This window comes from Balaenoptera acutorostrata, chromosome 1 (genome assembly GCF_949987535.1).
Source record: "Balaenoptera acutorostrata chromosome 1, mBalAcu1.1, whole genome shotgun sequence".
Taxonomy (NCBI): domain Eukaryota; kingdom Metazoa; phylum Chordata; class Mammalia; order Artiodactyla; family Balaenopteridae; genus Balaenoptera; species Balaenoptera acutorostrata.
In genome coordinates this window covers 163716895-163835434 of record NC_080064.1, presented here as the reverse complement: position 1 = coordinate 163835434, position 118540 = coordinate 163716895, and the positions used below count along the sequence as shown (strand labels likewise).

General features: G+C 52.9%; 2 protein-coding genes and 1 long non-coding RNA gene across 3 annotated transcripts; 2 read left to right on the top strand and 1 right to left on the bottom strand.

The window, feature by feature from the left end:
* Nucleotides 1-258: 258 nt before the first annotated feature.
* Nucleotides 259-81585, bottom strand: LOC130704873 (neuron navigator 1-like). Its single transcript, XM_057529226.1, is given in 24 exon segments — nt 259-336; nt 4381-4728; nt 4894-4991; nt 5285-5453; nt 5583-5772; nt 5874-6070; nt 9221-9342; nt 17065-17176; nt 17362-17445; nt 20036-20113; nt 20222-20245; nt 20925-20977; nt 21966-22136; nt 23620-23768; nt 24365-24406; nt 25051-25136; nt 25138-25495; nt 25973-26169; nt 26171-26667; nt 27434-27731; nt 28180-28318; nt 76192-76557; nt 80772-80874; nt 81384-81585. Coding segments are annotated over 24 exon segments (4161 nt in total).
* LOC130704624 (uncharacterized) lies at nt 10379-16750 on the top strand. Its single transcript, XR_009005061.1, has 2 exons — nt 10379-10563; nt 12911-16750. It is a non-coding gene; the product is annotated as an uncharacterized LOC130704624 (long non-coding RNA).
* Nucleotides 81586-85256: 3671 nt separating the features above from the next.
* On the top strand, nt 85257-111993 carry LOC103018809 (calpain-8-like; the record flags this gene model as incomplete). The annotated part of the gene is made up of 14 exons (XM_057529139.1): nt 85257-85376; nt 85906-86048; nt 86892-87051; nt 88096-88179; nt 90312-90397; nt 93133-93207; nt 93931-94091; nt 96818-96993; nt 97325-97344; nt 102426-102687; nt 105942-106010; nt 106471-106558; nt 109639-109715; nt 111772-111993. Coding segments are annotated over 14 exons (1743 nt in total), but the record flags the coding sequence as incomplete, so codon positions are not given.
* Nucleotides 111994-118540: the final 6547 nt, after the last annotated feature.

Here is a 118540-nt window from a genome sequence, read left to right as displayed (position 1 = left end):
AAAGCACATGGGAATTCTCTGGGATTTAGAAGGTATTGTGGTTCTGTGCATAGTGTAAGCCTTCAATTTCGGCTTGTTGAATCGAATTGAATTCAGCAAGGAAGAGAAGATTAGGAGATGAGAGACATTATCTGGTGATGGAATTCAAGCCCAAATGTTCCTGTAGTCACAGTTATTCTACTTATGCTCTGGGAGGGATTGGCAGGGAGCCCGTTCCAGAACCTCACAGACACTCACGTGTGGATTTGCACAGTGGGCTTACCCAGTGGGCACGAGGGGCTTCTGTTTGGCCCCTAGGCTACTCCTGGAGACCTGGAGTGGGATGCGCTCAGCCTCCTGAGGGCAGTGGGGCGGGTTCTCAGGGCGTGGAGCCATGCTCTTCAATTCTACTCAGTAATTCGATCAGGAAACGTCTTAAGCACTGACTACAAGCCAGGCTCAGGGCTCGCCCTGGGAGGTGTAGGCGGGGTGAGGTGGGATGGTGGGATGGTGGGTGGCGCAGGGATGAATAACAGAGGTCTCTGCCTCCCAGAACCTTCCAGGCGAATGGGGGAGACAGACTCCTACACAAGTAACACAATTTGAAACAGTGTAACATCAGTGCTGGAAGAGAGGTACAGAAAAGACAGGCCACAAGAAGAGAGAGAGGTTAATGCTGTCTCAGGAAAGGGAGCAGGTTTCCTGCAAGATGGGTAGGAATTGGGCAGCTGGGACTTCATTCAGTCATTTGGTAAATATTAATTATGCATCAGCTCTATTCTAGGGATTGTGCGGGCACCAGTAAGTGAGAGGGAAAGGTGTTCCAGATGGAGGGAACAGCATGAGAGGAGGGAAGAGCATAGGAAAAGACAAGAGCCTGTTTGGAAAAGCCTGGGCTGTGACTTTGAGGCCGTCGCTGCATCCCCCCAGGACCTGCTGGACCAGGAAGCAGCCAACTGCCTTCCTTGCTTCTTCCTGTCTCTGTGCCAGGATCCTTTCTATATCAGAGGGAAAGAATTTCAGGCTATTCCCCAGAGAGGGCAGTATCCTTGGCGTCCTGAGGTTCAGGTTGCTGGGTAACGTCCACTTCCTCCACTCCCTGGGCTGGAAGCGCCCCCAGAGCTCTTTGGGCAGCTGAGAGCCACGTTCTGTGGCTGCTGCCCGGCACTGGGTCAAAGCACCTTGATGTGCAGCCAGCTGTAGTTTCTGCAGCTGTGTCCCTACCACCCAGGGTGAAGAAGAAAAGGCCAACTTGCGGAAAGCCCCTGGGAGAGGCCAGAAACATTCCCCTGGAGCTGAAAGCAATCCAGATGATTGGCCGAGGAAGTGCAGCTGGCCTCCCGCTTCCACCTGCGTTCTTGAAACATTTACTACTAATTAGTTTCTGAATTACACAACAATGCACTTCCTAATTACACAGGGGAAGCACTAGCAGCTATAAAGGGGTCGTTATCTATTTCACAAGTGATTCTAATAGATGCTCTCCCAGAAATGAGAAGGACGAAGGGGTGGGGTGGGGGGGGGAGGAGGAAGGAGAGAGAGAGGGAGATTTTGGATCGATTGAGACAGAAGGAAAGCCTGGCTGGCAGGTCCTCCTGGTCTCAGAGGCTGGTGTCATCTGGAGGACATCAGCTGTTTGGGGACCGCAGCAACCCTTCCAGGAGACATGCAGCCGTCTCTGGCCTCAGAAGGAAAGCTTCCTCGGGAACCCTGCCAACTGTACAAACACCAACCAACACGGAAATGTAAATAATAACATGCAGACATGATGCAAACATAATTATAGCCGAACATTATGAGGAGAGAGACTCACTGGGGACTGGCCATGTTTTCCTGTCTGTAAGTCCCATTTTGCATTGTGGTGATTAAAGCAGACTAATTTTTTTCTCTCTCTTTTCTATTTTGTTTTTACTGCCACATAGAATTTTGTGTGTGTGTGTGTATTTATAGTAGATTGGATAGCACAATAAAACAAGTAAGTGGCTTTCATATCATGTTGGAATATCGGATTACCAATGTTTATTAGGCTCATCAAACTTATTGAGCTCCTACTGTGTGCAGGGAGGTATGCTGGCCAATGGGCTACATGAATAAGGTAGGATCCCTCCTGTGGGTAAGTCTCTATAGTCTGAGGAGAGAGACGTGTGTAAAAACAAGTGGCTTCAGCATGCGGTGGAGACAGGCACAGGGAACCATGAGGGCACTAGCTGCATCTTGGAGTTCAGGCAAGTCTGTGGAACAGAAGAGAGTGTGAACAAGGACTTTCCTCCGCTCTTTCCTAGATCATGAGGGCTGGAGCCCTTCCCAACTCTCAGCACCTGATTTACAGGTCGAAGGCCAGGTATGAAGGTTGTAGGCTATGGGTGGTTCTCCTGAGGGGTGAGTTGTATCTGCCACGGTCCATCGGGGGACAGAAACCATAACGTTTATTTGAACAGAAAGAATGAAACGCAGCAAATTGTTATCTAGGTAAAAAGTTATAACTAGTAATTGAATGGATAAAAAGAGTCCTTAAAGGTACCGTGGAGGTAACAGCTGTGGGAAGCTACTGCGTCGGGCTGAGTGAACAAAGGGAAGAGGTTGGAATTATTAAAACACAGAAATTTAGAGAGACCCCATCAAGCTGAAACTCAGACCTCTGAGAAGCTGGTGTCTCTGGAAGGGGAGGCTGTACCACAAGGGGGCAGGTTTTACAATTGTAGGAATAATTGCGGAGCGGGTTCACCTGCACAGCTGGCGCCCCCTGTTGGCAGAGCTGAATATAGAGCCAGTGGACAGAGATTCAGAAGGTGGGGAGGGTGATCCCATAAGCTGGAGGTTCGTTCATTCAGCCTCGATTTTTGAGTACCCGCAAAATATCAGGCATTTTGTGGCTTGGACCAGCCTTGCAGCTGTGGAGGTGGTGAGGAAAGTTTATAGGATCTGCTGTTGGGTTAGGTATGGGGTATGACTGGGAGGGAAGAGTCGAGAATGATTACAATATTTTTGGCTGGAGCCGTTGAAGGATGGAGCTGACGGTAACTGTGGGTTTTTTAAAATATTTACGCCATCGATGATTATAAAGTTATGAAAAGATTCCATTTGAATTCACTGAGTAAATTAATCTGAAGAATGCAGTCTTAATAACCTGAGATGTATAAACCATTTTGAATAATCCAGGATATTTGCATGTTTCCTGTTCACTACTCTTATGAAATTATTATTTTCCCAGACAGGCCCTGGGAGTGGAAGTGGCCTTGTACACTCTGGGGCTTTACTTTCTCACAAAAAATCTTCTAGAGTTTTTTTGTTTTTGCCTTTTTGACTCCTGCTACCTACCCATAGGTACCCCCCACTCCCCCCTCCACCCCCCCATTGCTAGCTACTGAGGATTTGTCTGTCCTCACCTTTACCTGCTCAGAATTCTTCAGGGTTTCCTTCTCAATGTCTCCTCTTTTCCTTCTCAGTCTCCTTCTCTGGCTCCTTTAATGAGGTCAACCCCCAGATCCCCATCCTTTCTCCAGCCCAACTACCTCTGACTTGGTCTTGAGTTTCCAACTGCCTTCTGGGGATCTCCACAAGGTTGTCCTGAAGACACCTGAGGTTCTCCATGTTGCCAAATGAACTCATTCTTCTCCCTTTATACCTAATTTGCACCCCCCCTCCCAAATCCTTGATGTCACTTAATGTCATCACCTAGCCATTCTGGCTCCAAGCTCAGTCATCTTTGACGCCTGCCTCTCACTCATCCTCATAGCTGATCCATCACTGATTCCTGTCAGTTCTCTTTTCACTCCCTCCTTGTTTCCCCCTTTCCTTCCCACTGCTTGAATTCAGGCTATTCCCTTGTCTCGCCTGGCCTGTCCCGGTACAGAGGTCTCTAATTAATTCTTCTCCTTTCAAGCTCTTGCCTCTCTGTCCCCTGCATCGGGAATTGCTTCCTAAAGCAACAGTGCATCACTCTGGCTCCTTCTCAAAGCTCTCAGTGGTGTCCTGTTGCCAGCAGAATGATAGTCAAACTCTTAGCACGGTGTCCAAGAGCCTCCTTGGATGGGTCCCAAGCCATCTTTCCAGACTCCACCCCAGTGTCATCACTGTGTTTTAATCATGCAGGATGGCTCGATATTAACTACAATCACCAAGCATGCTACCTTTGCTGGGGCTCTTTCTTCCACCTGTGCTTTCATTTTGTCCCTCCCCGGCCTACAAATGCCCCACCCACCCTGCCCACTTCCTTCCACCCCCCAGGAAGGTGAAGAAGAGGACAGTTTCTTTACTTTTTTCCAACATGCCCAAACTCAAATTATAGCCCATTCAGTTCAAGCCTCCCAGCCAGGCAGAGAGAGAAGTCTGGGGCCGTGGACCAGAGACGAAGGGTCCGCAGGACCCTGAACTTGAGCCCCTGAAGGCCCATCTGCCCACCCCAGGCACAATTTCAGTCCAGTCCAGAAGATGGTTTTCCACGCTGTCTCTCACCGTCTCTGGAGAAGAAGGTGCTTCCCTGCAATCTGTGATCGGCAAGCCCTTGAATGAATTAATCAGCAAATTCCCTGTATTTAGCCAAGTGACTGCAAGGAAAACCACTGCAGACTGAAGGGGTGTCTTCTGGGCTGTCTCTGGCCTCTTACTCTCACTGAGTTCCTGGCGCCCCAGGGTCCTCAGTACAGTACAGTCCAAGAACACCTGGAAAACAGCGTCATCCAGCAGCTTCCAGTCAACTTTCCCGCTGACCTTGCTGCACCCCAGGAAGAACTCCTGCTGCTTCAAGTCCTGTGAGGCCAAGGTAGACGCACATGAGCCCAGGGCAGACGGCTCCAAGAAGGGGAGAACGTAAAAGGCCTTGGGAGCTGAGTACTGTGGGTTCGGGGGTCCTTGGAGCCCAGACTTCCTTGGGTAGAAATGACAGTGCCACCCCCCCCCCCCGAAGTTCCTTACCCCTTTGATGATGTGCTGTGGGGGCATCCTCACCACCACCCGAAGAGTCACTTCCTCCTTTGGACCAGAGGTGCTGATACCATCCATGGGAGACAGGTCTGGAAGTGAGAAAGAGGACTGTTGGTTTGGCGGCATCCACAGGTTTTCCTACATCTTCCTGCCACTAGCCTTTCCAAATACGTTTTCATCTAACCCAAAAGTGAAACTGGAGACCAAGCCTGAACAGTGATTAAGGTCTTAGGACCACAACAACCCTCGGTGTCTCAGGACACCAGCATCGGCTTGGCGGCAGCACTGGTACACCCCTGACCCAAAGAAGCCGCACCAGAGCGAGCGGGGGCGAACCCTTTCCTTCTCTCCACCCGCCCAGGGCCTTCTCCCCAACAGGTACCTGTATCTGCGAGGCTCGGGCTGAAGGGATGGGTGAGCGCCAGGCCCAGGGAGCGGCGAGGGGAAGGCAGAGACGAAGATCCCGGGGCCTGCCCTGGAGCGGAGCTCGCCGAGGGCCCCGGGGCCACCTTCAGCCGGTCGTTCTCAGCTTTCAGCAGGTCCACCTCCAACTGCGGCAAGAACGCGGGGGTCTGGAGCCTCGGCCGCCAGGTCCCGCGGCCCCGCCCCGTCCAGGAGCCCCGCCCCGCCCCCTCCCTGCAGCCCCGCCCCGCGGCCCCGCGGCCCCGCCTGGGACTGACCTGCATGTTGTGCATGGTCTCCCGCAGCTGGTCCAGCTGGTGGGCCGAGTTGAGGGCTTCCAGGCGGATGTCCGTGAGCTTCATCTCCTTCTCCCACAGCTCGGAGCGCAGCTCGGACACCTCCTTCTCGGGCTCCTCCTCCTCGCTGCCCTGGAACAGGCGGGCGTGGGGGCCCGGGGGAGCGGGGCCCCTGGAAGGAGGCAGGGAGCGGCGGGCGTTAGACGCTGAGCCCGCGGGTGGCGGTAACCGGTCCCACTGCCCGGGGAGGGGGCTGCAGTGGGGGGCACTCACTCGGGGGCGTCGGTGCCGGCGGAGGACGAGGCGGAGGACTTGATGGAGGGCGAGGCAGTCTCCGTAGCCTGGTGCTGCAGTTTGGGGGACGAGGGGGCCGAGGAGTCGGGCGTGGCGATCTCCTCGATGTCAGAGTAGGAGGAAGCGGACTTGGGCCCCTTCTTTATGCTGAAGGCTTTGTTGAAGGAACTTCGGAGCTAGAACAAAGCAGATCCGGGGAGAGAGCAGTCAGGGCTCCGCGCTGGAGACGGTGAGGGCGGAGGGGCTTCTGGGACAGAGGCCAGAAGCAGGGATGTGTCGGTAAGCAGGCCTCCCCCAAAGGCTTCACTGGTTTCATGGAATATGGACGGGAGACTCGCCTAGGAATTCGGGCTGAGAGAGTGGGACTTGCTGCTGTGCTATGGGAACTTTCTGGGTCTTCCCTCCCCCGTGAGGGAGCCGCACCCGTGAAGGGACGGAGGGGAGGCCCCGGGACACAAGGCGTGCCTCTCGGCGACCCCATCCCACCTTCTCCCGCAGACCAGCAACTGCTCCGTCTGCAGCCTGGCTCACCTGGGCCTCAGGACCCACCTCTGAGCAGGGCTCATCGGATCAGAATCTACCCACCAGAAACTTACACTACGATTCTGTGGAATCAACAGAAGGGAGTGGAACCAAGCTTCTTTTAGTGCCTCCTGTGCTCCGCACATTACAGGATGGTGAAAACAACCAGATACAAGTGCCTTCGACTATTTCCACTCAAATGTCCCAGAATAAGGGACACCTCCCAGCATTTCCTCCAGGTACGCAGGGGATTATAATCTGACCGTAACTGGCTTGGTCTTGGGTGTTGATGAGCTGGCTGTTAGGCATGAGGGAGGGAGACCAGGGTTCTGTCCCACACCCGTCACATGCATCCATTTAGCATGCGCACACACACGGGGAGACGGAGAGGCAGCCAGACACAGAGAGTAAAGGAGGGGTCAAAGCAAACCAGATCGCTGGGACAGGAAGAGAAGAGAGTGCAAATCTGAGGGCACTCTTTCCATGTGTGTCTCCTGGAGCCTGGGAAAGCTGCAGGTGGTGGCTGGCGCTGCGGGCGGGGCGTGTCAGGGTCTCTACCAGGCGGGACATAGGAAGACCCATCTGGTGATGGGGATGTGAGGGAGGGAGTGTGTGTGCGGGGGACATGCCATCACGTGGCTCAGAGTGTCAGGAAGCACCCTTCTCTGCAGAGATGGAGACCTGGGACTAGGACTCGGGCGTCCTGATTTTCAACCCGATGAAGACTTCTCTAGCCCCTGCCTCCCGGGAAGCCGTGTGTGTGTGTGTGTGTGTGTGTATGTGTGTACCAGTGTGTATGAATGTGTTTATGTGTGTGTTGTGTGTGCGTGTACGTGTGTGTGCACATGCAGGAACAGGTCCTGTGACACCCGTCTGCCGGGAGCACCCGCCCTCTAAGATCACCGAGATCCTAAGTGGGAACAGTGCTCTTTGTGGTTCCGTGTCCCCAAAGCAGAACTGCTGGGCAGTGCACTGTGTGGTGTGATGTGGTGAGGGAGTCCGTGGTCAAATGAGTTCCGGAAACAGTGGATCCAGCAAAATGAACCGGGACTCTGTCCTGAGATATGTGCGTGTAGAAGGCAGCGTTCCTCAGATCCGAGCATCTTGAAGGGCTGGTGTGGAACTCACCTGGGGCGATGCTGCACTAAGACTCAAGTCTCAGTAATCCCCTGCATTCAGGTCCTTCCTCCCTGTGCCCCTCGGTCAGGCTCTGGGGGAGGGACCTGCTCCCTGCCCGCCGCCCCTTCTGACCAGGGTCTGCAGGAAGCTCTGCATACCTCTCTCTGCCCATCACGATCCCACCTCCGTAGCTTTAGTCCCCTGGGGCCTGCCTTCCGGAATGGGTCTCTCGTCTGTGAGCTCCCTGAGCCTCACTCACTGAATTAAGCATTTGACACTGCTGGATTGTTATCAGTTTTATATGGACAGTATTTTTGTGTCCCTGGCAATTCTGCAGACTCCTTGAGCTCACAGACTCCGTGTTTCCTGTCCTCACAACACCCAGCACAATGTTGGGATAGGGTTTGAGTGGACCTTAACGTGTCTGGTTTGTCATGGATATTGTGGGTTCACTTTCTGTTTGTCTTAGACTTTTATACCCTAATCCCCGAAAGGTCTTTGGAAACCCCATGGCTGCTCAGAGGGCTTCAGGCTTTAGAGTAACCTGAGGTCCAGCGCTCACCTCTCTCTGGTTCATCTCACTCCAGAGCTAAATCTTGAGGCTACCCCCAAACTGAACTGGCCTCTGGCAATCTCTTCCATTTGGGGCTTCTAGGGTTTGATGGATCAAAAGATCAGGGCGCTCGCTTTCCAGACAGGGGGAGCGTGGTCTGACTGCTTTTATAACAGGTGGACTTTGGACCGGGGTCAGGGCGGGCAGGAGGAGGCAGAGCCCTCCCGCTCGGCGCCCGGGCAGACCTCTCCTCTGTCCTCGTGGGGCGGCCATGGATGGACATGCAGGGGAGGGCGTTAGGGGCTTGGCGGAGGTGGTCACAGTTAGTCTCGTGAGTGGCCGTCTCTGTTTAGGAGGAGGGGGTTGCTCTGGAGATGGGAAGGGTACAGCAAAGGCAAAGAGAAAACGGAGAGGAGTGAGTGTCTTACCTCGTAGACCTGGAAAAAAATAGGGATTTGAAGTCAGCATTTTGAAGGGGAAAAAAAAAAAAAGAAGCAACACTTAATCACTCATTTCACACGGTGGCCCCTGTCTGGACTACACAAAGGTCTGTGGGGGGCTCATCACACGGGGACAGCGGGTGGCACATGCCCTCGTGGGGCCCCCCTCCTCCACACGGGCAGCAGAGGGGCTGGCGGTGTTTTCCATCTGCCTCGATAGTGTCAGAAAGGGCATCCCAAGTCAGTTTTGGGTTATCTGGGAAACAAACAAACAACCAAAACAACGCTCTCTGGACCGGTCAGGTAATACAAAGGTTCCTTTTGAGGTAATCTGGAAAGTTCCACAAATACCTCTCCAAAAAGTTGAAGAAATGACCTCCAGGAGCATCTAGAATGAGTGGCTTTGTTCATAAAATCTTCTCTCCACAGTATGGGAGTGGGTGGAGACAGATGGGGCGTTCCCTTCTGAATGTCTCCTTCTGTTGCCCATCAGATGTGTGCAGGGCTGGAGGGGATGGCTGGCGGGGGGGGGGAAGTGGGCGGGTAGCTGCGGCAGACCTTGCTCTGGGCAGACGCCACCAGGGGCTCCTACCAGATGGGACTCATCGTGGTGAGTTCCGGAAGGCTGGCTCTCGTGCTGAGGTGGTGTGGTCCCCCAGCAGCCCATGCAGCTCCCCCAAACCTTCACCTACCCAGCTCTTCTTCTTCTTCTTTTTGGCATCGGCCTCCTTGCTGCTGCCGATGCTGGAGTGACTGGTAATGCTGTTGAGGCTCGAGATGCTGTCCGAGGAGTTCTGCCTCTTGATCCGGAGTCCTAGGGGCCAAGCACAGGGGGCGATCACAGACACGGTGGGTTTAAAGGAGACGGCGTGAGGCTTAGGGCAAGTCTCGCTGCAGGAGAAGGAGGAGGAACCACCCACCTCCTCGTCCACATTCTTCCTTTTTTTGGATCATCCTCTCAACAAGCCTTTACTGAGTGCCAGTCACATTTCAACATAAACAAAGGTTAAGGGATAAAAAAAGCAAGTAGGAAATGATCCCCATCCTCAAGAGGCTCCCAGTCTAGTAGGAGAAAAAGCAGCACAGAATCCAGTGCCCTCGGCTTGAGCAGGTGTGACAAGGGGCAGTCCAGGCCAGGCGTCCACAGTCCTATGGAGACAGTGACCTGATGCCCTCAGGACTTTCTCCAGGAATATTGGCTGGGGGGTCCAAGGCCAAGTGCCCCGCATTTAACCCCCAAAAGCTTTAGTTTCCTCATCTGATGGGCAGAAAATCTTTTCAGCTCTCTGAGAAGGTCTGCAATGGCACCAAAATGATGCCCTTTTCTACTACAGAGAAGGAAAGGGTTAATAAAGGAGAAGGCCTTTGAGTGTTGAAAGAACCGAAGCTCTTCAGGCAGGAACATTGGAAAATGATTTTAGGGCTGAAAAACAGCCCCTGCAAAGGCTGCGCAGGGAGCCGGTTGTGCACTGGGGCTCCTCAGGCTGGGTAGCAGGGCCGGGGAGGGGGGGAACAGCGAGGGGGATGCTGGAGGACAAGCCCGGCGGGGCGAGCCCTGGGGGCCCCTCGAAGGAAGTCTGCCTTGTGCCGAGAGGACTGGATTTTTAAAACCTTACAATGAAATCATTAGAGGTTCACAGGAAGTTGGAGAGAAATGGGCGGGGAGGTCCCCTGCGTGCACCTTTGACCCAGCCTCCTCCAGGCTTAGCATCTTGGGTGACTATGCACAACGTCTCACAAGAACAAGGAGAAAGGCGAAGTGGCAGGAGCTAGCCCAGAAGGAGGGGGCTAGAGGTGCCTCTCTGCAGCTGTTCCCCTGTTCAGTGCAGGAGACGTGGCTGGTTCTTTTCTCGCCTCTCCTTGACCAGCAATGGATCTTTCAACTCTAGTTTTCCCTTCATACCACAGGGAAAACAAGATCCTAGGATCCGATGAAGGAATCACCACGCTCCCAAAGCACATGGAAAACGCTTCGCTCCATGACCATCAAACCAAGGTTTGCTGCAACCCAGCATGCCTCCAGTTATTTTAAAAGGTATGCAAACTTCTCAAGGGAATATGCTTAACTGAAGTAAAGAATTTTTCGTTTGTATAAAAATGGAGCTATGAATCCATACATTTGTTTATATCTGCATAGAAAATTATTTCTGGAAGGTTTACAAGAAACTATTAGCAGTAATTACCCCTGAGGAGTGGGATTTGGAGGGGGGTTCGGGGAGAGGGATTTTTTATCTTTTACCACACACCCTTTTGTATACTTTACATCAGGGGCTGGCGAGCTTTTACTGTAAAGGCCAGACAGTAAATATCTTAGGCTCTGTGGCCATCTGATCTCTCTTACAACTACTCGGCAAGGCTGGGTGGCATTAAAGCAGCCGCAGACAGTATGTACATTAATGAGCATGGCTGTGTGCCAGTAAAACTTTATTTAAAAACAGGTGGTGAGGGCTTCCAGGGTGGCGCAGTGATTGGGAATCCGCCTGCCAATGCAGGGGACACGGGTTCGAGCCCTGGTCTGGGAAGATCCCACATGCCGCAGAGCAGCTAGGCCCGTGAGCCACAATTACTGAGCCTGTGCGTCTGGAGCCTGTGCTCCGCAACAAGAGAGGCCGCGATAGTGAGAGGCCCGCGCACCGCGATGAAGAGTGGCCCCCGCTTGCCACAACTAGAGAAAGCCCTCGCACAGAAACGAAGACCCAACACAGCCATAAATAAATAAATTAATTAATTAATTTAAAAAAAAAAAAAACAAAACAGGTGGTGAGCCAGATTTGGCCAATGGGCCAGGGTTTGCCAACCCCTAGTTCACATTTTCCTCCAGAACGTGTATTGCTTTTGTGATAAATTTAATTTACAATTAGTTACTTAACAACAAAATGAAAGGCAGCAAAACAAGTATCTATCATCAGTTACTTGGGGGTCCAATTAGCTGTGAGCCTGTCAATTAAATTTTTCAAATATGCTATATGGTACTTTTAAGAGCAAAGGACGTGCTTTAGAATCAAACAGTCTTCAAAAAGTTAAGAAATCTTTTGTGCATTTAAAATTTTGTGCCATGTACATGTATTACCTATTTACAAGCAAAGTAAAGTAGCCATCATTGCTTTAAGCATTAGTTCTTTGACGGCCAAGTTGAACCTGGGTCAAGAAGAATGAGGAAAACATGAAAGCAAAAGGACAGGATTCACTTATCCATTCAACACAAATATAGCTGAAGAATCAGGTGTACTCAGGAAACTAGAAATAGCTCAATGTCCCAGACCCATCGCTTAGGAGCTATGTTTGAGCAGTTACTTGTCTTCTCTGATCTTATTCTCAACTGTAAAATATATTTTATAGGGTTGCTACCTGCGATAAACGAGTTAACATAAGTACAATGCTCAGAACAGTGCCTGGCATACTGGAGGTGCTCAAAAACGGCTGGCTGTTCCTGTGGTGGAAGCTGGGGCAGAGCCCGCAGGAGAAGTGATGGGAGATGTGGATGCAGGCAGAGAGAAAGCGCATCCTAGACCAGGAGGAGGGCGGTGCTCCTGCTGCAGGGTTTGCATGTGTTCTCTTTCCCTTTAACTTGCTTTTCTGAAACGTTTCAAACTCACAGAAACACTTAAAGCACAGCACAAGGGAGGACACCCACAGGCCCTCCCCACCATATAACTGTGATATTTTGTTATATTTGCACCAGTGCACACTCTCTCTGCATACAGACATGTGCACACACATACACACACCCACACACAGAACATTTTCCTGAACAATTTGAAAGCAAGTTGCAGACTTGACACTTTACCACTAAACACTTCTAAGAATAAGAGCATTATCTCACAGCATCAGTATTACACCTAAGCAAATTCAAATTGCAATGATTTCTGATCTTAAATGATGTGGCTGGATCACTCTGGGGGCAGAGTGACAGGAGGACTGTAGCAACACAAGACTAGTTAGGAAATTACTGTGATAACCCAGAAGAAGAGTGACAGCCTAAGCCAGGGGGGTGACAAGACAGCGGAGGACAGACATACAGATCTATGTGTGAGTTACGTGTAGAAGCTAACTGACCACACAGGGTGAACAGGGAGATGTAAAGGATAACACTCCTATCGGTGGGTTCAGTGACCAGGCAGGTGTTTATACCTGAAGTGGGCAAAACTGCAGAAGGGAGAGCGGTAAGCAGTTGGAAATAGAGGTATGGGATTCAGGAGCGTTACACAGATTAAGAAAAGGGACATACAGACGAAGAAGTTGTAAAACCCATTGAGTTAATAAATGAACTCAGCAAGTTTGCAGGATTCAAGATGAACATACAAGAAAATCAATTGTATTTCTCTATACTAGTGATGACTAATCTGAAAATGAAATTAAGGAAACAATTCTATTTACCATAGGATCAAAAATTAAATTCAGCAGAAGAAATGCAAGACGTATACTGAAGGCTGCAAAACACTACTGAAAGAAATTAAAGTATATCTAAATAAATGGAAAGGCATGCCATGGTCATGGAAGACAGGACTGTGAAGACGACAATACTTTCCAAATTCACGTACTGAGCCAATACAATCTCTACACCAAAATCCCAGCCAGATAATTTGCAGAGATTGACAAAGTGACCCTAAGATTCACATGGGAAAACAAAGGGCACAGAGTAGCCAAAACCATCTTGGAAAAGATCAAATTTGGAGGACCCACACTTCTGATTTCAAAACCTACTACAAAGCTATAGTAATCAAGGCAGGGTGGTACCTGCTAAGGATAGACATATGAATGAATTAATGGCATAAAACTGAGAATCCAGAAATAAACCCATATATTTATGGCTGATTGATTTCCTGCAAGACTGCCAAGATAAGTGAATGGGGACAATAGTCGTTTCAACGAATGGTGCTGGGACAGCAGGACAGCCACTTATAAAAGAATGAAGTTGGACCCCTACCTCACACCATATAGGAAAAGTAACTCAAAATGGACCAAAGATCTAAATGCAACAGATAAAACTATATAAAACTTTTAGAAGCTAACGTAGGAATAAATCTTCATGACCTTGGATCAGGCAACAGTTTTTTAGATACAACACCTAAAGCACACACACACACAAATCGAAGAAAAAAACAGATCAATTACACTTCATCAAAATGGAAAGCTTTGGTTCTTCAAGGTGAAGCGGAGCAGGACCCTGTGGTCCTTGCCACCCCCATGTCCTCAGCCTGCCTTTTGTGTGTGGAAAAACTTTAGCCAAAGAATAAGTTTAATCAGAGAAGTGAGAAAATGCAGAAACAAAGGAAAACAGTCAAAGGAGACCAAATAATAATAGGTTAGTCATTAAGCATAGTCAAGGACCTTTAGTTCCTCCTTAAGGGCTACAGATAATATTCTGAGCCGTACCCTGTGAGCTGTCTTATAGACAATGAGACCCCCACCAGGTGGAAGAATTTAACTACATGATGACCAGGCTGTAGCCATGACATAAGCTGCCACAATTCCGAGAACTGGCATCAGGGAAATGGGAACAAACAGACCCTGGAACTGAAGATTAACTGTACCTAAAAGAATCAAGATGACACTGGTCAGACCACTGATGACCAATTTTAAGATGACTGTCAGAGCTGACTCTGCTATTTCTGCATGTTGCCCCCTCCCTCTGTCTATAAAAGCTGTTGCCCACTGATTGTCAGTGGGGGGAGTCGGCCTTTGGACAGGTGTCTGTCCTCCCCACCGGATTGCCGGCATCCAAAATAAACTTTCCTTTCCACCAACCTGGCCCCTTTATTGGCTTTTGAGCAGCGAGTAGCCGGACCCCACTTTCGGTTACAAAGGGACAGTATAAGAAAGTAAAGACAACTCACAGAACTTGGAGAAACAACTCAAACAACTTGGAGAAAATATTTGCAAATCGTATATCTGATAAAGGGCTAGCATTCAGAATATATTAAAAACTCTTAAAACTCAACAGTAAGGACTTCCCTGGTGGCGCAGTGGTTGAGAATCTGCCTGCCTATGCAGGGGACATGGGTTCAAGCCCTGGTCGGGGAAGATCCCACATGCCGCGGAGCAACAAAGCCCGTGAGCCACAACTACTGAGCTTGCATTCCTGGAACCCGTGCTCTGCAACAAGAGAAGCCACCGCAATAAGAAGCCCGCGCACCACAACAAAGAGTAGCCCCCGCTCGTCGCAACTAGAGAAAGCCCGCATGCAGCAATCGAAGATCCAACGCAGCCAAAAATAAATAAATAAAACAAGTAAATTTATTTAAAAAAACCCAAAAAACTCAACAGTAAAAAGAAAACCTGATTGAAGAATAGGCCAAGGATTTAAATAGACATTTCTCCATAAAGAGATACAAATGGCCAATAAGCACATGAAAAATTGCCCATTATATCCTTAGCCACTGAGGAAATTATAACCCAAATCATAATGAGATACCACTTCACCTCCACTAGGATGGCTATAACAAAAAAGGACAACAGCAAATGTTGGCAAGGATGTGGAGACACTGGAACCTCAAGTTGCTGGGAAGAAGGACAATGGTGCAGCTGTTTTGACAAAGTTTGGCAGTTACTCAAAAAGTTAACAGAGTTACCACATGACCCAGCAATTCCACTGCTGGGTATACACTAAGAGAACTGAAAACATATGTTCACACAAAAACTTGTGCGTGAATGTTCATTGTCGTGTTATTCGTAACAGGCAAAAAGTGAAAACAACCCAGTGTCCACCAACCGATGATGGATAAACAACGTGTGGTCCATCCATACAATGGAGTATTATTCAGCCATAAAAAGGAATGAAGTCCTGACACATGGTACAACATGGGTGGAGCTTGAAAACATTAAACTAAACGAAAGAAGCCAGCCACAAAACACCACATACTGCATGATTCCATTTACATGAAATGTCCAGAATAGGCAAATGCACGGAGACAGAAAACGGATTAGTGGATGCCGGGGCTGAGAGGAGGGAGGAAGAGGGAGTGATGGCTAAGGGGTTCAGGGTTTCTTTGTGGGGTGATCAAAATGTTCTGGATTTAGATAGTGGTGATGGTTGTAAATACAACCTTATAAATATGCTAAAACCCACTGAATTGCATGTGTTAAAAAGGTGAATTGTATGGCATGTGAATTATATCTCAGTTTAAAAGAAAAAGAGATTACAGAAGCTACCGGATAGACGTGAACACTAGAGAGAGTATGCACAGTCAGAAGAAAAAGCTGACGCTGGAGCCCTGGACAAGATGTTTTCCTTGTGATGAGAAAACTCTTAGGATTTACTCTCAACCGCTTTCATGCAGCTGTCTGGGTTAATTGTATTAATCACGTGGCACCTTGCATTCTTAGTACTTATTTATCTCATACCGGAAGGCTGCACCTTGTGACCACCTTCATCCACCCCCAGCCCCCCGCCCAGATCACCCCTCATCCTGACTTTCTCTAGCAAAGCTTGACTGGCTGTTAAATCCCAGGCTAACCTGTCACTTGAGCCCCATGGAATCCACGTGATCTCTGTCTCATTTGAAGAGTCGATTCATTCCCCTCGGAGAACCGAAGTGAGGATCAAGTGGGGTTATACACACGTCTGCGCACGCACACGTTTATGTCAAAGCGGAAAGTGCTAGTGTTTTAGACTACTTTCTAGGGCACTTTTAGTTTCATGGCAAATTTGAGCGGAAGGTACAGAGATGCCCCACTACCCCCTGCCCCCCTACATGCACGGCCCCCCCACTATCAACATCCCCACCAGAAGCTACATTGGCTACAATCGATGGACCTGCACTGACACGTCACCATCCCCTGGAGCCCAGAGTTTACACTGGGATTCGCTCTTGGTGGTACATTCTGTGGGTCTGGACAAACGGATGAGGACACATATCCCCCATCACCGTATGCTACAGAGTGCTGTCACCGCCCTGCAAACCCTCTGCCTGCCCACCTCCGTTCCCCGCCCCCAGCCCCGAAAGCCACGACCCGGTCACTGTTCCCAGAGTCCCGTCTCTCCCGGAATGTCATACAGTCGGAATCACACAACACGCAGCCTTTCCTGACTGGCTCTTGCGCTCAGCAGTGTACCCTTAACACGGTCGGCATCTTCTCGCCGTTTGATAACTCGTTTCTTTGCAATGCTGAGTGACATTTCGTGGTCTGGCTATGGCAGTTTATTCATCCGTTCGCCTACCGCAGGACATCGGGGTTGCGTCCGAGTTTTGCTGACTGTGAATAAAGCTGCTGTAAACACCCATGTGTAGGTTTCTGTGGGGACATAACACTTCAGCTCCTTTGGGCAGATACCAAGGAGCGTGACCGCTGGGCTGTAGAGCAGAGGTACCTTGCGTTTGTAAGAGGAAAGTGCTATGTTAACGACCGTCTTCGACAGTCATTTGAGGTCGGAGGTGAGGACCCTCTCCTCTCCCTCACCCTCTGGGGTGGTGGGGTCATGACCCTGCTGCTCCTTGCTGACCGTCCGAGGGCCCTCACCTTCTAGAAACCTGACGTGGAGAGAAACCCTGCAGTAAGCCTTTTTCCAGCCCAGCCCTGTGGCCGGAAGGCCTACCTTTGAGTGTGGCTTCTGAGGCATTGAGGGCCCCCTGAATGACGGCCTGGGCCTCAGAGTTCTTCTTCTTCAGAAAGTCTATGGTTTCCCGTAAGTCCAGTAGCTCAGTGTCCTGAGAGAGAAACGAAGTGGTGTCACGGGTGTGGCTGGGGGACACCTGCTCTGTGCCCGGCCAGGGGCTGGGCTCGGGACTCTCCAGACCCAGGGGAGGGCAGGGAATCGGGGCAGGTGGAGGCCCAGGGCGGCAGGAGGGAGGGGGCTGGCCTGGCCTGTCCGTCCCCCCACCCGGGCTCTCACCTTCTCCTCGGCTGTCTCTGCCAGGTGCCGCAGGCGGCATGTCATGCTCACCAGGCTCTGCTCAAAAGCCGCCACCAGGTTGGCCTGAAACAAACACGTACGGGGGTTCCCCAGGTGCCTGGGTTTGGGGAAAGGAGGGGACGTCTGTGGGAGATGGCTGAGCTGACCAACGGCGTAGAGGCTCTTACACCTTGGTTCCCTTTCTGGCCCGAAGAACATTCCTGGGGGGCCCAGCTCCTTGAATGATGAAGCGGCACAGACAGCACCAGGGTGGGGCAGGTCTTTGGAGGCGTCTAGAGATGCGACACCTACTGTTTGCAGAGGTGGGAGTGTCCCCTGTTTCCAGGGGGGCGTCGCTTTATCCTGGTGTAACTCCTCCCCCAGGGCCCCATCACTCCCAGAGAACGGGTTTGGGACAGCTTCCCAGCCCCGCGCCCAGGGGGGCCTCCATTCTTAGGTTCTGGCTGCTCTTTCCCTGATCCTGGGGCTGGAGCGGTAGCTTGGGCCACCTCGCGGCAATTCCACAGTCTGGCCACTAGGTGTCGGGCCGGCTCCGCGAGGGGCCCCCAAGGACCTGGTGGGGGGCAGCAGGGGGAGCGGCAGGAACTCCGGCTCTGCCAGCAGGAAGGCCTGCAGGGAAGGGGGGCGTGCTGAGGCTGGGACCAGAGAGGGGGACGCTCGCTCCGGGAGAGGAAAGGCCGTGGCTGGGGGGGAGTAAACTGTGGCCCTTCGAGGGAGGGGCGCACGCCACACAGAGCTCTGGGGGCCTGTAACCCCTGCTTCCCCTCGGCCAGTGGCTCTGCCTCCCTGGGGGTCGACCCTAGTGTTCGCCCCCTGTCCTTGACACAGGCTGGAGGCCTCTCTAGTGCAGGCCGGGCTCCTTGGCAGGTCTGTGCCACGATGGGGTTACCTCCACCTGCTGGACCGGGAGCTCCTGCCTTCCTGGCCTTGGGTCACCTCTTGTTTGGTCCCTACGTCCCTGCCCGTCTGTGAGCGCATGGCTCCTCGTGAGAGGCCCTGAGATCCCGGCTCCTCGGGGCTTTTCTGTGCCGGCCTCTTCCCGTCTGGGGCTCCCTCTCCTCTGGGGGGGCTGCCGCCCCGCATCCTGTCCCTCCTCTGAGCCCCCCTCACCCCCAGCCCCACTAGGGAGCCTGTATGCCCTCGGGGCTCAGCCGGGGGTCTGGAGAAAGGCTGGCATGTGGGAGGGGGAAGGCGTCTAGGCTGTGCCCAGCGTGGGCAGCTGGGGAGTCCCGGTGAATAGGACACAAGGTCTGGAATCGGGGGACCCTGAGAACAGCAGAGAACCTTCCAGAATCCAGGACTCTGACCCTCAGTGAAAGCCTGTCTCCAAAATTCAGGACCGTCATGTCTGAGCATTTATTTTGTCCTTTCTTAGCCAAAAGGAACTTCCTGTTCTAAGAAAGTCACCTTCTAAACTCATTCCCTTGGCTCTGGCCCAGACTCGACAGCACGACACTGACAGGGTGTAAATGAGTCAGACAGGCTCATGCTCTCTGACACCCCTCCCCGGCCGCCGTCTCCCAGACATGAACTTCCTGGGCTCTGCCGGACGTGATGGCCTTGGGTGAGGCGCCAGGGACAGAAGAGATGGGTCTTGTTTCTATTACGATTCTTACGGGTCCCCAGCTGTGGGGAAAAGGCTTGATAGGAGCTTCGTGCAAGCCAGTAAGAATACAACTGACCAACTGAGAGTTTGGGAAAGAGAATAAAGAGAACACAGAGAACAACCAGTGTGGTGAAGACACCGCTGCCAGAATGCATTGGAAACACGCAAAACCGCGGTGCAGGGTCTTCTACCTGATTCCAGTGAGACCCAGGCCTGACAGCTGGGCTCCCCAGAGAGGAAGGGAAGAGAAAAAAACCAGCAAGGACTGCGGAAATTGCAGACATGGTTACTTTGTGCAAACACTTGGAAAGCTCCGCAGATCCGGCTCAGCTGTTGTTTACAGCTTTGGGGGAAAATGGCTCTTATGTTCTCTTTGCAGCTCAGTCGCCAGGGAGAGGCTTCTGCGGCCTAGTTTGTGGGGCAGCTTCGTTTCTCCCCATCTCACAGGGTGGAAAAACCGAGGCCACAAGAAACGTATTCTGAGCGGATGTACTCTGGGCAGGCTGAGGGCGGTGACAAGCACGCGGGCCCCCCAGCTAAGCTCAGGGGCCCAAGAAGACAAGGCAGCTGTGGGCGAGGAGCCGGAGCCCGGGCTGGCCTCCTAACAGTGTTGCGGTTCCCAGATGCAGCCCCACTACCCAGCTGTGTGCCTGCCCAGCGACGGGGTGAACAAAGACACGGATGCGCCCCAGGGCAGAGGCCGAGGGTTCCCAGGGATCTATAATTCTGATCCGTTGACTATTTCTGTCCACGGCCGATGGCAAGGCTGTTCCCACCTCCGCGCAGAACCACTGATATAAACCCTTTTCTCTTTCTCTAGGGGGTTCACAGACCATCGGACGGGCGCTCATCCGTACCTATTAATTAGGGTGGGGGTGAAAATGTCTCCTTAGAGACATCCCGACTCGGAGGAGGAGACCAGTCCCCAGATCCTCCGCTGCCTGGAATCAAAGCCCACGGGACACCTCATGAGACAGTTCTCCTGGGGCTGAACTCATGTAGTTTGGGCCCAGACAGCTGCCCGGCTGTCCCCTCCCCGGCACTCACGTTGGCGGAGAGCTGCGACGTCAAGGTGGCTACTTTCTCCTGGGATGACTCCAGTGCCCTGCGAAGCTTCCGGATTTGCTGCAAAGGAGAGGGAGACGCACTTACAGTGGCAGAAGAGGTGTAAGGCTTGCAAGGAGATGGGGTGCAGGGGTGTTAGGAGGCCGGGGCGAAGGCTGGGGACCCTACCTCAGACTGCATCCTCTCCTCAGCCTGGAGAAGGAGCACAGAAGGGGGGTGGGGGGAGGAGGGAGAGAGAGAGAGAGAGAGAGAGAGAAGGCGGTTACTACAGAGGCAAAGGCAGCGCGCAGAACTCGAGGAAGCGAGATGCAGAAGCACCAAGAGGCTGAAGCCCTGGGGCCGGGCCTGGCTCCTCACGGGGTGGGCTCAGACCCCAGACCACGGTTCAGTAAAACACACCTCTGGAGCAGAGGTCACAGCCACCTCTGCCATTGCCAAGAAGGCCAGGAAATGAAACTGCTGATCTGAAGGCTAACCCTATCGCCACCAACTTGAAGGAGTAAAGCGTTAGGGGCAGAACGAACCTAAGGACCAGCTTACGCCTCACGGGCAGACGCGGGCCCAGGGCCCATGAGGAACATGCGGCAGATTCTACACACAGCGAGGGTTCTGGGGTCCCTGAGCGCGGCCCACCCTCCCGGGCACAGAACGCCTCCACGACCAAGGGATTCTCCGTATTTCAAAGGAGGCACAAAAGGCGCCAGGGTCGCTCAGGGATTGGAGGTGAGGCCGGAAGGACCACCGAGGTCTAGAAGCGCCCACTTCGTGCCCTAAGCTCCAGGGGCCCCCACCCCGCCCCGCCCCGCCCCCAGGAGGGTCCAGGGCGCAATTTGGTGCTGGGGGTGTGGGGGGGGAGAAGCGAGGCTCTTACTGAGGAGTAGGTGGAAGAGGCACTGGAGGCCAAGGACAGCACTGAGCCGTGAACTGCAAGAGAAGCAGAACGCAAAGGGTTAGCAAAGCGCTCGGCCGGGGAACCCGGGGAGGGTTCCCGGGAGGAGCGCTAAGGCCAGGGTTTGGGTTCTGATCCTGGAGCAGAGAGGGAGAACAGAACAGAGCACGCGGCTGTCTGCCCCGCCAAGGACTCGAGTTCCGGGCAGGGCTGGCCTGCCCCCTCCGGCCCGTGCTCTCTGACAGCCGGGGCGAGGGCCCTGTGCCCGGCCTGCTCCTCCGAGGGCGCAGGGGTCCGGGAGAGAAGATGCTCCCGGGCACGTGTCACCGCCTCCCCCATCAGGAAAGCACCATCGCTGCTGAGGAAGAGGCAGTTCCCATCAGAGCTGCTCAGAACGAAACGCAATTCTGCCTGTGCCTCCTCTTCGCAGTGGGGACCGTTCAGATGAGAAAAGTCTCCAAGTGCAAGACACTCATTCTGATTCTTCATGAACGACAGCCCTACTGACAGAACCGGAGCATGTTGGCAAGGAAAGCCCCCGGGATGCGAGTCCTGATGTCACCGAGTCTCACCCCCAGAAAGCCGGGCTCCAGCTCTGGCCACCGCGCCCAGAGGGCCGCCCTGAAGCCGGTCTTCGGAACGTTCTTGAAAGAGGAATGAGATGCCTAATTCTCTTAAGGCTTTAAGAGCTACCTCTGCGTCCCCGTAAGCGGTCCTGTCCTCTGATGACTCGGGGGATGGGAGGACGGTGGCGGCGTGCTCCGAGAGCGCCATCTAAATAAGCCTTGCACGCTGCCTCCCCTCCCCCACCCCCGGGAGAGGCTCCATCCCAAAGCCCCAGGGCTAGACGGTGCTACCCAAGGTTTCTGGGCCCCCAGACCCTTCAGAGGGATGGGCAGAAAGAGCTGAAATGGCCCAACTGGGTGTTCTGTGAATCAGACACGTGCGCGGTGGCGGCAGCGGTGGGCGAGGGGACCCAGCAGAGCTGGAATGAGCGTGAACCGCGCTGGCATGAAGTCTCACCGTCGTCCGTGGGGTCTCGGAAGGATCCTGACCGGATCATCCCCTTGGGTCTCTCGGCCAGGGACAGGGTGCTCCCCATTTGGGAGCCGCTGTACAGCTCGAAGGCCGCCTCGTGGGTGGGGATGCTGTTGGAGCGGGTGATTCTTGGCGTGGTGGCCGCAGTGGGACTCACTGGAAGGACAGAGGGGGGGACAGGAGAGGGAGGGGAGGGCGGGAGAAGAGGCAGGGGCGTCAGCTTCCGGCCCCGGGGGCGGGGCGCCAGGAGCAGAGGCGGATGGAGGGGCGGAGAGGAGGCCGGGCGGGGGGGGGGCGGCGGGTGTGCAGGGGCGGGCGAAGAGCGTGGCCTGTTTGAACGCCTTTCCCTCGGGCCTGTCTGCCCCGGAGAGGTCGCTTTCGAAGGTCAGGCTGGGGGCCTGGCAGCTTTTCTGAAACCTTCGCATCACTTGGATGTGCCGATGAAAACGGGGTGTCGTGTTTCTCTAACACACAACGGGCTGCCGGGGAGGCCTGAGAGTTCAGAGCAAGACTCAGATCCGAGTGATGAAGAGAACCAGCGAGAGACAGCGGTCAGGCTGTGGGGCACACAGCCGGGCACCACGGAGGGGAGCGGGGCTCCCCATAAAGCACGCCGCTCTGGGCGCGTGCCCAGCATTACCCTGGCTGGAAGGCCAGAGCCGGTGAGCGTGTCCGGAAGGCTGTGCAGCCCTGCTGGCCCGCAGCCCCGCCCCCTCGGCCCCTGCCTCTCGGCGTGCATGCTTGGGGTGCGGGGGCTCCTTGGACACTCCGTGGACGTCCAGTCTCCAGGAAGACCTGGGAAGAAGACAACCTCCCTCTCTCGGGGCCCTTCAGCGTGTGTGAGGTGATGATCGTGGCTTGGCCTGGCCCCTCATCCCCCTGTGTGGTCTCCATGGAGACGGACAGCGAGCTGGCCCCGCCCTCCCTTTAATGGCTCTCAGGGACCAGATGACCTTCCCTTTAGCATCGCGCCCTTCTCTAGCAAGATGACCCCGACTCCTAGTTTTCTCAGATTCCCCAGTCGTCCCACAGGCGATGTCCCACAGTGGATTTGGAGACGCAGGAAGGAAGCAACAGGCCGGCCCGGGCTCTGTCCTCAAGGGCCCCTGGCACTCGGCCCCCAGGAAGCAGGGCCGTGGGCCCCGGCCTTCGCCCCTCCCGTCTCTGAAGCAGAGTCGCCTCCTGCTCACAAGCTGCCCCTTCTCCTCAGACACCAGGAAGGGTGAGGCCAGCACGGGGCTCCCTCAGTCCTGCCTCCGGGATTGGACGGTCCCGGCTTTGGGGCAGACCCACCTCTGCACTCGGCCGCTCACCCCCTGCCTCCCCAGCTGCCCAACGCTGCGTCGCGGCGCTGGGTGCGGCGGCTCCCTTCCGGCTGCACCGGGTTTTGCTGTGGGCCTCCCTGACAGCTCTTCCACGCCAACAGGCAGACTCTCTGATGCTGCAAGGACCCCACAGCCTGGGCCCAGGGGCCACGTCTCAGGTCAGGGTCTAGGCGCACTCGGCCGTGCGTCTCACGGTGGATGGATGAACTGAGACCCGTGAACCGGCCGCCAGGGCGCGAACCGAGTATGAGGTGAAGCCCAAGGCCCCGCTGCCCTGCCTGCCCCCCGGCACGGCGGTGACTGCGGACACTGACCTATGTTGGTGAGCTGGCCCTTGGCGCTCAGGGACATGGACAGCGCAGGGGGCGACGGAAGCTCTGGTTGGTCGTCGGACTCGGGCAGCCCCCCGATGGTGTGCGAGTGTCGCCGCTCCTTGGCCTCCTCCTGGGACTGGAGCTGGTACCTGCGGGCGGCAGCCAACAGCTCGGTCTGGGCTTCTACCACCTGAGCTCAGAGGTGGGCTCCCAAAGCAGGACGAGGAGGTGGGAGCCGTCGGGGCTGACTACGGGGGGTGGGGGGGGGTCAGCATCCTCCCAGACCTCGGGAGGGGCGGAAGGGCTGGGGACGTCCCTGCGGGGCTGCCCGAGGTGGGCCGAGATGACGGAGGCCCAGGACAGAGCTCGGCGTTCGAACCTCCCAGCAGCAGGAATCACCAGACTGCAGGACCTACTGCCCACCTGAGTGGCCAGAGGTGGCCCGCTCTCCCTCAGGCTTGGAGGGGGGGAAGTTCTGGCGGGACTGGGGCAGACAGCACGGGCTGGTGCAGGGAAGTGCGTGAGTCCCATGTGCAAGCCTGTCTCTCCTCTGTCACCAGAGCCCTGGCTATAAGGTGACGCACACACACAGTGAGCCTGGGTGGGGTGTACGGGAACCAGGTACACGTGACCGGCCGAAAGGGGCACCGCATGCATGACTGGAGCCTGGGACAGGGCAAGTTACGGTTTTTCATGCAGACCAGGAGCCCCAGGTATAGGAAAGAAAAACACACGTAAGGGTTACCTGAGCCCCTTCTTGGGAAGAGTATTCCGATCCCGCTGATTACTGCGGAGGAAAAAAAGAGAAGCACGTGGGTCCATCTTAGGAACTAGAGTTTGGGACCAGAGGTTTGACGGATGCAACACCGGGACCCAGGGCATCCGACTGTGAGTCCCCCGCCTCCATAAACAAAGGGGAGGTCAGCCACAGCCGCCTCTGGGCTCACAGTTTGAGAAATTTATCTGAGACGTTCGATGTTTTTCTCTGATTAGCTTCCCACTCCCCGGCACCGCTCCCCGGCAACCAGGGATTGAACCCGGGCCCTGGGCAGTGAAAGCGTGGAGTCCTAACCACTGGACCGCCAGAGAATTCCCTCTGATTAGCTTTTTAATGATCATACTGTGGTAGATGAAAACCAGGATGTCACATAATAGGGATGATCTGGGGCCAATGATTAGGAAGCAGACGCTTCGGAGGGCAGGTTGAACCAGTCACGAGGGCTTGGGGAAGTCACTGAACGTCTGTGTACTGGTTCCTCGTGTAGCAGGTGAGAATCAGAATTTAAACACAGAAACGAAATCCTGTTCCATAAGAGTCGCTGAGAAGCAGAGGAGGTTACTTAATGGACACACAAGTGTTGAAGGTCACCGAGCAGCAATCAAACACGGCCGGAGGCAGGGGCGGGTTCAGGCTCGGCCCCGCCCACCTACCTGTCCAGCTGCCCGGTCCTGGGGCTTTCGCTCCAGGGCAGCTCTTCAGTGTTCTCCTCTGCGGGGGCGGCGGGGGGGCGCGGGGGCTGCGGGGACGGGGGCGCTGCTGGGGAAGGCGCCGGGCAGGCTCATGGGCATCTGGAGGGACTCCATGCTCCTGTGCAGGCTTGAGAGCTTGGGGTACATGCGGGTCTCTTTGGGGACGCCGAAACTGCTCATGAGCTCCAGGCCCTGGGAGAAGCTGGCGGAGTTGATGTTGAGGATGGGGGCTGGGCTGGGGCTGAAGCAAGAAGGGAGGGGGCCCCCGGCGGCCGGGCCCGGAGCGTGCAGATCTGGGACCTTCGGCGCATGGGCGTCAGCGGACGCAGGGAGATCCAGGCTGTTGGAGTTGACCTTGTCCAGATTGGCTAGGGAGGGCGGCTTGACAAAGCTCTTAGCCGTGGCCCTGAGAGAAGTGACGATAAAACAGGACATTTAGGATCACGGAGTAAGAGACACAACAGGCAGGTGGGATCTCAGCCAAATCCTGGTCCTGTTTCCTCGCTTTCGGGCTCTTTGCAAAGCACGGGGGGCTTCTCTCAAGGCCATTGGGAAATACGGGGGAGGAAATCTGACCTGGGCACCATCAAGTCTTAACGAGGGGGCAGCACATGCATAAGGGAGACAAGGGTGGGTTTACACACAAATGGATGTGTGTGTGAGAAAATAGAACAGCAAAACCACCCAGGCAAGAGCTCGGAGAGGCTCAGAGCACATCGGGAGGCACTGAGAACAGCTCCGAAAGACGGAAGAGGCGCCCAGCACCCGGGGAACAGGGGGGAGGCCCAGGGGCAGCAGGGGACGGGCCGCCCCGTCTAAGGAGCGCCAGGACCCTGGGAGGATGCCGGGCACGCAGACAGGAGGAAGCGCCCAGCCTGGGTACCTGAGGGGGGTTGGCGGCAGCTCTGCCAACTTGGGGGCCGGGGAGTGGCTCGCTTGGCCCTTGGGCGTGCTCTCTGGGGAGCCCATGCTCTTCAGGGACACGCTGTCTGGGTCCAGGGCCACGGCCTTGGCCTTGGCCTTCTCCTTCTCCCGGTCCGTCTGGTTGACGGGGGCTGGGGTGGCCCGCCCGCCGGCCCCCCTTGGAGGGCTCCTTCAGCCTGGAGGGCGTCAGGCTGCCCTGCCTGGTGCTGAGGAGACTGGGGTCGATACTGCTGCTCACGGGCCGGGGGCCGGCCCGCCCGCCGGTCACGCTCATGGAGCTGGACTTGGCCGGTCGGGGCAGGCTGCGGTACTGGATGTTGGAACGGGCGCCCGGAGCCAGGAAGCCGGGCTCTGCGCTGTTGGGCACGTCCAGGCTGGTCTTGCGTCCATTTGCCGGCTTGACGGGGATGCCCGAGGACTTCTGGACCTTGCCGAGCGTGGCCGAGCCCCCGGTCTGCACGACGGTGGCCGTGCCTGTGGCGGGAGGGGGCTTCTTGTAGCCGAAGGATCCCGATGTGGATGGGCGCGCGATGCCCGAGGGAGGCTTCTTGGCGTCACCCAGGCGGTCGCGGCCGGCGTCCGAGGAGGAGCGCTGCAGGCCGGCGCTCTTCACCGCCAGCTTGCCCTTGTCGGCAGCCTTGCCCTCGGGTTTGCCTGCGGAGGGCGGACAGGAGTGAGCGCCGAGGCCAGCGTCTCCGGCCCAGGGAGGAGGGGCGCCGTGGGGCTTTAGGGTCTAACTGCGGGCAGGCGAGCGGGAGCCCCGCAGGCTGAGGACCCTTGTCGCCAGATGGGAGGGGACTCTGGGCGGGACTGGCCTCCGATTGTTTGTTTTGTTCTTTGTTGTTTTCCGCTCCCAGGGTAGGGTGTCCCAGTTTGGTTGAAACAGCAAAAGCGATCACAAAGATTGTCAAGAAGGAATGACGTCTAACACTGGTCCAGGGAGGGAAGGTGGGGGAAGCAAGGGGACTGGACCCAGCTGTGTCTGCCGGTGGTTAGGGACCAGAGGGAGCCTGACCGAGGCCGAGGGTCACCAAGGGGCCGCTCTGGGAGCGGCATGATTCTGACACTGTGTCAGGACCTCCCTGGGATGGCAAACAAGCCCTCAGAAAGACAAGGGCATCACCCGCGCGTCCCAGGAGAGGAGAGGGAACCGCTGGACAGTGTGAGGCAGGTCAGGCCAGGCTCCCCGCTCCTCTACAGCTGGGCCTAGGCTTTAAGCACGTGGCATTTGTATGCCCACATGTGCACGGCGGGCATCGTACTGCCCGTCTTCCCTGGCTCGGGAGGGCCTGGGGACTAGGGGGGACGGCACGTGGAGGCAGCGTGCGGGCTGGCCGTCTCCCGAGGGCTAACGGCTGTGAGGAAGCCAGGGAAGCAGCACTTGGCCCTGGTCCCCCCGGCCCCTTGTCACTCGGCTCACCTGCGACCTTGAGGGCGCTCTGGGCCGTGTGAGTGATGGGGGAGGTGACGGCCACCGGCGGGGTCTTGCCCTTCTTCAGGGACCCGGGGTGCCCCAGGGTGACGGGCTTCTTCAGTTCCCCAACCTTGGATGGGTCGTCGCAGCTCTCGGGCCGCTCCCGCCGCCACTTGGACGCCCCGGGCTCCATCTTCAGGCTGCCGCTGTCGTACTCCAGCTTCTTGGGGGCCTTCTCCTCCGACTCACTGAACCAGCTCAGCCCACTCTCTGCCAGCGAGCGCTTCTCGGAGTCCGTGCGCAGCTGGAGACGAGAGAAGGCAGAGTGGATGCTCAGGTGGGGAAGGGAGGACTGGGCGGAGGGAGGGACTTTGGCTGCCGGGCGGCCTGACTCTTCTAGAGCAGACAGTGAACCAGCCTTCCGCCCGCACCTCCAGGCTGCCAGAGAGGACGGCACACAGATCCCGGGCTTCTCTTCCTCTCCAGGTGGGACAGCACTTATGGGCATCCCTCCGAACTGGCGTGGGCGCTCGATAGAGGCCCGCCCACCAGGACAGCAGCTCACGCCTTAGGTGACTGCCCGGCAGCTAGGGATTTCTTTCCACCAGCTCAAGAAGGACTCGGCCAAGGGCACGTGGGAACCAATCCCACGGAGCAGGGGAGCGGACGTGCCACCCCGCGCACAGGCACGGCCCGGTCTGCCCCGTGGTTCTCTTGCAGAAGGCGGCCTAGGCATCCGCACGCCCACGTACCACTATAGTCGAGTTCCTGCGAGATGCCGTCGGCGTGGTGGGCAGGGAGTTGAGTGAGGAGCTGGCGTTGAACTCTTCCGAGCTGAGGTTGTCTGAGGCATCACTGAGCCCGCTGCTGATGGAGCTGCTCTCATCCCAGCTGCGGGACAGGAGAGAAAGGTTAGCAGTCAAGACAGAAGCCACGGCGAGTAATAAAGTTCCCATAATGAAGGCAGGATGGCTCTACTCCAGCATACAGACCGGCCAGAAGGGGAAAAGCTTGGGGGTTAGTCCTGGGTTTGCCGGCAACGCAAAGAGTGATTTAAACTTCCTTGTAATTTGGTGCTGTTCTTTCATAAAAGGAAGGGACTACACAGGGAACTCTACTCAACACTCTGTAATAACCTACGTGGGAAAAGAACAGGTAAAAGAAAAGATACACGTGTTAGACATACACTGAATCAAGTTGCCTTACAGCTAAAACAAGAACAACGTTGTAAATCCACTATACTCCAATATATAATAAATATTAAATTTAAATTAAAAGAAAAAGAAGGGACTAGCTTTATCTGGTCAAGGAAGATGTTATATCTCCTTAACAGAAAGGTGTATTATAGACACAAGGTAATTCTTGGATCGAGCTAATCACACAAACCCATTTCCCGTCCCTATAAATAGCCTCCATTCTTAGAATTGCTATATCTTTATTTCTAGATGTGTTCTCTAGGTGTTTCCCCTCCCTTTTCTAAATTTTTCCACACCTGATAACCAGGGCCGGAAAAAAACTGATCTTTTCTAGAGCCGCTTAGACCTATCATTTCTCACTGCCCCCCTCCTTATAGGGTTCACCCCATCCTGGGACCGGGTCCCGCTTCTTCTGGTAAGTGAACCCACTTTAGGTGCCGTGGCCAAGCAGAGGGGCCAAATGTGTGCTGAGTGGTTTCATTTCTCTGCCAATGGCTTGGAGTACCAGACTTGTGGTACCTGGGAGAGACTGTCGTTAAACATCTGTCTGTATGTCTTTATATCGAGAACCCTGGTCCGTATATTCAGAGAGCCTGGCACAGGCTCGGTCACTCTCCCACAGTCGCTTGGCCATTGATTTTTGTGTTTGACAAGTTTCACAGTCAGGACGTTTATTCTTAACATCTGAACGAAATGCCTCCTCCTCTACCGTTCATACCAGTCTCCTCTTGGACCATCCGTGCTTGCTCTCACAAGTTTCTTTTTGTTCACACATTATTTTCAAAGCTCAAATTCCATCTCCTACAACCTTTTTTCAAAGGTCCCATTTCCCAAGCCTTTCCCCATTTCTATTTCTTCCCTCTGGACCCTAAAAAGTTCTTCAGAAATTCCGTGTTCAGTTTTAGAGCCTCAGACTGAACACGGGACTTTAGTAATTCCACGGGAATTCTCTCTAAACCCTCGCATTTGCGTCCACAGTGAGTTTGTTCATCAGCTTCACGTGTGTGCTGAAGAGGCTTAAGATGTTTTCCGTGAATTAGCTGGTATCTGGGAAACTTCTCCCTTTAGATTTATTTTGAGTTTCATATCATGGAACAAAAATCAGACACACAAGTCATCTAAGTGCTTGGCCCAGATTTCAGCTGGCCTCCGTCTGATTTATTTGCTGGGAATAGGAAAGTGGGTGGTTTGGACATTTGGCTTGTTGCTCTGCAGGGATTAATCCAAATACATTGAGAAAGAGCAAAGAAAGCATGAGGATTAGACCACACTACAGAGTGAGCTAGCCTTTATTACTATGAAATATGGCCATTATTAAATGACAATCCACCTCTTCTCCCCCCACTTGTGACATATATTAAATCTCACATTTGTTCTGGGCTAAAACAACACCGCCCCCCAACCCCATATTGTAGAGAACACATACTGAGCAGGAAAGATCAATTCTGGTTTTACCATCCTATCATCCTATCAGCTCTCCTGGGTCAAGATAAGATCTCTGGCAAACAAACAATTTCCAGCCGGTCAAATACACAAGAAGCCTGTCCTTGCACAGAGATTAATTACGGGTAATCGAGGCCTTGGGGCAGAGAAAACTCCTATGGACAAAGAGGCCTTTGCAGTCCACCAACCCTAAAGAAACCCCTCCTTTGCTCTGCATTGACGGAAAGCCCAAAGCTGAGACGGGGGAGGGGTGTTTATCTTCTCAGAGACTCAGTTCCTCCTGGCCCCAAAGACCTCCGCTCCCAACTCACAGACTTTCTCCTGTAGTAAGAAAGTTCAAGCCTAATTACTGGGCAAGGGTGGCTACAGGATTTGAAGGTTTCCTTCAATTTTTCCACGGACTGGGGGCAGGGCGGGGGCATGGTTCAGGAAGTAATGCGAGCGATGGGGAGCGGTGGGGAGCGGCAGGTGAGGCTTGGCAGGTGAGGCTTTGCTCGCTCACCTGCCGCTCACCTCCTGCTGTGCGGCCCGGTTCCTATCCTAGCAGTACCGGTCCTCGGCCCCAGAGGTTGGGGACCCCTGACCTAGAGAAATTCCTTTGCAGGTCCTGAACAAAAGGAAAAGTCTGTTGTCATGACTGAAGGGTTAAGCACGTCCTTTGGAGGGAGCATATTTTCTTTCTTAAAAGAAAAATTAGACAGGTAATGTATGCTCTAGTCAAGACTCGAACATTATGTAAAAATATAAAGGGAAAAAGGAAAAACGCCCCTTTTCTGCCCTCCCACTGTGACTTCTAGGGTAACCATGGGTAACGGTTTTTGTGCTTCCTTCAAGAGCACCCCCATGCGGCCCCCTGTCCGCAGCTGTCTGCCCTCTGCATCCGGGACCACACCCCACCCTCTGGAGGCTCTTAAGTTGGAACCTCAGGCCTCCTCTTCCTTGGTTTACATTATTGTTTTAGTGAAGTACCTCTTCCAGTAGGCTCCTGGAGAAGGGTGCTTGGGAAGCAAACTTTATAACATCTGACACATTATAAAATGTCATTATTCTATTTTACGTGTGAGATTTTGGCCAGGCATTGAATCCTTAGCTGAAAATAATATCCTTTCAGAATGCAAAAGCACTGCTCCATTGCCTGGCCTCTACTGTTGCCATTCCGATTCCTTGTCCCTAGAATGTGACCTGTTTCTTTGTTTCCTTTCTGGAAACGTTTAGCATGTTCCCCGGTGTTACGAAGTATCATTAATGATGGGGCTTGGTGTGGGGGGCTGTGTTTACTCATTGAGTTGGATACCTTCCTGGGCCCTTCAGCTCTGGCAAATTTTCTCTGATTATTTCTTTTATGGTTTTCTCCTCTCCATTTTTCAGCGCTCTCTTCTAGACTGTCAGTTATTTAGATGATAGATTTTGAGGTTGATATTCTGATTTTCTCTTATTTCCCAGCACTACACACACACACACACACACACACACACACACATATAAACTCTATTTTGGGGGCAGTGGCCTCAATTTTATCTTCCACTGCCTCCTTTCTGCTACCATTTTTCATTTCCAAGGGTACTTTTGAAAACACCATATCGGTCTTTCTCGCAAGGACACAACCTCTTCTTTTAACTCTCAGAGACATTCATTCACTCATTCATTCGGAGGGTCAGGTTTACAATCTCTTTGTCTCGTTTCTAGCTCCAAGTTGCTTTTTTCTGTTTGTATTGGTGAGACTTCTGTGTTACAGACCTTCTCGGACCTCTGACGACCCTTGGCTGTTTGCTCATCTGTAAGACTGGGATCCTCATCGTAAGTTCTTTGGAAGCTCTGTGTACACAGGTAGGACTTGTCAGCGATGGTGTCAGTAGAGGGAGATGCAATGGGACTGATTCATGTAAGTTTCTTCTCTGGGGCTGCTCAGATTTCCTAGAGATGAATCTCCCACCCTCCTGCCTGGAGGGAATAAGACCTGTGTTCTGAGAGCTGAGCTGGGAAAGGTCCTGGGGGTCTCAACATTCAATACGCCAAGTTTCACTCAATACTGGCTCAAAATCTAAGCCTTCACTGTGCCAGGAGCCCATGAGTGCAGAGATCCCTGTTCTGTTCTCTCCAGAGTTTCCAGTCTTCTGTCGACTAGGGGAACAGCCGTAGCCTTCCTAGGAGGAGGGGATCTGAGGGTCTGAGGTTTCTTACATAAATTTCCAACCAGTCCTCCTGTTTTTAGTTTCACCTCTTCCCGCTCTAAAGGTACCTGATGTCACCAAATCAGCAAGCTTTTTAAGGGTCCTGGGATACAAACAGAGGTGCTGCACAGTTGTCCCCACTGTTGGCTTAGGACTCAGCTTCGAACGGATAAATCAGTTCACACCTGCCATTCTGATTCCAGCTTCCCCAGATGTTGTGGCTACTGTCTCTCCCTTCTAGTCTTTGTCCTTGTGGTTTTACAATTGAAAAAAAAAAAAAAATCCCAAACCCTTTATGGTCATTTTACTCTTGGGGGTAGTCGTGAAATATACTAAACGAATTTTATCACAGCAGCAAAATTCCCCTAAATGACGCTTAAGAGCTCGTCCTTTTGGATTCGATGTTCTGACGGGTAGACTTTGAGTGGAGCGAGGAGAGGAGATATTGGTGTTGGAATCAGGAAGAGGCAGAAGGGAATTCCCTGGCGGTCCAGTGGTTAGGACTCGGCGCTTCCACTGCTGAGGGCACGGGTTCAAACCCTGGTCGGGGAACTACGATCCCTCAAGCCTCACGGCGTGGCCAAAAAAAAAAGAAAAAGAAGGAAGAGGCAGAAGGAACCATCTAGATGAGTGTTTGGGGTTTTTAAAAAGTATTTATTTATTTATTTATGGCTGCGTCGGGTCTTAGTTGTGGTACTCGGGATCTTTCATTGTGGCGCACGGGCTTCTCTCTAGTTGTGGCATGTGGACTTAGTTGCCTCGTGGCATATGGGATCTTAGTTCCCCGACCAGGGATAGAACCCAGGCCCCCTGCAGTGGGAGCACGGAGTCCTAACCGCTGGACCACCACGGAAGTCCTGAGCTGAGTTTTTGAAGAATCAAGAGCCGTGGGAGAGATGAGGCTGGGTGAACCCTGTCCCTCCTGAAACATGGTTGTTTAAGGTGTAAGAACAGAAAGTCTTTAGAAGAGTTCAAAAAATCTACCAGCTAGTGAGTCAGAGGACCGTGGAGTACCTTCCTGGCCAATCAGGACAGCGGGGGGGAAGGAAAGCAGCTTACATACAGCGCCAAAGTGAACAGACAAAGTGGAGTCAGGCCCCGCCCGAGCTCCGGAGGGCTGTCATGTAGCACAAAGAATCTCTGCTCACTCTAAACTGGGTTTTGCTCTCTTCCTTCTGTTTCTCTTTGAATGTGTTTCTCACATAGATCTCAGGTGGAGAAAAGAGGTCTGGGCAGCGACAATCTAGGTCTAAATTTACTGGGACATAAGAAAAACAGAACGCAGAGAGCTTAATATTCTTTTATAATCCAATCTATTTATAAATCCAAACAACAATCACTAACAGGTAACTGATATATAAGAGAAATGTTCTCTTGAGCATTTACACCATTTTACACAATTTACTTTGAATGGTGTACAAGTTTTCATTCTGGGACGGTTATTATAAGAAAAATGACACTTCCTCGTTTTCACCCACCCTCGGAATAGAAGATGAAATGAGTCTGAATAAGCGCACGAGAGACTGAGTCACATACAAACAAGACGACAAAAACATCCCTTGTCAAGGGATGTTTCTAATGTGCTTGACATAGTAGAAGGTAAATTAAGGCATTTTCTCTGCAGCGTATTTATTTCCCCCTTTCCCCATCTCCTCATACCCCTTAATCCTCCCTCCAAATCTTAAACTTCTCATTTCCTGTTTCCGCTAGAAGTATGACTTTTTTCCCCGTCATCCGAGCAACACCTTCGATGTGTCTTCAACGCCTTTTTCTTCACTTCCCTCCTTGAGCACCCCCATCGTCCTGCTCCCCACTGTATTATGGGGCTGGCCAAAAAGTTCGTTCAGGGTGGTCCGTAACATCTTATGGAAAAACCTGAATGAACTTTTTGGACAACCTAATGCTACCGGCCTGTCCATCTTTTCTTCCTTTACGTTTCTCCTGCTTTTGCTCTGGTTCAGAGCCTAACGACCTCTCAGATGAAGCCCTGTGAAAGGCTTCCATCCACCCCAGTGTCAACAGAGTTTCCCTCCTTCCAACACACACTGAATCTCATCAGGAGAAGCCCGACCCAGCACTTCCCCAAACCTTCATTAGCTTCTCGCTGCTGAGACAATCGAATCAGAACTCTGCACCCCGCTGTTGCAGACCGTCCGTGAGCCCTCGTGAGCACAGCGTGTGACAGAGCGCGGATAAATGTTGTAGCCAGGCTCTCCGAATGCAAGTCCTGTAAACTCTGCTCGGGGTTAAGCTCGCTGTCAACGTGGCAAACATCCACCGAGCTAACATTTACAGGGCGGCGTCAGCTGTACGGACACTTGACAATGACTGTCCAGAACAAAAAGGGGAAAAGATATAAATGAAACATGAAATCGGAGGCACAGACCACAGACACGAGAGGACTCAGAGCAAGGGCTGACTTAATTCTCCGACCCAATGCAGAAATACGGCCCCGCCATGTAGGACGCGGCTCAGCACGACGCTCACCCCCTAGTCTCCGCTCCTAACTCCTAGTCCCCTCGGATTCCGCCTCGGTGGCCAGCGGGCTCACCTCGTGTCTTTTCGGAAGCACAGGCCTGCGACGAGGAGCTGCCCTTCTCACCACTGTGCGGAAGATTCTGGAGCCCTGGCATCATCACGGCACTTGACAGGGACGCACACAGACCCGACCCGTCTCCATGGGCTTCCCCCCAGCTCTGCATTTTGAAATCAAGGCCCACACCAAACACCCAGTTTTCTACGAGGCTTTCCGTGATCCTCCTCATCGGGAGAAATCGCATCCTCTTTTATGTCTTCTTAAACTCATCTCTAGCTCCATTAGAGCATTCTGCCTTTAAGTAGTTATATCCGTGCATCCCTTTGCTGGACTACCTTTCCCTGAGGGGTAGGACTGTGTCCCTCATACAGTGTCTGTACACGGCGGGCAGACTTGAATTCCTGGCTTGTGAAAGCAGGGATGCATAAACTCAGAGGAGGGGTTACGATTTGGAAATGCGACATAGCTGTTCTCTAAGAATGACTGGTAGTTCATTTCCAAAGAATCCTCACTTCAGTGGGAATTGATCAACTTTCTCTTTGTAGAACTTTTAGATCTCTGCTTAAATTCTCCGTCTATTCAAGAATGTAATCCACCTTTTCTACCAGATCCTTAAAAATACCTATTAGAAATATTTGACAGGGACTTCCCTGGTGGTCCAGTGGTAAAGAATCCGCCTTACAATGCAGGGGACGCAGGTTCAATCCCTGGTCAGGGAACTAAGATCCCACATGCCGCGGGGCAACTAAGCCCGTGCGTCACAGCCACTGAGCTCGTGCACCTCAACTAGAGCCCACGTGCTGCAAACTACAGAGCCCATGCGCCCTGGAGCCTGTGCACCACAACTAGGGAAGAGGAAAAAAAAAAAAACCTTGCATGCCACAACTAGAGAGAAGCCCGCAACCAAGACCCGATGCAGCCAAAAATAAATAAATAAATAAATCTTAAAAAAAAAATTGACAATCCTTGTCTGCTAATTGCAACAACAGAGTCATCTGCTGGTCTGCTTCTATTGACTATTTTTCTGCCAGTGGTATTTTCCCATTTCTTCACAGGTCTCGTAACTGCTTATTATATGCTGTGTGTAAGTGGATGGCAGCACACACACCTAGAAAACGACGTGCCCCTTCCTCTGTCAGGCTGCTAGGCCTGAGGGCTGAGTCGGTCTCATCTGCGGTAGAGCTAGGTCCGGGTTTTGTTGTCACGTTGGTTAAAGTTGGTTCCAAACGTCTTGGGGGCAGGATCAAGGCTGTCCTTCCTATGGGGCTTCGGATGTGACCACGGTAAGACCCCAGAGATCTCTCCACGCTTTACAGCCCAGCTGCCAGCTTGCAGGGCCACCGAGTTCTCTTAGCTGGTGGTGACCACCTCCGTGCACTCAGAGAAGGGCCCTGTGCCTTGTAGGGGGTCTCCTCCACGCTCCTGCCCTGCTCTTAGCTTCCTCTGTGCTGTGCTGCTTCCGGCTACTCCGTGAATGCCCTGTGCACCCCAGATGGGGAAGGGGTGTCTGTCCCATCTTTCTGCCCTGCCCTCGGTCATTGGCTCATGTCCACTGTGTGCTCTCAGGGAAAGCCCTGTGGGAAAGAAATAAGGGTTGGTGGGGACGTACTTGTTCTGTGACTAAGTCTCCTTGTAGCCAGTTTGCATGTAGACTTTGAAAGTTTGTACAAAGTCCAGCTGTTTTCTCCTTATCCTCATCTCTGGCGGGTTAACCCTCTGCCTCCTGCCGGGCCGGGCCCCTCCGATGAAAGCAGCCGAGCATTCTTCCTGTCCCAGGAAGGGTTCATCCTCTCTGGAATTTAGTTCAGTTAGAATACTTTGCATCTTTAGATACTTATTTTTTTCTTTCCTAAGTTATGTTTGTCACTTCTCCAGCTCCTTCTCGCTGTCGGGTGGGAGTGGCAGTGTGTGGTGACCTTGCACCATTCCTTCAGTAAATTTCTAAGCCCTCCGCCTAGGGCTGTGAGCGAGCCAGTTGATCCCTACGCTGTTCCCTTGCCCACTTCCTAGCACCGGGGTACACGGGTGCACCCATCTCCTCTGTGGGACGAGAAGAAGGACCGTGGCGGGGGAGGGCAGCTCAACTGGACGCTCCCTGTTTGTGTCTGTGCAGGCCCAGGGCAGTGCACACGGTGGGGCGCACCCTCCCCCGGGAACAGCACCAGCACTCGTGTAGCTCTTGGCCGCCCCTCCCAGACGTCTCCCCGCAGAACTCAAGTGGCCAAGGGAGTCAGAGGGCCAAGGGTGTGGGCTAGCGGATGGGAAGGGCGGGCCGGCTCGTGATGCACAGGAAAATTCCTTAGCTCTCCCCAGCCCAGCACGGTCCTAGGAAGGCAGACCCGAACACTGAATCGGCATTCCTCTGGTCCAGAACATATGTGCCTGGCGAAGCAGCAAACACATCTCTCTGGTTATTTACCACTTTACGGCTCCTTTACTACTTTAAGGTTTCAGAGCTCTGAAACCTTATTTTCTCCTCTGAGAAATATCCGCCATACAATAGGCTGGTTATAAGAGTTGGGCTTTTTTTTGTTTTTGTTTTTTTCTTTTGGAATCATTTTTACTCCCAGGTAAAGTTTACGGAATTGGGAGCCTAATGTTACAGCCCCAGCGGACACCGAGGCCTTCCTGCTCTCCATCTTGGTATCACTGCCGTCTGAACGGAAGCACGCCCCAGGACAGCAGGAGGCTCTCTGACCACACAGTGGACCCAATTTCCAGAAACTGAATTCCCAGCTGCTCGTAAAAAGAAGCCGGAGTCAGACCTGGGAGGCTTTCAGTGCCCATCGCTGAACCAACGAGGGCGACTCTATTCCATGAAACCTACAAACATCGGGCGGGCCAAGAGTCACCAACGCACGACCCTTGACACGTCCCCCTGGCTGGGGCTGGTAGTCGGCTGCCGAGGCCCGGCAGTTAAACAGGCAGCAGTGAGTGGTGGTGAGTCAGCAGAAGTCAGCCCAGGGTGGAGCCAGCCCGACAGCCAAGGTGTGCGAGTGTGATGATCTGGCTCCAGGGCCCCGGGGCCCGCACGGCTGCGGCTCAAGACAAAAGGAACATGTTACTAACGCAAGTGCCTTAGGTGATGCCGCCTGGACGGCTCTGCAGCCCCGCGACTCAAACTGCTCTACTTCAGGGGACCGGAAAGAAGGACCCGGAGCTTGGTCCAGGACCAGCCTGTTGGAACTAAATACGTAAAGAGACTCCCAATTACTCTGTCCTCTTGGGGAGGCTTCCTGGAGGGCTGGAAGTGGACATCCTGATTCTTGCTCTAGTTTTGAAAACATCCACAGCTTCCCTGGGAGGACAGCACTTAGAGTTAGGATACAGCTTTCCCCGCTCACCATCTAGGATGGAAGGTAACGAGCTAAGCCACGTGACACTGCCAAGTTTGTAGGTAGAAGATGGTTGACCAGGGGCACTTCCATCTGGTTCAACATCACATGTGTTTCCTTTTGAGTCTGGCCTGGGCTTCAGCACTTGTTTGCTACAGAAGTGCGGTAGTGGGTTCTGAACTCTTAACAACAGGAAGACGCTGAGTTCTGGGATCAAACGACAGAGGTGACAACCTGTCCTGGTTGAGGCCTAGTTCGGTGCCTCTGAAAACAAGGGAACACATCTTGGACTCCCTTCAATCCTAAGTTCCAAAGAGACCCCACTCTTCACTGTCTTTGATCCTTTCTCCTCCAGGCATTTTCCTGGAGGCGAGCCACTCAGGTGCCAGCCCGCCCAGGGCCTCCCCAGAGCTCATTCACAGCCACGGCGATGGCTCCGAACAAGGCATCTGGTTGCTGATGCTCCTCTCGGGCCCCTGCAGCAAGTGACCCTCCTGCCCCTTTGGTTACCAGGTGGTCACCTCCTAGGCCTGTGTAACATGGTAGCTACTGGCCACGTACAGATACACACTGAGCACCTGAAATGTAGCCAGTCCAAACTGAGGTGTGCGGTACGATTTCAAAGACTTAGTACCAGATTCCAAAGACTCAGTGTGACAAAAGAATGCACTATATCTTATTACTAATTTTATATTACATACTTAAATGATAACGTTTTAGGTATATTGGATTAAATAAATCATGTTATTGTAATTAATTCCACCTGTTTTACTTTTTAAAAATGTGTTTACCAGGAAATTTAAAATTATGTATGTGACTTGCACCATGTTTCTACTGGAAAGCGCTGTCCTGGAGGAAACTCTTGGTCAATGGAAAGTCAGCTTCGAAGAGCTGGGGTTCATTAGCTGCTACCGTGGTTACAGTTGGTCCATGACCTGAAAGAGCTGTGGTTTGCAGTTAAACGTCAATGGTGCTTCTCTCAATGGTACCAGATGCGGCAGAACTGCTGGGCACGTAGACTGAGTTACACGCCACAGTCCTGAGCATTCAAAAGGCTAAAGAGGATAAGTGATTTAAAACGGAAGAAAAAGAAGACAAGATCATGGAGGAGTCAGAGTGAAATTGAGCAACAGTGTGATGTTCAGTTTTGAAAATGAACCAAGGCCACGTAGAGAGACCGACGTTCTGCTCAGGCACCGGCAAAGCTCTCACCCGCCCGCGTGGCCTCAGCTCTCCAGGGCGAGCGCAGCACAGCGCCTGCTTCATTACATGTCTGTGGTTTGGCCGAGGCCACGGCAAGCCAGCCTGGTCTGGCCAACAAGGAAGAACTGCACACAGAGAGATTTAGAAGAAGAGGGGGTGGGGCAGAGAAGAAGCCAATGTAAACGTCTTGAGCTAACGGTCTGCCGAGCCTTAAGGGTAAAGATCACCAGGCAGAAGGAACTCTACAGCACCAGGTAACCAGGGTCTGATAGGAAACTGGAGGATGTGCACGATTAGGGAAATTTATTTGGCCCCCTTGATATTTTGGCAGTTTAGCTCATACCTCTACCCCAGTCCCTATGAAAACTGATGGTTTCAGCAACCTGTTAAAGACACTTCCTGAACTCCAGTTTGAGTCACAGATCTGAGGAATTCTGTTCCACTCTCGAATGCTGAGGCTAACTTTGTGAATGATGATGGCTGGGGACCGTAAAATTCAGATTTAATCTCTACAGACGGATTACCCGGCACTACAGGCACAGACGAAAAATGAGAGAAAACACGCACCACCGTTTAGGAGCCCATCACTCTAGGAGATCTGGTGCAACACCTCAGTGATGAATTCTTACTCAGACCCAGCAGGGAAGATTACAAAGAGAAGCATCACAAACTCAGAAAATATTTCCTGGAGATCAAACCCAGCTCAAGTGAAAGCCGAGAAAATTAGACCCCATGCCCTACTGTACCTTGATCATCCTACCAAATTGTGAAATCACCCATTTCCACTGTTGCCCTTGTCTGTTAAGTCACTCAGTGAGGGCCAAAGTTCCCCGTGCCATCTAGACAGGGTCTGGTGTAAATACACACAGGCTGCTCTGCCACCGAGAATGTGGAATGGCTCCTCCTGTGCTTTACTGGGAGGGGACTTCTATCCACTGGGTCCCAGTTGCGGTTCCCCTCACCCCTTCCTTGCCAAGTCAACCACCGTCAACACGGCCAGTGTAGCCACTCTCCTCTCCTAGAAGGTCGACGTGTTTTCAGTGGGGCAGTGGGATCACAGGCCCGTCCTCAGCAGAACCCCGTTCAGTCAAGCTAAAGCCTGTGTCTGAATCTGAAGAGATGCCATCTCAGCAGCGGCAAAAGAATGATTTAGAGAGAATCAGCCTGCTAGCTTGGAGTACTTAATTGTTCTGGAGAACTGGGTGCTCCTGTAGTTAATATACAAAATTCTAGGCATATGTGCAATGTTCTGTTGTCTGATCATACCTTTGAATTCTCAAATGTCTATGACCCAGAAAAAAATTTTTTTAAATTATCATCTTGGCTTCTAACACCCTGCTTCAAGCATTGCCTTCTTGGTTCTGGCATTTAATCTCTGCCCTAAGGTTAAGACAGTTTCTCACACTTAGACCATCGTTATAGACTGAAATGTGTCCCCCCAGATCCTTATTTTGAGGCCATAACCCCCAGTGATTATATTTGGAGATAGGACCTTTAGGGAGGTAATCAAGGTTAAATGAGGTCAAAGGGGTGGGGCCCTAATCCAATAGGACTGGTGTCCTGAGAAGAGGAGGAGACACCCGAGCTCTTTCTCTCCACGGGAGGACACGGAGAGAAGCCAGAAGACAGGTCTCACCAGGAACCAACCCTGACGGCACCTCGATCTTGGAATTTTAGCCTCCAGGACTGTGAGAGAATTAATTTCTATTGTTTAAGCCACCCAGCCTTTGGTATTTGGGTATAATTAGCTTATTTTTTATTTATACATTAAAACACTGGACCCTGACCACCTCCATGATTCAGGCAGTTTTCCATTCAGGGATTTACTAACACGAGGTTTTTGATCGTGATACCGCAGGTCATTACAGCTGAAATAAAATACCCAAATCCATCAGCCGGGCTCAGTAGAAGCTACGGGTTGAGAAAAGCAAGGAGGCAAGCAGAGTGGAAGGAATGATCATTGCTGCCTTGACTTGGCAGGGGTACAATCCTGGAGAAATGCCATCTTTTTACGATGAAACCAGGCTCTACGTGTGCTCCCCTAATGACACGCTACGTAACTATTCAGTCCTGCAAACAGCTTGGCTAGCACTTTGTGGGACAAAATGGATGCAACTGGATTAGAGGAATCAATATATTTTATTGGGATCTTAATGTGGGAAAGGGTAATTGCAGGGTGGTGGGCGAGACAAGAGAAGTGAGAAGACAGGGGGTAATGAGAGACCGTTTCCGAGGTGTGGGTTTTTAAGCTTTGCCGTGTCAGCTGGCACGGCCCAGCACTGGAAAGCAGAGCAGAAAGTCGAGCTGTTTAACGGGAGTCTCCCTAATGAGGACCAACTGCGGGTGAGAATGCTGACTCGGCTGGCCGAAGCTTGTTTGAGTTCTCTCCTGTTTCAGAGATTTCCCTTTTCGCCTGCCCCAAGCCTTCCCCCTCCTCTCCTACTTTCACAGGGGCAGGAATGAAAAAAAAGGGCAACTTTCTCTTTTTCAGACGTTTCCAAGTGAGGAAATGTAAATCCTTCACAGAGTCAAAAATAACTGGGAATCTGAAGAAAAGGGAAAATCCTACGGGATGCCATTCAATTCACCTCGGAAGGGATGAAGGGCAGCCCTTGGGGGCAGACTCTGGAATGTCCCCACTGCGCTTAACTCCCAGACTTGAATTCGCCTGCTTGTCTTGGCCTCAATTTCCCCAGGTGTAAATAGGTCATTCCACACCTACAAAGTGAAATGTTTGGGAAGTCGAACATCTGGGAAGGTAATTCTGATTCTTACCTTGGGCAAAGAAAATCCTGACAAGAACTAAAAAGTCACAAAATTAAGGTGTCAACTGGTGAAAAGTGATCCTGATTTGAGTTTCCATCAGAAAGAGGCTCTAAGAACAGTCAATAGGGTGCTGTTTGGAACCAACATTCCCTTCTCTTCCTAAACCAACACAGACATCCCGTTCTGTAGATTTCTGGAAAGGGGTGAAAATGCTGTTTGGTTTAACATTTCGGAAGATACTTCCTGCTTCCTCCCCGCTTCCCACCTACTCTTCCTCAGGGGTCTGTCACCCAATTCCCAAATCCCCGGCTGATAGAAAGGACACAACACAGCAGTGTTTGCACCTTTGCATTTTCTTTAAACCAATCAGGAATTAAGAGACGATTGACGATACTCTGAAAAGCAGGACAGGTTCAGGTTAAGTGCCTAGAGCAGGGCTGGACAAATTTTCCCTGTAAAGAACCAGACAGTTACTACGTTAGCCTTTGATGGCCACACGTTCTGTTGCAGCCACTCCCCTCTGCCCTTGTAGCAGGAAGGCAGCCAGAGACAACACGTAAATGAATGGATGTGGCTTTATTTAAATGGACAATGAAATTTGAGTTTCATATAATTTTCATGTGTCACAAAATATTCTTCTTCTTTTAATTCTTCCCCCACTCACTAAAAAATGTGAAAACCATTCTTTGCTTTGTGGGCCAAACAAAAACAGGCGGTGGACCAGGTACGGCCCAGAAGGCCAAAGTTTGCTGACCGCTGGGCTAGACCAAACTAAAGCGAAAAGGAAAATAACAGTTCCTCAACTGACAAGTCTCGGACCAAAAAGCAACTCTGGACTAAGAAAGACCTCTGCTTTTATCCCCTTTTCGTGCCTTTCTGATCTAAGCTGCTCAGTTTACAAGTCAAAACACGATTTTTCTCCCAGCAATATTACTGGCTCCTCTTGACTCAGGAAAATAAAAGGTTGGGGGCTGGGGAGGGAGGGGAAAAGAGAAGGAGAAAAAGGAAGCGCTAGGATTGCTTGCCCCTCCCTGCCAATCCCCCACTGCAATCGGGCAATGCCTTAAAGTAGGATGGGAATCAAACATATTTGTAGCTCTCAGAATGATTTATGCACAGTTGACAGAAGCGAAAGCCTTTTTCAGTGAGAAGCACAGAGCCTGCCCCAGGGACAGGATGGAAGGAGTCAAGCGGAGTGCCTACGCCCTGGCGTTTCTGTCATGGTCACGGCAACAAAGAGGTCCTGATGTTCATCTTCAGATGGCAGACTACCCTGGGAGCATACAGCGGGCCTCCGAAGAGGTGAAAGGGGATGGGAAGCGGGCCCCGGTCCACACTCCGGGCTAAGGAGCTGCACTCTCTGAGCAGTTTCTGGCGGCTCCGGAGGGTCTGGGCCAGACTGCTGGTGTGAGATGCTGAGCTGGCAGTAAACACCCCCAGCCTGTAAGCTACTCTCTTGGCGGGACGAGGCTTCCGCCACAAACCCCACCGCTGCCAGGCCTTCCCTTTGAATACACCACTCCCCTCTGCTGAATTCTTTGTATCACATTCAGTCTTCTCACCCCAGAGTCCCTGGCATTCCGTTATCACCTTTTTTCTCTCTTACTCTGTTAAAACTAAAAGTCCACTTTCCAACTTCTTCCTAGTGTTTCTACATAAACTGAGACAATCGTCTTTTTTCTATTCGCTGAGACTCCTGGTCCAGTCAAAAATCCTGACTCAAAACAGAGGGCAACGCGCCACCCAAGTTTCCTGTCTGTAATTATCCTAATGCTGTCCACGTGTAATCCACCAAAGACAAACAAAACAAGGAACGTTCAAAGGGAAAGCCAGCAAAACAGAGACAAACACACATTCCAAATCCTAAGACCTAAAGAGAAACGTCCTTCCCAGCGTCAGCCTGCCTGCCGGCACGCTGGCCCCCTCACCCCACCCCCATCCTGGCAACACGCGGCCAGAGACCCAAGTGCCCTTTACGTCCACCAAGAGGATCAGCTCAGGATAAACGCAAAGTTCGTGACAGCACGACACCTGCAGTGCACACACAGGGAATGTCATCCGAATCCTTAATTTGTTTTCCTTTCCACGAATAACACTGAGAAAGCAATCCATAGCAGAATGCAAGCACCTCTTGCAGGAGCTCACACCCTCCTGAGATCCCTGGGGAGAAGTTCAGCCAACAACCTTGGACGAGGACGGTTACTCTAATGCAAGTCAGCTGCAGGGTCGCACAAAAACCGTTGTACCTTCACTGAATATAAAGAAAAAGAAACATCCCGGGCTGGGTGGAGAGTCATAAATAAGATACAAGATGAAGCTGGTTTCCAGGTTCCAGAAAATTTTGATACGGCCTACTTAGGTCCCTTTGGAGTTTTGAGTTTAGTGACTTCGGCTGGATTTCTTCATTCCCGTAACAGCTGTAATTCCTCTTTATGTCGTATCCTCATTTAAATTCCAATCTAAAAATGTCGATCATATAGAATGGCAGTGGCCATAGGTGTAGGAGTCCAGGGTGATAAGTTTTCTCTCCGCAAAGAATCAGAAGCTGAGGCCTCAAAGGAGCGTCAGTGTATTGCCAGGGAGGCTTTTCAATTTCTTACTGGGCAAGCTTATCTGATGCCGCCGTTGGCACCCTGATATTCTTTCAAAAGAAATGGTCGTGAGAAGGTAGGAGAATTTTTTTTTTAATTAATTAATTTATTTATTTATTTATGGCTGTGTTGGGTCTTCGTTTCTGTGCGAGGGCTTTCTCTAGTTGCGGCAAACGGGGGCCACTCTTCATCGCGGTGCGTGGGCCTCTCACTGTCGCGGCCTCTCTTGTTGTGGAGCACAGGCTCCAGACGAGCAGGCTCAGTAGTTGTGGCTCACGGGCCCGGTTGCTCCCTGGCATGTGGGATGTGGGATCTTCCCAGACCAGGGCTCGAACCCGTGTCCCCTGCATTAGCAGGCAGATTCTCAACCACTGTGCTAAGGTAGGAGAATTTAAGGGCACACTTCATAACTGAACATTTGTTAAGCTGTGTGGTTTTAAGAGTAAAGGTTTCTGTTGTAGCAAAGCAATCCGAGTGTAAGTTGGCTGAGGCTGCTTTGTGCAAAGTTGCTGTTCACTTAACCAGCAGGCAGCTGGGGTCTGACCCAACGGGAGCCGTGATTTGCACCCACCTGGTCAGACACGACCAACAGGACTCTACACTGCTGGACACACACGTGGCAACGCCCTGCACTTGACCAAAGCAACGTCTGCAGCTCTACTGAAGACTCAAGCCTTTCCAGAAGACACCCTTAAGTGATGCTAATGAAGGTCATACCACCCCCAACATCAGAAACGCTGGAGCCAGGTGATGGTTCCCTTCAGTCTGTGGAGTCAGAGAAATTACCAAGCTCACTCATTTGGTTGTCTGTCTATAAGCTCGCTCAAATCACAGCAGTTTCTCCACTTTTCCACCGCCTAATGCAGTGTGGAAATCCAAACAGTGATTCTGAAATGCTCACTATTAAAAGGCATCTTTAAGACGCTGCCTTTTAAACGGATCCATGGCACCTGCTTTTGCCAGAAGGGCACGCCTTTTACATTATCTTCCAGTGGAGATGCCAGACTTGTGCTGATCCAAGCATATATTCTAATCTTATTTTTCTTTGTGAACGTCACCAGGTTACGAAAACAATAGTTACCGTGTGTCCAGTATTTAAATATGTGTCTAAGCACTGTGCTGGGCACTTACATAGAGGTACAACCTCATTTAATCTTCATATCAGCCTGGAGTTAGATATTACTTCCATTTTACGCATAAGAGAGGAGAAACGTAAGACAAGTAGAGTTGCACGCCTGCCCATGGTCCCACAGCCTCCGTTTAATGTCAAGATCTGTCTGACTGTTAAGACCTGCCTTTAACCACTGTATAGACTATAAATACTCCCATCATGAGAGACCACTCTAGTTGGGGGTAGTCACAGACTAGCAGAACTAAATCAGGCATCTGCTTGGATCTCTAGGGAACCGTCTGGCGTCACTCTGCAGTGTGTTATTTGGCAGCTTTCCAAATGGTGCTCCGCTGGAGGGCGAGATCACTTACAGGCCTCCAGGGGCCCTTTGCACAAAGAGCTGGTCTCTGGGTCAGTAATAATCTGTGTCTGCTCCACCGCTTTTACACCGCACCTCAAGTTACTGAGGTTTGGGATCGAGAATCGTGAAGAATAGGGTTAGTCCTAAACCTCAGAAGGCCTGAAAGCCCAAACACGACGTTCCTGAGAAGGGTCTTGCTTCTCGGTAACTGGATGAGGGCTTAAGCGCCAGGAAGGCAGGGCGGCCAACCCGACAGGCCCTCCCACGTGCTTACACCGGCTCCCGCCCTTTGCAAAGGCCAGCGGACAATGTGCCCCTGCGGGTCCGCCGCAGAGTGGTGGGAGGGTGCCGGGCAGCTGGAGACGACTCAGGTGCCTTGGCCTGGGTGGGGGGGCTCTGTGGACCCCGGTCCACCACCTTCCCCTCGTAGGGATTCATCGGGACCCACGCGGCTCGAGTGTGAAGTCCAACCTCCTGGACGGCGCTTTGCAAAGGGCTCTTCGGGACAATGGGTAAAACTCAAACGCCCCTGATAGCGAGGGCCAGGATGCTGGGCGAGGCCCGGTGGACACTGTGGCGACACCTGCCTCCGCCAGGGCCTTCACGGCCCTGGGGCGGGGGTGACGGGCCCCTAACCGGGGGTCAGCAAGGTCTTCCCACGGCCACATGTCCCCGGGACACAGTCACGCCCTCCCCTCCACGACCAGGCCGGCCTGAGGGTCCACTAGCGCCCCGCCCACCGCGGGCGCCCCGCCCACCCCGTCCTGCCTTGTCCGTCAGCGGCGCGGGAGCTGCCAATTGGTCCACTCGCGGGAAGGTCTGTGCCCGCCCTTCCTGCACTCTTCCTTCCAGCTGCCTGGCTTCTGTCTGTCTGCCTTCCTGCTCCCTTCCGGCTGTGTCCCTTGGGCGCTCACTTACCTGGGTTCCTGCAGCTGGGAGGGTCGTTGGTTTCACAACAACAATCCCCTACGCTAACCCACCAGAGGCCAACACTTATGTAGTCCCTCATGTTTCCGAAAAGCCGTCCTATGTGGAGCCTGCCCAGAACAGCTTAAAAATGAAAGCCAGAGGCAGAATTTGCAGGGACGTTGCGTGCTGAGCTCTTTGAGGTCTCCTGAGAGCTCCTGAGGTGGGAGCCCCGCCATGGCTGCGGGAGACCCTTTCCTGCCAAGAACGCACAGCATCTGAGCTGACGCCAGTGTGCAGGGGCTCGTGGAGGGCGTTTCTCTCCAATCCCAGCCGGTGGTCAAGTGTAAGGCCAAGTCGTCCTGTCAGACACCACGTGCTGGAATTTAATTAAACAGGGGCCTTCTCCAACCATCCAGTTATGGGCTGAAATGTAACATGGTGCGATTGCTTCTCTCTCCATTTATGAAACACGCCGTGTAGTTCCTCATCAACGCTGTCCTGGAGGGTGGACTGCGGTACTTACACCGCCGTGGGTCCCAAAGAAACAATTTTACAAGTGTTTACATGATCTTCTGCCTCGAAACAGCCACCTCGTAGATCCGTTAGAGCCCTTCATTCGGGAAGACAGTCATGGGCAGACAACCAAGAGAGCTTTCTTTGCTTGGGGGGATATGGGTTTCCAATCTGTTCTCAGACCCCAGACCTGAGATGCTAGGTAAGGTAACTTTTAATTCGAGCCTCCCTTCCCCTCAAAACAACCCATACATTCTTTCCTGATATAAAGATTTCCAATAACAGCATAAAATGAGCAGTTAATAATAGGTCCCAACATGTGAATTACAGTGGTTTCCAAAAATAAAGCTTCATGGGGGAAAAATCTGCAAGCTACTGCTGTGAGGTAGATGCAGTAAAAGAAGTTTCCTCACACCATGGAAATCTGGATGTCCGCACACAACTGGCAGACACGGGTTCTGAACACAGCCCTGGGAAATGATTTTTGGTGTAAACCGAACCCTGACTTTTCCCTACCTCGCCGTTCTGTCTCCCTCTCGTCAACCAACCTTACAATTAAACACCCAAGGCCTGTTCCTCAGTCTCAGTCTTTCCTTACATTTCCAGAGAGCAAGACGGGAAAAAAAAAAGGCAATGCTATAATCTGTTACCTTCTCTGCGCTTTGTCTAAGGTGATGTCTGGGATCCCATGTTGTTTATGAAGTCTTCTTTCTTGCCAACCAGCCTATAAATGCTTACGTCCTTGAAAACCAGAGAATAGGAGCACTTGTTCAGGATTTCAGAAGAAGTGCTCCCGAGAGGCCCTCTGGATTTCCGCATAGCTCCCCCCACTAAGATTCTCCACTCTTACCAATCCTACCAAGGAACACTGGGCAGGTTTATCCAAAGAAATCCCAGCATTAAGAAACCCCACTGACTAAAAACTTTACTTGTCTCTTTAATCTAGGTCTTAAGGAAGACTGAGCTGTCACTCCCACCATGGGGGGATCAGTAATCTGGCCTCGGTGGGCATTGTAATTTTTATAGACCTCTTGCCTTCATCTTTATCGCCAAATTAACCGCCTTCTTATCGGGAGCCATTTGGTTCACGGACTGCTTACTCTCGGTGAAATATCTTTGTTGAGGGCTCTGAAGATTTTCACTTCAGAGAGCAGGACGGCTGAATACCACATTGTGCGTGGGGGTCAAAGGTCAGCATCAGAGGAAAGCCCAGCTAGTGCATGGGAAAGAGCCGCGTTTTTATGGGTGAGTTTTCTGTGTATGTGAAAGTAAGCCCATCTCTCACCTACTACAAAGCCTTGAACAAAAAGAATGAAAAGAAAAGGAATCTTAATTCTCAACCGATAAGGAGATGAAGCAAAGATCTTAGACCAGAGAAACAAACTACACACAGGTGTTCAGGCACGGTAAAGGGACACTCATTCCCTGCCCCAGGCATGACATTCTGCCCGCTTAAGGATGAAGGATGAATGGAGGAAAAACTAACAGGGAACGGAAAAGATTTAAACTTCTCAAACCCTCACCTGCAAATGCCAGAGATAGCAAACAGTTTTGAGAGGCAGATGTCCTATGCAGTTTTTACAGATCAGGTAGTGAAGTATCTGTAGTGCTTTGCAAACATACGTCCCCAGCCACTTTGGGAACTGGTCATTGCTTCCAACACCCCTTGAGAGTGGATTGCCATCATTCTGTAGCAAATCCTGAACCCATCACTCTCCACCCAGACATTCCATTCTCTCCGAACCATCTCACGTGTGCCTCTCCACTGCGGTGGCCCTAGTTTTCCTTCAAAGAAGGGGAAACTAAGGCTGGGAGTTTCGCCCTGGGTCCCGGAACAAATCAGTGGCAAAGTCAATATTAGATTTCCGGCGCTTCATCTCTTCACTTCAGCATCGAAAACGTACTCCAAGACTGGCTACATACAGGTCGTACACTTAGCCTTTTCCCCCCGGCCCCTCCGCTAATGCTTCCCTCATGGTGTCTCCTGTCACATCACCTCCCCAAGGTCAAGAGGGAGAACAGTTTTTGTTACCTACAGATACCTATCTTAGGAAAAAATAACAATCTTGAGAACACAGGAAATGACCAGCTAGGAAATTACTTGGGGTATTAACATGCTTTTCTTGGGCAACTATAAGTTGGAATCTCTGTTCTGAGGCTTTCTGATCAGTCTGGGGCTTCTGGCATAATCCTTAAAGAAGTCCAAAGAAGGAAGACCGAAATTAAAAGAAGAGAAAGTTAATCAAAATCCAACTGGTTTTATTTCTGGGGAAGGAGCCTTCAGGCAACAGATGGGAATGAAAACATCCTGTTATTTCTTCCATTCTTATCCGATGCAGGACAGATCCAGAGCCACTGCAACTCCGCTGCTGTCCCGAGGGGGCTGTGCCCAAAGTCCCGCCTGCCTTTCAGAGACCTGGAAGAACAAAGCCCTAATGGGGTCCCCCTTGGAGGTGACAACCGTTAGGTCTGAGTAAATATAAAGTGCATCAGTCACCACCGGAAGGAGCTGAAAACGAACGGACAGACGAGGTGACTTGGGCACCCAAGATACACGCCCCGGGCCTCACGTGGGGCGAGCTCAGCTCCGTCTCACACGGATCTGAAGGAAGAGAGACAGAAAAGAACGAAGCTGGTAGTCTGCAAGCCCCCTTTTAAGGAGAGGAAAGCTTTCTGCTGACATCTTTAGCAGAAGCCCCCATGTATAAGGCAGGGAACCAGAGGGCTGCTCTGGCGGCCCCCCTGCCAACGCACGGGTCACCCAGGCCCTGGCGGGTGGGCGTTCTTCTGCACTGCAGGACGTCCAGGGAAGGCCCCTCCCCACCTTCCTGAGGGCTCGCTCCGGTAAAATCCTCGCAGACTCAGCCTTGTTACAGAAGACTCCCCAGAAGGGCGCCAGCGAAGCTCAGTGCTGGTCAAGGTCCCAGAACCGGCAGGGCTTTCCCGACACACGTGTGTTTTCCACCCCCGCTCCTCACGGCCGGACCCACACGCAGGAGGCCATCCTGCATCAGTCTTTGAAGTGGGGCGAGATTCTCAGGGCACAGAGCAATCTTCTCCCCCTAACCTTTCAAGTCCTACCCCCAGTTCCACCACCGTTTTCCTAACAATTTGCCTTTTCAAGCCCCCTAAAGCCTTCAGTGATGTAGTTTTTTTATTTTTAATATTTATTTATTTGGCTGCGTCGGGTCTTAGTTGCAGCATGCGGGCTTCTCTCTAGTTGTGACGTGCAGGCTCAGTAGTCGCGGCACGTGGGATCCGAGTTCCCGGACCAAGGATCGAACCCACACCCTCTGCATTGGCAGGTGGATTTTTAACCACTGGGCCACCAGGGAAGTTTCAGTGATGCAGTTTTTATAGAAACAACTTTCTTTTTACACTCACACTTCATCAACTTATGTAATAATTAGATGACACGATTTCAACGGGCACAAACAGGTTTGGGAACAAACAACTCTCTGTAGGCCTTCGACATGCCAGGTGGAGGAGGGCACGGGGGCAGGGGGCGCAGGAGCAAGTCAGGGGCAGGGCCCTGCCATGTCTGGTGCCCAGAACCACTTCAGGAAGGTTCTGACCTTCCCTGCTTCCCAAATATTCCCCCTTGTTTTGCCTCTGGATTTCTTTGCTGAACGTGAAGACCAGAGGTGGGGATGACAGAAATCAAAATTCAGGTCATTTCTGCATCTCTGGGCTCACAGCACACGACAGCATTATTTTACTGGTAGAATCGTGGTGACTTAGAGAGTCCTGCTTCGACTTTGTAAGAGACATGGAGTGGCCGGGGGCTCGCCAGAGCAGACCGTCACCGAGCCCGGGGGTCCTGCAGGAGCAGCAAGGCTTCTCCCAAGGGGCTTTGGACTCTCTGGGGATCAGAGCTGCTCCCACCACGAACTGCTCTGTGCAAATTCCCAGACGTGGTTTCTCGAGAGCAGGAAGGCTCCTGAGCAAGCGATGCTCTCCTCCCCCCGCAAGGGTTTCTGGGAGCGAGGAGGGACTGGTCCTCCCCCCGCTGGTTCTGAGGCCTGGGCGGGCGGATCGGTGGAGGCTCTGAGGGTCCCTGCTGAGGTCACCGAAGTCTAGGGGCCTAGATTCGTCTCCCTTTCTATACACCCCCCATCCTCCGGGACCACAGCTTTGCCTGGGCTTTCCATACAGCCTCTAGGACAAAAGCACTTGAAAGATAATGCAGATACGAGGTGCATCTACGGAGGATGAAAGCAATTTCTATAGCGCACAGGAGAAGACTGGTCTTATTATATATATCCCCTCCTTCACAGTTAATTTATAAGAGCTGGCCCCGTTAACAGTGGGCCGAGGAAAACGGAGGGAAACTAATCAATTAACATATAGCTCATTGTACTTTGAAGGTAATTCTAAAATGCATTATAGCACTAAGAATAGTGGCCTTTATGGGTTTTCCTCGTTCAGAGGAGCCACCTTTGCAGGAAAAGGTGATTCAGAAGTCTTCCCCAAGAGCAGCTCGATGCGAGCCTGAAAGGCAAAGTTGTTAAGCGCGAAGCCCATGTATGAGGGGCCCACCCCCGAGGGGCTGCTGTGGGAGGTGAGTTCTGGAAAAGCAACGCCCCAAAGAGAAGCTCTCAGGAGCAGCAGGTATGGAAATCTGGGTTGGGAACCCGGGCCTGGAAATTACAAGGATATTTGCCTAGAGTTTATGAGAGAGAAGCTTAAATGGGAGAACCAGTACAAATTATGGGAATGGAACACATACTTAACAGAGTAAATAGGAAGAAATGGCACAGATATCCAGAATGTGGAAAGACACCTCGACATAAACAAGGATTTCGGTCGGGAGCTCTTTCCTCCGTTCCCAGATCTGATGAACCAACCATGCTTTTCAGCCTCCCTTCAGAGAGAATTGAGGAATCGGTTCCAGGATGTACGCCTCAGTCCCTGTGTACAGGGGCTCAAACTCCAGAAACCCAGGACACCCAAGAATAAATCCCAAGGATTTGTTTTCCTTTTGGGCCTCTGAGCCATAATTCTACCCACTGGCAGAAATACTACTCCTGTTTTAAAGCTGTTAAAAACCTAGTCTTAAAATCACACAGTTGGCAGGTCACCAGGATCAAAACCTGGTCGTCTGGTATAGCCTTATAGAAGAATTTCAAATAAGCCGTGGGAGAATGCTCCAAGCTGAAAAACAACATTTTCATGCACGCACGCACACACACGAGTACACACACCCCTGCATGAGCATGCATGCACCGGACACCTGCCCACACAGCCTCAAGAACGGGCCTGGCTGGACATCAGAGATGGCGGGGGATGCGCCCTCGTTCCAATCTTTTCCCACGTCCCCCACTGATCCCCCTGCCCCGTGAAGTCTTTCCAAGGTGCCTCTTGGGCCCAGGGCCCCCTCCCTCTTCCTTCATAACTGAAATCCTTCCCCCAAATGTCCTTGCAGTCTGCATTTGAACTTTCCGTGACTTCGCCACACTCACTGCCCTCCTAACTGCTGCTCCCTGACCTGGGTGTAAATCTCTTCTGTTTCTGACTTGCTTGCTTCCTATTTCCAGCTACTGTTATTCCTAGTGTCAGAAGCCAACAACCCACTCTGTTACGAGTTAATCGTACCACCATGTGGATTGAAATAAGTTGTCTGTTGTTCCCCTTGCAGTGATCAGAACGATTCTTGGCACACAGTAGGCAATTAATCAGTACGTGCTGGTGGAGAATTGATTTGCGTTTATTTTACGTAGCCGTTTGACCCTAAAGAGCTAGCGTGACAAGGCACAGGATAAATATGGTATATCTGCTAATCCCAAACTCCCAATCCATCCCTCCCCTACCCACCCTTCGGAACTATATTCAATATCCTGTGATAAACCATAATGGAAAAAAATATGAAAAAGAATGTATATAGGGCTTCCCTGGTGGCGCAGTGGTTGAGAGTCTGCCTGCCAATGCAGGGGACACGGGTTCGAGCCCTGGTCTGGGAAGATCCCACATGCCGCGGAGCAACTGGGCCCGTGAGCCACAACTACTGAGCCTGCGCGTCTGGAGCCTGTGCTCCGCAACAGGAGAGGCCGCGATGGTGAGAGGCCCCCGCTTGCCGCAACTAGAGAAAGCCCTCGCACAGAAACGAAGACCCAACACAGCCATATATAAATAAATAAATTTTAAAAAATGTATATATGTATAACTGAATCACTTTGCTGTACAGCAGAAATTAATACAACATTGTAAATCAACTATACTTCAATAAAATAAAAGTTTAAAACATACGGTGTATCCACATCTGACCTGCTATATAAGCCGTCTTGATGGGACCCTGTTGGCTATTTGTTGCCATCATCAAGAGACCATTATTAATTCCATATCTGCATCGCTTGCATAAGAGTCCCTGCCCCCAGGAATCTGTGATTGGACAAAACCACCGTCATGTTATGAACGACAATGGGGGAAAAGCATAAATAGGTAAGTTGGAAAGCAGCTTCCCTGGAGGTTGGAGAAGCTGATATATCAGCAGCTCTTGTTTACAGAAAGCGACCGTCCCTGAGGGACCCCCAGTGTTCTCGAGCTTACCGAAAGCACCGAGCCCCTTAGCCCGACATCCAGCCCAGAGTGGGACGGGCAGAGGAGCTAGGAAGGCTGTGTACGAATTTCTGCTTCACTACTTACCGTCTGTGACCTGGGACAGGCACTGCCCTCCCCGAAACACACCCGCAGCCCCCAAATGGTCACGTCACCACCAGCCTTTCAAGATCATCGTGCGGGGTAAACAAGGTAAAAAGACAACACCCAGCTTGACACCCAGCAGGGAAGGCAGGTACACGGCTTCCCTCCGATCTCCTCTTTTGAATAACCTACCTGCTACTCAAATGGCCCCGGTAGCAACACAGTAAGGAGGAAAACTAGCTTATGAGGCAACTCACATTTGCTCCACCCTCTGTCAGCACACAGGTCACACCGACCATCTCCTGACTGTGCTAACAGGACCAGCGGCTGGGCTGCCATGCGTGTGCACACGTGCACGGCGGGGGTGGGGTGGTAGGGGGGTGAAGGGGTCATGATGTCCCTTCCTTCTCAACACTTTCCCCCCAACGATGTGTCAGTCTTCAATAGAGGCTTCACATGGCCAGGAATGTCCAGGAATTTACTCTTTCTGGGAAATTCCTGAGGCATCCCAAGACAGTTAGGCCAAGGATGAATTCTCACAAGCTATGCATTCTCCATGGGGGTAGCATTATTTATTTATTTTTTTTAAAAACAATCACACTTTAATTTTTATTTATTTATTTATTTATTTATTTATTTTTGGCTGTGCTGGGTCTTTGGTTCGTGCGAGGGCTTTCTCCAGTTGCGGCAAGGTGGGGCCACTCTTCATCGCGGTGCGGGGACCGCTCTTCATCGCGGTGCGCGGGCCTTTCACTATCGCGGCCCCTCCCGTCGCGGGGCACAGGCTCCAGACGCGCAGGCTCAGCAGCCGTGGCTCATGGGCCCAGCCGCTCCGCGGCATGTGGGATCTTCCCAGACCAGGGCTCGAACCCGTGTCTCCTGCATTAGCAGGCAGATTCTCAACCACTGCGCCACCAGGGAAGCCCGGGTAGCATTATTTGACTCTGCTTTAAGGGCAAGGGCGAGGGCAGTCTGTTACTCTGGCCATGAACTTAATGTGAGATGACACTGGATCCAGGTCCAGAGGAAACAAGCCAGTTGTGCTATCGGATCAAAGGTTTTCAGGCAAGATTCCTGGTGGGGCTGAGCAGGTGAGAATGTATACAGTTGTCTGTCTCAGAGGATTCCATCTCAGACCAGGAGTCTGTGTGATGGGAGGTACCCCGGTGATGGCGGGTCTGGGCAGAGAAGCTGGAAGATGACACAGAACCGCTCTACCGAGGAACGCTCCTCCCTCTCTTCTCAAAGGAGCTCATGTTCCTCTGGAAAACTCTTACTTTACCTTCAAGACTCAAGGAAAATGCCACCTTCTCCATGAAGCCCTCCTGCCTTGCCTGCTTCCAGCTACCGCACGTATGAGCAGGTACCACAGTGACACGCCTCCCCGGCTCCTACACAGACTGCTTCCTCCTGCATGATTGCTTCTCACGTGTCTCACGATTCCAAATACCGTATGTATGTGTCTGCTGCTTTTGTTAGTCTGTTTTCACTGTAAGACTCCAAGCTCCCTGATGGCAGGGGCTGTGCACCACTGTGTCCCCTGTTCCCAGCACTGTGCCTGCATCTGGGGGGCACTCATGACACTTTGTTAAATAAATGAATAGATGTGAGCTCCTCAGGGGTCCACTGTTCCTCCAGCACCCAGCACGGTGGCGGGCCCAAAGTTATCACACAGTAAAGGCTGAATAAATAACGGCTGGGTTTTTTTAATGATTAAGTTTTTTTCAAGTTTGCCATCAAGAATAGGATGTATAAATATGCTATCATAGTTAGCAGAGAACTCGGACTGAATAGAAATCTGAAGATGAACAATTAAGAATTTACATAAAAATCCAAGATATATTCTAAGCCGAGACCTGTTTAGTCTATTACACTGATGGGCACCTTCATTAGGGTCCTAGCAAGATGGCAGGGAAGGATGCTGAGGAAAAGAGCGGCCTGGAGAATCGAGGAGGGAGCCCTGCTGCCTGGGAGGGACCTTGGCTGTGCGATATCACCCGGGAAGGCTCAGGTGTTGAAAGCACTCTGCTTGTCACATCATCTCACTGTCATTCCCACGTCCCACGAGGCGGACGGGTCAGGAGCTCGAGAAGGAAACTGAGACAAGAAGCCAAGCAACTAAGGTCACGAAGTGAATCAGCAGTGGAGCCAGAGTCCGGATCGGGTTGGTGGACTCTGAGTCCAGGGCTCTTCCCACGACACCCACCAGCGGTCAGGGCAGCTCTCACTCGACCTCTGTGAGGCTGCTACTACCCGCAGCTTCTGCGGTTTCAGCGTGGAGCACCCCCTGGGCCCAGATTAGTGTCAGTGAGAACAGGTTCCTTGGGGCAGGGTTTAAAGGTTGACTTTAGAGTCAGGCAGATCCCACCACTGGGATCTCAGGTAGGTTCACTGAACCGCCCTGTGGCTCAGTTTCTTCATCTGTGAAATGGGATGACAGTAAAATGCACATCCTGTGCTTGCTGTGGGATTAAACAAGCAAGTGTTTACAAAGCCCTCGGCACAGGCGTTGCCTGGAGCGTCTTGTTATAGTGGTTAGAAGTGACTGGCTCAGATGTGGGCACAGGCTGCCGCCACACCCAGACTTCCTCTGCCCTCTCTCCTCCTGCCTCCCAATCAGAGGGCAGGGCTCTGCAGGGAGAGGTCCAGCCAGCAAGTGCAGCCTGCCCTTGGCATGCAAGCCTAGCTCTGTAAAACCCTCTAACCAGAAGCAGCCACTGGCTCTGCTGTCCCGAGGCGTTCTGCCCCCTCACAGGGGCTGGTTCTGTGCCAGGTCCACACCCTCTGCTCCAGGGTCTCTGTGAGCAGGTCCCATTCCCAAGGGTCCCCAGGCTCTAGCTCAGGGCCTTTCACAGGAGGGAGTCCAGGAGGGCTGAATGGGACAGATGCCTGCACTCCAGGTTTCCTGCTTGGGAGACACTGAGGACGGGGTTTGCTGGGGCAGGAGAAGACAGGGGTCTCCAGGACAGACCCTAACACTTGAGATGTGCGAGAATGTCACCAATGGAAACCGCCTCCCCCATAGATGCAATAACCCCAGGCATCTGGGGAGGAAAGGCCCATGGCTGATCACAGCTCAGCTCATCAAAAGCTGGTCCTGGAGATACTGGAGGGCCAATTAAGCCATTCACCCTGAGACCTCACTCCCCAGCTGTCTCCTGCAGAGTGCGGGGGACCTGAGCCTGCAGGGAAAGCGTCTGTTTGATCCCGGTTGGCCCCAATCAAACATCATTTACAAGTTAGGTTCTGAGCTGTCCCCAGAGTGAAGGCTTGGGCTAAGCCCTCCCTCCGTGGATGAGAGCCAGGGCAGTTAACGTTTACATTTGAACTCTGGCAATTCTCGGTCTGACCTCCAGTTTATGACATCCCCTCTCTCTCTGCCTACTAACTACAATCCCCCTGAAAGTTTTGGGCTTTCGTGAAAAGGAAACCACAGGCCCAACCCAGCCATACCCCAGCAGGCAGCTGGCAGGCTGAGTAGGTGTAACTCGACCTGCTCTGTCCTCAGGCTAGGGCACACCTGGCACACCTGCCCAGAAGTCGGATTCTGGTAAGAAGCTAGGTGAGTGAGTACCCAACGGCTGTGGATTCAGGACCGGATGCTGAGCTCACTGTACACAGCCTGGGTCTCCTGGGGTGGGGTGGGGTGTAGCAGAGGAAGGGAGCAGGGAGGATTCCATGTCAAGGCGTGATGGGGTCACCTAGCAAGGGCTGGTGGAGGAAGAAAGGCGTGGTGCGTTCAGGGAAGGGCGCCGGGATCAACTAAGAGATTTTCACCTCTTCTGCCGTGGGGCTGGGGGGCGCTGGGGGGAGAACTTAATAGTAGAACCAGTGCAACTATAACGGTCCTCAGACACACCCCGTGTGGATCCGGAGTGGGTTCTGAGCTGGGGTGGCAGTGGTGGAAGTGGGGGGTAGGAGAGGTTAGGAAGGCACCCTCCCCTCTGCCTTCTCCAGGGCCAGGGACTCAGGACTCCGCCCGGGATCCCACCAGAAACAGGAATTCCCACAGGTCCCTGAATAGACCTCTGTTCTCTAGAATATTCTCTGTTCATGAATTGGTTCCTCTTACAACACCCCCAGCCCCACCAGTCAGCTTAGCAAAGTGACTCCAAGGGTCCCAAGTTGGAGGCCAGCAGGACAGGCTTCCGAGGGGCTCCAGGTGCTGGGGATGCCCCCCCCTTCACCAGGCCTTACCCACTGGTCTGCTCTGACCCTGAGCCTGCGTGGGCAGAACTGCAATGAGTTCCCTCCGAGGAACCTCGGGGGAGGAGGAGCAAACGGTGCGAGTCAGGGGTCTAGGGGCTGGGGGGTGGAGCGGTCACGGCAAGGGGCATCCGGCCTCCCATTCAACTCCCCAGTCCCCAGCTTCCTCAGCCCCACAGGTCAGAAGGGAGGCTGAGGGGAGGGAGGGTGCACACCGGGGTGGGAAGCTCCCAGAAACGCCAGACAGCAGCAGCCCTCTTCCTCAGGTGGCTGGAATTCCCTAATCCTCTCCTGGAAGCGTGGTTCCTAAGTCGGCTGGCGGGGTCCCAGGGCTGGCCACGGTCATAGTCACTGCCCCTTAGTGGGGAGCCTGAGTGCCCGACCCTCACCTTACAGGGCCGCTGTCTGTTCCCCCATCAGCCGGCTCTCATCCCCTCCCAGAGCAGGGTCCCGGGCTTCACTCTTCTCTGAGGGATCCAGTCGGCTGCGGCGTCATAAATTCAGCCCGGCGCCCACTCAGGTCTCAGCCTACACCTCCACCACCTCCCTTCACCCCAAAAGACCCCCAGAGCTTCCGGGGCTGGAGGAACCCGGCTGGGGTCGAAGCCCTCTCGCCTTCCACTCCCCAGGTCCCCAAGACCCCCGGCCCCACCGCACTGCAGGGAACCAGGGAAGTTCTGTCCAGTCGTGCTATTGTCCCAGGTCCGTCCCGGTCCCCGGGGACCGCACGCGCCCTGCTTTCCTCCCCCTCCCGAGACCCCTCCGCACCCCGACCTCCAACCCCAAGGCCAACAGGCCAAACGCTCGGGAGTCAGAGGCTCAGGTGGCGCTGCCGTCCTCTAGGTCCGCGACTCTAGGGCGGCCAAGACCCTCCTGCGTGCGGACGCCACCCCACCCCCGCAAGGCTGCGGCAGCGAAGGGCCGGCGCGCGGCGGGACGCTTACCTGCGGGAGAAACTCGTCCTTCCCGCCCTGGGCAGGGGCAGATGCAACATCCTCCCGGCGCAGCGGCCCTCGGCCGCCGGGAACCCCGCGCCGACGCCGCGCCCGCCCGGCCGACCCGCGGAGGTCTGAGCGCGGCCACGCGGACGGCCGGAGACCCGGGACCAGCCCTCGCCCCTCGCTCCCTCCTCCCCCCGCCCGCCTGACTCACCGCTCCAGCTGCACTTAAAGCGACAGAGCCCCACTTCCCGTCGCCGCCTCGGGTCCCGAGCCCCGACTGCGAGCGGGCCCTTTAACGCCCGGAGCAGGTAGACAAAGAGCCGCCGCGGCGCGGCCGTTCCGGGGCCCGGGGGCCGGGAGGTGCGCGGCGGCCGGGGCCTCGGTCTCCGCCGGGCGGCTGCGGGTCTAGACCCGGACGCAGGCTGCGGGTCACATCCCCCTCCCCCCCTCCCCGACGCCGGCTGCGGGTTAACCCCCCCAGGGCGCCGGCTGCGGGCCACATCCCCCCCCCGCCCCCAACCCGACGCCGGCTGCGGGCCACCACCCCCCCACCCCCCGCCGCGGGTCGACCCGGGCTCTTCCTCGGGCTACGCGGGCAGACGCGTGTGGGCATCCCAGGTCTCTGGGGACAGGGGGCCCGCGTGCGCTGGTGGGCACGGGTCGGGGAAGCTGGACCCTCCCCGGAGGGCTTCCTCCCAGCTCCCTCCTGGACCCTTTCCAGGCTTTTAAATCAGACCAAGAGCCCGGGAGCAGTACAGCGCCTGCAACAAGGTCGGCGGGGGGTGCCGAGGGGTGAAGGGCAGACGGGGTGCAAGAGCCAGAGGCTGCTCAGGAGCTGTCCTCCTTACAGGGTGGGCGACCTCCTGAAAAGTGCTGACCACTGACGGGGGCGGGGCTAACCTTCCTCCAGCGGGGGGGTGGGCAGGGAGGCGTGCACGTTGGGGCTGATTGTGGGGAGAAAGAACAGGTCACACCACGCAAAGGTCTGTGCCTGCATCTAGGAGGCATTTTCAGTTGACTGATCAGGAAGAAAAGGATCCCAAGATGTAAAGATTTTAGTGCAGAGTAAGAAAAAAAGTGGGATCAGTGGGAGGGCTCTCCCACAGAGCGCCTCTCCCCTCAGGGAATTCCTGGTAACTTAACCTCCCTGTTGCGGAGGAAGGGGCTGCACGGGGGCTGCACTGCTGCCCCCACCTTCTTCCAGACCATCCCTGCTCCTGGGAGGGGCTGAGTGTGTAAGGTCGCTCCCAACCCCAAAGTGACCCGGGCAAAGGGGAAAGACTGTGTCTTAGATATGGACAGATTACATCCGCAATTTCTTAAAGCAACAGAAACAACGCCAGCGATGGTATTTTTTTAAAGGCCCAAAGGCCTGAGCTGCGATGATGTTGAACCACAGAGCAGCAGTATCTCTGGGCTTGGGCAGCGGGTGTGACAGCCCCACGCGGAGACCCAGACCAGCGTGTTCCCCTAGGCCTCTCATCTCCGAACTTCGGCGGCCCGCTTGTTAAGGCAGAGGAGAGTCACACTTCTGCAGAGCCCCTCCGCACTCCCCGCCTTCAGGGAGGTGTGGACGCTGCTCTGAGTCCCGAGGATGGCCCTTCTCCCTAAGAGCCCGCCTGGCTCTAGTCCTCTGAGTGCCCAGGGCCACCGACCTGGGGCTGCAGCTCTAAGGGGTGAACCGCCGCTCTGGAGGGTGGGAGACCTCTCAGAGGGCGCTCTGTCCCGGATCCCTGAACAGTCTGAATTGGGGAGAGGTCTGTTTCTGGGGGTGCATATACTGCGGCCAAGTTTTCCAGATATGCTTTCAGCCCAAAGGGGAGTAAAGAGCTGCAGTGATCCCAGCACCGAGCCGTCAGGCGACCCCCTAGCATGGGGGGGAATCGATTTCCATTCCCTTTCCTCTCTCTGAGTGGTTTGGGTGGTGAGATTCAGGAAAGGTGCACCGGGGTCCAGGCTGAGCAGCTCTGGGGGGAATCCGAGCGAGGCAGGCTCTGCAGCAGCACCTCCCACCTCACGGCCCCGGCCAGGCCCCACCCGGGCTCTTCTGTAACTTCCCTGCACCCCATCCTCACCACCAGCCTAAATGGAGGGTGAGCGGGATGGATTCTCTGTGCTGGGGCCCGCCTGGGTCATCTGGGGAACAGCTTACATGGGACGTGCACCGTGAGGGATTCTCTTTAGCCTCAGCCAGCATGGAATCCCGGGTAAAATGACTTTGTCTCAGCCAGAGGAATGTCACCAGCAGGGGATGTTTTTCTCTAGATCTAGCTGTGCGCTTTCCATCAGGTTTCCTCCTTTGTGGCTTTCTGGGCAGAGCCTGGAGGGAGGGAGGGGAGGCCTGAAGGGGGTAAGGCACAGGGGTTTACTCGGAGGACTAGAGACTTTTGTGCAGGGAACTGAGACGTCCGCTCCCCCCTCCCCCCCGCCAGCCACACACACACACCATGACGCGCCTTCACAGCCCTGCTGAGCTGTGCACCTCCCCCCCCCCCCCCCCCCCGCGTCACACCCAGCCGCCGCCCACCCTCCCTGCAGCCCTCCCCTCCCTGCATTTCACCCCCAACAGCGATGGGGGACCTGGCCAGAAAGAGAGCAAGTCAGCCAGCAGCGCAGCCCAGGGGAGGGGTCCCAGATTTCTGAGTCCCCTGCTGAGAGGATTCTGGGCTGGAGGATCTGTAAACCCCCTCCTCCTTGGAACTGGTTCCTGTCAGAACCCAAAAGAGTCTGAGGTTTCCCTCCGTAAGTTCCTCTTTCCTTCTCAAGGAGGAAGCTGGGCTGCACGGAGACCCTACCTTCCTCCACCTTGGGACCCACTCTCCTGCTTGGTAGAGGCTTCCACAGGGTAAGGACAGGGTCGCTGGAGACTCTGCTCCTTAAATAAATAGCATGCAAATTAGCACCTGCTCTTCTCAGCCACCAGGTCAAGGCACGTGTGGGTAACTGGACAGCAGGGCCGTGTGGGAGCTTCTGTGAAGACAGGAAACCTCAGCCTCTCGGGTCAGCAGCCCCGACCTCGCCCATCACGGGGGTGTGGCCAAGTATGGGGGGCGGTGGCCCAGCTGTTTTGACCACAGGGAGGGGCACACAGGGGTGACTGAGCTCTACTTTCTGGGTCCCAGGCTGCAGAGTTGTAGCCTGCGGCAGGGTGAAGGGGGAGACACCTGCTGAGAGGGAGCTGAGAGGTAGGCTCTTTTCCAGAAAGAAAACCCAGCCAGAGAGGAAAAAGGCCCGGCCATCTCAGACAGCCTCCTCTGTGCTCCTCTTCACAGAGCCCTCGGGAGCCAAGATCGTGTGTGTCCCCTGTGCCAGGCCCAGCAGAGTGGCTCTTTACAAGGGGGAAACTGAGGCACAGGGAGGCCAGGAAATGTCCAAAGCACAGGGTGGGGCCCAGAGTAACACGCATGCATCTCTCAGCCTGATTCCCTCCCCTACCCCTCGCCACACACACCTTGGATCTCAGTCCCCAGGGCTCTGGACCAGTGTTCCGTTTCCAACAGAGACATCTGAGGAGACTGTGGGAGGCCCTGGTCGTCTCCCTAACAACAGTCTCAAGGCAGACGAGGCTGATTAGAGGCAAGAAAGGAAGAGAAAGACTTGCCAGGAAGTGCCATGTGGTCTGAGTTCCCGTTTCACCTGTCTGGGGCCTGACCGCACCCCTGATTCCTGCTGAGCCGGGGAAGTGAGACCCCTCGGAAGACTAGGTACCAGGGCAGGCTCTGTCTCTGGACCGATGCCTACTCCCCTCTTTCCCCTCAGTTACGAGGCTGTTCCCTCCCTTAGGTAGGAAAGCCTCTGCCCCTGCACAAGTCTCGGCCAGCAGACGAGCCCCCTCGGCCCACGGGGGAAGCTGGGCCCGGAGACTCCTGAGTGTCCTGGCCGCATGCACCGAGCTGGTAGCATCTGGGCAGACAGAACAAAGAGCATTTCACCACACAGAGAGGGGTGATGAGAGAGAATCAGACCAGAATGCGGGGGGGGCAGGGGGCGGTGAGTTGGCCGGTGTCCACACTGGTGGGGCCTCACACTGTCCGTGGGGAATGACCTCACCACATCTCTAATCCCAGCTTTTACAAACCTACCCCCGGGTCCCCCGATGACCCCACTGAATTCTGGGGGATCATCTGTTGTGACCTTGATAGAAGAAACCTATAAAAATCATTCCCGGCCTCTGGGTAGCACGTTCACATCATAAAATAGGATTTCATTCTCAGACAACCTAGTGATCTAGGGTGAGGCAGGTGTTGGTCCACTCTCCACTTGCTTTAGGACATTCAGGCTCAGGAAGGCTGAGAGCGTGGCCTTAGGTATTCTGGCCACAGGCATGGGAGCCGTGACGACGTGGGTCCCAGGCCAGGGGCTGTCGGATCCCCGGTGGACTTCTTGGCCTCTCAGGGAGGCCCGGGCCTTCAAGGGCTCCCTGTGCGTGACCCTGGCGAGCTCTCTCCGCTCTGGACCCATCAGGGCTGTGCCTGAGCCCCGCACAGACGCACTTCTCATGGCTGGAGATCTGGAATGTCAGAGCCAAAACAGCCTTAGAGCTCCTCTGGCTCGGCGCCCAGGTGTTCATGGGGAGGGAAGGTGGGCTGAGGAAGGGCAGCCCTTCTGCAGACCCAGGCCGCCTGACTCCAGGGCGGTGCTGCCACTTCTTTCCAACTCCCTCCCCAGGGCAGCCTGGGCTCTGAGGGAAAGGTGGGGGGTGGGTGGGAGAGAGGGAAAGGTGGAGGGTGGGTGGGAGAGTGTGGGTCGGGCCTGGAGGGCAGATGCATGCGTGGTGGGGTGTCCCAAAGCCCAGCCCCAGGTCCTGCTGAGATGTCCCTGGGGCAGCAAACGAGCCAGCTGGAGGAGGGGGTCCCACTCCCAGCTGTGCGCCTGCTTCCCAAATATTTACACAACCTCTGAGGAGGCCTGCCTTCCCTGCCACCCCGCAGCTGGGAGAGGCGGCGTCCCGCCAGATCGCACACAGTGGGCAACTGTTTCACATCCTCCCAAACCTCAGCGTCTCTGTGTGGTTCTGAGAGCGCAGGACAGATGGGGCGGTGGGAATGGAGACAGCAGGAGGCTGCCCGCCCTCCACAGGGCCTGCTGGACCCTTAGCTGCCCCTGGGCAGACGCGAGTGTGTGTGTGAGTGTGTGTATGAGTGTGAGACCCCCGAGGGCAGCGCAGTGATTTCAGGTTGGCCGAAGCGCCCGCTGACCCAGGTTCCCTGTTCCTGAGCTGGAGCTCCAATCTCTGCCTCCCGCCCCACCCCGCCCCACCCAGACGCCCAGACGATCCCAGCAGCTTCCTTTCGCTGCCCCCTCACAGCAGCCAGGCACACCCTTTGCAACACGCGTCAGATCTCATTGCTCCTCTGCCTGGAAGCTGCCTGTAGCTGCCCCTCACCTGTACTACCTGGCCCCTGGCTACACCCTGACCTCATTTCTGATCACCATCTGTCTTGTTTATTCTGCTTCAGCCACACGGACCTCCCTGCATTTCCCTGAACACGTGCCCATTCTTGCCCCAGGGTCTTTGCACATGCTCTTCTGGGCATCAATTACTGGAGAGTGTTCCCTGACCACGCTCCCCAACAGCCCCCGCCCACCACTCTGTCCCTCAGCCTGCTTCATCTTCCTTTATGGAGCACAGCACCACCTGATCTACCACGTATTTACCTGTTGACTTGTCTGCCTTCTCTCTTTTGTATATGAGTTTAAGAATGATGACTTTTTCTCCTGCTGGACCCCCAAGTGTCTGTACAGCAGGTGTCTAGAAGTACTTACTGACCATGTGAATAAGCAGCATGGCGTGGGCACTGTCATCCCCTTTCCTTTCACACGGTGAGGCTAAGTCACTTATCCAGGGTCATGCAGGCAATAGCGGCAAACCGAGGATAAATCCGGGGCAGTTGGACTCTGGAGTGCCCCATCGATGGTGCCGGCCTGTCTCTCAAGAACAGGAAACTAAGCACACGGACTTGAGGAGCCACAAGGGACGGGACGGCTGCTGCCACCCAGACCCCAGGGGCGAGCGCTCGGAGCTGGGAAGGGCAGGACCTCACACGGGGACCGTGCGAGGAAAGGTGAGCACAGGCATAGGGCAGCTGCAGGGGCTTGCCGCTTAGAGGGCGACGGTGATGGGCAGGTGATAGCTCTGCCTCCTCCTCTAATGATATGTGGCAGAAAGCTGCGTCCTGGGAGCCCCTGCTGCCGGAAGTGCCACCGCCGGGCTCTGTCCACGGAGACGGCATCGCTCCTGAACTGCCCCTTGTCATCAGACCCACAGGGGCCGAGACAGAAGCCAGACGAGGAAGAGGAGGCTGAGAGACTGAGAGGGGTGGCCAGTGAGAAGAGGGGACAGGAAAGGGGCTGGACGGGGCTGAGCGGTCAGGAGCAGAGGGCAGCAGCCACGGTGGAGATGTGTCCCCGGGTCTGGCTGGAGACGCCCCACAAGAGGGAAGGGGAAGGGACAGGGCACAGGGCAGACCCCTCCTAATATTTATTTACTTATTTGGCTGCGCCGGGTCTTAGTTGTGGCATGCTGACTCTTAGCTGCGGAATGCATGGGGGGGTCTAGTTCCCCGACCAGGGATCGAACCCGTGCCTCCTGCACTGGGAGCGCAGAATCTTCCCCACTGGACCACCAGGGAACTCCCTGGACCCCTCCTAATACGAGCCGGCCGAGGCGGGCAGAGCAGGCGGGCTGGTGAGACACTGGTCCCTCCGCCTCTCGGACGCTCTCCGGCCTGGCTGGCTGGCGCACGCCCTGCCCTCTGCCAGGGAAGCCGGTGTGCACACAGCCTCTTTGTATCCCGCCCGTCACACATGTGTCTGGGTGGCTCTCCCCGCCCCCCCCCTTGGCAGCACGTCCCGCGCACTGGCTCTGTTTACCGCCCGCACCAGCCCCGGCATCGGCTTGTCCACCCGTCTCTCCGTGACCCTGACCTGCGGATCCGTGAGCCCTGGTCTGCCTCTACCATAGCGCCTGCCTGCAGCCTCTCAGGGCCTGACTCGCTCTGCCTGCTTTCCAAAGCCAGACCTTAATGCATCTGCCTGTGCTAGCTCCATCACGGCCCCAGCGTACGGGCAATAGCAACTCAGTCCCGCAGCCTCTCTGGGGCAGCCCGTGCACAGCTCAGCGGGTGGGTGCCCAGCCTGGCCTGCTGGCCTTTCTTCAGCCACAGTGAATGGTCCTTTGCTGCCTGGCCAGAGACACGTGATAGCCCAGAGGCCAGAGCTGGCCCTCGCGAGCATCCTGGGACAGCTCAGCCTTTGAGCCACAGTCAACAGAGCCTGTATTCATGGGGCGCGCGTTGCTCCTCCTGCCCTTGCCCCGAGCTCCCGGCTGTGGCTGCTCTGTGGGCTGCAAAGCAGGACCCTATCCTTGAGGACGGAACAGTCACTTAGGGGCCTTCGGAGAGCGGGCCTCCAACAGCATGGCCTGCTGGGTGCTGAGGGGAGCTCCTTCTGCAGCGGCAGTAAGGCCTGTGACCCCCGCCCCCAAGCATAGGGGCACACATGCTACACACAAATGGAGGCAGCGAGCGAGCTGGAGTGAGCACGGGATGGGGAGGGCGTGGGGAGGGCAGGTGTCGGAGACGCCTGGCTCTGCTCCCGTGCTGCCGCTTTTAAGTTATGAGCTCCCGGCCAGCCAGTGAAGCCGAGTTCCACTCTCCTCGCTTGTAAACTGGGGAAAAGAATACCTGATTCACAGACCTGTTAAGATTAAATAAGACAGTGCCACATAAGTGTTTTGTAAACCACATGTGCCGTGCAATTGTTAGAGAATTATAAAAGCACAAGTTACTACAGCACAAATTATACACACAAGTTCCAGGACGACCCCGAGTCCGGTAGCAGTCACACTGCAATGGGGTGAATTTGGGGAGACTTCCAGCAGGGGTGGCGGGAGGAACCGGGCACGGACAAGTGAGCGACTAGGTATCACCCCCCAACCCCCCAGCTGGGAAAGTCCCCCTCTGCAGACGGCCTTCAGACCTTCAGAGCATTGGTTTTCTAGGCGCCGACCGAGAAAAGGGAGGGAGGTAACATTTGCTAAGCACCTGCTGTATACCTAGCACGTTATTACAATATACTCCATAACATCCTCACGACGACCCTATTCCCGTTTGACCAGCCTCGCCAGAATGGACACACAGCCTCCCCAAAGCCTCAGAGCTGGGATCTGAGCCCACTCCAAACTTGGGCTCTTCCTGTAATATCAGATTGCATGGAATTTCCAGCACTCCACGAGCCCAGCTGGCTCATCCCAGAACATAAGGTGTGCAGGGAAAGGAGAAGGCCGATGATGACGGAGAAGAGACAAGTGGACAGGCAGGCGGGCGGGCAGGACTGGTGGGGAAGTGCCAGACCCGTCTCAACGGCTTCCGCAGCCCTTATCCGTCTTGACTGTCAACCAGCTTGTATATCATCAAACTCGGGGAAAACCCGGCAGCTCAATTGTAGGTTACTAGGACACACCAGAGGGGCCCCTCCTCTGCCTGCATCCGTTGCCTTGGCAACCAGCACACATCCAGCTGCGCCTCTGGAATACCTGGCTTACTCCAACCTTCCAGTGACCCTGTTGGGTTTGAACAGACCCTGTGATCCCGATTAACCCCACACACTCTCAGCAATGCTTTCACTATTCTGTTTTAGGAGTTAAGGGTTTTTCGACAGCCATTGGCTCTCCGAAGCCACCCCTCCCTCCCAACAGACCAGGAATCTGACTCCACGGCCTCCTCCCTTCCCATCTTCCCTCTTTATAATTGATGCCCCTTGTATCCCACCTATGTCCCCTCTGCAGTTACTGTTTCCGTAAACACAGACACAGCCGCTCTGCAGGCACCTGTGACTCCCAGCCTGTGTGGAGCAGGAGAAAACACCAGGATGCAATGCCCCTGGGAGCCGCCCTCAGCCAATAACGACTGGGAGTCGAAAGATAAATATCCAGGCTTCCTGGCCCTCTGGGTGGGCATATAATCCCCCAGAACCCCCAAGCCCAGCTGACCTCAACAGTGACCCGCACGGAACGCATCCTGCACTGGCTTCCTTCTCTCCCCGACCCACTTCCCCACCCCCATCAGTGCTTTCTGGAATCACCTCCCAAATAAACCACTTGCACACAAATCCTCGTCTCGAGGTCTGCTTCTGGGGACTCCATCCCAGGACACACTTCATGTACAACACACGTGTGTGAGTGAGGTACAGGCAGCCCCGTTAGTCACGGCGGGAAAGGAACCATGGTCACTTGTGCGGTCCTGTGTGCAATTAGTTTGGCTACACTGCACAGCCACATGCTGGACCCGTGGCCGGGGGTCTCCAAGCCACACAGGGGCACCCTTTGCCACACGATAGCACTGCATGAACAGGCAGAAGTGGGTCAGGACGCCGCCATCCTGCTTGGTAAACCACTTAGTTTGTCACCCTCCCAGTGAGGCTCAGAAACATCACGTTCAAGCATGAAGGTTAACACACACTTTTCCAAATACTGTCTTATCTTTCAGAAGGTGCGTGTGACAGCTTAGGGCCACCAGCTTGCTACCGTCAGTCACCAAAGGGCTAACATCTAACACTTCTTATATACAAAGTAAACATGTTCACTAATTCGGTGCTCGCACCAGCCTTACAGACTAGGGTACCACCACTCTCTGCTTTTTCTAGACAAGGGAACTCAGGCAGAGGGAGAGCAGGCACCCACAGTGACACACAGAGCTCAGGTGAAGAGCCAGGGCTCTGTCTAGCCGTGAGCTGTACTCCACACCACTCTGCAACCCCGCCAGTCCTGGCATGCCATGTTGGCAAGCCTGTGCGCAAAGGCCGGTTCATTTAACTCTGCACCACAGGACAGAAAGAACATCAAGACGCTGTAAAAAAGCAAAACAAGATCACCCCCCTCAACAGAGTCAAAGCCCAAACTCTGTGAACTCATCTGTCAAGTTGAAGAAATCTTATGTGGATACTCTAACAGCCCCTAATTAAGACAGAGGCCATCAGTTAAATGAACAGAACCGTAAGTTGAAACCAGAATAAATATTTCAAACCGACAGTTCCTCATACTTTTTAGAGCACTCTTACTCTTTTCCACTTGATCCTCCCAAGGCACAAATGATGACCTTTTTACAAATGAGCAAACTGAGACTCAGAGGGGCTGGGGACTTGCTTAGTGCCACACAGCGAGCTAGAGGGGGGCTCAGGAGGGAGCCCCGGATGCTCAGATGCTCCTTCCCCTGCACCCAGAGAAGGGCAGCCGAGGCCACGTGCATGAAGCTGCAGGTCATCGTTAGATGTTACCCCCAAAGAGGCAACAGCCACTGTCTGCATCAACTACACCTCACTTCTGCTGCTGCTATGGATACAGCAGGCATCCTCCTCCCTTTTAGATGTGAAGCCCTTCAAGGGCAGGAACCGATTCCTTCCTGAACTTGAATGCCGGGTCCTCCCCAGGATGGCCCCCTACCCCTCTGCCCCAATCCTTGTGTTCCACGGGCAAAAGCCCGGCCTGGTCCAGCCGCCCACGGGGTGGAATGCCTGCCAGGAAACAGAGGAGACAGGGGCAGGGGAGGAAGACTCTTTCCCTGCCCACTCACATTCCAGAGTCCTCCTCTCTCTGTACAAACCCTACAAACCCAGTGCTCCTCGCAGGAGGATTCTGTCCCTAAATGGGGTGGGGTTTGGCATCTTGGGATCAGCCACCTGGAGCCCAGTGAGTGACGTTCCTTCTCAGGAGGGGGCTGCCCAGGCCCAGGCCACTCAGCAAGGCGGGAGGGTTTCTTTAAGGCTTGGGCTCCTGCCTCTGGGAGCAAAAAGCCAGCCTGGGAGGAGACCGGGGCCTACAGTTTATTTTATTTGACATTTTTCAACGTCAGGACACTTCAGCACCAAGGAGGAAACGAATCCCATCTGTTCCCGAGCTCCTGAGCACGGTTTAAGAGGACAGGCTGGGGAAGGAGGGGACGAAGAGGGACAGGACAGGAGCAGCCAGCCGCCACGCGGAGCAGGGACCACCCGACGATGGAGACCCGCTGTCCCCCGGCACACCCGCAGGGCTCTGTCTAAAGCCCTGCGGCCCTTGGTCGAGGTCGCCCGACAGCGGTCCTGCCAGGGCTGCAGAGACTACTCTGCACCAGGTGAAGGACGCCCCCGGGAGGGTGTGACAGCAGCACCGCTGGGGACGCGGCTGGGGTTCCTGCCCACCCAGACCACCACTTACACAGGCGGAAGTGGAGGCAGTGAGAGGCACGTCCAAGTCAAAGGAGGGAGGGGCTGGAGGGCACACGCAGCCCTGTATGCACGCCCACCCGCCGGAGCCCACACTCACCTCTGTAGGTGCAGCCTCCCCACCTCCCACCCCAACACTGGGGGCTAGGCGTGTGCAGATGGCTGTGGAACTCATCTCCTTCTTTAGATTAAATTCCAGACCTTCCTATTTTTAGAAAAAACAAATTCCTTTTCTCTTTTCAGGAGGTAAAAATGTCCTGAGCTGCCACCTAGGACAGCCGGCAGCCAAGCCGATGCTGGCCACAGGGTCGGGCTCTGGATGTCACCCTGCCAGGACCGGGCAGATCAGTCCAGGTGCCAAATTTTAAGAGGATCGTTGACAACCTGAGAGCTTCCAGAGGAGGGTAACGAGGACAGGTGGGATCTGGAAAACTGGGTCATTTCAGGAAGTACTGAAATGAGTTGGGGACTCTTTCTTTTGTAGAGAAGAGACTGTCTGAATCATCATTAAGAACATGTTGAAATGTTTGGATGAAGACTTCCACCTAGTCTGTTTTTCTCAGATGACAACATTTGAATCAATAGGCAGAAGTGAAGCAGATTTCAGATGAATACTTAAACGCTTTCTTGTAATCTTATGCTATTTGGAGTGGAATAAGCCCCCCTGGTACTGTGCCCACCCAAATCAAAGCTGAAAGATGCTGTCGGGGTTACTATGAAGAAGATTTGTTAACTTTATGGGAAGACAGACTAGCCCCCAAAACACTGAGAAGCGTCAGAAAAATACGGCTTCCTGAGGTAGAAGAGGTAGGCCAGGCATGAGACTTGGAACTTGTATTTTTAAAAAGCCCCAGCAGCGGGCTTCCCTGGTGGCGCAGTGGTTAAGAATCCGCCTCCCAATGCAGGGGACACGGGTTCTGGCCCTGGTCTGGGAAGATCCCACATGCCGCGGAGCAACTAAGCCCATGCACCACAACTACTGAGCATGGGCTTTAGAGCCCGCGAGCCACAGCTACTGAAGCCCGTGTGCCACAACTACTGAGGCCCGTGCACCTAGAGCCCGTGCTCCACAATAAAAGAAGCCACCACAATGAGAAGCCCACACACCGCAATGAAGAGTAGCCCCCGCTCGCCGCAACTAGAGAAAGCCTGCGCACAGCAACAAAGACCCAACGCAGCCAAAAATTAATTAATTAATTAATTAAATAAATTTTTTTAAAAAACTGAAAAAAAAAAAGCCTCAGCAGCTATAAAACTCTTGCAGAAAAACATTGGGGAAAAGGTTTATGACATTGGATTTGGCAATCATTTCTTGGCTATGACACCTACAGTGTAGGCAACAAAAGAAACAGGAGATAAACTAGACTAGACTTGATTGAAATGAAAAACTTTTGCGCATTAAAGGGCACCATCAACAGAATGAAAAGGCAACCCACAGAATGGGAGAAAATATGTGCAAATCATATGTCTGATAAGGGATTAATACCCAGAATATATAAAGAACTCCCGGGCTTCCCTGGTGGCGCAGTGGTTGAGAATCTGCCTGCCAATACAGGGGACACGGGTTCGAGCCCTGGTCTGGGAAGATCCCACATGCCACAGAGCTACTGGGCCCGTGAGCCACAATTACTGAGCCTGCGCGTCTGGAGCCTGTGCTCCGCAACAAGAGAGGCCGCGACAGCGAGAGGCCCGCGCACCGCGATGAAGAGCGGTCCCCGCTTGCCACAACTAGAGAAAGCCCTCGCACAGAAACGAAGACCCAACACAGCCATAAATAAATAAAATAAATAAAATTAAAAAAAAAAGAGAGTTCCTACTCTCGCTTTAAAAAAAAAAAAGAACTCCCACAACTTAACCACAACAACCAAACAACCTGATTAAAAAATGGACAAAGGACTTGAATAGATATTTCTCCAAAGAAGACATATGAATGGCTAATAAACACATGAAAAGATGTTCAACATCTCTAGTCATTAGGGAAATGCAGATTAAAACCACTTCATACCCATCATGATGGCTGTTATTAAAAAAACAAACATATGGAAAGTAACAAGTGTTGACGAGAATGTGGAGAAAAGGCAGCCCTCATGCACTGCAGGTGGGGATGGAAAATGGTGTGGCCACTCTGGAAAACCGTATGTGGTTCCTCGAAAAAATTAAAAATAGAACCACCATATGATCCAGCAATTCCACTGCTGAGAATACACCCAAAAGAATTGAAAGCAGCTTCCTGAGGAGATATTTGTACACCCATGTTCACAGCAAGCACCCCAAATGTATATCGATGGGTAAATGGATAGACAAACTGTGGTCTACATATACAATGGAATATTATTTGACCCTAAAAGGGAAGGAAATTCCGACTGCTATCACATGGATGAATCTTGAGGACATGATGCTGAGTGAAATAAGCCAGTCAGAAATAGACAAATACTGTGTGATTTCCAGTTCTGGGAGGTCCCTAGAATAGTCAAGCTCATAGAGACAGAAAGAGGAAGGGTGGGGTGGGGGGCTGGAGAGGGGGCTGGGGAGTCAGTGTTTAACGGGTGCAGAGTTTCAGTTTGGGAAGATTAAAAAGTTCTGGAGATGAACGTCAGTGATGGTGACAATGTAATTACCGCCACTGAACTCTTAAACTTAAAAGCAGTTAAGCTATTAGCCACATATAAAACCATATTTTACCACAATTGTTTAAATATATAACTTCAAGTATATGATGGTTTTAGCAGCTGCATTCCCTTCCTCGTCCTGGTTTGTTGAGCTTCAGTTTGAAGAATCTGCCCTCCCTGAGCTCACCCAGATGGGCAACCCGGGAAACGGCCAGGCGTTTGGATGGAGCGGGGAGGGCTGATTCCGGACTGAACACGGGCTTGGGAAGAGCCCCAGGTGGACGATCCCCCAGCAGGGGATGGACGGAGGGCACCGAGAAAGCCTCGGGGTCACTGCCATCCTCCACGTCTCACCTGGATGGCCTGTGACTGTGTCGGCTGGGGTCGGGGGGAGGGAGGGAGCGAAAGCCCAGCGGTGAACCTCACCTGTCCTGCTCACCCAGTGCTGAGACTTCTGAGAGTTGGGAAGTGAATGGTCATGGGCAGTGGCCAACGGGGAAGGATGGGGTGTCACTGGTAGGTGAGAAGGGAATAGCCCTGCCTGTTTTATGAGTAGGAAAAGCAATTTTCTTAGGAGCAGGACGTTTTCTAAGTTACAAAACCTGGATGGAAACCACAGTGGGAGAGGGAGGACCAGAAAGGGGCTGGGCAAGTGTGGCTCAGGTTTGCTGGAACCTAGGATGCCCTAGGTCTTTTTAAGTGAAAAAACATGACACTTAACTGTGAAAACACATAAATGAGGAGTGATTGGTTATATTAAAATTACTGGGGATTATAAATGTATTCCCCTCAACTCTGATTGCTTAAGAGCATTGAAGGATGGGTGGGCTGACAGTCCTGGCGGGGATGTTAACGCCGGAGCCCCCTTAGAACTGGCTCGTTGAGAGTTGCTGCTAATTGCAGACTGACCGTAAAAACTCACGTGAAATTATCTTGGCACCAGCACTGCAGTTTGCAGTGAGGTCCACTTTGTGGGTATCGCCACTCTGTTCTGTTTTCCCTGCGAACCCCACACTTCCCCAGGGCTGACAGGCATGAGTGCACAGGGGAGGAAGGTCCCATCCATGCCAGTCTAGTGAACTCTGCTTTTGCACTGATTCAGGAGCACACACACTGTCCAGAGGGAAGAGGACAAAGAAAAGGTGCTAGAGGCTGGGTAAAGGGCGTCTTTCCTGGCTCCCCCGCCCAGCACTCCATACCCACACACCCCTGAATCTATGTCCCCAGGATTGGCCAGCTGCTGCTACATCTGTCCTTGCTGCCGATTCTGATGGGGCTCTGCTGCACTGCCCAGTCCCTGAGGGCAAGCCTGGGACCCTCAGAGGGCAGGAGTCCCCCCCCCTCCTTTAGAGGGTGATTTTAACAATAGTAACAGTAATAATAGCAATAAAAATAAACTAACAAGGATTGAGCATTTACAAAGAGCCAGGAATTATCCCAAGCACTTTACGTAATTAATGCATTTAACCCTTATCATCACCCTGAGATAAGTTCTACTGTTATCTGCACTGGGCAGATAGACAAACCGAAGCCTAGAGAGCTTAAGTGACTTGCCCAAGCTCACAGCCGGTTAGGTGCCAGAGGTCCCACCACCTGCTTCAGACTGGGGTCTCTCCAAAGGCAGAGTCCTGGACGTGGGAGCTCTCTGCCCTGTCCAGCTGGGCGATGTCAGAGGGCAGGGACCCAACACTTCCTCAGAGGAGGAGAAGGGCTTCCTGGGGCAGAGGCTGTGCAGAGCAGCACCAGACGCCAGGCTCTCCTCCACCAAGCACAGCCTCTGCACCCACGAGGAACTGGACAACTGTCTCCGGCCCCAGCCCCATGCTGGTGGATCTGAGCAAGAGGTGGGACGGCCCCTGGGGCTTACAAAAAGTAAACAACCCCATTCATGAGTCAGTTGTTTTGCTCCAAAGCAGCCTGTCATCGGGACAGGCCCTGCCAGGTCCAGTCCTCCCAGTACATCCCTGGGGTGGGGAGAAGTGGACAGCCTGGAGCTCAGCTACCTTCCACTCCCTTCCAGTTCGAGCTGTTTACTGGGGTGAGGTAGTTCCGAGGGGGGGGGGGGGGGAGGGGCACTGTGGCTACCCGTGTGGTCCCTGGGAGGGCCCAGCAAACCAAGAAGGGCGAGTGGAGGTAGAGCCAGCCGGAGACGCCTGAGAGCTTCCAGAAGCTGTGCAGTGCTCTGGTCTCAGCTCTTGGACCCTGAAGTCCCTAGCAATTCTTTCTTCCTGTCCTCTCCCCTCATGTCCCAGACTGCCCACCCCCCGCAAGCTGCTCCACCCCCGCAAGCTGCTCCCCAAACCCAACCCCCTGCAAGCTGCTCCAAAAACCCAACCCTGTCTATGGGGCAGAAAAAGATGAGAAGAGGAAGATGGGAAAGAAGGATTTGACGGAAGGGTTCCGAGTCTGGGTCAGACTCGGAAGTTGCAGCGCTGGCAGAGGTTTGCAAAGGAAGAAACCAGAGGAGGAGAAAGGGGGCCAGGGTGGGGTGGGGACAGGGGTCGGGACCCGGCTTTGGAAGCAGAGCTAGTCCTGCGCTCCGCTCTCCAGCGCTCCCAACACACGCCCTTGGCCTCTCTTCCCAGTGGTCCCTCGAGAGAAAGCGGCCCTGTCACCCTGACTCTCAAATAGGGAGGTCAGGCCGTCCCACGTGCACGTGTGCAGCACAAGGATCCTCCACGGCCGAGACCACCAGCGGGTCAGGGGCGGAGACCAGGTGGAGGGCGGGGGCTGCCACAGAATGACAGCCGCAGGGGCCAATGAGGGGGCACCTTCGCTGACCAATCAGCTCCTCAGACGTCGCCCCCTCCCACCCCGCTCAACCTCAGCAGCCTCGCTACCGCCCACACGAGGCCCCCCACTGGCTCCTTGTCACAGCACAGCTTCCTTCCCCAGGGCGAAGTACATCCACCCTTATGGGAGCCACGCGCTGCGCTGTCCGTGGTCCCCTCGCCCTCCCTGGGGTCCATCCGCCCTTCTGGCGTCCGCGCGCTGGACTGTCCTCCCCCCAGCTGCCCACGGGCCGCTCCTACCCGGTGGTGATGTCGTCGTCCTCCGTCATCGTCTTGCCCATGAGGTCGCTGTCGCTCATGTAGCCAGACTTGAGGTCCACGTCGTCCGAGTCCAGCGACTCGACCAGCTCCAGGCGCGAGATGTGGCCCAGCTTGCTGGGGGAGCGCATGGGCATGGTGTGCGCGTAGTGCACGCGCTCTCCGTGCATGTACCAGGAGGGTGGCCCCTCCGAGCGGCAGCTGCCGCCCACCGACGGCGCGTCCCCGGCCTGCAGCCGCGGGCTGGACTGGCCGTAGCGCCAGGACAGGGGCGACGAGCGGTTGGACAGGCTGGACACGCTGCGGGGGTTGGCGTCGTCGCTGTCGTAGCAGGTCATCTCCAGGGAGCTGGGCGGGCGGAAGGGCATTGGTTACTCTCCAGTCCAGCGCTCTGAGGCCCGTCCTCGGGCGGCTGTAATGCCTCCCTCCACTCTCCCGCCCTCCCGTCTCTGCCCCCCTGCCCGAGCTCCTGGGCCTCCGGGAGGCCTCTTAGGGTGTATGTTGCCCTGAGGTGTGTCAGCTCCGGTTGTCAAAGGAAGAGGCCGGTGAGCGCTAGGGAGGGAATCCCGTACACGGTAAGGGCACAGATTTTATAATATGACCTGGGTTTGAATCCTTTTCTACTATTTATTAGTCAGGGGGCCGGGGCAAGTCATCAACCTTGCCAAGCCTCCATCTCCTCATCTGTCAAATGGGGATAAAACTATAATAGCTACTTTATCACATATAGAGTTGTAAAGACCTAACACAGTGCCTGGTATACAGAAGGTGTGCAATGAACGGGAAGGGGCCCACGAGACCTGGGGGAGTCACCTGAGAGTGGAAGGCCTCGATCATTCATTTTGTGCGGGGAGTCTAGCACCTCTTTTCTGTTAGTGAACTCAGGGCTAGTTGCTTCCCAAACCAGAGACAGCAAAGTCAGGAGTGGGGTGTGGAGCGTGTAGGAAAACCTCTGGGAAGCTGAGATGTGCAGCAGGTCCCCGGAAGACTAGCCCCAGCCAAGGCATGGGCATCGGGAGAAGCAGCAGAACCTCACCAGAGGACAGAGCGGCCTTAGCTGGACAGAGGGGAGAACGTGGGAAAATGGACGAAGCGGGTGAAGCCGCAGGCCCTGCTCGGCCAGGCCAGGGAAGCAGGTCAGTGCTAGATGGCCTGAGCCCAGGGGGTCTGGAGCTGGGGAAGGAGACGCCTCTCTCCATCAGGGGCCAAGGTGGCCGCTTGGACAGGCAGAGACCCACATCCCCCCCGCCTAGCAGCGGTGCCAGCCCAAATCACCCACAGTTGGGGTCTCAGTGGCTTGGCCTAAGCAGAGCCAGACAGGGTTGAATAAATGAGATGGGATCTGTGGGCCAAGAAAGCTGGGCGGCAAAGGAACGCTGAGTTACAGAGCTCAGGAATCTTTAATCTGCAAACACATCCATTTCTTAGTCACTCTAGGGGGTCAGATGGAGTGAGACACTGATTTTTCTGTTCTTGTTTTTGTAAAGTTCCTTGAAAATAACAAAATCCTCCAAAATTGTCTCTGTCAATTCTGAGAAAACAGGGTTTTATTTTTTGATCAAAAACTGGAGGGAGCTGTATGGGCCTTGACCCTGATGGTGGTCCCTGCAGAAGTCCTGTGGGTGAGCAGGGGACCAGGATGGGCAGGGAAATCAGTGACCAGGCTTCCTGGCCTGGTCCACACCCAGCTTCTCCCCTTGGGGCTTCCTGTCTGTCCTGTGTGTGGTACCCTGGGTACTTTCCCTTTCTAGTGACTCGGACCTCAGGGAGAATGGCAGTTCCCTGGGTGCTTGTGGTCCTGGGCGGGCGGGGGGGGGGGCGGTGGTTTGTGTGTGGCCTGCCTTGCTCACCGCGGCGGGTTGCCCTCTGCACGCCCTGGCGGGTGCTTGGCACTCAAGACCGCATGGGCGGGGGTGAGCCCAGGACGGACGTGCAGGCGAGTTCTTGAAGTGAGACCCAGTACCGGGCCTTGTGCAGCAAGTAGGGGCTTAGTAAAAACGAGCTGACCGTGACAAGGAGACGAGAAGCAGAAGGAAGAGGACAATGACGGCCCTGGTGATGGGACGATGGAGAGCTTCAGGGGAGCCCGTTTTGTAGCAAAACTAGCATCGCGTGTGGGTGTGCCGAGCGCCAGGTCCCTCGGTTCTGTTCCCGGCTCGCGGCCTCGACCTCACTGCTCCCCTCTATCCCCAAACACACCTCCATACACCTCTGAGGCAGTGGCGGAAATTCTAGCTCAGACTTGGGTCCTTGATTTCCAGTCCTGGATCCCGCCCTTCAGTCTTGCTTCTCTCTGGGGAGGACTTTTTTTGGGGTGGAGGGCATGGTGGGCCTGGAGCGGGTTGAGGGCGGAGTTTCACTTCCTCTCCGGCCACAGCCCTCCGACCCAGACTCTCTCCTTGCGGGGGAACAAGCCAGGGAAATAGAGGAAGTAGGATAGGAAGACAGGTTTCTGAAAAGGAACTGAATCTAGAGGCAGCCTGTGAGCTGCAGGGTGAAAATAACCTTGCTGGACACACTCATTGGACTGTAAGCTCCTCCAGGACAGAGCCTGTGTTTGTCCTGCACTCAGCTGGCCGGGCTCTCTGCTCGCTGGACGCAAAAGCCACCCTGATCGGCTCGTGCGACTCTGGCACGTGACCCCTTCTCCGGAGCCTCCCGCTGCACCTTCTCTAACTCAGGGCGTGTGTACACATCCCGTCCACTCCCAGGGCCGAGGGAAGGGCTGATTGATGGAAAGCACTTTAATAAGTAAAAGAGCCGTAAAAATTCAGGGAATCATTGTTTTGGCTATCAAAGTGTGAACCAGGAATAATATAAACCAAAGCCTAAGACAGGAAGTGGCTCTGGGTCCACAGTAAACAGAAAAACCAGCTTCAGGGCTCTTGGTTCTTTTCCCATAAAGGGAGAGAGAAGCCAGAGGCCCGAGGCGCTGCCCACACACCAGTCAACTTTATGCAAAAGGCTTCTGGCCTTCCTCTTCCCACTCTGTCCCCAAGCAGAAAGCAGCAGAGCCTGCCTGGGGTCAAGGTGCCTTAACTTGGGGGGCTGGGGGCTCAGAGGTCGGGGCACCAGGAGGCTGGGGGGCTGGGGGCTCAGAGGCAGGGGAACAGGGGGCCGGGGCTGCGGCGGCTGCCCTTTCCCTGTGGCTGAGTCATCTGGGGTGTGACCCTCTCAGGAACGGAGCTCTTGCTGCCTTCTTTGGGTTGGGGCTGGTGGGTGATTTGGTGCTGAGCACTGTTCCAACAACTTCCCTGTCTGGGGGGAAGGAGGACGTTCAACATTTCATCCACTGGGTCCTTAAAATGGTGAGCCAAGCCAAGCCAGACCCCTGTCCCACTTGGGTTCTGCTCAGGGCTGGGAGGGCTGGAGGCTGGACGCAGTTGTAGAGGGACCTGAGTCCCAGGGCCTCCCGGAGCCCCACAACCCACTTTTTTTCTCAGCCCTCCCTGATCACATCCCTTTCATCACTAGTCGGGGTCCTGCTGGCCCGAGCAGAGGTAACCCCAGAGAGAAGAGGCTTTGCTTCATCATGTAAAATATTTTAGATGTCTGGGAGCAAAGGGCTGCGTGTCCAGATGGGCTGGGGCTGGGGAAAGAGTGTGGGAAGGAAGGAGAAGGGCGTCTCAGCAGGGGAACGGGAGCCGATGGGTGGGAGCCACTGAGGCCAGACTTCAGCTCCACTTCATAGTCACAGCAACCCCACAAGGAAGGGATGGCTGAGAGGTAATGAGTTCTCTGTCACTGGAGGTATGTAAAGTTGGTCTTCATATAACTTGGCCACACACTTGGGCTAAGAAAGGCCCTTTTCGCACTGCCCCTAGATCCCAACTTTGCTCTCATTTTCCAACCCCAGGAGATGGGGAGGAACTGGCTTCCAGGCCCCTTCTCCACCTTCCTGCTCCACACCCCCCAGGATTTCTCAATCCTGGCTGTTTGCTCTCTACCCCCCAGGGTGTAGCCCGGCCCTCTGTCCCCCTTGGAGCTGACAGCATGAGCTCATCCAGGCAGCCCAAGGAGCCAGCGCGGGAAATTCTGAGTCATGGCAGAGCCTGAGGCCAGGACACCGGGCAGGGAGATGCTGCGGGAGGGGTCCTGGTGGGGGCTGTGAGGCTCGCGGGGGGCAGGTGGAGGGGGTCTGCATGGTATGGAACCTGGGCCACCGTGCTGGCCACCGGCTGAAGGGCAGGAAGGATGCTGGGTGTCGGGAAGGGCACATGGAAGCTTCAGAACAGGAAGAGAAGGGTAGTTAATAACCCCTGTGACCACGAGGAGACGGGCAGCCAGCAGGGACATGGATGTCACATGTCCATCACAGCCTGAGCCTCGTGGTGGCTCCTGCTTCCCATCCCCCTTCCAGTGATGCTCCAACTTAATGAAACGAAACCTAAGTCTCCAGCAGAAGCAGACACCCGGCAAGGCCACGCTCCTCCTGTGGACACATGGACGTGGCCCCGGGGGCTGAGCGCGCACTGCTCGGACGCCCACCGACCTCGCACGCTCGAGCCAAGGTCGCAGGCCCTGCCCCCAACGATGGGAGAAAGGGGGCAGCTGGCTCTCACCTGTGTGTCACCTGGGACCCTCGCAGGCTGGACATGGTCTCCTCCAGGTTCTGTCGTAGATCCAGGACATTCTGCACCGTCCTCTTTCTCTGGGACTCCGGATCTAGAGTGGGGAGAAGAGAAGCTGGATGAGTGTAGAGGACTCACTGCTGGGCCAGGAGGTGGCAGGTGACCATATCCCCAGGGGACCGGTCCCGGGGGCACGAGGGTCTGCCTCTCAGGCCTTCCTAAGGGCCCTGGACATGCCCTGGAGTCCTGACATCCCGGCCCTGGACGGGGGCTGCAGGCACCGGCCTTCAGTGCCCTCCCAGAGCCCCGCGAGACCACCCCAGCCTGGCGTCACTTTGGGGGGCCCCGCTTCTCCCAGCAGAGGCCCCGGCCCAGGCCCCCACGGTCAGGGTCAGCCGGAAGGTCTGCCTGAAACCCCGTCTCTGGAGATGTGTTGGTAAATGTTTAACAACTGGCTCTCGGAGGTGGGGATGCCCAAATGGGTAGTGCTGGCCAGTTTCCGGGGTATAAATGCCCCGCTGTGAGGCTGCCAACGTGATGTCGCTGACCCCAGAGTCAGGGGGAGGGGCTGAGGGTTGGCTCTGGGAGCTGGTGTGAGCCAGCCCCAGGCTGGGAGCGTCTGCCGCTGGGGTCCAGGGGACAGTTTGTCCAGAGCCCCCGAAACGCCGGCGGGCGGGGGCAGTGAGCTGCCATCTTCCGGGGCACGGGCTGAGTACAGGGCATCCAGACCCCAGGCCAGCGGTGTGAGCCCAGGTGAGGGTGTGTGGGTGCAGCCCCACTGCAGACCCCGCACGATCTGGGTCATGGAACCCCGCCTTGGTTTCCAGGCAGGACTTTAGCCTGGACAGAGGAGACTCCACCACGGCAGACAGAAATGTGCCCCATCGCCTTCCCAGGGCGGAAGCATCCGAAAGCCTGAGGGTGCCGAGCATGAAAAGACTCAGGGACTTTCCCCTTCCCTCCACCGATCCATCCAGGGAGCCTCGATGCAGCAGACACCAGAGTCCATCCTGCTCCACGGCTTATCCGGGACCTGGGACCCACAGTCACTGAATGCAGGCAGATGCCCCATTGCGTCCCTCAAAGGCACAACCCGTGGGACAGTCACAGACCCACGGAGATGACAGCAAAGCAACGGAGAAAACCCCAGAGCTCTGACCCCGCAGGCTACCGGCCCCCTGATCCGGACCCTGGGGGGTCCTCGCCCCAGAGCCCACGGACCCTCCCCCACCCAGACCCAGCAGGAGTGTGCAGCTCTATTAGCTGCCGCAGGGGACGTTTCTGAGTCCCTTCAGGAGGCACTTTTCCCCAAGACTAAGTCCGGCCCTTCTGGTCAGCGGGGTGAGGGCTGCAGGGAGCCCTCCTAGAGCCTCGGAGGCACCTTTCCAGAGAAGCAGCTCCACGCCCAGCCCAGCCACCTCCCTTCCCTGGAGGCCTCGGGGCAGCTGGCAGGGAGGAGGGCAGGTCTCCGCGCGGCACGCCTGTGGACGCCAGTGCCTGTTTATCCTGGCAAGGGTCACGCGTGAGCTGCTCCGTGGCTGTAATGATGGCTTGGTGTGGAGAACACACAGGGACCCTGTCTGTGTACGTATATTTTTAAAGCTTGGTCCTAAAAGGCTTCATTGTCGTGGCTGGGGTCTGCCTGCTGTTTACTAGAAGCCCTGAAGCCTGCCGATGCGGTGGGTGGGGAGATCGGGGGGACCGTTATTTCAGTGGAGTAAAAAAAAATAAATCAGTTTATGACTTGAATAAATGTTAAACCCATTACATATATAACCTGAAGAAGGAGTAGGAAGAACAAAGCTCAGCAGACCCCCGGTAAGGTCAGTGACGCAAAACCCTCCCCCTCCAGCTCCCTGGTTAGCCAACGCTCTAACCAGGACCCGCCCTTGCTGGAAGGTGGCTGGAGAGGAGGGCATTGCCCATCAAGACTCTTTCCCAGCTTTTTCTGTCCACCTTATTCACCACCAACCTTAGATCCAAAAGCCTCTCAGTTGCCTCTGGAAATTAAACTTATGCTCAAGGTCCAAGCCGTGTGTCCACGGAGGAGAACGTGATGAATGTGTACAAGCATCCAGAGAGATCCCCAAACACGTTTCTGAAATGTTTTGAGCGACGGCATAAATGTCTGTCTTCCCAAGAGAGCTCTCAGGAGAGGAACACGCTCATTGGATCTGTGCCTTAGAGAAAGCATCTTTGTGATGACAGTGTGTGCACACCTCACGGAGTCCCTGGCAGGCATCCCAAAGCCCGTGTATGCACTGCATCTCCTTGCAGCTCTGGGTTGGCCCTGAGAGCCAGGTGGATCCCGGGAAATGGCAACAGTGAGGCAGATGAAGAGAAAGTTAAACTCTCTTCCAGCTGGGCAGCCCCTTTTGATGTCAGCAACCGAGGTACACTTTGTGTCCGTGCCGTGAATTGTAATGTCTAAGGGATATTCCAGGTGGGCTGTTGGAAGCAGCTGTGTGGGAGCAAGAATGCCAGTATCAGAAGAAAACCAGGACTGCACCTTGTCATGAGGGCAGGTGTTGCTCTGATCTCTGTGAGAGGCCACCTGTCGCAGGGAGGGTTGCAGCCCGGTCATCTGCCCCTCCCCAGAGGCCTGCGCCTCTGCCCTCGTCTTCCCTTATCTCCCTCTACCCCCGAGCTCTAGAGGCAGGGGCCCCTGGTGCTGGCTTAGGTGGACCCTGTCAGGTTCAACACATGTCCTCATTGGGCTCCACCTCTCCAGACACCAGGGAGATTCAGGTGCAAACATGTAGGTCCTGTTGGGGATTTGCACAAGAACAAAATATGAGTCATTGATTCATTTGGTCACATATTTACCTAAAAAAAATTTTAAGGGACTTCCCTGGTGGCGCAGTGGTTAAGAATCCACCTGCCAATGCAGGGAACACAGGTTCGAGCCCTGGTCCGGGGGAAGATTCCACATGCCGTGGAGCAACTAAGCCTGCGAGCCACAACTACTGAGCCTGCGCTCTAGAGCCCGCGAGCCATGACTACTGAAGCCCGTGCGCCTAGAGCCCGTGCTACGCAACGAGAAGCCACTGCAATGAGAAGCCCGTGCGCAGCAATGAAGACCCAGCGCAGCCAAAAATAAATAAATAAATGAATAATTTTTTAAAAAGATGATGAAAAAATAAATAAATATTTTTTTAAGTCTTTTTCATTTTTTATTAAAATATAGTTGATTTACAATATTTGTGTACAGCAAAGTGATTCAGTTTTATATATATATATATTCTTTCTCATATTCTTTTCTATTATGATTTATTACAAGATATAGAATATCTTGCCCTACCTGTGCTATAGAAGGTTCACCTTCTGACCTACCTCATCTAGTAGCAGCTACTTACATCGCAGTAGCATAAAACAGTTGCTACTTCTTGGAGTTGTTATGAACATAAGAGGGTCTCTGAATGGTTGAAGGGGCTTTTATCTGAAGATATAGTGAAGAGATTCAGATTTTTTTTTTGTGGACAAGGCTGAGACACACAGGCTGGATTTTGGAGCCATTTGATTGGGATAGGAATGGGAGAAACTTGTCTCCAAACCCTAAACTCCTAGAGGTAGGGCTCTGGAGTGAAACTGGGAAGAGGCAGCCGTCGGGCCAGTAAGATGAAATATTCCTTCACACGATGAGCAGCACACGTAAGGACGTTGAGATCTCAGAGACTGTTGTAGAAGAAGCCTATAGATGAGATGTGAGACAAATTTACATCAATTCCAGGCTGATAGATCCACCACAGGATGCTAAGGTCAGTAAAGGGTTTGAAGTCGACACCACGGGGGATAATGGTGCCTTCCATGGAGGTACCGCTCAGGGGCACGGGTCTGGGGGGGTCCGACTTGCACAGAAAGCAGTTTTCTGTTTTCTTCTGCATTTACTTGGATCTCCAAAGTGACCAACACTGAGCCCTAACATTTTTAACCTCTCTTGATTTTGATTTCTTCTGACTAAAAGTATGATCTTTTCATGCTAATCAATATCTCAGGAGTGTTATAAGCTGTCATGGTGAGCTCTGAAACATAAAAGGGCAGTCCTCCAACAGACACGAAGAGGCAACTCTCCGCTATCCAAGGTCAAGCAGAGCAAGGAACACACACACACACACATGCATCCTGAGCTGGCCAAATAGCTTCAGTGTTTCCTCCAACCAAATGTTTTCTTAAAGTTGTTATTAAGGAATCAAAGAGGATGATTTTTGCTTCTTCCTTTCTTTCTTTGCACTTTCTACTCCACTGAGAGCTTAGGACATGTGGAATGGTCAGCATGTGGCAGGTGGGGGGAAGGGAGGAGCTGAGAACTTCCAAAGAGGCAGCAGGACCTTCAGACACTGGAGGAAAGGAGTCCCAGACTATCTGACCCAGAAGGGAGTCGTGTGACTCTGGATTGAATGGGCCAGTGAGGGTCAGAGGAAGCAGGGACCCTGCAGGCCTGGCCTGACCTGTGTGTGTCCCCCATGACATGGTGCAGGTGACTGCTGGCTGCTGGCGGCCATTGCCTCCCTCACCTTGAATGAAGAGCTGCTTTACCGCGGGGTCCGCAGGGACCAGAGCTTCCAGGATAACTACGGGGTGATCTTTCACTTTCCGGTATCCTGCCTTGCTCACGGCCCTTGACACTACTTTCCATAGTCTTGGGACCCATGCCGAGAATCAGAAATCTGGGTCTGGGGCCCAGTAGCCTAGGTTTTAATAATCCCTCCAGGGGATTCTGATGCGTGCTTGAGTTTCAGAAACTTTGCTTTAACATGTCCATCCAGTCATCCACACGTCCATCCCCTCCTGTCTCCCCCAGGCCATGTGGCCTTGAGGAAGGCACCTTGGAGTGAGGGTCAGGAGACGGGAGCCCGAGTGGCGTCACTCGGCACCACTGTTGCCACTGCGTGATGCAAGTTTTCTCATCCACAAACTCAGCCACTGGACTCGATGTTTCCTGCTTTTGCCAGCGTCTCCTATGGGCATGGGTAAGTAAGGCACAGATCCTGCTCTTAAGGAGTCCATTAAAGGTCCAAGGCTGGAACACTGATCAGCACAGACGCTGCTTCTGAGGCCCACTGAGGACGCCGGCTCTGCCTCTCAGCTCAGCCCTGTGGACAGGCGCTGTGTTTCCCTTCCGCAGTTCTGGCAGTACGGCGAGTGGGTGGAGGTGATGGTGGACGACAGGCTGCCCACCAAGGATGGGGAGCTGCTCTTCCTGCACTCTGAGGAAGGCAGTGAGTTCTGGAGCGCGCTGCTGGAGAAGGCCTATGCCAAGGAAGTGGGGCAGGGAGGACCTGGGAGGCTCCGCAGTCTCCTTGGAGGATTTTACCTGCCCCTCCCCAGCCTCTGGGTGCCATGCCCATCGTTCCCAGCCCCTGCACCCCATGCAAAGTACCCCTCCGTAACTAAGAGAAACAGAAATTTGGGCTACGAGTTAAACGCTTAGCTCTGTCCCACATGAATGAGTGAACTGGGACCACCACTTAGCTTCTTGGTGTCTCAGCTTTGTCCTCTTTCAAACCCCCCGAGTCAGTTCTTAGGTCAATGTGAATTTTTAAAAGAATGACAAAGAAGAAGAATAAAGCAAATGTACTTAGATCCCAAACTCATCAAAGTCTCTACCCTTTGCTTGGGAGTCATTCTCCTTCTCACTGGCATTCAATGTTCAAAGTCTTCTTTGGGGTTCTTTGAATTAGTTTCGTTGACTGGTACCCTTTTGTGCAACCCCTGTTCCTTCCCAGCCCTATTCCCAAAGCAAACCCCAAGGGATGCCTCTCAGCTTTGAGGGAGGGTCCCCCTCATCCCTACCCATGCCCCCAACCCCCAGAAACCCAAGAATTCAAGGTCAGCTCTGGAAAGATTGCACTTTGGTTTTTATAAGAGCACATGGCTTGGTGAGAGGTGATCTGAGATTTTCTCCTGGCAAAGTGCTGAGCTGGCCACGTGAAACTGTGCCTAAGCCCCTCCCTGGCACACAGACAAAATTGGCAGAGGCCCTCCTGTACCTTCCAGACCACACTATGTCCTAGCACTGCCCCTACCCCATCCCATGTGGTCCCCTCGCTGGGGTTGCTAATGGCTCTGGATGATGCACGTATTCTTTTTTCTTTCCAACAGGCTCAACAGTTCTTATGAGGCTCTTGCTGGAGGGTCCACAGTGGAGGGGTTTGAGGATTTCACAGGTGGCAGCTCTGAGTTTTATGAGCTGAAGAAGCCACCAGCCAGTCTGTTTCACATCATCTGGAAGGCCCTCCGAGCAGGGTCTCTGCTGGCCTGCTCCAGTGATGTGAGCCGGGACGGCTTCTCTTTGCTGCCCCTCCCCACATGTGGTAGGGAAGGAACTGGACAGAGGCTAGAGGCTGGGAAGGCTTTGGGCCAGAGCAGAGTCTAGGACTTACAGGGCAAGTCCTGTGACATATTTGTCCCTAGCACATGGGAGCCGGTGGGAAGACCTAATTAATGGGTAGGAACTGGAGTTGGTCTCATAAACTCAGAAACCATAGGAGTTCTAAGTGTTAAGCCCCGTTAGTACTGCAGGAATTGCCCTAAGAACGCAGACTTGATCCCTGGATCCTGGGCCTTACCTTTGCTACCCCCTTTTGCTAAGTAATCTTGGGATTTTGGAGAACAAATAGGGTGATTGACAATACGTGATGGGCTTTGAGATCACTGAAGAAAAGGGAAGAGGTTCTGAACCAGGGGTGGTACCCTGTCTGGGGGTTGGCTGCATGCGGTTCCAAGGTAGTGTGTAGACCAGAGCCTGGAGGCCACCAGCCACGTGGTCTGCTGTCACCTGCCCCTCCACCTGCTCTTTCTCCTTCTCTCAACCCTTACCTGGTGATCTCACACACGTGAATGACAAAGCAAGAGCAATCCCCCTTTCTCCTCTCTATAAAAACCCCAGCAGGATATGTGTATTTTTGGTGGAGAAGTGACGTGGGGTCTGGGGAGGGGGCGGGGCTGTTGAGGAGGGACCCTGGGGACATCCACCGCCACTGGTGAACCAGGGCCAGTCCAGACAACTGTCACGGATAATTAGTCTTCTGCAGGCAGCATGGGGTCCTTCCTGAAGAATAAATGGCTTCCCGCTTCCTGTGTCATTTCAAAGGCTGGTAAGTCATATTCCAGGACTGGCAGGCAGGCCTGATCAAAGAGGGTTTGGATGGAGAGAGCTCTATTTACCTGAGGTTAATTGCTGCGCCTGCCCCCCGCCCCCGCAGCCCTGCACTGGGGCCCTGTGGCTGTGTAGCATGTCCTTGGAAAGCATTGTGGGACTGGCCCCAACAAGGTCAGGTTCAGCCACTCTGAGTGGACTTTACTCTCAACTCAGGTCTCCAGTGCAGCTGCAGCAGAAGCCATCACCAGCCTGAAGCTGGTTAAGAGTCACGCATACTCTGTCACTGGAGTCGAAGAGGTAAAACTGGGCATGGGGAGATGGAAGAGCAATGCGTAATGATACTACCATAAATCCCTGGCATCCTTGAGAGAAAGAGAGGGAATCACCACCTGGCCCTTCCCTGCCCAGCTGAGGTGCAGCATCTCTGGTGGCACAGAGCCCCTGGCACCGACCCACACTCAGCTCTTGCTTATTACAAGGGCTCTCCTACCTCTTACCCACTCAGAGATGGATAACGTAACCTCTTTGAGCTTCAGCTCTATGGGTTCTAACTAAATGCAGGCTATCCTCTGCGATGTGACCAGGAAGAGGGACGAAGTTTTGGAGGAAAGTTGTAGAAATTGTCAGTTAGATCTACACTCATTCTAAGATGGGTGTTTGCCCTTCCCTGGTGGCGCAGTGGTTAAGAATCCGCCTGCCAATGCAGGGGACACGGGTTCGAGCCCTGTTCCGGGAAGATCCCACATGCCGCGGAGCAACTAAGCCCATGCGCCACAACTACTGAGCCTGCGCTCTAGAGCCCGTGAGCCACAACTACTGAGCCCATGTGCCACAACTACTGAGCCCATGTGCCACAACTACTGAGCCTGAGCTCTAGAGCCCGTGCTCCGCTAAAAGAGAAGCCACCACAATGAGAAGCCCGCGCACAGCAACAAAGAGTAGCCCCCACTCACCACAACTAGAGAAAGCCCGCTCACAGCTTCAAAGACCTGATGCAGCCAAAAATAAATAAATAAATTAAATAAATTGAAAAAAAAGAAAAGCATTAAAAAAATATATCTTACTGTATGTTATATGGCAAAAAAAAAAAAAAAAAAAAGTATGTTTGTACAGGTAAAGCAGTGGAAACCCATAGGATCTCCAAAGAGGAAACGACAGTAAAACCTGCCCCAACTTTCAAGCTGGGGTGTGATAGTGGGAAGGAACGTAAGTATTCCTTACATTCCAACCCAAGGAGAAAGCATGCGCTGAACTTTTCATTATTTCTATTTACTATAGTCTGCCTACCTCCAAAAAGGATGTGCAGTGGTTTACAATGAAAAGCATAGACACAATAAAACCATACAACAAAGGTAAAATACACCAGACAATCTAGGCTAAAGACAGTGCTCCAGTTGAGAAATTAATTTGGTTTTGGGTTTCCTGATGGCCAAGGCAAAAAAGGAAATGCAGTGATTGTCTCAGTTTTTGTTATTTATTAAAAAAGTATGAATGTTCATTATGTGTGTTTGTGTTTCACAAATACACTCTTTAATGAAGTCAATTCCCAAATATGAATTGAGCACGTATATGTAAACACTGGGCGAGGGCATGACGGAGGGTACAAAGGAAGGTCAGACCCTGAAGACAGAACGGTCCATCGTGTTTGCACGTGTATGCAAAGGCACACATGGGGGCTCCTGGTGAGTGTTCCGTAGACGATAGGGGAAGGTGGATGTATGGATTTCCCACTATGGGCTTTGAGACAGACTGCTTGGGTGCTTGTCCTCCATCTACTACTTACTAACCAGGTAACCTTGGATAACTCAACCCCTCTGGCTGGGTCTCAGAGGTTTTTTTGTTTGCTTGTTTGTTTTTTTAAATTTTTATTGGAGTATAGTTGATTTACAATGTTGTGTTACATTCAGGTGTACACCAAAGTGAATCAGTTATACATATACATATATCTACTCTCTCTGGGTCTCAGAGTTTTGAGAGAGATGAAAATGAAGGTAATAACAGCACCCAGTTTATAGGACTGTGGTGAGGTTTAAATGAGGTGATAATGCCTCTGAACTGCCCAGCTCCATGCCTAGTTCATACTACTTGCTCAAAAAATGCTAACTGCTCTGCTCTTAGTATTTGTTGGAGGGCATTGATTATGAATAGGTCTCATATATTAAGAACTGAGTCAGTGTTAGTCAACTATCAAATTTTAATCCAAGTTAAAGCAGATAAACACTTGTTTTTATGCTGGACTTACTATTTATTCAACCAGATTGTGGAAAATAGTTAGCTAAGGCTTGAAAACATGTGTTAAAAGAAAATAGAAGTGGTTGTTTAGGGGCATTTGAGGAATTGAATGCAGGTCCGCTCAGGCGAGGACATGAACGCAGGGCAGCCAGGGGTATGCGCGGTGATTCAGCTGCCTTTGTCTGTGGCCCTTGCAGGTGGATTTCCGGGGTCATGCAGAGAAGCTGATCAGACTCCGGAACCCGTGGGGTGAAGTGGAATGGATGGGGGCCTGGAGCGATGAGTAGGTACTTTCCTCCCTCCGCCCGTGCTCACCTCCCTCTGCGGGAACGCATCATGCAAAACACGCAGCGATCGTGAGACCCACAGTGGAGTACGCTGGGCAGCACTTTCCGTCCACAAACCACACGGCCTGTTCAGAAAAGAGTGTTAGATGGTTCCAGGTGGGGAAAAGCCAAACAAAATCCACTCAGCTGTAGTCTTCGATTCCTTGCTCTGCTTTGGCACTTGCAAGTTTGGCAGCTCAGTGGAATTTTGCTGAGTGCCAGAGGGCTGGCTTGTTTTCTACCTACCACCGCGGTCATCCAAAGGTGAGACCCATCACTCTCGATCGGATTCTTTCCACTCCACAAAGCCTGGTCACTCTGACAAAGGCCAAACCCCTCAGCATCAAGAAGAAACGTGCCTAGAAAGAGGAAGTGGATCCTAGGAGCCTGGGCCGCCAGAGGCAGTGAGGATGAATGGGAGTGGCGCCCGCACCCCCAGAGCTCGCTACGGGCGGGTGTTGATCTCTCCCGACAAAGCCATTAATGAACGGAGGGGCCCAGACCTCTCACGGTGGAGAGTGGCAGCCAGTCAGAGATGGGGCCTGGACACAGAGGCCTCCTGTGGTGTCCTTGGACAGCTGTGCCCTGGAATCGATGCCACCGTGGTACAGGAGGATGGAGAGAGCACGGCCCAGTTTCCATCCTAGTTAGCACTGCTGGCACGGGGGAGGCAGGTCGACGCTGGGGAAGGATGGAGAATTGGCCAGTGTCACTGATGAAGAGACACCAGAAGTGGGAATGGTCATAATAACAACTCACCCCCCCCGCCAGCACATCCTTAAGCCTCGTATGTACCTCATACGTGCTGCCCACACTGCATGATGCCACCAGGGCTTTGGAAGGGAACTTTATTACGTTTATGAACTAATCACACATCATTAGTGCTCGTAACTGGTACTTCCCTTCAGGTTTGTCTCATGAAGAAACACATGTCCCCGGGGCCACGGATCGCCTCTTATATTAAAGATTTTTCATCCTCCTGCCTATGATGGAGCAAAGCCCCAAACCTTAGTTCTGCCAACTGCCCCAAAAGGATGTCATGGCTGAATGAAATTGAAACCCCGGTTTCGGCCATTTTAAGCAGCAGCTGCTTCCCAAGCTGCTTACGGGGCTTATATGACTTTATCTCCTTTCCCCGATGCTGCTCAGTCCCTAACAGGCTGGGACAGGTCCAGGGGTGTGAGGGGACCACAGGCAAGCCCCGCAGTCTCCATCTGGAGACACAGCCGGGGGTATTTGTACATGGCTGCTGGGGGAGGAGGGCACTGCTTCTCTGGGGTAACATCCCTAGTCTCAGCCCAATGTCTTTAAATTAAAACTTTTTTTTTTTTTTTTAAGTTTCAAGAAACTAACTGGGAGATTTAGGTCAGATCTCATATTCTCCAGCTAGTCCCCTAATCTTTGTTTGTAACAAGCACATTCTGAGGTTTGGCTCTTTTTATTTTTTTAAATAAATTTATTTATTTTATTTATTTATTTTTGGCTGTGTTGGGTCTTCGTTGCTGCGCGCGGGCTTTCTCTAGTTGAGGCGAGCGGGGGCTACTCTTTGTTGCGGTGCGCAGGCTTCTCATTGCGGTGGCTTCTCTTGTTGTGGAGCATGGGCTCTAGGAGCACGGGCTTCAGTAGTTGTGGCACGTGCGCTCAGTAGTTGTGGCACGTGGGCTCAGTAAGTTGTGGCTCGCGGGCTCTAGAGCACAGGCTCAGTAGTTGTGGCACACGGGCTTAGTTGCTCCGCAGCATGTGGGATCTTCCCAGACCAGGGATCGAACCCGTGTCCCCTGCATTGGCAGGTGGATTCTCAACCACTGTGCCACCAGGGAAGCCCCTGAGGTTTTGTCTGATCCAATGACTATTTCCATGAACTAAATAGGCCCTGGGTGCTCCCCTCCCTGATTGCTAGGGGTCCTGAGAGCCCCCCTGGAGGAAGAGGCTGGGCTTGGCTATGCCCCAGGTTTTATGCAGCGACGGGGAGGTCTTCATGTTGTGCTGAAAGCAATGAGGGAAGGGATTTTTTAAAGAAGGATCTGGATACTGCTCAGTTATTGAGCGTTACATACATATTTCAGGAAAACCTAACTTCTTAAAGGTCAGGTAGCTGGAAATGGCATTTCAACAAATTATGTGGGTATTGCCATGGAAAGGCCGCCAGCAGGAGGCCTCACAGGGTGACATTACTTCATAGAAATTGTCACAAAACTGGGCCTGATTGTCATTTTGCAGGCTCGGGAAGGGGACCATGTTCATGTGCCCAGAGATGCTCAGACCCTCTCACAGTATCTTCACTTCAGACTGATAGATAAGCCAGAAGGACGTCTCACCAATTGAGAAGGGGTGGAGTGGCCTGTGACGGCCATTCTCACAGCTCCTGCCTTGGACTTGCCCAGGCCTGTGATCAGGGCCTGGGGGGCCGAATCACACATGAATGTAAAACTTGCCTGGAGAGTGAACTTAGAGCAAAGCCATGGCGCAGTGTTCCTGCTGCATGTCTGGGGTCACCCTGCTAGTGCCCGTGGAGTCCCATCCTTTCCCCAGGCTACACCCCACTCCCACCCCCGGCTATAGTTTCGGTATTCCCCATTTCTCTGGGGGAAGTTGAGCTGCAGTAAACAGCTTGCACTGCAGCAAACCCTTCAGGAATGATCACCTCTGCTTCCTTTAAAAAAAACTTTAAATTTTATTCTTTCTTTCCCAGTGCACCGGAGTGGAATTACATAGATCCCAGGCAGAAAGAAAAGCTGGACAAGAAAGCTGACAATGGAGAGTTCTGGTAAGAGTCATCTGAGGGAGTGCTGTCCCCTTAATTGTGGGTCCATTCCTGGTTCACAGGTGAGCAGCTCTCTCTGGGTGTTCCAGGAATTCAACATGGTTCCCAGCCAGGAGGGCTTCTTTCTCTTCCCCCTTTTACCCCAGAGTAGCTCTACCTCCGTACCAGTACATCTAAAGCATTGAAACCAAGATATGTGGGCCTCAACATGGATTACCTAGCAGCTTGTCTTCCTCAGTTTCCATATCTTTCCAGTGAAATAGGAGCACTGTTCCTATCTCTTTAAGTCCAAGATTTAGCATAGCATCAAAATAAGATAATTTCCTTCACCCATGGGCTAAGGAAGATAATAGGGACACTGCTAAAAATATGACGTGGTTTAGGGGCCATCTCTAGGCTCCCACTTTAACACCAGTTAGATTTAAACAGGAGGGAACTTGGAGGTGGTGGATTGGTTCAATTTACCTGCCAGGGTCTCTCCAGTTTACGGTTTAGTCTCTTTGCCTGGTTGGTTAGATATGAGAGGGGGTTCTCTAAGAAAAATAGAGACCCTAACAATGGTGAGGAATGTGGTCAGTGACCCCTGCATATTTGTACAGTGGGCTGCAGGAAAGACGCGAGTTAGCCCACGGCCTTTGCTCCGTCCCGTGCCCAGGGGGCACGCCTTCCATCACTTTTCCAGCCCAGCTCTCTCGACTGAGAGCCCACTGGTCCCTCTGCCCCCAGGATGTCTTTTTCGGACTTCTTGAGGCAGTTCTCTGGGCTAGAGATCTGCCACCTGTCCCTGGACTCCCTGAGCAGCGAAGAGGTACACAAGTGGAACCTGATTCTGTTCAACGGGTGCCGGATACGGGGCTCCACTGCCGGCGGCTGCCAGAACTACCCAGGTGAGGCGGGAGCTGCCGTGCTCACCTTCTTCTGGCTTGTCCTCCCAGGGCTGGGCATCCTTATATGTTAATCTGGGGACAGTGCCTTTGCACTCTGTTCTCTGGCTCCTGGCACCCCTTGGTGGCCCAGCTTCTTTCTGGGGCTTGGAGGCCAGGGCAGCAGTGGCGGGTGGTGCCTCTGCAGCCATTCCCCCGGGGCCTGATCTCAGGTAACATCATTCTTCAGCGTCTGTGTGTTCAGACTGTCTCTGCTTCGCCCACCTGCCCCCTGCCCCCCAAGGCTGTTCTTCTTCGTACTAACCATGCTCTTGTCACCCTCCACCAAGGCCTCTTGTTTTTCTCTGGGGCTTCCTCCATCCCCATGTGGCCCGGCTGGCTGGCAACCGGCCCACTGCGCCCTGGGACAGTGGCTAATGGTGCGCTAGAGGGACACGGGTTTGGCATCACTGTATCAGTAGACCGCATCCATCCGAGCGGCCATTCTGCTTTGTTTGCACCTGAGTCAGACAGCCTGGGTCAGGGGTGGCCACACACAGGATGTGTGAATGGCCACTGTCTGCTCCCCTGGTCGTCATCAGAACTCCCTCCCTGGTGGGGATAGTCTGGTGCAAACCGCTGCCTCTGCACTAACCCGGGTCCTCATCTTATTAAAGGTGGGAAGCCTTCCCTGTTCGCGGGAGACCACTAATACCTACACATATAGGCTCCTCCTAGGTTGAATCAGCTGAGGCAGCAGCAGAGGAAGAAACTCCGAAAAACAACCCCACATCTCTAAGGAGAAATGAAAGAAAGCAAAACCCACCCTCTCCACTTCCCACCTCCCCAGGTCCCACGTCCCTCCTGGTCTGATGTTAACATTGTTAACTGACTTCGACTTGTAAGCACTGGGCCTTGTTCTCACCACAGAGCTCATCGCAGGCCTGTGCTCAGGGCATGGAAGCAGCATTAGAATAAAATCCCATGTGGGTGCAGTCCTGGGTCCTGACCGGGTCTCTTGTTCATTATCCCCATCCAACCCGAGCTCCCATTTCTGACGGCAGAGATGGAAGGAGGGTGGTCCTTTCCTGCCACTGTCACTCAGATGCCCGGTCCAACAGCTCTGGGACCCTGGGAGGGTCGTTTCCCTGTTCTGAGCTTCAATTTCCCAGTCGTTAAGGTGGAGGGATAATATCCACCTTCAGAAGCGCTTTGTAAATGGTGTAGTGTTATACAAATGGGATGTGTTATTTTTATGACCCATTTTCTTCTTCTAGCTCTGTTAAGGAGTAAACAAAAAATGTAGGGATTGCAGTAATGTTGCATTTGGGAGAAATTAAAATATGCTCACCATTAGCAAGCTCTTAGAAAATGTGTAGGAAATTTGCATGGATCATTTCGGGAGCTCAGAATTGTAGGGCGTGCCTAAGGTATCTGTCTGCACGAAATCGCTACCCCATCTGTGCCGTCAGCTAGCTGTCGGGAAGAGATGGACTGTTCCTGCCCTTTGGTAATGATGTAAGTATAGAAGATTACAGAATGGTCTCTGGCTCCTCTGGAATCGACAGATATTTGTTTTAAAATCTACACACTTGTGCCTTAGATTAAAAAAAAATCTGGAAGTGGAAGTTCTGGGAAGGTGGAATTGAGTAAGTAATTTTATTGTTAAGAAAATATAATAACCAGTGGCTCTTGGTCACCTGTGAATGCCTTGTTATTGTATCAGCTTGGACCCTTATCTAGAGGACCTAAGCACTCCCTCCTTCCCTCACCCCTTTCTTCCCCCAGGGCACATCGTTATTGAAATTATTGAGGCCCTGGCATGGAGATGGCTGTCAAGCCTATCTTCCTCAATCATACTCTGCCACGTGAGTCTGTCATAGAATTGCTGTGCGCCCCTGGATGACCCATTTGCCCTCTCTGTGCTTTGGCTTGTACAGTCACTATTTGGAGAGATTTTTTTTCTTTAAGGTCATATTTGAAATGAAGCAGTGTTTTAAAATATCCATAGGTGGTATGGCAGGCATGCTTCTTAATCGCCAATTATTATTCCTCGGGCATTATTAAATGACGTACTCTTGAGGGAGTGTGTCTCATCACTGGCTGCAACGCTGCGCCATCTAGTGGCGCTCCTGGATCAATGGACAGAGGATCAGCAATCATGGCTGTCTCGGGCTGTGATCTGAAGCAGGGGCCCGTCAGACAGGCTTCCCGGGGGGCAAGAGTGGTCCTCTTTTTATAGTCTGTCAGGAGAGGCCTCCTTGGTAGCTAGTCTTTGCTGGACTTTGTCCTCATCTGTTTCAGGGACCTGCTTTTTCCCCCAGAGACCTCCTTCCTCCAGGAGATGGGTTCGTCTTCACAGGCCAGTTCTTCACAGGCTGAGAACAAGGAGATGTTAATCATTTCCGCAGAAGACTTGGAGTTTCCTTCCAGGGGGACCCAGTGTAGCCCTGGGATCACGGGACCTTGAATATCCCGTCAAGTATATCTGGGCCCTGGTTGATCAAATGGACAAGTGTAAAGTTTCCACATGCTGTGGGGTGTGTGTGCTGGTGTGTGGGTGGGGTAGGGAGATAGGAGGAAATGCTGACCACCTTGTAAAGCAAACTTGCCAAGGCCTGCTTACCCGGCACAGTTTGGCCAGAGTTATGCTTTCCTTGGGATGATCAAAATTCCTCCCTTTCATTCTATTCTTCCCGATCTCCTCACCCCCCTTGGGGGGCAACCACCATCTCCTGGGTGACTTCTAGCCACTTACTGGACCAATCCCCAGTTCAAAATCTGTTTGGACGAGGTGGACGACCACCAGGAGGAGAGCACCGGTGAACCCTGCTGCACGGTGCTGCTGGGGCTGATGCAGAAGAATCGCAGGCGACAGAAGAGGATGGGACAGGGCATGCTCAGCATCAGCTATGCTGTCAACAAGGTACTCTGGAGCTGGGGTCAGCCGTCACGGCACGCCTGATGTCTTTGGTCAGAATATTCTGGCCAGCAATTGAAGCGAATCTTTCTTATTGTTTGGATGTTCCTAATCAAGCATTTTCCTTGTTCCCCAAAATGCCTCCCCCAGTGGCCTTACTGAGGCCTGAATTCCACAATTAGAGATTCATTCCTCTGGCTTAAACCTCCACTGTTAACACTGAGACATGTAATTCATTAAGCTTTGTCTGTCATTGAGGGTTCAGTGTAACTACACTTATTAGACTCTCTTCAGGTATAGGCTTCTCAGGGGACAGGAGCCAAGAAGGTGACACAAGCAGTATGAGGACATCACAGAGTGGGGGAAGGGAGCCAAAGACAAACCCTCTTTCTCCCTGGGCAACCTTGAAACACTTGTTGGGACACACAAGGCATGGGCTGGGGTGAAAGGAGCCCCAGGTCATTTTCAGTTCTGGTGTCTCTGGAATGAAGGTCACAGCTGGTTCTGGGCTCAGGCTGCAGTGCGTGGCTCAATACCCCAGTTTGCCCTGTAACCACCCCTCTATAGATTTCACAGCCTAACAAGTAGGTTAAAGCAAGACCTCTGGGTCTTGACAAGCCTAGCCAGGATCAAACTGGAATCCACTTATTTTACATAGGCAAAGACTTTTTATAACGAATTCCGGAGGGATTCATGGTGGTTGCTTTTATAGAATTTTGTTAAAAGTGAATTTCTTGGGAAAAATACAATTCTAATCAGAAAAACCAAGAGCTGGCTGGAAGCCCAACATCTCAGTATCCATAAGTGAAATGAAAAAGAAGTAGTGTAATAAGAAACCAGTAAGGAAAAGTGCAATTGTGAAGCTCATGTGACCTCCAGCCCCTTTCTTTCTCTTATTTTGGAACTTAGAGCTTTAGAGTTTAGTGTGTGTGTATTTTGTGTTGGAGAAATGGGAGTTGGAAAATAATTGCTGCTTGATGGCTGGAGAAAAGTATTTCAAATAAATAAGCTCCAATTCTACTCCAGCTTATCCCTTTCATCCCCACCTAGAATGTAAGTAGCACCAAAACAGATTTTTTGCTTATAGGGATAAAAAACCAAGAAAGCGCTTACCCTATGCATATCAATTCAACACTTCTTTAGGGCGTATCTGCCACGTGCCAGGTGCCCTGCTGAAAGCTGAGATTCAGAGGAATAGCACAAGGTTATCGCCCTCAGGGTGCTCACAATCTAGAGGGGAAAACCACACACACACACTTCACTAACTACAGGGCAGGTCAGATCTGCTATGACAGGGACCAGCACGGTGAGCTGAGGTCTCCTCAGAGAGGGATAGCTTCGTGGAGGAGGAGAATTTGATCAGGGCATCAAAAAATGAGCTGGATTTCAAAGGTGGACGAGGGAGAACATTCCAGCCATAGGGGACACCCTGTGCTTCTTGACAGCTGGAGAGGAAGTGACAGTTTGGGAGAGCAGGCAGGAGGCGGGCATGGCCAAAGGGTGGGCTGAATGGGGACTGTGGCCACCAGCTCTTCATCCACCAGCTCTACCTTCTATAACCGGATCAACAAAGCATTCTTTCAAAGGGACATGAGCTAACACACGGAAATAGCTTTGTGGGCATGGCGTTTGCTCTCGTAAATAATATATACGGCATGTCAATTTTTCAGACATTAGTTTACAGCTGCTTGTAAAATAACCCCATGGATGTGATCCGTGGACCTTCTTCTTATAGCCAGAGGCATATAAATTAGAGCATGACATCTGTGAACACAGCCACTTTAACGTTAGGGTGAGGAAGGTGTACAGCCCTGTAGGGAGTGTCTGAGGGTAGAGGCAGTGCCTGGGCTTGTAGAAAGTACCTGGTGTTGGAGAGAGGGCATGTAGGGATTGCAGGGGGTACCATTCTCTGACCCCTGGGACTGCCTCTTCTGACTTTAACTGTCTGCAAACTGGAGTCTGGTTTGAGGTGGGAAAACTGACACTGATTGAGGAACAGCCAGAAACCCCCAAAGGCTAAAAAGCCCTCCTTGTCTGGCCTCCTCTCTCTCCCCTGTTATCTTCCTGCTGTGACAACAGGCTCCTGCCACGCAGGCCTGTCATTTGCATTCAGGATCTTGCATTTCAAAGGTGACTGTCCCTTTCCATCCGTCAGTGGGCGAGGCTGGCGGGCTCTCCGGCCTGGATGCTGCGGCTGGGGACTTGTGCCACCTGAGGCCTGGCTTGCTGGCTCAGTTCCAGCCTGGGGACTCTTGGCAGTGGATTCAGAGCATATTGCCTGCAGCGGTGGGCGGGGTGAATGCAAAGACAGCCGAGGTGGTTGAGAGTCCCTGCGGAGGGGGTGAAGGCAGTTGGGAGGCAGATCCCCCGGGGATCTCTGCTCTCCCAGACAGCCGGGGCTTCTGCATGGGGGATTTTAGCTTTAGATGCAAACGTAGAGGAGTGACAGTGAATGCAGACTTTTCTACCTCTGCTGCCAATTATAAACGGGGGTGCCAGAGTGAGGATGCCAGCTGATCCAAATTTTCCCTAATTTTTTTCCCTGAGTTGGCAGTTGCCCACAGACCTGAGCCACAAACAATGCCCTTCCTGCTCTTCTGGTCAAAAGAGCCTGCTTGGGAGGGGGCAAATGTGGGAAAAGGAGAAGTGGGCATTGAACCCTCTTCGGAGTCTTCTCTGGCATGGGAAGACTCCCACTCTGCATCTGGTATCTCCTGTGGGCATCACCATTTCCATTTGCAAATAATAGGACCTAACTCTACCTAGACTAGTGAAAAAGGAATTCACCAGCTCCTGTCACCAAACCCAGGGAAGGACAGGTATGCTTAGGACGGGACGTGCCTGCTCTCAGGACCCTTTCTCTTCACATCTCCCCTCTGGTGTCAATGCCATCTTCCTGGTCTGGCTTTCTGCACAGTCTCTCTAATATCACCCACATAAAACATGGGGGCCCCTTCCCTTAGTTCCAATTCGAAAATCCTAGAGAAATCTGTGATGGACTCAGCTTGGGTCACGTGCCTATTCCTGGACCAATCCCTGTAGCCAGTGGTGATTAAATTATGTCTCGAGTTGAGTGAGACCCCTTTCTGGCCAAGCCCTTGATCTGGAGGCCAGGTCTGCAGGTCTGTAAGATGTTAGTTCTCATTTAAACCCCAAGGTTAGTACTCCTCAAACATTTGGGATCCTGGTAGATTATACAATATGAAAATAAAGTAGAACCTTTTTTTTCCTTTTGGATTTCTAGGGCTCAGTAGTCTACAGATGGCCTTGAAAATTCACCAGCAACTTTCCAGTTTCAGAAATGCCTCTCCTCGGCTGCACGCTAGGGACACCTGGGAGGTCTTAGACGTCTCCATGCCCAGGCCAATTATGGCAGCATCTCTGGGGTGATTCCAGTGTGCAGCCAAGGTTAGGAACCACTTGTTCTGTCTGGGGCTACCCCAGCCGGAGTCTATTACTCTAATTATGTAGGGGTACGTTTGCCCTGCTGTGCTAATCCCTGCTCCCCCGGGTTCTCAACCTTGGCCACCTGGTAGCACATGCCAATGAGGCCCAAGTTCACAGGTTCCAGCCTATGCCTTCTTCCGAGGCTGCCGATCACTGGTCTACCCTGCCTGATGGCTCCCAAATGCATATCATTGGTTATGGAGGCAACAGACAAGAGGGCAGGGATGATTTAGAGCATGCCCCTCTTCACTACCCAAAAGTAATTAAATTCAAACGTGCATTCAGTCTGATGGATGGTGGATCCCATCAGAAGCGGCCCATTTATGCGAGCGAGGTCCTCTGCACACACAGTGGAGCCTGCAGGAGCATCTCCCGGTGCTCTCCGCGCGTCGCTGTGGAGCCTGTGCTCTGCAAGTGCCGGTGGGTCTTTGGTCAGCGGTTCCAAGGCCTGGGGGCTTGTGAAAGCACAGGCTGCTAGGCCCCAGCCCCAGAGTCTCTGATTCCGCAGGTCTGGCTTGGGGCCCGAGGACTTGCACTTTCAACAAGCCCCCCAGGGGTGCTCACGCTGACCCTGGGCCCACACACTCGTGGCTGGGCCAGGCCACGGGGAGGTGCGAGGGCCAGGGCCCTGGTGGCACACGCCTGTGTGGAGCCCCCAGTAGGACAGAGGGGCCCCAGCTCCTGCCTCTGTGCTCTCCACCTCTCACTCTGGCCTTCCAGGTGAGGCTTCTGTAATCTGTCCCACCCCTGGGTTCCTGCCAGAACTCAGTTTGCCCCGTTCCCTCCCCACCTCCCACCCCACACTTCTCCTTCTCCCCTGCTGGTCGCCTGTTTCCTCCCCTCCAATCATCAGGGAGGGCAAGAATGACATTTAGCCCCTTAACACTTGGACTCAGCCAAGGCCTTGCTGGCCACGCCCCCAGCATTCTGCCCAGAGTAGAAAACTTCTGGTGGGGGGGTCCCAAGGCTGTGGCTGCTCTAGTGCCCAGGTCAGCAGGGGCAGGCTGGGGGGTCCCGTGCAGTCCTGACCAGGGCGGTGGACGCAGGTGGCCCTGCCTTCCTCCCCTGCTTAGCAGACCTGTGATCCAAAGAGGGTCGGGTGACCATGAATAGACACCATCTACCCTGGGGTGGGCAGTCCAGCTCTGGGTCACACAGAAGTCACAGCCCTTGCAGCTTACCAGCACCTGCGCTCTGTCACAGGCATCTTGATGAAGACTGGTCATGAAGATACAGTGCAATGGGAAGGCTTAATTACAGCAATAATAACACCGGCAACAGTGTTTTCAAAGCACTCTATAGGCACTAAGTAGCCCGTGGTATACGACCACAACCTCCCTCTCCCTCCAACGAACAGATGGGTCTTGGGGAGCATCTTCCCCCTCCCAGGAGAGCCAGGCCTCCCTCGGGGTGGCCACCCCCTCTGTCCGCCTCCCTGCCCCGCCCCCCTCCCCCAAATCTGATCACCCCGGTTACCTTGCAGAGCAATTTTCCAAGCCAGGCCAAGGTTAGCAGGCCCTTCTGGCTGCTGTTGCTTGGGAACCAGGATTTAAGCCACAGGCCTGTACTGGGGAGCTCAGCGCCACCCCCCACCCCCAGGTACAGCTGCAGAGTGAGGGTCTGTTGGATTCAATGAGGGATGATTCATGAGGACAAATATCCAGAGAGAAGCTGAGCATACACACTGAGCACACCTGCTGTCCAATCCTTCATTTAAGCGGGAAGAGGGCAAGGGGTCTGGCCAAGGTCAGTGGTGTAGTCAAGGTCAGTGCCTCAACCTGGGCCGGGCCCCCAGAAGGTGCTCTGAATACACTTGATGATGGACACACGGTGAGTTCACGACCGACAGAATCCAAGGCTTCCTGATTCTCAGCCCAGGGTTAAAAATCAACTGTCCCTAAATTAGTGCGATAAAACCCAACTCTGGGGCCTTCATCTTCCAGGATTTCACAAGACATTGACCCTGACTGTTGCTTTGCACAGCTGGAGAGCCACACGGATGAGCACCTGGGCCGGGACTTCTTCCTGAGCCGCCAGCCCTCCGCCCGCTCCAGCACCTACGTCAACCTGCGCGAGGTCTCGGCACGTGTGCAGCTGCCCCCCGGGGAGTGCGCGGTGGTGCCGTCCACCTTCGGGCCCTTCAAGGACGGCGACTTCTGCCTGAGGGTGTTCTCGGAGAAGAAGGCCAAGGCCCTGGGCGTGTCCTTTCCCTCCGGGGTGGCGGGGGTGACAGAGGGACCTGGCTCCCCGCAGGTGCAGGCCCTGTCGCTGTGCGGGACCCACCCCCGGCTCCCAGGAGAAATTTGTAGAACACCATAGATCTCAAGGGTGCTTCACTAGGTGTCCCGCTCCTGCCCCTACACGTTGGTCTGTAGGACATGGGGGAGTTTTCCTTAAAAAAGGTCAAGGCTAGAGAGAAAGGGCACCAGTAACAGCCCGGTTAGAGCGTTTTCCTTGCAGCAGGGATGGGCAACGCATAGAGGAGGATCTAGATGAGAGCACCGCCTCTTCCCTTACACACACACACACACACACACACACACACACACACATGCACACACACACACACGCCACAGGGATAATATCTTCAGGGGACTTAAGACTTTATAGGAGACAGGAAGAGCCATTGCCCTTGCCTTCAAGAACTTCTGTCTTCCTCCCTCCAGAAATCTCCAAGACTTGGACAGCTGGACATTTAAAGGGCCTGCTTGGAATCGGGGAGGGAAAAAAAAAAAGCAATTGAACAAACACACTAGAGAAGGGTTGCAAAGATGCTGTCAACATGTAATATGACAACAGTAAAATAACACCTGTTTTTGCCAGGTTGCCTTACCATTTCCAAAGCGTTTTCATGTATATTTTCTCAGGGCAACAGATAATTCCACTACGTTAAGGTCCTTGAGAGCAAGGACCATGTCTTGTTCACCACTACATCTCAGACACAGATACAGAACAGTTCCCAACATGTGCCAGGTGTCCAGTAAATATTTTTTTGAAGGAGTGAAAGAACTGAAGTACCGTTTGCCATACCATGTATGCCATTATTTAAAAGCATCTTTCTCCCTGGTATCCAAAAGCTCCCCTGTGTGCAATGACCTCCCCTAGTGGTGAAGTACCTGCTATGTACCCGTTTGTGCCCGTGTCCATTTTTTCTTTCACTTTTTAAAAATAAACTTTTATTGGAGTATAGTTGCTTTACAATGTTGTGTTAGTTTCTGCTGTACAGCAAAGAGAATTAACAATACATATACATATAACCCCTCTTTTTTGGATTTCCTTCCCATTTAGGTCACCACAGAGCACTGAGTAGAGTTCCCTGTGCTATGCAGTATGTTCTCATTCATTATCTATTTTATACATAGTAGTGTACAAATGTCAATAGCAATCTCCCAATTCATCCCGCCCCCACCTTCCAAGGGGGGCTTGTACTTTTACTATGCTTTGATAGTGCATGTTTTCATGTATAACTTGTGTAATTTTTATAAATACAGTATTTTAATATCTGCATGATTCCTAGGTAAGAAGGCCATAAAGTTGCTTTAATAGAATCCTCGCTATTACTGCAGTTGACTTCTATAGCCAGGACCCTCCCAGTCCCTGAGGAAGAACACTAGACCTGGAAGGCAGGAATATTAATGCGGGTGGTGTAGAGCTGGAGAAGGTGGGTCTGAGCAGCCAGATCAATCCGCAGCCCTGAGATTTATCTTTACTGAAATGTATGGCTCTAGTCTATTTCTTCCTTTTTGAGAGATTTTTTTTTTTGATGTGGACCATTTTTAAAGTCTTTATTGAATTTGTTACAATACTACTTCTGTTTTATGTTTCGGTTTTTTGGCCACGAGGCATGTGGGATCTTAGCTCCGTGACCAGGGATCAAACCTCCACCCCCTGCATTGGAAGGTGAAGCCTTAATCACTAGACTGCCAGGGAAGTCCCTCTTTCTCTCTCTTTCTTCCCCCCCTCCCTCCCTCCTTCCCTTCCTTCCTTCCTTCCTTTCTTCCTTTCTTTCCAGTTCATACTTATTTTCCCCCAGAATAATAGAATATTACTCTAGGTTCAGAATTTGTAGATTTCACACTAGATTCAGATTATCGTATATTTTATTACATGGACAATATAAAGCTTTTATATTTTATTACATGGACAATATAAAGCTTCCACAAAACCACTTTAAAATCATACATGTGTGATGAGAAGTATTTATCATTTCTTCTAAAAACTTTAGATGTATCTTTGGATTTACTCTTCATAAATGTAAACAGTATGATAGGCATTAAAACCCCCGTGTTATCGACGAGGAAGCAGAGCCCTGGAGAGGTTGAGTTGCAGTAGGATGCTGAGAGCAGCTGTTCTGTGGGTCAGACTGGTGGGTGGTGAAACAGCGCACGAGCTTGACTTTGAATCCTGCCTCTACCATGTACCAGCTGTGTGATCTTGGCCTGTTACTTAACACTTTTAAACCTCAGTTTCTCCATCTGTGAAATGTGGATAGCAATGAGACCAATCTCATAGAGTGCTCATGAGTATTAAATGAACCAGACTATGTATAGTACCTGACAGGTAGTAAGTGCTCAACAAAGGTAAGTACTGTTACTACTGCTGCTACTCTTAGTAGTACAGTATCATTGGGCCAGATCAGGCCTTTTGTACTTTTCTGAGTGATGGTTTTGGAAGAAATTGACTTGGTTTTCTGAAACTCTTCAAGACATCTGGGAAACGTGTGACTTTTCCTTTTCTGTCTGGTGGTGACAGTTGAGGCGTTTCATTCCATTTTGGAAAGAGCCCATGGTCATATCAGAAAGTCTCTGGACAGTCATTCATATAATGATTAGCAATTTTCGAAGGACTTTGACACATTAGTTCTCATTTGATTCTCAAATGACCCCATGTAACAAGCCTAGTTAATTTAATACTGGACTTGAGGAAATGGATGTCAGAGCCCTGTGATGGAGTTTCGTAATTGGTCAGTATGGTGTTTGAACTCCTGTCTTCTGGCTTCCAGTTCTGCTGTTTCCACTAGGCTGTGATTTTAACTCCTTTTTAATCATGTTGCTATTTCAGAATCTGGTGAAAGCTAAGAAAACACATGTTAACGTTACTCCCAATTTTCATGAAATATCGGAAGTTCACAGACCCCTTGAAGGTCATCAGTGAATCTCTTAGGAGCCCACAGACCGAGACTGAGATTCTCTGCTTTTCAGTGTTGCCACCGATCTCTGAAAGCGATTCAGGGTTGAAATCAGAAATTCAGGGCTGGTGGGGATCACTTCCTCACATCGCTGAGAGAGGAAGCCCCTAGACCCCTGGACCTTGCTGGATGGAGAGCTCCTGGGGCCAGGACCTTGGACCTCTCCTGTTTACTGCCACGTGCCCCCATCCAGCCGGTGTCTGACACACGACAGATATGCGACAGATGTAGTGAATGACAAGCGAATGAATTTTAAATCTTCGTCTTTCATTCTCCTCAACGAGTCCCATCTCAACTCTGCAATTGCCCTGCCTTTTAGCCGCACCCCAGTGAGGTGCATCAAGAAGACGGCCAGCTCAGGAGCCTGTTTGAGAAGCTTGCAGGGAAGGTGAGTAGAGGGCATAGACAAGCTCCCGGACGGGCAGGAGAGTGATCTGGAAAGCTCAGCTCACCTGAGTGTTTCCCCTCGCATCTCCGTGAGTATAAACGATGAGGCCGCAGGTCTCCGGTCCCCCAACTCTGTCTGTTGCCACTTCCTGTCTTAAACCTGAGGCCTTTCCTGCACAGCTGGGGAGAGGAATCTTGGGACCAAGGCCACTTTTCTTGCTGCGTTGACTGCTTTTTGAGAAAACAGAAAATCCGAATCTCCAGGTCCTGCCAAAAGCCTTTCTGTGTGTAAATTGGCCCTGCGGATCAGAGCCCTGACTTTATAAAAAGCGGGGAGGCAAAACTTCCCTATATCAATATCCTTCAGAGATGAGAGGAATCGCTCAGCCCAGGTGGCAGGCGGCTCAGTTAACCTGGCCTGGCATTAGTGTTCACCGGTCCGCCGCCCTGCCTGCCCTCAGGGGCACCAGCGGAGCTTGGGCTGCGGAATTCAAGTTGGCCCAGGCGCCGGCACCGCTCAGGGGCCCATGGAGCCAGGGGAAGATGCTGGTGTGGCCCCTGCTCCTTCCCTCCCTGTCCTGCTGACTTAGCTCATTGTGATTCCTCACTTATGTGAGGCCATAAGTCAGAGCAGACTCAGGGCTGCAAGTGGCACAACTGGCCCCATAGATAACAGTGAATGCACGGCTCTTTGAAGGATAATAAGGTTTTACCAAAGGGCCTTGGAAGGCATCCGTCATCTTGGGCTGCCATAACAATGTACTGCAGACTGGGAAGCATATGAAACAGAATAAACAGAAATTTATTTCTCACAGTTCTGGAGGCTGGAAGTCTGAGATCAGGCATGGTTGGATTCTGGGGAGGGCCTTCCTCTAGCTTGCAGACTGTTGACGTCTCACTGTGTCCTCACAAGGTGGAAAGAGGGTGAGGGGTCTGTCTGGGGTCTCTTTTATAAGGCATCAATCCCACTCAAAAGGGCTTCACCCTCATGACCTAATCACCTCCCCAAAGTCTCTCCTCCTAATACTATGACATTGGGGATTGGATTTCAACATATGAATTTTGGGGGACACAAACATTCAGTCCATACCAGAAGGGGAAAACAATGCTCTCCACCCTGCAGGGAAGCTCAGAGCCACTTTCTAGACTTAAGGATAGAGTAGAAGAAAATACGTCAGAATCCTTGCAGAAAATAAAACCTGGGAACAAAATTCCTTTAGATAGCCATTAAAGAAAGCTTTGCAAAAATGAGTCAATCTGTGTTTTATTTTATTTTATTTATGGCTGTGTTGGGTCTTCGTTTCTGTGCGAGGGCTTTCTGTAGTTGCGGCGAGCGGGGGCCACTCTTCATCGCAGTGCGCAGGCCTCTCACTGTCGCGGCCTCTCTTGTTGCGGAGCACAGGCTCCAGACGCGCAGGCTCAGTAATTGTGGCTCACGGGCCCAGTTGCTCCGCGGCATGTGGGATCTTCCCAGACCAGGGCTCGAACCCGTGTCCCCCGCATTGGCAGGCAGATTCTCAACCACTGCGCCACCAGGGAAGCCCCAATCTGTGTTTTAGATGGGCGCTCAGACCAGTGTTTTCGCTAACAAAACCTTGTTGCCTTAGCTGCCAAGGGACCATATTTTATTTACAACATCAAGACTGATAACAAAGTAAAAGTTCCTATTTGTATAGTTCTTCATGTACCCTATCTTTTCTCTCCTGCCTGGTGGGGCAGTATCGGTCACTATCCCTGCTCTGCGTGTGAAGGGTCAGGCACAGAGAGTTAAGGAGTTCGCTGGGACACAAGGCCCGGTGAGGGACAGGCCAAGATCTCAACATCCCATTCTTGGCCTGGAGGCTTTTCAGAGGGTCCCCAGGTCTTACTATTGGGACTGACCGTGCCGTGCCTGAATGAGGCCAGCTGTGCTCACAGGCAAGGCTGCCCTGTGCAGCTCCCACCTCCCTGGTTTCCAGTAGAATAGCCTGGGCCTGGCTGGTGGAGGCGGGGAGAAGTGGGGCCCCATGGGGACAAGTGATAAGACCACACCTCACCAGAGGAAGTGACTTGGCTAAGGTCACATGGAGAGTAAGGGATGGAGTCACGACTGGAACCCAGACCTCAGTCCAGCGTCCCTTCTCTGAACCTCATTCATCATCCTGCCCGAGGTCTGCCCTCCAGCTCAGAGTTAAGGGACGAATCGTCCTGCTGGCTCAGTGTTTATCCCAAATGCACGTGGGAAATCCTACTCCCCTAAATCTCTACTTCCAGTTTGAGATGGGCTATGCGTGAAGTAACAACTCCCATAGGTGCAGTGGGGAAAGCGGACACTTTGGGGTGAGACAGTCTTAGGTTTCTGCCACCGGTGGCTGGGAACCCCCAGCAGTTACATCACATGGAAGTGACAATTACGTGGTGAATGTATATGGTGTTTAGCAATCGCAGTTTGCTTAACTCTAACATGGGTGCAGAGCTGTTGTGAGGGTTCGAGGATGTTCCACATCAGGCATGTGGCCCGTCAGCACTGGCTCCTGTTATTGCTTCTTGCCCTGTCTTGGTCTTGGGTTAGGCAGGCCCGGAGAAAGGCAGCAGGCACCGTGTGCAGCCTTCTGAGAAGGTGTGCCCCGCTCACGCCATTAATACGCACTTCCCACCCGGCTCTGGGGGCCCCAGAGAAACTGTGAATTGGAGTTTTTTAAAGATGTCGCAGCCTTTTAAAATCATAGAGTCAGTGGACCTGGTGTCTGACTCTACATGAATTTAATGTCTTGAAACGCTTGTCAGGGCCAGATGTGATTTGCATTTGGGTTCCTCTTTCTAGGATTCTGAGATCAGTGTCAATGAACTCAAGACGGCTCTTAATGAGGTGTTTTCCAAATGTAAATTCTTCCTTGGTGCTTTTCAGGAAGTCTGGGAGCGTAAGAGAGATGCTGGGGGTGGGGGGTAAGGATGGGTGCAGACACTGGGCCAGGGGCACTGCAGATGGGGATAAGGGGCCTTTGGCCTCTGACCCGGGGCCCTGGTTCCCTCTGGGCTGGTAGAGCGTCCAGCAGGTGGGAGAGGCTGGAGCGGAGAGGTGCTGGGCAGGATGAAGGCGGGGCTGGTGCTGGGGCCAAGCGGCCCTGCAGGAAGGAGTCCTGAGTCCTGGGAGGAAAGAAGTTGGGCTGAGAGTAAGTGAAATTTCCCCCCCAAATTAATAACTTTGATACTGTGGGAAACCGCGCAGCTTGAAGATCTTGTTCTGTAGTGCATCCCTGGGGAAAGTGTGTGGAGTGGAGGATTCTGACTGTCCTAGATCGTGACAGTTCTCCATCCTCAGACTTTAGCAAGCCCCGGGGGCTGTCAGAGGATCAAACTGCACCCAGGCTGAGGAAAGGGTTGCTCCTTCCCTCTGAACCGCAGCCCCATGTGAGCTGGCACGGAGCTGGCTTCTTGCTGGGCCCAGGGATGGGCCAGGTTCAGGCTTCCGCCTGGTTGAGAGATGGGCACGTTCACCCATGGCAGCAGGACAGGGGGTGAGCATGTAAGATGCAGGGGCAAGGCCGGGGGTGAGCTCACCTGGGGCTGAGCAGCTCCCCAGGGCTCAGAGCCCAGGCCCAGGCTCAGAGACACCCCGCCCCACTCCTGCTCTCCCTCCTGCTTTGCAGAGAAAGAGCCCAGGGAAGAGGAGAGGATTTGCAGGGTCTTTGGCTCCTTCCTGCCTTGGCGCTCAGGTGAGGGCGAGGTGAGTACGGAGCCAGGGATGGCTGTAGCTCCCAGGAGATACCTGCAATTTAGCAGTAAGGATAACAGCTGCCGTTTGAGAGGCTGTGTTTGACAGGCTGTCATGGTTGAAAGCTTGGGCTATGGAGACGGGTGGCCTGCGTTTAAATCCCAGCTCTGCCTGGGTCGTGTAATCTTGAGCAAATTATTTAACCTCTCTGAGCCTCAGTTTCCTTATCTATAAAATAGGGATGAAAGTATCTACCACATGGGGTTATTTTGAGGAGTAGAAGTACAGTGCTTAGAACAACACCTAGCCAATAAAAAGTTAGCTGGTTTATTAAGAACTTGCCATATACCAAGCCCTGTGCTAGGAAGTTCACTTACATTATCTCATTTTATCCCCAATTAGCTTTGGGGGCAAGTACTGTTCTTATTGACGGAGAAAGAAACCAAAGCTCAGAGATATTAGTTTGCTGAAGTCCCGGTGGCTTGTGAGTAGCAAAGCTGGGGTTCAGACACTGAACCCCGATGCTGGTGCCCACCTGTACCACCCACAGGGGGCCCTGCCCAGGAGCCCGCTGGCATGCTCTCTCCTTTTTGTGGCGCTCACATTTGGCTCCGTACTCTGGCTGGCGTCCTTGGTGGCTTCCTACCAGGGAGATTATTTCCCCTGCCTTCAAATGATCCTGATTCCCTCCCCTCTTTTCTATTTAAATATTTAGGAACAGACGTCAAATTCGATGGATTCAACATCAACACTTGCAGGGAGATGATCAGCCTGATGGATGTATCCTTTAAATGTCACATTATTTTTACTCTGATCCTGATTTTCATGACTCCTCCACCTTTCCCAGTGAGATGGAGGCAAGGGAAAGAGGGAGAAGGGAACCAGCATTTTCTGAGCATATGGCAGGTACTTGCTTGAGCTGTAAAGAAAAATGTCATCTCATTTTTGCTCCTCAGTAAGCTTGAGATGATCTGTTTTACAGGTGAAGAAACTGAGGTGTGCCGTGTTGACGTGACTTGTTTAAAATCCTTTCATTCAAAGACCGCAGCTATGTGGCATTTGTGACCCTCCTCCTGTTCATCACAGTATTCCTCCCACGAGGCTTCTCCCTCCTCCCTCTCCCCGGCTCTTTCTATCCCCATCTGTCTTTGTCTCCCAGTATTGACACGGCCACCACCAGTAGCTGAGAAATATCACACAGGATAAAACCTGTTTGTCACTCTGACCCAGTTTAACCCTCGCTGTGTATTGAAGAATGAGTAAGAGACTTGGGGAGGAATGGGGAAGGTTAGGGCATCCTAGGTGGAAGGAACAGTTTAAATGAAGCGCAGAGTGGGGAAGTGTGGAACGTCACTTACTTGAAACTTGGCCCAGGTTATCGTACTCCATGGTGCTGCTGGTGAAGGTGATTTCTTTGAAAACTGGAGCCTAGGAGGGTGCTTCTCAGTTCTGAGGGCTTCTTCCGTGATAAGATCTGATGACCTTTGGGGCGGGAGGAATGAACTGTACTTACACGGTAGTCATGCAGAGGGGTCCTGGTTAGCCAGCATGCATGCGCTGCCCTCTGCTGGGGGTGTCAGCCACGGAGAGCAGGTGCTATCCTTGTGGTCCCAGAGTTTCAGATGCTGGGACTCTCCAGCCCTGTGTCCTTCTATGAGGTCTGCATGGTCCACAGTTTAATTCGTGAGCCACAAAGAACTGTTAAGCGTCGATTCATTTTTCTACAGATAGTTCCTTGATATCCGAATCATTCTTCTCAAACTTGCCTAGAGACTTTAACTTAGATTTGAGGGTGACCTTGTAGTCGCTCACTCATTGTTCCCAGTGGTATTTGCATTTTCATGGCTCCAGGAAGACCGTGACCCAGTCATTCTTCAAGAAGGTCTGTTCCACCGGGTCGCAGGGCATCCTGTGCGTCCTGCCCGGGGCGCAGCTGGCGGAGGTCCCCGCCCTGCTCGGGACTCCCCTCCATTCCTCACCGCCTCCCTGAAGCCAGCCGCTCCTCCGGGCTGGGGCAGCGGGGCACGGAACAAAGTCCTGCATCAGCTGTTCTCGCTCTGCCACCTAGGCTGACTTCTTGCTTCTCACTCCAAGCCTCACGCTGCGCAGCCTCTCAGATGCCCAGCATCTTTTCAGCTTTCGATGCTCCAGTTTCCCGCAGGCCCTGATCCTGTCATTGCTTCCTCTGTGGTTCCAGGACACGGCCAAACCCCACCCCCCAGCCCACGCTTCTCTGCTCTTCTTCCACGGGGGATCCCAGCCTCCGGTCGACACCTCCCTTCATACATGAACCCTTCCCTTTGATAGACGGGCTGGGTTGACCTCGAGAGTTCACGTAATTGGACAGGGGACAACCAAGACACACCCCCACCCCCCGACAACCTCTCTCTGCACTTCAGAACAGACAGTGTCAGGAAGGACCTAGTGCGGGGACACCTACCTGCCACCTTTGCCCTGCTCCTCAGCTCCATGTTAGAGACAGGGTGACTGTGGAGCCCATCTGTGTGATACAGACAAGGATGGAGAGAAGCGTCCTGAATCCCACCTGCCTTCGATCCTATCTGACGCGTACCTGTCATATCTGAGCTGCAGTCTTTGGGAAGGATAGCAGTAGTCACATACTAGTGGCAGCTGTGTGGAGAAGGAGGGCCCATCTTCTAGTGGGGGAGAGGGTGATGATTTGGAGTTTGCAAGCTGTAAATACACATGTTGACTCCTTACAGTTTTGGGAGGCCTGTGTCTGCTTCACCCGTTGATTAAACATAGGGCTTCATGGGGGAATGGAAATGAGGCAGGGGACATTGTCCCAGCCACTGAGTTATGAAGGTCTTGTGAAGGCTGATGGTCCTTCTCCCAGCTCCCTGCTGTACTCTGGAGCAGAGCCAGGGGTGCAGGCATGTGGAGACCCAGCAATTTAGTGCCATCTGCTGAAACTTGCTTTTTCTTTTTTAATATTTGTTATATTTACATTCTTATATTTTATAAATTTATTTCTATTAAAATAATTTTATGTATTGTTATTTATTTATTGTTATACATTTATATGTTTATGTACACATTTACATATTTATACATTATCGATCTATAAATATCAAGATATATAATAATAATATATAATAATAATATATAAAATCAATATATATATCAATAAATATCAACAACATATAAATAAAAGGACTGTATACTGAAGTCCCATGTATTATCCATTACAGTGAATGATTTTTAATATTTTACCATATCTGTTTTATCATTTTTGCTGAAGAATTTTGCTGAAGAAGTTTTTGTGAAAGTACATTGCAGATATCATGACATTTTACCCTATACTGTGCATCTCCAGCAAAGGACATTTTATTACACAGCCACAATACTATTATCCAACTTAACAAAATTAGCAATAATTCTTTAATCACATCTAATAACCGGTCTATATTCAAATCTCTTTGATTGACTTTAAAATATACTTTTACAGTTGGTTTATTTGAGTGAGGATTCAACCAGGGTCCTCATTTTTCCGGTTTTAATCTACAGCCTTCTTCCATTTTTGGGGGGTATTGAATGATTGATGCATAATTGCAGCTTTAAGAAAGAATATTGGTGATATGAATCTGCTCTATCTGCTTCTCAGTCTAATGAAATCTCATGCAGAGCGCCCATCCCCTCCGGTTTCCTCCCTCTCCCCAGGACCAGGCAGGATGGTCTGTAGGGACGGGAATCTGGGAAAAGGGCGTCTAGTTTTCCCTCCACTGTGGTTGCCATCCAAGCCCGCCCGTCCTTGCCGGTGGCATCGCCTGCTGGTGGCCCGTTGGCTCCAGAACCATCTGAGCTGGAGCCTCCCCTTCTGGGCCACACCTGGTTTTTGTTCAGGTCACCTTGTTCTCTGACCCTGAGGTTCATGGCTCCTTTCAGCCAGTGGGGTGGGGCAGTACTCATCCTGGCCCTGAGGACGCCAGGCCCCCCGGGGAGGCCTGCAGACCAGCGATCTGCCTCTGAATATTCACAGAGGGGAACGGCTCAGTTAGTAAAAACACAGGAAAGCACATGGGAATTCTCTGGGATTTAGAAGGTATTGTGGTTCTGTGCATAGTGTAAGCCTTCAATTTCGGCTTGTTGAATCGAATTGAATTCAGCAAGGAAGAGAAGATTAGGAGATGAGAGACATTATCTGGTGATGGAATTCAAGCCCAAATGTTCCTGTAGTCACAGTTATTCTACTTATGCTCTGGGAGGGATTGGCAGGGAGCCCGTTCCAGAACCTCACAGACACTCACGTGTGGATTTGCACAGTGGGCTTACCCAGTGGGCACGAGGGGCTTCTGTTTGGCCCCTAGGCTACTCCTGGAGACCTGGAGTGGAATGCCCTCAGCCTCCTGAGGGCAGTGGGGTGGGTTCTCAGGGCGTGGAGCCATGCTCTTCAATTCTACTCAGTAATTCGATCAGGAAACGTCTTAAGCACCAACTACAAGTCAGGCTCAGGGCTCGCCCTGGGAGGTGTAGGGGGGGGGGGTGAGGTGGGATGGTGGGATGGTGGGTGGCGCAGGGATGAATAACAGAGGTCTCTGCCTCCCAGAACCTTCCAGGCGAATGGGGGAGACAGACTCCTACACAAGTGACACAATTTGAAACAGTGTAACATCAGTGCTGGAAGAGAGGTACAGAAAAGACAGGCCACAAGAAGAGAGAAAGGTTAATGCTGTCTCAGGAAAGGGAGCAGGTTTCCTGCAAGATGGGTAGGGATTGGGCAGCTGGGACTTCATTCAGTCATTTGGTAAATATTAATTATGCATCAGCTATATTCTAGGGATTGTGCGGGCACCAGTAAATGAGAGGGAAAGCTGTTCCAGATGGAGGGAAGAGCATGAGAGGAGGGAAGAGCATAGGAAAAGACAGAGCCTGTTTGGAAAAGCCTGGGCTGTGACTTTGAGGCCGTCGCTGCATCCCCCCAGGACCTGCTGGACCAGGAAGCAGCCAACTGCCTTCCTTGCTTCTTCCTGTCTTCTGTGCCAGGATCCTGCCTGGGGTGCTTTGCCTTTCTATATCAGAGGGAAAGAATTTCAGGCTATTCCCCAGAGAGGGCAGTATCCTTGGCGTCCTGAGGTTCAGGTTGCTGGGTAACGTCCACTTCCTCCACTCCCTGGGCTGGAAGCGCCCCCAGAGCTCTTTGGGCAGCTGAGAGCCACGTTCTGTGGCTGCTGCCCGGCACTGGGTCAAAGCACCTTGATGTGCAGCCAGCTGTAGCTTCTGCAGCTGTGTCCCCACCACCCAGGGCGAAGAAGAAAAGGCCAACTCGCGGAAAGCCCCTGGGAGAGGCCAGAAACATTCCCCTGGAGCTGAAAGCAATCCAGATGATTGGCCGAGGAAGTGCAGCTGGCCTCCCGCTTCCACCTGCGTTCTTGAAACATTTACTACTAATTAATTTCTGAATTACACAACAATGCACTTCCTAATTACACAGGGGAAGCACTAGCAGCTATAAAGGGGTCGTTATCTATTTCACAAGTGATTCTAATAGATGCTCTCCCAGAAATGAGAAGGACGGAGGGGTGGGGTGGGGGGGGGAGGAGGAAGGAGAGAGAGAGGGAGATTTTGGATCGATTGAGACAGAAGGAAAGCCTGGCTGGCAGGTTCTCCTGGTCTTAGAGGCTGGTGTCGTCTGGAGGAGCTCAGCTGTTTGGGGACCTCAGCAACCCTTCCAGGAGACATGCAGCCGTCTCTGGCCTCAGAAGGAAAGCTTCCTCGGGAACCCTGCCAACTGTACAAACACCAACCAACACGGAAATGTAAATAATAACATGCAGACATGATGCAAACATAATTATAGCCGAACATTATGAGGAGAGAGACTCACTGGGGACTGGTCATGTTTTCCTGTCTGTAAGTCCCATTTTGCATTGTGGTGATTAAAGCAGACTAATTTTTTTCTCTCTCTCTTTTCTATTTTGTTTTTACTGCCACATAGAATTTTGTGTGTGTGTGTGTATTTATAGTAGATTGGATAGCACATTAAAACAAGTAAGTGGCTTTCATATCATGTTGGAATATCGGATTACCGATGTTTATTAGGCTCATCAAACTTATTGAGCTCCTACTGTGTGCAGGGAGGTATGCTGGCCAATGGGCTACATGAATAAGGTAGGATCCCTCCTGTGGGTAAGTCTCTATAGTCTGAGGAGAGAGACGTGTGTTAAAAACAAGTGGCTTCAGCATGTGGTGGAGACAGGCACAGGGAACCATGAGGGCACTAGCTGCATCTTGGAGTTCAGGCAAGTCTGTGGAACAGAAGAGAGTGTGAACAAGGACTTTTCCTCCACTCTTTCCTAGATCATGAGGGCTGGAGCCCTTCCCAACTCTCAGCACCTGATTTACAGGTCGAAGGCCAGGTATGAAGGCTGTAGGCTATGGGTGGTTCTCCTGAGGGGTGAGTTGTATCTGCCACGGTCCATCGGGGGACAGAAACCATAACGTTTATTTGAACAGAAAGAATGAAACGCAGCAAATTGTTATCTAGGTAAAAAGTTATAACTAGTAATTGAATGGATAAAAAGAGTACTTAAAGGTACCGTGGAGGTAACAGCTGTGGGAAGCTACTGCGTCGGGCTGAGTGAACAAAGGGAAGAGGTTGGAATTATTAAAACACAGAAATTTAGAGAGACCCCATCAAACTGAAACTCAGACCTCTGAGAAGCTGGTGTCTCTGGAAGGGGAGGCTGTACCACAAGGGGGCAGGTTTTACAATTGTAGGAATAATTGCGGAGCGGGTTCACCTGCACAGCTGGCGCCCCCTGTTGGCAGAGCTGAATATAGAGCCAGTGGACAGAGATTCAGAAGGTGGGGAGGGTGATCCCATAAGCTGGAGGTTCGTTCATTCAGCTTCGATTTTTGAGTACCCGCAAAATATCAGGCATTTTGTGGCTTGGACCAGCCTTGCAGACATGGAGGTGGTGAGGAAAGTTTATAGGATCTGCTGTCGGGTTAGGTATGGGGTATGACTGGGAGGGAAGAGTCGAGAATGATTACAATATTTTTGGCTTGAGCCGCTGAAGGATGGAGCTGACGGTAACTGCGGGTTTTTGAAAATATTTACGCCATCGATGATTATAAAGTTATGAAGAGATTCCGTTTGAATTCACTGAGTAAATTAATCTGAAGAATGCAGTCTTAATAACCTGAGATGTATAAACCATTTTGAATAATCCAGGATATTTGCATGTTTCCTGTTCACTACTCTTATGAAATTATTATTTTCCCAGACAGGTCCTGGGAGTGGAAGTGGCCTTGTACACTCTGGGACTTTGCTTTCTCACAAAAAATCTTCTAGAGTTTTTTTGTTTTTGCCTTTTTGACTCCTGCTACCTACCCATAGGTCCCCCCCACTCCCCCCCCCCCACCGCCATTGCTAGCTACTGAGGATTTGTCTGTCCTCACCTTTATCTGCTCAGAATTCTTCAGGGTTTCCTTCTCAATGTCTCCTGTTTTCCTTCTCAGTCTCCTTCTCTGGCTCCTTTAATGAAGTCAACCCCCAGATCCCCATCCTTTCTCCAGCCCAACTACCTCTGACTTGGTCTTGAGTTTCCAACTGCCTTCTGGGGATCTCCACAAGGTTGTCCTGAAGACACCTGAGGTTCTCCATGTTGCCAAATGAACTCATTCTTCTCCCTTTATACCTAATTCGCACCCGCCCCTCCCAAATCCTTGATGTCACCTAATGTCATCGTCTAGCCGTTCTGGCTCCCAGCTCAGTCATTTTTTTAATTTTAATTTATTTACTTAATATATTTATTTTTGGCTGCGTTGGGTCTTCGTTGCTGCGTGTGCGTTTTTCTCTAGTTGTGGCGAGTGGGGGCTACTCTTCGTTGCGCACGGGCTTCGCATTGCGGTGGCTTCTCTTGTTGCAGAGCATGGGCTCTAGTTGTCCGGGCTTCAGTAGTTGTGGCACTCAGGCTCAGTAGTTGTGGCTCACAGGCTCTAGAGCTCAGGCTCAGTAGTTGTGGCGCACGGGCTTAGTTGCTCCGTGGCATGTGGGATCTTCCAGGACCAGGGGTTGAACCTGTGTTCCCTGCATTGGCAGGCAGATTCTTAACCACTGCGCCACCAGGGAAGTCCCAAGCTCAGTCATCTTTGACGCCTTCCTCTCACTCATCCTCATAGCTGATCCATCACTGATTCCTGTCAGTTCTCTTTTCACTCCCTCCTTGTTTCCCCCTTTCCTTCCCACTGCTTGAATTCAGGCTATTCCCTTTCTCGCCTGGCCTGTCCCGGTGCAGAGGCCTCCTAATTAATTCTTCTCCTTTCAAGCTCTTACCTCTCTGTCCCCTGCATCGGGAATTGCTTCCTAAAGCATCAGTGCATCACTCTGGCTCCTTCTCAGAGCTCTCAGTGGTGTCCTGTTGCCAGCAGAATGATAGTCAAACTCTTAGCACGGTGTCCAAGAGCCTCCTTGGATGGGTCCCAAGCCATCTTTCCAGACTCCACCCCAGTGTCATCACTGTGTTTTAATCATGCAGGATGGCTCGATATTAACTACAATCACCAAGCATGCTACCTTTGCTGGGGCTCTTCCTTCCACCCGTGCTTTCCTTTTGTCCCTCCCCGGCCTACAAATGCCCCACCCACCCTGCCACTTCCTTCCACCCCCCATGAAGGTGAAGAAGAGGACAGTTTCTTTACTTTTTTCCAACATGCCCAAACTCAAATTATAGCCCATTCAGTTCGAGCCTCCCAGCCAGGCAGAGAGAGAAGTCCGGGGCCGTGGACCAGAGAGGAAGGGTCTGCAGGACCCTGAACTTGAGCCCCTGAAGGCCCATCTGCCCACCCCAGGCACAATTTCAGTCCAGTCCAGA